Genomic DNA, 144,179 nt, shown 5'->3' on the forward strand with positions numbered 1-144,179 from the left:
CCCAGGAGCCTCTTCACTAAAGTGCCCAACCGAGATGAATGTCTCTGGGATGGTGGAGGGTGTTGGAGACAGCTATGACGGGAAATCCGTGTCGCCCCCGGACTGGTCCTCCCGGATGTCTCAAGGTGCGCAGGTCGTGGGTTCCCTTCGCTGTTTGTATCCTCCTCCTCCCTCTTGCTGCTCTCCTCCTGGGATTGTGGTTGGGATCGGGGGACACCAGAAAGGCCCGCCTCATCGCCAGGAGGTCCTGCAAGATAAGACGCATGATTGGACCGTGGGTTGGGGTGGTGGTGGAGGGAGGGGGGCTGTGGAGGTGGTGGGGGTGGTCTGGCGGAGGGAGGTGTGGGGGTGGTGATGGAGGAGGGGGTTTTGGGTGGGGGAGGCTGGAGAGGGTGGTGACACACATGCCATGGTGAACAGCAACACAGCGGGGTCTCACTTGCTCGCCCAATGCCGACCTCCGCCTCAGTGACTGGCCTCTCCCCAGGCCCACCAATCAGGCCCATTACCCGCTGCTGTGCTGCAGTGAGGGGCCGCAGGTCCAGCAGTCCTCCACCAGTCTTTACCCTCTCAGGGCGGGGGGACATGTGTCAGGGACACAATGCTGCTTTCTCGCCCTGATCACCCTGAGGAGGTGTGCAGTTTCTTATGGCGCTGCTGGCCAGTCCTGGCAGCTTTGCCTACGGTCTTCACGGTGCCTCCTACCTGCACCCAGGCTGCAGGTGGTAACTTCCTCCCCACCCCTTGGTACAGAGTACCCCACCTCTTCGCCACCTCACCCAGCAGTGTCTCCTGTTCTGCACCAGTGAATCAAGGCGCCATCTTCTGGCTGCCATCTTGTTGGCTGGGATGATGTATGTGGGGAGTCGAGTGCTTATATGCGGCTGCAGCTTGTCAGACTATTGAATGTCAATCCCGACTCCGGCGAGTCGGACACCGTTTTTCATTGGAATCGGCCATGTTCCACATGGCGTTGGTGCTAGCCCATTAACGGTTGATGAATTGCTCTGGGAATGGCCCCAACTTTCCTGTTGTAGAATGCCACCGGTCCACATTGAATTTGATATATCGTGCTGACCATGTGTATAGGGCGCCCATGACGGCACGGATGCAATTGTGCACCAAGGTCGGTTAGATCCCGTCAGTTCCCCACTCGGCGCCTAGAAGGACCCCCTGGTGTTAAGGTTCAGGGCGACCGTCACCTTGACGGCTACCAGGAGCGGGTGTCCTCCCCATCCCCTGCTGTTCCAGTGTGCCATGATCTGGCAGATATGTCGCACTATCCGCATGCTCAGCGGGCCTCTTCGATGGCATGCCCAGTCCGGCAGGTCCTCGAATGACAGGCGCTGCCGGTACACATGAGGCTTCATGTGGCACTTCCTTCCTACCTCCTCATCCTCCTCCTTGAACCTGTTGGGCAGCCGGCTCTCCACCTTCATCGGCTGTCTCATGTTTCTCTGGGATGGGCCCCGCTGCTGCAGGGTCCTCCTTGAGCAGCTCCAGCTCGCACAGCGTCAGTGCGTCCCCCAGGGCTACGATGACTAGAATGAAGGCCACCGTTTCTGTGGACGTTGGCCCTTGGGTGTGCCGCGTGCCGGTTCTGAGGAGGGGAGAGGTGCTGGGTTTGAGGGTGAGGGATGGGGTGGTGGGATGGGGCTGCATGGTGGTGGGAGGGGCGGGGGGGGGGGGGTTGGGAGGGGCACCCATACAGCTGGTATCACTCGGCACAACCACAGCTCACAGTGGGCGGTCGGTGGGGTGCGCAGCAGGATGGCTGCCTTGCAGGCCGTGGCAATGACTTTCCGTACCTGGGTGCCCTAGTCTCATGGGGGCCACCCTGACCTCACAGTCCATCCCCTGGTTACCCCCTGTTGCCCTACCCCCCGGGCCTGGCGGACCACCACACAGCCAGCCTGCCAATGGCAGGACTGGCAGCTCACAGTCACCTCTCTGCATGACCTACCTCCTCTCTCTCCCTCATCAGCCATGGCGCCTGTATCCCGAATTTTAAAACCACAAGTGAAACTCACAGACAATAAATCCCCCCGCGGAGGCAAAGCATTATGGAGGCCCCAAAGAATACCGGGTCAGCCCATTAATGACATGCGAACGGCCTTTACTGTACGTGTCGAGTAGAATGCATTGACGCCGCTGTCAAGGAACTGGCGCATGGCATTCTGGGCGCCTGCCACGTTTTTGGCGTTATGACTGATTCTCCATCTAATCGTGTTTCGCGATTTCACCGTCAGCCGACGGAAAATCCCTCCTCATTTGTGCCCAATCCTCCTTTTAATGAACTTACATGTTCTTCTCTGAGATTGAACCCTAAATTTGCAGCTGGAGTGGAGGCAGCTGCTAATCAGGCTACTCCGTGGCCTGGGATGACCTTGGTGCCCATCATGACCACCTGAGGCCTTGAGGACCCCATCATGCTGAGTGAATAGGGCCCAGTTCTGTTGTTGTGGATACTGGTCACTGCTCGAGGAGCTGAAAAGCTGCTATCCACATTGAGAATACTCTGAGAGGATCTCCCAGGAGCAGAAGGCAGCCACTTCATCCTCACTAGGCACGCTTGTACCTCCAAGCTGACCAGAGGAGGATGAGAACCCAATGGAGATTTCAGCTGCCACATCTACAGCACTCGCTGCCAGTGCTGGGATTGAGCTCACGGCTATGACAGTATGGTTGACAGTATGTAGGTCTACACGCATTTTCAGCATCCACTGACTATAGGATCTGGTTCTCCATGACAGTCACCAATATCCTGATGGAGGAAGCCAATGCATGCACACATGCAAGATGTGGCTGCCCACATAGCATGGGTGGAGTCTTCCATCATTCGCAGGTGGCTGTGCATAGCTCCTGACAGCTGTCAAATATTTCCTTACTCTGTTCTGCAGCTGCAGCTGATATAATTTTGCTGTTGACTCCTGTCTCTAGCTTGGGGTTCAGCATAGATCTGACCTTCTGCAGGCCTCTGACTGTCAATAGCCTCAGTTGTCACAGCCTCCGTCAGCTGTTGGATGTCGCCAAGGTGGGATCTGCTGCTGCCGCGTACCATATCAACTACCTGGGTAGTCATTCCCTTCCCATGTAGTGCGCTATCTTGCGTTGCCACATGCATGCCTTCGATTGGAGAGCTGTATGGAGCACACGCACCCTGTCAGAGCAAAGGAGGTCACTGACCCATTTACGCTCCTACCTCCGGGGCCTGGGACTGACCTCCTCTGCAATCTCTACCCTGGCTTCCTTGGTCAGCTGGGTGGGTCTCTTCTTGCCATCTCTTGCAACAAAATGCTCCCAATCTTCCCCTGAAGCCTTGAGGAGGACCTGAAGGACAGCATCACTAAACCATGGACTCACCCAGTGTCTTCCCTCTCTGGCATGTGCACACCACCCTCCCAGTCTGTTTCTTGGATCCTCAGTTGAGCCAAAGGCACCTTTCTGAATCTTGACAATAGCCACAGTGGGTGCAGGGGTGCAGGCCAGAAGTAAAGAGTTCCGCAGACCTGTTGATGAGGCAATCTGAAAGCACAGACCAGCACCGAGTTTGGGCTCGTAGCCTGAAAGTTGGCTCCAGCATCCACCTTTGCATTTGGTAATTCTGCGGTCAGCACCTCATTGCCCCTTACCGAGGTGGGCCCGCTGCACTCCAGAATGTTAAAGGCCTGCCATCATGCAATCAAGATCAGGTGGCCACATCCCACTCATGATTCAATGGCACTCACTTCCGGTGCTGCAATCGAGAACTTCTCTGGGGGCATAGAATACAACTTAGTGTGTGCCAAGTACCCTGAGCAGAAATAAAACACCTTGTAGAGTTTGGAAAAAATGAGAGGGGCAACTCAATCTGCAATAGAATTAGAATTAGAATTTACAGTGCAGAGGAGGCCATTCGGCCCATTGAGCCTGTGCCAATCCTTGGAAAGAACGCCCCACACCTCCACCCTATTCCCATAACCAATAACCCCACCTAACCGTTTTGAACACCAAAGAGGCAAATTAGCGGGGCCAATCCATCTAACCTGCACATCTTTGGACTGTGTGAGGAAACCGAAGCACCCGGAGGAAACCCACGCACACACTGGGAGAATGTGCAGACTCCGCACAGACAGTGACCCAAGCCAGGAATCGAACCTGGGACCCTGGAGCTGTGAACATAGAACATAGGACATATAGTGCAGAAGGAGACCATTCGGCCCATCGAGTCTGCACCAACCCACTTAAGCCCTCATTTCCACCCTATCCCTGTAACCCAATAACCCCTCCTAATCATTTTGGACACTAAGGACAATTTAGCATGGCCAATCCACCTAACCTGCACATCTTTGGATTGTGGGAGGAAACCAGAGCACCTGGAGGAAACCCACGCAGACAGGGGTAGAACATGCAGACTCTGCACAGACAATGCCCCAGCGGGAAATCGAACCCAGGACCCTGGCGGCATGAAGCAACTGTGCTAACCACTGTGCTACCGTGCTACAATCTTGTTTCCTGTTATTGATCCGTATGATAAAGTGATGGAAACAGGGACCTGCCCTGAATCAGCTGGGAGTCAGGTGGCAAAGTGAGACTTTACGAGGTGAGAAAATAGCACACAGAAAGATAACAAAAACCAGCTGGCAGATGTTCCGACAATAGTTTATTTGCTGCTAATAGTTACTATATTTTAACTCCACGAGTGAGTTTTTCTTTTCTGTTTCTTTGCGATGTGTTATAATTTCACATTTTAAATCTTGCTTTTCATCACCATGTGGTAAATTATTTGCTGCCATTGCCAAGTTTTCTCCTTTGAGTCCCAGCAGGATGCGTAACAGCTTGTCTCAAGTGACTAACAGAAATAAACAATAAATAACAAAATTATCCCAGGGAAATGCCCTAATTTAGACATGAAATAATATGACAATCGTTCTAATGTATTCAAAGAAGTCAGATTAGCCATTCTCTCGTTTCACAAAGAGCCTTATCACATTTTAATTTGTTATTGGCCAGCAACACAAATAAGTGGGCATGATTTAATGGAAAAAAAAACAGAGTCCTGTTTTGGGCGTGGTTAGCAGGTTGTTTCCCAGTGCTTGCAGTGCCGAGAATGACCCCACTATTGAACAAGACTGCTGCTATTTCAGTCTCGGCGAGGAATGCCCTGCCAAGGCTGCACTTAAACCCATTTCCTGCACTAATGCCCTTGCACTGCATCGTTGCGTCCTGAGTCAAGTGTGATGAGGCCGTGAAATCGCGCCCAGTATCTCGACTGTACTGTTTCTGTTTCCGCTGTCTGTGTTCTTGACCAGAATCCCTCTCATTTTGCTGAAAATGAAAAACTTGGGTGGGTTTTTCCCACCCCGCCCGCTGCTGGGCTCATCCAGTTATTGAATCTACTGGGATGGGTTCCGCCAGGTCACGGCTGGAAAATTCTACGCACTGCCTTCACCTGTAATCTACATGCTATTAAAACGCAAGCCGGCATCATCCAATCCCCATTTCTTGATTGACTTTTTTTTCCCACTTTATTCTTTCATAGAATGTGGGCATCGCTGGTGAGGCCAGCATTTATTGTCCATCCCTAATTGCCCTTGAACTGAGTCGCTCCCACGACCATTCAGAAAGCACTTCAGAGTGTACCACAGTGCTGCGGGTCTGGAGTCACATGCAAACTGCACCTGAATAGCAGAATTCCTTCCCTAAGGGCATTAGTGAACCAGATGTGTTTTTTTCACTATCAATGATGATATCGTGGGCAGCACGGTAGCATAGTGGGCAGCACGGTAGCATAGTGGTTAGCACAATTGCTTCGCAGCTCCAGGGTCCCAGGTTCGATTCCCGGCTTGGGTCACTGTCTGTGCGGAGTCTGCTCGTCCTCCCCGTGTGTGCGTGGGTTTCCTCCAGGTGCTCCGGTTTCCTCCCACAGTCCAGAGATGTGCAGGTTCGGTGGATTGGCCATGATAAATTGCCCTTAGTGTCCAAAATTGCCCTTAGTGTCCAAAATTGCCCTTAGTGTTGGGTGAGGTTACTGGGTTATGGGGATAGGGTGGAGGTGTGGGCTTGGGTAGGGTGCTCTTTCCAAGAGCCGGTGCAGACTCAATGGGCTGAATGGCCTCCTTCTGCACTGTAAATTCTATGATCATGAAACTGAGACTGGCGGCAGAACTTTCTGTTCCTGAGACTAAGTGTTGACGCCGGGGCAGAATTGTGGACTTCTACGAAAGCAAAACTGATGCTGCACCTGGACTGATTCAACGACCATTAAGGGGCTAGCACCGGTGCCATGTGGAATGTTTCCAATGAAAACAGTGGCGGATTCACCGGATTTGAGATTGGCGTCAGATGAGGAAGTCAGACCCCGCTGCATTGCGGTTCCCCATGACACGTGTGTCACCCCTCTCAACACTACCTCACCCCCACACCAGCGTCACAGCAGCCCCACACCCACACCACCCCCTCACCCCAGCTCCACAAGCCCACACCAACCCCACTCCCCCTTGGCCTGCAGTCGAATCATGCGTCTTACCTTGTGTCTTGCGGGAGCTGCTGGTGATGGGGCAGTCCTTCTGGTATCCCCTGCCCCGGCCCCCGGCCACAGCCAGAGCCCCGGCTGCCAACCAGCAATGGGGACACTGATACGGACGCAAGCCATAAAGCCGAGACTCAGGACACCCCGGAGCTTAACCCAAGGATGACACAGATTTCCCGTCACAGCTGTCTCCAACCCCCTTCACTATCCCAGAGACACTCAGCTCGGTTGGACATTTTAGTGAAGAGGCTCCTGGGACACTCTCTGGTGCGCACCATGCACATGCTCCGGCACTGCAGGTGGAGGTAGGAACTCCCGAGGGGGCGGACGGTCGGATGGTGGGCTGTCCCCAGGGACTAGCTGCCGCCTGGATGGGTTTTGGGTTTCTGGAACGGCCAGTCCCATTGATCGTGGAAATGCAGTCCCAGAGCCAGGGGCTACATTGGGGTTTTTCGGCGAACACCCAGCACCTGCAGGCACAGGTGGAGAAGTCCAACCGCATGTAGGAGCAGGAGGTGGCACAGACAAAGTGTGGCACCCAGACCAACACCGTACGGGTGGCATTGGGGTCAAGGGTTTCGGCTGTGGATCAGCATGTCCAAGGCCTGGGGCAATCTGTGCAGGCAGTGGTCATGGCCCAGGACAGGGCTGCAGCAGCTTGCTTGCTAGGTCAGTTCAGAGGGCTATTCAAAGTCAACAACAATGATCTGAACCTGGAGTCACATGTCGGCCAGACTGGGTAACAGTGGCATATTTATTTACCTGAAGGGCAGTGGTGAATGAGATGGCTTTTCACAACGATCCAATGATCATTGCTGAGTCTTCGCTTTTTATTTCAAGATTTAGTAATTGAATTTACATTTCTTTTTAGCTGCCCTGTGGGATTTAAACTCATGTCTCTGGCACATTAGAGGAAGCTTCTGGATTACTGACCCAGTAACATTCCAACTATGCTGTTGTATCTAAAGACACAGAACTGGGTACTATTTAGCAGGTTTATTTTGGCAAATCTTTTTATGTCAAGTAGCATTCTGAGCCAAGAAACCAAGTATAAACATCTGATATGGAAACAAGATTTACTGGATATACAAAGCATCCAAGGAGTAAATATTTCAAGTTGATAACCTTTGGTCAGGATTGTATTTCCAGCACATTCTGTTTTTATTTCAAACTTCCAACATCCACAGTATTTTGCTTTAGAATAAGGATGAGTACCTGCCATTTCCCAAACATGCTGCAAATGTTTCCATTACGTAATTCACACTGGGTCCACATAGAATAGAATAGAATCACCAGAGTACAGAGCGAGGCCATTTGGGCCATCAAGTCTGCACCAATACTCTGAAAGAGTACCCTACCTAGGCTCACTCCCCCACCCAATCCCTGTAACCCAGTAAACTCACCTACCCTTTTTTTTTTGGACACCAAGGGGCAATTTATAATTTCCAACCCACCTAACCTGCACATCTTTGGACTATGGGAGGAAACCGGAGCACCCGGAGGAAACCCACGCAGACACAGGGAGAACATACAAACTCCACTCAGACAGTTGCCCGAGGCCGTAATTGAACCCGGGTCCCTGGCGCTGTGAGGCAGCAGCGCTAACCACTGTGCCACCGTGCCGCCCATACCTGACAGCATGACCTTGGTCATTCAGTCCATTTAAAATGATTTGGTCACCTAATCCTATTTGTTTCTTTCACTTGTCAATATGTTTTCCCAAACATATCGGCCGGGATTCCCACTTCTGGGGACTAAGTCCCCACGCCGGCGGGAAAACCGGCGCCAACGACTCCAGCGTCAACGGGCCCCCAAGGTGAGGAACTCTCACCAGTCTCAGGGGCTAGGTAGATGGTGGAGGGGTTGGCGTCGCTCCAGCCGGCGCCGAAGAGTCGGCGTGAGTCATGATAAAATCAGAGGTGGTGGATGGGTCACAGAAGGTTGTAGTGATGAGGTAGCGCTGTGTCCTCTTAGTGTATATATGGAGCTGAGTGTTGTGATTTCACCATATAGATGAGAAATAGGAGACACAAAACTGTGCATGTGGTCACACAAGGTGACCCCACGTGGGGGAATATTTAAGATGTAGTCCAGTACAGAGCATATGGCACTCCCAAGACCATCTGTAGCAGTGCCTCCACTCTCCCCAACTTAGCAGAGGTCACACAGCTCAATACCAAGGACACATGTTCACAGAATTTCCCTCAACACTTCCCCTATTGCCTTGTTTTAAAATATGTTAATCATTTGTTTTGTATATAACCTTCATTTCTGAAAACTTTAAGTGGGCAGGAAATGGGACACAGTTGCATGATTAACCCCGGCTGGATTCTCCGCTGCCCGATGGCGTAATCCCGGACGGCGCCAGGACGGAGAATCCAGTTTGACGCCATAATCGGACCCAGCACCGGTCCGGCGATTCTCCAGGCATCGAAAATCGGTGTCACCGTGGGGTACGTCGCGCCTCCGGGAGCCTATTGCCAGAGGCCCGCTCAACAAACCTCCGCTCCCGACCAGCTGGGTTCCCGACGGCGTGGAACTAACCACCTATTGCCGGTCGGGATGCTCGCGTGGCGACTGCGGACTCAGTCTGCCGCCGCCCTGGTTGGGGGCGGGCAGATCGGAGACCAGGTGGGGCCTCATAGGCGGCCGGGGATTAAATGTGCGGGGGTTGAGGCTCGGGCGTGCGGCCGATCGGTGGGTCTCTTTCTTCGGTCTGGCTCCGCGGTCCGAGTCTGGAATGGAGCATGGCGCGGCCATTAGAGGTCGCCGCCGTGTGCATGCGCGGCCTCTGACCTGGAAATGCGAGGGCCCACATCTGCAGCAAAAGCTGCGAGATTCACCCCGGGTCCTGCTAGCCCTCTGCCGGGCTCAGAATTCGTTGAACCTATTTACAGGAATTAGGAATTTCAGGAGTAAAACTCCACGTTTTTATGCCGGCATGGGGACATAGTCTCATTTTCGGACAATCCAGTCCCTCATTTCAAACAATGGATGGGATTCTTCGACCCCCTGCCGGGTCGGAGGATCCCCGGGGATCGGCGCGAATCCCGTCCCGCCACCCCGACGCCGGTTGCCGTATTCTCCGCCGCCGTTTTTCGGGCGGGGGCGGGATAAACGCCTCCCTGGTCAGGGGCCATTGGCAGCGGCCCCCCCCCCCCCCCGGACGTTTTTGGCCAGTCCCGCCGGCTTGGGATACGTAGGGTCCCACACGGTGGGACCTGGTAGGTAAGTGGCGGGGGCGGTCCTCGGGGTGGCGGGGTGGGATCCGACCCCGGGGGGGGGGAGCACGGTGGCCTGGCCCACGATCGGGGCCCATCGATCTGCGGGCGGCCCTATTAAATGGGGGCACTTCTTCCTTCCGCGCCGGCAATGGCAGGGCCCGACAGGAGCGGCGCAAGAGAACCCCACGCGCATGCGCCAAAATAGGCCGGCTGGTCTGCGCTTGCACGGAACCACGCCGGCTGTTCCGCGCGTGTGCGAGATCACGACGGCCCTTCGGCGCATATTGCCCACCCCCATTTCCCCTTGAGAAGGCGGTGGTGAGCCATGTGTTGTAGGAACGCCCAAAATGCTGGTAGGAAGTGAGTTCCTGGATTTTGACCCAGCAAAACTGAAGGAAGGGCAACATAGTTACAATTCAGGATGGTATGTGGCTTGGAGGGGAACCTGAAGGTGGTGGCATTCCCATGTGTCTGCTGTCCTTGTCCTTGTAGGTAGCAGAGGTCACCAGCTTGCAAGGTTCTGTCAAAGGAGTCTTGGTGAGTTTGCGCTGTGCATTTTGTAGATGGTGCACCCTACTGCCACTGTGTCTAGTTTCCCCTTGTCTGACATCCATTATTGAACCCACAGGCATTTCCTTCACTATAAATATTGGGCAGCCGCCCTGTGAGACATGGCTGACTCAGCTCGCGGAGCTGCACCAGGAATATAGGTCCCCCCGACTTCGCGCGCACCCACGGATCGGTGCCGCCCAATCGCTTGCCCCCCCGTGAAGGATCCCCCCGCCCCCCCCCACCAGAGCGGCCACGGACTGAGTCCACAGCCAGCGCTGGCCGTTCCCGACAGGCAAAACGTGGTTAGAACCACGCCGTTGAGAACTCGGCCAGTGGTCCTCGCAGAATCTCCACGGGAGCCTCTATCAATCGCCCCCTATCCACGCGGTTCGCGGCGATTTTCAGAAAATCGCGAGAGCGGCGGCGCGCCGGATTTCGGTATCAACGCCCATTCTCTGCACCCACACTGATCGCGATTTCGGCACAGAGCCTCGGAGAATCCCGCTCATGGTTCTGGATATTAAAAGGGACAGGTTACATAGGTGGGCTGGGAGTTTCAGATGGATGATTCACCATCCAATTTCAGGTTTTAAGGCTGTGCCTTTTGGCCCTAACAGCCATCCTTTCCCTGACGTCTTCCTGATTGACATCCTTAGCGTCCAGTGGGTGGAGAGGACCCTGGAGCAGGTTGCCGGGCCAGATAGATCTAATCCATGACGCTGGTACACGATCACTTCCTTCACCCCACTAATGTCGGCCATGCCTTATGCCATCTGCATCTGGACACTACTCCTTGGAATTCCCTCTCTGGTTCTCTTTACCTGCACACTTGCTCCTCCCCCTTTAAAACCTACAATGTTGATTCATCTGTCTTACTGCCTCCTGCTTTAGCTCAGTGTCAATTATTGTCTAATTATGCTGTTGTGAAGTGACGAGGTAGGTTTTTCTCAGCTGAAGCTGCTATCTAAGTGCAACTATTGAAGTATATGCCTAAGAGTCTGTTTGAAACCATCATAAATAGGCGACGCCTGGTTTGGTTACTGTAAATTACTCGAGCTTAATTACTGTAAATCTATAGTTTGTTTTTGCCAGGTTCCTTTGGCTCTGCAATACTGTACAGTGTCAATGGTTCTTGTTTAAAACCATACCTAGATATTGGGCAGTTTAAGGTATAATCTTGGTACCAGGGAGCAAACGATGTCCCAAGGGAGTGACCTTAAATAAGGAAAGGATCTAATGTAAAATCTCAAACTGTAATATCATCCTTCAGAAAAAGGTTATGTCGAGCCAAATATTACCCAAGTGTAATACGAGCAAAGACATTGATCTTAAATAAATCAGTTGTCAAATTAAAAGAGATTAAGACAAAGGCTTGCAAACCAACCTATAAAGGGATAAGTGAGGGTGAGCTTGTTGGCTGAGTTTAAGGTTACACAAGTTAGAACAGAGCTACATACGTGTACTGAGAAGGAGTTGAAAAGAGGCAGGGCAAAACTGACAAAAAAAGCTGGAGAAAACTTCTAGCATTATAACACTGAGAGGGAAGTCATGAAGGAAAGCAAACCACTGAGGGATCCATATGGACTTCACTATGAAGAGGAACAGGGGCAAAAGATAATAAAAATGTTAAATGACTACTTCATAGAATAATTGGAATCATAGAATTTTAGAGTATGGGAGGAGGACATTCAGTTATAGAGTCGAGGGCCGGGATTCCCCGACCCCGTGCCGGCTCGGTGAATCGCCGAGGGGCGCGAGAATCGTGCCACGCCGCCCCGAGGCCGGCTTGCTGATTCTCCGGTGCTGATTTTCGGGTGCCCGTGGGTTTGCCGACGCGCCAGTCAGGGGCCATTGAAAGTGGCCCCCCCCCCCCAGCGATTCTCCGGGCCTCGACGGGCCAAGTGCCCGTCGAGTTCGGCCAAGTCCCGCCGGCGTGGGTTACGTATGGTCCCTCCCGGCGGGACCTCGAAGTTCTGTCTGCGGGGGCCATCCCGATGGGGGTGGGGGGGCGGGGGGGAATCCGACCCCGGGGAGGGGGCCTCCACGGTGGCCTAGCCCGCAATCGGGGCCTACCGATCGGCGGGTGGGCTGGTTCTGTGGGGGCCTATGTTCCTCACCACCTTATCGTGCTCTTGTAACGTTCTAAGATGAACTATTCCGACTGTTCCAGATTATCCATGTAACTGACATTCCTCATCCCTGGAACTATTCTTGCAAATCTCCTCTGTATCCTTACTAAATACATCACATCCTTCCTAAAGTGTGGTTCCCTAAGTTGGACACAAAACTCCAGCTGGGGATGAACTCGTGTGGATTGAGCACAACTTCCTGGCTTTTCTACTCTATATCCAAACATATGAATTAGGCCACTCGGTCCCTTGAGTCTGCTCCATCATTCAGTAATATAATGGCCGATCTGATTGTAACCTTCCCCTTACCCCCCCTCAATCTTTCACTCCCACGTTTATCCAGAATTTATCCATCTCTGCCTTAAAAGTAGTCAAAGACTCTGCTTCCACTGCCTTTTATGGAAGAGAGTTCCAGAGACTAAGGCTTCCATTTATAAAGTCCAAGATTCCATTTGCTTTATTGGCTGCAATTATTATCCTCTCTTGTCGCCTTCAAAGATTTTCACCTGATACTATCTTGTGATTATGTGAAGCCTCTAACTTCTACGTTCCGTTACTGTTCATGAGTGCGTGCAGTTCTCCAGTAACTCACCAAAACAATCATTTACGTGAATGTCAGCAGCTCGTCGTTTCTTGCAGGTGTCCCATTTAGGATCCGCTATTGTAAACTAAGTTGCCATTGTCTTCTTTCAAAGTTGTTTTTATACTGGAGCCTCCGCTCGTGGTGCTGGCATCTTATATGTAGGCCTCATACGATCAGCTGCAACTAAAAAGCAAACTTGCTGGAATTCGCTAAGATTAAGTTAGAAGTGAAGTCTACCTATCTGGTTAGCAATGGCATTGAATGTTATCGGGCCAGATAATCAAATTAAATTGCGTGAAGCACAACAAGTACTGTGTTGTGAAGAATATTACCAAATTTTCACCTCCTTCTCCTCAATCCTCCTATCCTCTCCTTTTACCACCACCGGCCACCCCTCCTCTCCCTCTTGCCACCCCCCCCCCCCCCTCCCCAACACACACCCACCTCCACATTACTTCTGAGTCCACTGTGCCACTTGATGTGCTTCCAAGTTCCTCTCCTGGCCGTTATATGCCCTTTTGTTGAATAACTCTCTGCCTTATTGAAAGATGGGGAAATCCGAACCTCCCCAGTGGTTTGAAAGTCCCAGTTACTTATTCAGAATAAATTAGTTTCATGCCATAAGGGAAGTAGGAACAATATTTTGAAGGCAAAAGAACCACTTGTCGAAGCACAGAAGAATGATTAATCTCACTTCTTCCCATGTACCATATAAGAGGCACAGCTTTAACTTCACCTGATCAATAAGTTCCTGAGAATAGTGATTTAACCACGTAAAGCTTCCAACACAAAGTTTGAACAAATTGAAGGGATAGTCAGAGACGGAGGAATGTACCATGTTTTTTTATCAAGATATTAAGTGGCTGAACTGTAGGCACATTCAATTTAAAAAAAAGTAAAATGGTGCAAATCAGGAAATGATGATTAAAAAGCACCAAACTTGAAGTTTAAATGCCGGAAAATAGTGGAATGAAGGAAAAACTTAAGTACGTATGTGAGGGAGTTCCATAGTATTGTAATTCTGAGAATGGTCGGGCTTGAATAGGATGAAAAAGAACAATGAGTCCAAGAAATAATAGTGAGTCAAATAACATAAGCTTCGAAAACAGCCTGGGGCAACTTGTCCTTCAGATTCATAAATTGGACAGGATTATTTTACATATATTTTTCATGCTTGGTAATGATATACCTTTGCCGTGTCATGGTTGCATTCTAATTGCTATCATTCGTGAAGCTGAAATTTTAAAGATCAACTGAGCGAGAAGTGGGCTGCAGTGCTTGTACCACCCTCTCACTCATACCAGGTGAGCACCAATCAGAAGGAGCAGCGTAATTGGAACGAGCTGCAGGTGAGAACTTCCTGTACTTCTGTTCAATTAGATTCACTTGCCTGATGACACCAAAGAGACAGGGGAACAATTACCTGAACAACTATTAACATTCCACCTCCTCGGCGCACAGCAGCATCAAGCCAAGGGTGTGTATAGGCTTTAACTCCATTTCAATGTTACACTGTGCTTTTCACTGAAACCCTACAACTACTGATTTATTGAAAGCGCACAGGGTAAGTTTGTGAAATTCCTCCTTTTGTGTGCATCACCGGGCTTTTAAATCAAATGTGAGTTTAGCGAGAGGGAGGCTTACATTGTTGGAATCGCAGATCTGTGAGCTGAATTTCATGTTGATGATTTGCAGCGTGTTGTGTTGCACCATTACAGAGGCTCTCACGTTTTGATGATAACTGCTGCAAGATTTGAAATTCAGAATTGGTGACTTGAGCATCAGGTGGAGGGATCTATAGAGTTGAACAAATCACGGCACCTCCGAAAGTGTGAATCAAATCTGTTTGACTATCGGTTGCTTCAGCGTTTGCACATTTGACTGCTGTAAATTCACTGCTCTCCATCTGAGTATGAATCAATTGTTCAATTGTTTCTGACTCTTTTGCTTTGATATTGAACTGAATATTGGAAAACTTTCATCTAACCAGTATTTCTTTGAACAAAGCATCAGAATAGACCTGTTTCATTGTGAAACATGTGATGAAATACTCATTGCGTATGCTTTAATTTTGAAGGCAACATCAATGTTCAAATGCTGTGTAATCTATCTGTCTGGTCCCTGAGATCTAATCAAAGATTCATATATGGATCAAATTCCCTTTTGAAAATTGCTATTGAATCTGCTTCCGTCACCCTTTCCTAAGAACGCGTAAGTTCTCTTCACCTCAGTATCAAAAGCATAATTTTCAGCCAGCTTTTAATGATGGTGGTTTGCTTGCTAGTTTTCTGGTTTGTTTTCCCTTTCATTGTGCATGTTAATTAGAATTGCAATATGGATCAGTGTCTCAGGAAATTTTTCATTGAGTCATTGGTCCTGTTTTTACATGGCAAACAGTTTGAGGTGGTGCAGGATGGAAATGAGGCACGGTTTCTTTATACAGCACCCCCTGACCTGGGAGACATGGAATTTCAGAAGTGAGATTTCCTTTCAGAGTAGATTGTTCACATTTGTAGATGGGTCATACTGGACACCTGCTATGCTTGGGATTACATGGGCTATGTGACACAAAAACGGGCCCTGTGGCCCATCCAGTCCATTTCAGTATCGATGCCCACTTGAGCCTCCTCCCATATTTTTTCTTCTAAACCTATTGTCGTATTCCACTATTCCCTTCTTTGATTGTCAAAGTTCCCTTAAATGCATCTATACTACTCTCTCTAACTACTCTCTCTGATAACAAGTTTCATATTTTTACCACTCTTTGGCAGAGTGGCACAGTGGTTAGCACTGCTGCCTCACAGATCCAGGGACCTGGGTTCGATTCTGGTCTTGGGTGACTGAATACGTGAAATTCGTATGTTCTTCCCGTGTCTGCGTGGCTTTCCTCTGAATGCTCCGGTTTCCTCCCACAGTCCAAAGATGTGCAGGTTCAGTGGATTGATCTCACTAAATTGTCCCTTGGTATCCAAAAAGGTTAGGTAGGGTTACTGGGATACGGGGATAGGGTGGGGTCGTGTGTCTAGGTCGGATGCTCTTTAAAAGGGTTCGTTGCAGACTCGATGGGTCAAATGGCCTCCTTCTGCGTTGTAAGCATACTATGATTCTATGATTTGTATAAACAAGTTTCTTTTTATGAACCTAGAAAATAGGGACAGAAGGCCATTCAGCCCCTCGAGCCTTCTTTGCCATTCAACAAGATCATGGCTGATCTGTTTGCATTACAAGTTCCACATTTCCCCTGATACCCTTGCCTAATGAGAACCTATCTACCCCGCCTTAAAATTATTAAATGACCCCACCTCCACCACAATCTGAGGCGGAGAGTTACAAAGTCACACATCCCTCTGAGAGTACAAAATTCTCTTCTCCTCTGTCCTAAAAGGGTGACCCCTAATTTTAAAACAGTGGCAATTAGGTCTGGACTCACCCACAAGAGGAAACATCCTTTCCATGTCCGCCTGGTCACGACCATTTAGGATGTTATTTTGAATTTGCAATTAGATTTCTTGGTGGCTATCTTATTTTGAAGGCCTCTAGTTAAATTCTCCTCAAAAGAAGAACCATTCTCTCTATTTCCACTCTATCAGAATCTTCCATTGTTTAAAGGGCTGGGATTCTCCAGTCTCCCAGCCATGTGTTTCCCGACGGCAGGAGGCGGCACGTTGTTCGTTGGGGGCAGGATTCTCTGTTTCCATTGCTGTCAATTGGAATTCCCATTGAAGCCATCCCAAGCAATCGGGAAACCAGTGAGAGGGGATGCACTGCCAATGGGAACAGAGAATCCCGCTGTCAGTGAACGGCCAGAGAATTCAGGCCAAAATCTTTATTCACACTCCCCAGCCTTCTTTTTCAAAGAGAAAAGAGACTCAGCCTGTTCAGCCTTTTGTGATATGTATCTCCATCATTTGGTATCATCCTTATAAATCTGCATGCTATCCCCTGCTTTATGTCCTTTGTTTATAATATGACAACCAAAATTTCATGCAGTCCCTTCAAGTGTGATCTCGCCGACATTTGATACAGGTCGAGCATAACCTCTGTATTTTTTAGTTCTATCCCTCTAGAAAATCTGTTTTTTTATTCTCCTGCCAACCTGTGGTGCAACTGTTAATAACTGGGATATTTGTACTCCGAGATCCCTTTATTCTACTACTTCACTAAGACTTGCACTTTGCAAGTATTAGGTGAGATCCCTATTATTCCTGTCAAAATGTACTATTTCACATTTATGCATTGAATTTACTGTGCCAATAACTTGCCCATCCTACAAGTTTATTAATCCCCTCCTGTAATTTGTTGCTATTCTCCTTCATATTGACCACCTACCTCCACAATTTGGTAGCGTCCGCAGATTTATAAATTGCAAATGTCAATTATGAGCAGCAGTGGCCCCAGTATTGGTCCTTGTGCAGCACCACTTCCCATCTTCTGTCACTCTGAATAAACTACCTTTCCATCCATTCTCTACTGTCTGTCTTGAAGCCAGTGAGCATTCCATTCTGCCACTTCTCCCCTGACTCTGCATTCTCTAAATGTATTCCTTCAGTAAATGATGCAGCACCTTATTGAAGGCCTTTTGAATATGCAGATAAATTATATCTACCACATTACCATTGTCTGCTCTCTATCATCTCCTCAAAAAATTCAATAACGTTGAACAAACAGCTTTTCTCTTTCGAAACCAACTCTGACTCTTCATTATTATATTTTGCTGTCTCGATATTTTCTATTCTCTCCTTTATTTCCCCCCAACCAACTGGTCTATAGTTCCTGGACATGTTCTACCCTCCTTCTTAAATATTTGATTTGCATTAACTATCTGCCAGTCCTCTGGCGCTATGCATTTTTGAATTAATTATTAAATATGTGATATTATGCCTCTACTATCTTTGCCCTATATTCCTTTAAAGTGTTTGGATGTAAACCACCTGAAGTGGGGCTTTTACCCTTTTTGAGTTTGATTAGTTTATTCAATTCATCTCCCTTTTAAAATTAAAATACATTTAATCACACTGCTTATCTCAATCATTCAATGTCATGTATATAAGTTCTATCTCCCTCATAAATACCAAAGCAAAATAATTATTTAGTACTCCTGCCATCACTTCATCGTTACCTGTGTTATTATCCGGCCTACCCTTTAATTGTCCTATTTCCACCCCAGTCTTTCTATTTTTAATAATGTCCCTGTAATGTATATCTCTTCTATTTTTTTTTTCTGTTTCGTGATTATTTAATTACATAGTTCTTTTTTAAAAAATTTAGAGTACCCAATTATTTTTTTCCAATTAAGGAGCAATTTAACATGGCCAATCCACCTACCCTGCACATCTTTGGATTGTGGGGGTGAAACCCACGCAGACACGGGGAGAATGTGCAAATTCCACACAGGCAGTGACCCGGGCCAGGATTAAACCCACTAACCACTGCGCCACCATGATGCCCTTAACTTCATAGTTCTACGACGATCCTATGAAGAACACTTGAACAAGCTGGGCTTATACCCAATGGAGTTTAGAAGAACAAGCGATGATCTTATTGAAACATACAGTGCTGGATTCTCTTGTCCCCCAGCTGCGTGTTTTTCAACAGCGCACTTTTTTCTGGTGGTAGGATTCTCTACTCCCGCCGCTTGTCAATAGGAATTCCCATTGAAGCCATCCCATACTTCTGGGAAACCCGCGGGTGGGATGCGCGGCCGGTAGGAACAGAGAATCCCAGCGGCCGGAGAATTATGGGACACAGTTTAAATCTCCCTTATAAGACTGAGATGGGGGGATTTTTCTTTCTTTCTCAGAGGCTTATTAGTCTGGAATTATCTTCTCCACAGAGCAGTGAAAGCTGGGTCATTGAATCTATTCAAGGCAGAGTTAGAGAGGTTTCTGATAGACAAGGGATTCAAAGGTCAAGGGAGACAGACAGGAAAGTGGAATTGAGACCACTACCAGACCAGCCATGTTTGTATCGATAGGCCGAGCAGACTTGATAGGAGCAGGAGTAGGCCATTCAGCCTAAGTTCTATATTCCTATTTTTCCTCGATGCCTTGCTAATTGTTCTTCTGACCTCTCCCCTAATCTTTTTGTATTCTTTCTGTCTTCACTTCTCTGTTGCCCATGCACTTAATGTATGCCTCTATTCCTAACCCTGAGCTCCTCCCTTATGTCTGCACTCATCTTTGGAGCAACATTAGTGTTTAGTTTGTTGTTTACTTTTTGCAGAAAATATTTTTCCTGCCCTCTTTAGAACATTGTTTTAAAATGTTTCCCCTTGCTTTTCTACTTTATTGTTTCACAGTATTGATACCTACTTTGTTTTACAGAGTTCAATTATTAGCCTCTCAAAATCTACCTTTCCCAAACTCGTAACCTGTTTTTCATAGGTATGTCCTTTATTATCATTATAAAGTGCTACAATGGACACTGTTACCTAGATGTCTCCCTACATGTACTTCTCTGACCTGCTCTGCCTTATTACCCATTCTAGATCCAAAAGTGAATCTGCACTCGTAGGGCTTATGACATATTGGGTTAGTAAGGGAAGGAAGGCAATGTTCCACGTCAATGACATACTTGCATACATGTGCAGCAGGTAGTGAAGAAGGCAAATGGTATGAAGAAGGCAAAATGGGGCGTCACAGCGGCACAATGGTTAGCACTGCTGCCTCACAGTGCCAGGGATCTCAGTTCAATTCTGGCCTTGGGAGACTGTGTGACGTTTGCATGTTCTCCCTGAGTCTGTGTGGGGTTCATCAGGGTGCTTTGGTTTCCTCCCACAGTTCAAAGATATGCAAGTTATGTGGATTGGTCATGCTAAATTTCCCCTTTGTGTCCAAAAGATTTGGTGGGGTTACTGGGTTATGGGGATAAGGTGGGGCGTGGGCTTAGGTAGGGTGCTCTTTTGGAGGGTTAGTGCAGACACGATGGGCCGAATGCCCTCCTTCTGCACTGTAGTGATTCTATGATTTCATGTTGGCCTTCAAAGTGAGAGGATTCAAGTACAGGAGCAGTGAAGTCTTGCTGCAATGATAAGGCCTTGGGGAGGCTACACCTGGAATATTGTGTTTTGGCCTTCTTATCAGAGGAAGGATGTCCTTGCTATAGAGGGACTGCAGTGAAGGTTTACAGATTGATTTATGGGATGGTGAGACTGACGTATGAGGAGGGATTGAGTTGGTGATGATTATATTCGCTGGAGTTCAGAAAATGAGGGGGGAATCTCGTAGAAACCTATAAAATTCTAACAGGGCTAAGCAGGGTTGATACAAGAGGGATATTCCTGATGGCGGGGAGTCCAGAACCAGCGGTCAAAGTCTGAGAATACGAGGTAAACCATTTACGACTGAGATGAGAAATTTCTTCACCAAGAGACTGGTGGACCTGTGAAATTGGTTACCACAGAAAGCAGTTGGGGCCATAACATGTTTTCAAGAAGGAGTTAGATAATGCTCTTGGGGCTAAAGGGAACAAAGGATATGGGGGGGCAAGCGGGAACAGGTTACTTAGTTGGATGATCAGCCAGATCATAATGAATGGTGGAGCAGGCTCGAAGGGCCAAATGGTCTACTTCCACTCCCATTTTCTTCTGTTTGTATGTTTCTGTGTGACTGCAGTTCACTCTGAGGTGGTTTGGAATGCAACTTTGGTAAAACAGGGCTGGACAATAAATGAAGGGCGTGATTTAGCAGACTTAGCGGGCGTCTTTGGTCGGGTGATTCTCTGGCGTTCAACGGCACTTTGCCATTTCTTTCGGCCTCAGGGAGCGCCTCCCCGCAGAGGTTGTACTTCGAGGGATTTCCTTCTCGCGAGCTGATCTGATGAGATCAGCTCGCCCTCCTCATCCTCCCTCCAATTGGCAAGGCCCCGCCAGGCCCAAACCCTGACAGTGCCAACCTGGCAGCTGGGCACCTGACCCTGGCACACTGGCAGCGACCCTGTCACCCTGGAATTTCTGCCCAAGCGACCTGGCAATGCTCAGATTGCACTGCCAAGGTGCTAGGGTGGCACTGCCAGGGTTCTAGGCTGACAGTGCCAGGGTGCCCAGGTGCCGGTGAGAGTGTGGAGTGCCCTATCCCAGCCCACTAAGGGTCTCTAATGCCTTGTGAGATGCCCAAGATGCTGTTACACATGGTCCACGTTTGTGTGGACCAGTACTAAATGGCACCCTGGCGAGGTCTCGCAGACCCGGCCATTGAGTCCCAGGGGCCAGGTGAATTTGGCATTCGGGTATTTAAATAATCCATTAGGCTCATTTAAATATGCAGAACTGGATCTTGCCCAGTGAGGATGAGATCCAGATTGCACTTGGAGGAGGGTGTCAGGTGACTCGCGATGGGCCGCAGGCGCCCAGCGCGGTGCCCGATTTGGGGTTCGCGATTCACCCGCTGCATTTGGCTCCACACCGGTCACAACGGGGTCACTGAATGTCTTACTCGAGCTGCTCACATTCTGAGAATAATTAATAACAATTGAATGAGATATCAGTTTGTCTTGAACATATTCAATGGACACCATCGATTCAGTAATGACCATTAGCAGAGAAGCCGCACCCTGATGTTAGCCTCTCAGCTATTCCTGGAATTCACACCAGGTGGAATTTTCATAGAATTTCATAGAATTTACAGTGCAGAAGGAGGCCATTCGGCCCATCGAGTCTGCACCGGCTCTTGGAAAGAGCACCCTACCCAAGCCCACACCACCCTATCCCCATAACCCAGTAACCCCACTCAACCAACACTAAGGGCAATTTTGGACACTAAGGGCAATATAGCATGGCCAATCCACCTAACCTGCACATCTTTGGACTGTGGGAGGAAACCGGAGCACCCGGAGGAAACCCACGCACACACGGGGAGAACGTGCAGACTCCGCACAGACAGTGACCCAGCCGGGAATCGAACCTGGGACCCTGGAGCTGTGAAGCAATTGCGCTAACCGCTATGCTACCGTGCTGAATCGGGTTGAATTTTACAATGGTGGGATATTAAGGTCCTGGGAGAGTCAATGGACATTTGAACGGCTGGCTGGCTGAGAGCTCCCGCCCAACATTCATCCACACATTGTAGGAATTCCATTTCCTTATCCCCTCTTCTTGCCCTTTCTGTCCATTTTAATTTCAGGGTAGATTAAATCCTTCATGATTATTATTTTATGTTTACTCAATTCCCTAAATTGTTTGGGCAGCACGGTAGCACAAGTTGATAGCACTGTGTCTTCACAGCGCCAGGGTCCCAGGTTCGATTCCCCGCTGGGTCATTGTCTGTGTGGAGTCTGGACGTTCTCCCCGGGTCTGCATGGGTTTCCTCCGGGTGCTCCGGTTTCCTCCCACAGTCCAAAGATGTGCCGGTTAGGTGGATTGGCCATGATAAATTGCCCTTAGTGACCAAAAAAGTTCGGAGGGGTTATTGGGTTACGGGGAGAGGGTGGAAGTGAGGGTTTAAGTGGGTCGGTGCAGACTCAATGGGCCGAATGGCCTTTTTCTGCACTGTATGTTCTATGTTCTATGTCTGCAAGTCATTTTTTTCCATATCCCTTCCACTATTTAGGTAGCTTGATGACTCCATCTATTAGTGTGATTGACCATTTACCTTTTAGTTCTATCTCTGCAATGGATTCTTGTTTTGTCTTGCCTCTTTTTTACTGCTATTATGTTATCTGGAATAAGTGTGCCTACTCCACCTCCAAGATTCAAATCATCAAGACATCATCTTCTGAAGATGACCAACATGTGGTAAAGACGTTGGAAATATAAAATAAAAACAGGAAGCTCTGGAACACTATGGTCTGACCGTATTTTTGCAGAAAGGATCAGAATTAATGTTTTGAGTCCAATATGACAGTACATCAGAACTGAAGAGAGGCAGAAATGTGCTGGGTTTTGTGCTGTTGAAAATGGGAGGATGTGTCAACAAGAGCAGATAGAGGAGGTCAGGGATAGATTACAGAGCTGGGAAGATTAAATTGTGAAGATGCCGTGGAACAAAAGTCAAAGAGAGTGGGAATGGTCGTAGTGAAGGTACAAAGATTTGATGCCGAGTTGGTATCAATAGCAGAATAAAGGTCAGTTCTGTCTGAAAACAAATAGCAGACTGTGTTAATTGCAGAGTAAAAGTCAGTGCTGTCTGAAAGCAAAACATGAGAACAAGATGCAGACTGGTATAGGAGAAAAATACAAAATGGAGAACAGAGTTCGTAGTGTGAAATTGTTGAACTCAATATTGAGTCGAAAAGGATGTTAAGAGCCCAATCCAAAGATGAGCTTTTTCAATCTTTTACTAAGAAATAGAAATGGGGCATGATTGACACATCACAGGCCTTCCTTTTCCTATTCCTCGCATAGCATTGTTTTACGTGGTTATATATTGTTCAAAAGCCCAACCCAAAATTTAATATGTCTCTCTCACTGAGTGGAAATTGAGAAATAGCCTTGGGTGATCTCTGAGAATAACTGAGAGGCTAACATCAAGCTGGGGCTTCTGTGCTAATGGTCAATCCTGGATCAATGGTGTTCATTCAGTACATTTAAGACAAACTGATATCTCATAGATGTGTATTTATGTATTCTTAGAATGTGAGCAGCACGAGAAAGACTTTGTTTACTGCCCATCCTGGCTGCTTTCCATGACACTTTAGAGCAAACTGCTGTCACACTATGCCAATGAAGTGAAGTGATTCCTTTCCAAAAGAACTATTGCATTTAAACCAGCAGCATCCATAGTCGCTTGCCACCCGAACCACAAATGTACCAGATATCATGAATTATTTCACTACTTGTGATACTGGGATGTGAACTCACTATCTCTTGGTTACTAGTCTACTATCATAACTGTTTCGCTACAGTACTAGAGATGGACAAATAAACAGGTCAAAGCACCTGCTCGCTTCCAAGTTTTTGGTGCAGTTGCATCATTAATTTTATTAGAATGCTTCTCTATTATAATACAGTGACATATCTCCATGGTGTTGGGCATGTTGAATTTGCTGTTTTATAAGGAGACATATTATAAAAAAGGTGGTGACAAGAAAATTGAGCACGAATTGTTTGGGCTATTGTAAAACCCCAACTCATGTAGAAAGGTCTGTTAAGGAAGGAAACCTGCCATTGTTACTCAGTCTATCTCCCCTGTGACTCCAGTCCCATCCCAATGTGGTTGGCTCTTAACTCGGCTCTGAATTAGCCTGGAAAGCCAGTGAACCTACTAATAGTTCAAGAAGAAGACCCATCACACTTTCAGTAGGGCAACTAGATATGAGCTACAAATGCAGGAATTGCCAAACAAGTCCCACACTCTGAGGTTGAATTAACAAAAAGAAGCGTTATACCTTGTAATACATTGTGATGCTGAACTTTGCTGCCATAATGCAGGTGTCTGGTATGTCATTCCAAGATCTAATTTCTTTGGAATTCATAAGGTCAGTTGTAAGGTCTTGCAGATATGTCGAAATTGAGGTAATACAAGGTAAGAGTAAAACAACAGAACCAACAAACTCTCTTATCTTTAAACATCTGGCACAGAAACTTGCCTGACATTATGTGGACACAATTAAGTTGACTCTAATGTATTTTTGGACATCTGACCATCTGCTGATAAATATGCTTTCTGTTTTCATGCTTTAAACAGAGATCAAGTTCGATGAGCACATATCTTGTTTGTCTGGCGAGAAAAACATAGCGGAGGTGGGGCAAACCAGGCAATATCTAATCAGCTGCTCGATAGAATTAAATATCAGGCACTGCGTATAACCAGTGACCTTTTCAAAACCGCCCCCAGTTTGTGTCCGAGATTAATTTCAGTCCCTGTATGTGTGACTAAAGAGATTTGGATTTAAATCCTGGTACAATGGTAATCATTCTCTGAATCCTCCCTGAATAACAAATCATTAATTTCATTTGAATGGTTTAGCAGTCTTACACTGGGAGGAAGGACGACATGACCTGTAGTACCAATTAGTGATTGACGTAGATTTAAACAAAAAAATTGGAGTACCCAATTATTTTTTTCCAATTAAGGGGCAATTTACCGTGGCTAATCCACCTACCCTGTACACCTTTGTTTTGGGTTGTGGGGGTGAGACCCACGCAGACATTGGGAGAATGTGCAAACTCCACATGGACAATGACCCGGGGCTGCCCTAAGTAGAATAAAATTAACAGGTTGGTTAAACTGTCCAGCCATGATCTATTCATTAAGTTCTGCCTCTAACCTCTATTGACCTCTTGCCTGTCTCAGTACTGTCAACTGGCTATCTGACATCACAAGCCTTTGGTCAGTCCTCCAGCACAGCATTGGAAAGACCAGAGCTAACACTTGCCACTCTTCTCTTACAAACTTTGATCCTTTCGCACTGATTTTATTTCTCCTCTCCTGCCAGTGTTAGGCTGGACCAGACCATCCATCACCTTGATGATGTCTTGGTCGTCCTTCCACAGAATTTTAAACACATGGGATGGGGCTAAATTCAATTGCCATGGAAGGGTGGCATGGTGGCGCAGTGGTTAGCACTGCTGCCTGAAAGCGCCAGGGATCCGGGTATGTTTCTGACCTTGGGTAACTGTGTGGAGTTTGCACATTCTCTTTGTTTTTGCATGGGTTTCCTCCGGGTGCCCAGTTTCCTCCTTTTGTCCAAAGATGTGTAGGTTAGATGGAATGACCATGCTAAATTGCTCCTAAGTGTCCAAAGGTTATGGGGATAGGGTGGGGGAGTGGTCCTAGGTAGGGTGCTTTTCAGAGGGTCAATACTGACTCGCCGGGGCAAATGGACTCCGTCTGCACTGTAGGGATTCTGTGATTCTATGGAAACAGGCAGGGGATTGAGTTATCAAATTAACCCACAACCATTAAATATATTGCAGGTAACGCACCAACTTTGGCTGCCTGTTAATCTGAATGATTGCTGCATGCAGCTAGCACTAACCACACATTTGACAGGCTGTACCCTTCAGTAGCAGCCCATTGCTGTGATTCATTAGCACCAATTAAAACTGAGTTGCATCGTTTAAAGGGTCGGTATATTCTGGCTGGTTTGTCAGTTGTGGAAAAAGTGCAAATAATATGACAATATAGGTGATGAAAATGAAAATGAAATTGAAATCGCTTATTGTCACAAGTAGGCTTCAAATGAAGTTACTGTGAAAAGCCCCTAGTCGCCACATTCCGGCGCCTGTTCGGGGAGGCTGGTACGGGAAGAAGTAGAAAGGAGAAGAGAGATCTGTAGGGGGACAGGAGCCAATCTAGGCACACATTCAGAAGGCAGTGGGAACAGATAACCATGGAGATCTTTGAGTCAAGCCTTTAGGACCTGGATGCAGTGCCATAAGAACTTCAATAACTTGACATGAGTGGTCATGGTCAGTGAATGTTTTATTAGATGCTATATCATATCAATTGCACCACTAAATTGCACCAACCTACACCACTCACCTACTAACAATCCCTGTCAACTCATACATAGCATTCATATGCTCCACCGCACTCTTACACACATAACATTGCTACAACATAACATTTCACACCCACATCACACAATGTTCACACACTTCCACCTACTCAACCCTGTCAGCCACATCAGCTACACAAATTGTACAATACTCACTGGCACATTTTCCTCTCTCTTGCAGGACAACACACAGCCAGAAGCTGCAGAGGCTACTAATAGGGGAGCAGACATGCCTGAGTGTCCTAACTCCCAGGGAGGAGATGGCGCTGAACATTATTGGAATGGCAATTCCTGAGGCTATGGCTATTTGCAGGGTAGAAATCTTTGAAGTGACATTATTCTCACGCTGAACCTACTTTCTCACAAACCACTTTCTTCTTATCCCACAATCTCTTCTGATTTACAAGCTGCACATGATATAAACATGCACCTCTTACTTTCTCAGCAGCCTTCCCGCAGCCCTGCTGCAGCCACTGGAATTGTACTGTGTAGGAGCACTAGGACAGCCAAAGGCATACAGAATATCAGACACTAAATGAATGCACAAGGCTGATTAGTTGTCTTTTATCTGTAATGTGATGTGATTGTATTAATAACTTTGGTTCAACATGTTTTGTTTGTGGTGGCTTTTATTTTTGGATTGAGATCAAGCAGACACTGTGATGGTCAGTGTCAAAAGGAAGATAAGGAGTAGGACTGCTGGCGAATGGGGAACAGGCTGTGGTTTCTGGTACTGCACTACCTAAGTTCTTCATGGACATACCATGCAGAAAGACGAGGTGTAGGTTGTCTCCTCCTCTTCCTTACATTCCTGCTCCTGAGCTGCTCTCCAGCTGGTGGCACTTGCTGTTCCTTCATGATGGTTGTGCAGCATAACCCTTGACACCCACTGTCAAATACTGCAGAGGTTCTCTAGTGCAGTTCAGGCACTAGAAGCAATGTTTCAGCAAACCTATAGCCTGCTCCATAACATTCCTTGTGACACCTGGCTTTCGTTGTGTGCAGACTATGCAAGTCCACACGGGTTGCGCACTTGAGCCATCAATCATTTCACTGGAGGAATACTCTTGCCATCCAGTAGCCACACCCTTGGCTTATAATGGTGACTCAAATGCAGCTGGCACAGTGGACTGCCACAGAATGAAGTCATCATCACTGCTGCCAGGATATCAAGCATAGACCAGTATGAATCACTGCCAGTGGTGAATCACCAGCTGGACATTAACCTCAGGGTGACCAATCATTCCATATTTTCCAGGGTCATGCCATATTTTGCACATTTAATCCAGGTTGTATGCATCCGGGATGCTATTTATCCCATGTCTGCGATCTTGGAAATTTGTGCATGCGCAAAACCCACTGGCTGTCTCCTGCTTGTAGCCTGCTCCAACAGGTTTGCAGTTCCCTCCTTCCGATCCTTCAGTGTCACCAAGACACCTCCCCACACGCTCTCCACATGTTTGCCAACACCTCCCCAGCCAGATGCCAAAGTGAGCCTGAATTTATTCCCGAAGAGTCAGTCACCCTGGTTGACCTTTCAGTTGTAGTATAGGGTATGGTTGACATGTAGTGCCCACCAAGGGTTGTGTGTACACTCAATGGCAGCCTGTACAATGATGAAGTCTACAATCCAAGCAAAGTTTATTGCTCTTTCCATTTGCCGGCTTTTGTGAGAGAGAATGAAATGTAGTTTGATCTCTTTTGAATAGAGCCTTGGTGACCTCCTTGCATCACATTAGATATCAAACTACGAGGTGTTGCAATTGTCTCCAGTCTGATAGGAGCCAAATACATAAGATCAACATCATGCCCACCTTCACAACCACTAACAATGCAGCCCTGCCTTGACGTTGCCGTGTGTCTGCAGCAGATGACCGATTTCAGTCCGGCCGTCGTTACAGAGACACAAATGCCTCACAAACCATTCCTCTTTGAGGTCCAGGGAGGCGATTTGCTCCCTGTACTTCCGAGGCTGATGGTCTCCTGCAGAAAATCCTCCTTATTCCTTCTCCACCCTCTCCCAGCAACTTATCCTGCTCTGTGTGACCTCTGCTATTTCTCCCAATGATGCTCTATTCCAAGGAGCATGTTTATTTATACATCCATGCCTGGGAGCAATTGGTCTCTGTAGAAGCCTTGAAGTCAGCCAAAACTGCTTCAGTCCTTTTCATATCACTCTCCTCTTTTAACAACTATAGAGAGAGCGAAACACTTGGAGAATCATTGCAACAGCCAGAAAAAAAATCAACCATCAGCTGAACCATGATGATCCCTTTAAATTGTTCTTATGTAAGTTCTTCCTGCTGTTGTTAACACCATGAACACATGAGGCTATAAGAGGGCAGTAGCTGGAGCATTAAGCTCCAAAGTGGCAGCATTGACATTAAATAAACATTACTGCTGGATGTCGTATCTGCCCACTCTGCACACTTCAAGCAGTCATTCACTGTGTGTATGCTCACACCCACATCCATCTGGTGCCCAACATGCTCCGTAAGTGCATGCATTCACCATGGACATCACTTTGGAGCTCCAATGGCACTAATAGGACCCAAAAGAAGAGGCACTTAAGGGCGGGATTCTCCCCTACCCGGTGGGGTGGGGGGTCCCGGCAGGACGGAGTGGCGTGAACAACTCCGGCGTTGGGCCGCCCCAATGGTGCGGAATCCTCTGCACCTTCAGGGGCTAGGCTCGCCCCGGAGTGGTTGGCGCCCCGCCGGCCGGCGGGATAGGGGCCTGGCGCCACGGCAACCGGCGCCGAAGGGCCTCCGCCAGCCGGCGCGAGTCGGCGCATGTGCGGGAGCGCCAGCATGTGCTGGCGTCATCCCCGCGCATGCGCACATGGAGTCACTTCCACACCGGGAATGGCGGATGACCACGGCCTCCGGTGCGGAAGGAATAGAGTGCCCACACGGCACAGGCACGCCCGCGGATCAGTGGGCCCCGACCGTGGGCCAAGCCGCCGTGGGGGCACCCCCCAGGGCCAGATCCCCCCGTGACCCCCAAGAACCCCGAAGCCCGCCCGCACCGCCAGGTTCCGCCGGTAAGGCAACTCCAATTTACACCGGCGGGACCGGCATAGAACGGGCAGGACTTTGGCCCATCGCGGGCCGGAGAATCCGGACAGCCCCGGGGCCCATTGAGTCGCGCCCGACCCCGCCATTCACCAAGGCGGGCGGCGTGACAACACGCCACGCCAGTTTTTGGGTGGCGGGAGAATTGGGATTCACGCCAACCCCCGGCGATTCTCCCACCCGGCGGGAGGTCAGAGAATCCCGCCCAATGTTCCCAAATTTCTCATTCTGACGTCCGATTCATCAATAGAAATATTTAGTTTTATCTTTGTAACATTGTGCACTTTTACTTCTATTTCAACACCTCTAACGTGGAAGCATCTTCAGATTTGTGCCACCTCCACACTCAAGTATGACTTAATTACTCTCCCAGCTGGTCTCTGATTCTGCATAAATTCAAACTTGTCCGAAACTGTGTCCCATGAATCCTGTTCCACATAATGTTCCTGAGCTGTCAAAACTCCTCCCTGCAAACTCCCACAGCCCTATATTTAATACTGGATGTTTAATTCTTCCATACCCCTGCATTGACCCACCATTAATGTAGAGCCTTCATCTGCCTTGATCCAAGCTGATTTTTAGTTAAGTTGCACAATGGATGGACAGCAGGTGGCACTTGGCTACACCCGTCCATTGTAACGGCCATGAAGCCTAAGTCATTTTGAGGCCTGGGTCATGTATGCAGTCAGCAAGCTGGAAGCAGCAGCACTCTTAGCCACCTCCTCAGTTGAGGAAAATTTAAGTCAAACAGCATATGGAGCCATCTAACAATCTTAGCTTTGGGGGGCTGGGGCTAAGTGTACTTAACAGCAGTCTGGTATATTTTTATGGTCCCTCAGAGGAGCATTATTGCTCTTCCCTTTGAAGACCACTAGCTGCTCACACTGGACAATTGGATACAACTGGCACAGTGTATGTCTGCTCCCTTCCTAAGCTCCAAATTGCAGCCAGGATCCTATGTACATCATAGATTCCTACAATAATGTCCCAAACCAGACATCCCATTATCCATAGATCATAGAATTTACAGTGCAGAAGGAGGCCATTTGGCCCATTGAGTCTGCACCAGCCCATGGAAAGATCACCCTAGCTAAACCCACAACTCCATCCTAACCCCGTACCCCAGCAACCCCATCAAACCTTTTGGACACTAAGGGGAATTTAGCATGGCCAATCCATCTAACCTGCACTTCTTTGGACTGTGGGAGGAAATCAGAGCACCCGGAGGAAACCCATGCAGTCACAGGGATAACGTGCAGACGCCACACAGACAGTGACCCAAGCCGCAAATCGAACCTGGGATCCTGGAGCTGTGAAGCAACTGTGCTAACCACTGTGCTACCGTGCTGCCCATCCTATCTCCACACCCTATCTTGGATGGCAATTACTAAAGGAGCAGCAGAAATAAGGAAGTAATTGAGTGACCCAACAACATTTTCAGCCTGATACCCATGCATTTTTGCTGGGCAAGACAGTTAAAAATGGCTCCGATCATTTAAAATACTTTACGAGAGGTAGTAACCTGGAACTCGCTTCCTGTGATAGTGGCGGAAGCAGGGTTGCTCAATGAATTCAAAAGGATGTTGGATAGGCACTTCAGGGAAATAAATCTGTGGGCTGAAGGATACAACAGAGAATGAGACTAACTGGATTGTTCTACGAAGCGTCAGCGTGGATTCAATGGGTCAAATGGGCTCCTTCTGTGTTGTAATGAATCTGTGCTAATGTGCTTAAAACATTTTGCCACTTCCACTGAAGTAGCAAAGCAACAAACTTCAACTGCGGGATTCTCCGTCGGCAGGATCCTCCGCTTCGCCGGCAGCAACCCCACGCCCGCGGGTTTCCCGACGGCGTGGGATTGCCACAATGGGAAACCCCATTGGCAGGCTGCTGGAACGGAGGATCCCGCTGCCGACGGGGCACGCCGCACCGGAAAACGGGGCAGGTGGGACGGAGAATACCGCCCCAGATATTTGAAAGCTAATATTTAAAGATTCCACTTTCAGGGCATTAACAGGAATGGAAATGGGAACACTGCGCTACTAATCCAGAGACCGAGTAAAATGATCTTGGGGACCCAAGTTTGATTCTCACCACAGCAGATGGTGAAATTTTAAAAATTCAATAAAACACCTGGAATTAAAAGCCCAAAGGTAACCATGAAACTATTGTCCTAAAATTGCATCTGGTTCACCAATGTTCTTTAGGGAAGGAAATCTGCTGTCCTTACCTAATGAGGCCTACATGTGACTCCAGTCCCACGGCAATGTGGTTGACTCTTGCGTGCTCTCTCAGCCACTCAGTTGTATCCAACTCTTACAAAGAAAGCAAATCTAATTTTAGCCAGCACACTTGCTTTGGATGGTCATTCACTGAACGCTGTTACGGACTGTTGTCAGAAATGCACAAATGGCATCAGTTATGCCCAATATTTAATGGGCTCATTGGACATTCCAGAATTGTGCGTCAATCAGCATTACTTTAATGCGGTTACTGTTGGTGTTAAAGTAATTGGAAGAAATGGGCTGCACACTCTACGGCCGGGATTCTCCGCCGGCGGGAGTCTCCGTTATGCCGGCGCCCGGGGGTTATCCGACGGCGTGGGGCTGCCCCACAATGGGGAAACCCCATTGACCGGCCGGCGTAATGGAGAATCCCGCTGACCGGTCGGGGCAGAAATGTGGCGGGGCGGGGCGGAGAATCCCGCCCTACATTTATGCATTGATAATGTCATTAGGGCTGAAAATTGGAGAATGTACAAAAGAAATGGAAGACATCTACTTTTCTCAACTTTACAGAAACCCGTCTCCATGAGAAAGTCTTCCAGTGTAATGCAGCCTGTCTTACAATCCATCCGCCCAATGAAAACATTTTTCTCCTTAACGTAGTGATTGTGAAACATGAATCCACTTTTTTCGTCATTGTGTGGATAGGTTGTAAGAGACTAGATAATTTTGGAACTTTGGGATTTGGAAGTCCTAGCTTTGATCCCTTTGCTTTGTTTGCCGAGCAAGTCGGGTAAGGATATTCATATGGGTCTAAACATCCATTGATGAGGGAGAGCAACAAACATCAGTGTTCCTACTTCTGAAGGCTACTCGGTGATCTCTGCTGGAAAACATACATGTATGTCGGGATAACTAGGTTAAGCTCAGTTGTAACAGTTGGGTAATGGGCCCAAGTGTCCTGTTTAGACTCCGAAAGGAAAAATAGTTTAGAGGTAGCCAAGAGTTGCTCATTTCTGTGAATCAAACCCCAGGATAAAGTTTCAGGAAAAAAAGAAGAGAAATGTGTTGTGCAAAGAGATTTTTAAAAACTAAAACAAAAGGTTTTTGCCTGCATCCCCAAAGAAAGTGAAATCAGAGCTCTCCCACCAATAATTTGATTCACAAAATCTTACTGTGGAGGCCTACATGAAAGGACTGAAGAGGATGAGCTGGCATTGTGCCGTGAAGCATGCTTATTGTGGTAGTCACCACTGATGTATTATACTGTATACATATGGGTTTTACGGTAAGGCCCCTGTACTACAGGTACGGGGTAGATCCCTGCCTGCTGGCTCCGCCCAGTAGGCGGAGTATAAATGTGTGTGCTCTCCGAACAGCAGCCATTTCGTAAGCTGCTGTAGGAGGTCACACATCTCTGCGTAATAAAGCCTCGATAACTCTCTACTCTCGTCTCGTCGTAATTGATAGTGCATCAGTTTATTACACAGAGATTTTTCAGAGATGGACCTCCGCATCAAGCCGGATCGCCTGCAGCTGCATCCTCAAGCAGACAACGCCAAAAAGGACTTCGAACATTGGCTAGCCTGTTTTGAAGCTTACATCGGGTCTGCGCCAGGCCCAATCCCAGAAACACAGAAGCTCCAGATTCTGTACACGCGGCTGAGCTCCGAAGTCTTTCCCCTCATCCAGGACGCGCCTACTTACGCAGAGGCCATGGCGCTACTGAAGGGGAATTACGCTCAGCGGACCAACAAAATCAACGCCAGGCACCTCCTATCCACGTGGCACCAACTTCCTGGCGAGTCTGTGGAAGATTTCTGGCGTGCCCTGCTCGCCCTAGTGAGAGACTGTGACTGCCAGGCCGATTCGGCCACTGAACACTCGAACCTGCTGATGAGAGACGCATTCGTTACGGGCATAGGGTCGGACTACATTCGCCAGCGCCTCTTAGAAGGGGGCCACGCTTGACCTCGCGGCGACCAAAAATCTAGCGCTCTCGCTTATGGTCGCATCACGCAATGTTCAGGCCTATGCCCCCAACCGCGCGGCCCACCCCCACTGTGCATCTTGGACCCCGCCGACGGCCACCCGAACGCAGACACCATCAGCGACAGCCCCCAGCCAACCCCATGCCTGCGCCGCGCGGCAGCCAACCAACCCCGGGGGACCCAGATGCTACTTCCATGGACAGTCAAAACACCCCCGGCAGCGCTGCCCGGCACGGAGTGCCCTCTGCAAGGACTGTGGCAAGAAGCAACATTTCGCTGCAGTGTGCCAGGCCCACTCAATCGCCGCTATTGTCCCGGCACCCCCAACATGCGGCCAGTGGGTGCTGCCATCTTCCCCTCCTTGGAACACGTGCAGCCCGTGGGCGCCGCCACCTTGCCTCCCCCAGGACACGTGCGGCCCGTGGGCGCCGCCATCTTACCCGACTCAGAACCCCTACCCTTCGGGCTCCTCATCAGACCGCTCATCGCCTGCAACCGCCGACGACAGCCGCGTCTCGCCTCGGTCACAATTGACCAGTTTCAATCGCACAACCTCGCGACCGCTTCGACAAAGGTGAAGGTCGACAGGCACAAGATCTCCTGCCTTCTGGACTCCGGGTGCACGGAGAGCTTCATCCACCCCGATACTGTAAGGCGCTGCTCCCTCGTGGTACACCCCGCTAACCAGAGAATCTCCCTGGCCTCCGGATCCCACTCCGTGGCGATCCGGGGGTACTGCATCACCACCCTCACCGTCCAGGGCATGAAGTTCAGCGGTTTCCACCTCTACGTCCTCCCCAACCTCTGCGCTGCCTTGCTACTCGGCCTGGACTTCCATTGTAACCTCCAGAGCCTAACCCTGAAATATGGCGGGCCCTTGCCACCCCTTACTGTATGCGGCCTCACGGCCCTTAAGGCCGACCCGCCTTCCCTTTTTGCAAACCTAACCCCGGATTGCAAACCCGTCGCCACCAGGAGCAGATGGTACAGCGCCCAGGCCAGGAACTTCATCAGGTCTGAGGTCCAGCGGCTGCTGCGGGAAAGTATCATCGAGGCCAGCAACAGCCCCTGGAGAGCCCAAGTGGTAGTGGTGAAAACCGGGGAGAAAAACAGGATGGTCGTTGACTACAGTCAGACCATCAATCGGTACACGCAGCTCGACGCGTACCCCCTCCCACGCACATCTGATATGGTCAATCAGATTGCTCAGTACCGGGTTTTCTCGACAGTGGACCTGAAATCTGCCTACCTCCAGCTCCCCCCCCCGTAAGGCGGACCGCCCATACATTGCGTTCGAAGCAGACGGCCACCTTTACCACTTTCTTAGGGTTCCCTTCGGCGTCACCAACGGGGTCTCGGTCTTCCAACGGGAGATGGACCAAATGTTTGACCAGTACGGACTGCGGGCCACTTTCCCGTACCTGGACAGCGTCACCATCTGCAGCCACGACCAGCAGGGCCACGACGCTAACCTTTCCAAATTTCTCCACACGGCCACTCTCCTCAACCTCACGTATAACAAGGAGAAGTGCGTGTTCAGCACAAACCGCTTAGCCATCCTCGGCTATGTGATCCAGAACGGAGTTCTGGGGCCTGACCTCGATCGCATGTGCCCCCTCATGGAACTCCCCCTCCCCCACTGCCGCAAGGCCCTCAAACGATGCCTGGGGTTCTTTTCGTATTACACCCAGTGCGTCCCAAACTATGTGGACAAGGTCCGCCCACTCATTCAATCCACCATTTTCCCACTGACGGCCGAGGCTCACCAGGCCTTTGACCATATCAAGGCCGACATTGCCAGGGCCGCGATGCACGCGGTCGACGAGATGCTCCCCTTCCAAGTCGAGAGCGATGCATCAGACGTCGCTCTGGCCGCCACCCTCAACCAGGCAGGCAGGCCCGTGGCATTCTTTTTCCGCACCCTCCATGCCTCTGAAATTCGGCACTCCTCCGTCGAAAAGGAGGCCCACGCGATCGTTGAAGCTGTGCGGCATTGGAGGCATTACCTGGCCGGCAGGAGATTCACTCTCCTCACTGACCAACAGTCGGTTGTCTTCATGTTTAATAACACACAACGAGGCAAGATCAAAAACGATAAAATCTTGAGGTGGAGGATCGCGCTCTCCACCTATAACTACGAGATTTTGTATCACCCCGGTAAGCTCAACGAGCCCCCAGATGCCCTATCCTGAGGTACATGTGCCAGCACACAAGTGGACCGACTCCGGACCCCGCACGACAATCTCTGTCACCCAGGAATCACCCGTTTTTACCACTTCATTAAGGCCCGCAATCTGCCTTACTCCACTGAGGAATTCAGGGCTTTCTCCCAGAGACTGCCAGGTCTGCGCGGAGTGTAGACCGCACTTCTACCGGCCAGACCGTGCGCATCTGGTGAAGGCCTCCCGCCCCTTTGAACGCCTCAGCGTGGACTTCAAAGGGACCCTCCCCTCCACTGACCGCAACACGTACTTCCTCCGTGTGGTCGACGAATAATTCCGATTCCCCTTTGCCGTCCCATGCCCTGATATGACGTCTGCCGCCGTCGTCAAAGCCCTCAACACCATCTTCGTTCTGTTTGGTTTCCCCGCCTATGTCCACAGCGACCGGGGATCCTCATTTATGAGCGATGAGCTGCACCAGTTCCTGCTCAACAGGGGCATTGCCTCGAGCAGGACAACCAGCTACAACCTGATTTGTTATGCTGTAGGTGTAACATAAGCGGCTTCCTTGTGGTGCACTTGACAAAGGAAGGTTCAGACGTGGAGATAACTTCAACACGTTTATTAAACTATTTACACTTCTATTACTCGGGTTCAACACTACTGCTAATCCTACTATAGCTACCCAGACTGACTAACCAGCTGCTGCAATCCACGTGGTGGGTGTAATATTGAATCAACCCTGTGTCTCTACTCACTGACTGTCTCCACTGGAAAGAGGCAGATCATGTGTGTGGTGTCCTTTATATATGGGTTGGTGTAATGCCCCCCTGTGGTCGTATCACCTCTGTGTGTATCGTGAATGTCCATTGGTCGCGTCCTATCTAACTGATCTATTGGTTGAGTGTGTGTGTGTGTGATGTCACTGGTGCACCCTCTAGTGTCTAGCTAGCCTACATGCATTTACATTGATGCACATCAGCACACAACCCCCGGGGAAACGGGCAGGTGGAGCGGGAGAATGGGACGGTCTGGAAGTCCGTCCAGCTGGTCCTACGGTCCAGAATTCTCCCAGCCTCCCGCTGGCAGCAGGTCCTCCCGACGCACTTCATTTCATTCGGTCGCTCCTGTGCACCGCGACCAAAGAAACCCCCCATGAATGTCTCTTTGCCTTCCCCAGGAAGTCCAACTCCGGGGTTTCGCTCCCAACGTGGCTGGCAGCTCCAGAACCCGTTATCCTCAGTAGACACGTGCAACTCCACAAGGCGGACCCGTTGGTTGAGAGGGTACAGCTACTCCACGCCAACCCGCAGTATGCTTACGTAGCGTACCCCGACGGCTGCCAAAACACAGTCTCCCTCAGGGACCTGGCACCAGCTGGTTCCACCCCCCCACTCCCCCGGCGCCACCCTCCCTTCCCCCGGTGCACCCCACCGCAGCCCCCGCTCCAGGACAATCCGTCCTCCCCTTGCTCCTACCCGGGGATGAAGAGGATTACGACATGCTCCCAGAGTCACCGAAGACCAAGCCGACGCCTGAGTCGCCACCAGCACTGCGGCGCTCGCGATGACAGTGTTACCTCTGGAAAAAACTCCAGCACGTTTGTTAACTTGCATAAGGGCAGCACGGTAGCATAGTGGTTCGCACTGTGGCTTCACAGCACCAGGGTCCCAGGTTCGATCCCCCGCTGGGTCACGGTCTGTGCGGAGTCTGCACTTTCTCCCCGTGTCTACGTGGGTTTCCTCCGGGTGCTCCGGTTTCCTCCCACAGTCCAAAGACGTGCAGGTTAGGTGGATTGGCCATGATATATTGCCCTTAGTGACCAAAAAGGTTAGGAGGGGTTATTGAGTTACGGGGATAGGGTGGAAGTGAGGGCTTAAGTGGGTCGGTGCAGACTCGATGGGCCGAATGGCCTCCTTCTGCACTGTATGTTCTATGTTATATGTTCTATAATGCACATATAATTATTGTGCTGTCAGATTGCACTTATCGAGATTCAGGTGAAAAATATTAATTTGTGCTGTAGAGTAAGGTGAATGACAATGAATTTGCTGCACAATTTATATGTCTCCCAATTAATAAAAGTGGGGAAAGATGTAAAGCAAGTTGCCAATATGCTACCACCTGTTTTACAATATCACAAAAAGGTTAACGTATATCTCAGTGTACTTAAAGGTCGAAATCTGTTGGTACGAAACACAACCTCTACTGTTTTGTTCCAACCTGGATGGCTGAATGAATCATTTAATAAACTGCAATAAAAGGATTTGCAACACATTTGTTTTTAGCTCCAGTCTCTAGATCATAATAATGTGAACTGGTTGAGGAAACCTGTTGAAAAACCAGATTTGATTATCCCAAGCATATCAAATATTTATTTCCAGCGATGGGAACAGCAGCTACTTTGAGCAGATTCTTTGCACAATGTGTGCAACCTTTGGAATAGTTCACGCCCAAAAGCTTATATTTCCTACCAGCTACAAGTGGAACATTTTTCTTCTGCCGAGTGTATTAAAAACAACAGGTGTTACTAGGGAAATGCAACCTGACAAAATGGACTCTTGTCCTCTCCTCCACAGGTGAACCAATCCATCAAATGACCCTGACAAAAGGAAGGAAATGTCACCCTAATTCTTAAACACTAGCCTTAAATGAGTGTTCGGGACATTGATAGGACTACATCAGTTGATCTCACTGGTGACTCCCTCAACAGCCAGAGTAGTTAGTGAATCTAAAAACTGTCACTGTAAAGTACATAAAAATATACAAAAATAGGTAATATTTTGGAAGTTGTGGTTTATGGAAAACAAACCACTTCTGTTGGGGCCACATTACACATGAGTGCCAGTTAGTGATTTATTTTCCATAAACTGTTAGTCCCTAGTGAGTTTCCTCTATTAAACCTTTGAACAGACATGCTAATAATTGTGGTTTAAAGTAGAGGGGAAAAGAACTGAATGAGGGCGGAAATGAGAAGCGATCTAAGACTCAAGTGTTAATTGTAACGTCCTTTTATACTCACTGTTCATTGGTTTAAAATTTGTGGAAGTAAATTTAGAATTGAAAGAGAGAATTCTCATCAACCAGCTGTCAGAGGCTGTACCAATTGACGGAGTGGAACTGACACTGACCAGGATTGGGCCTTGGATCAGTTTACAAGGACACCTGCACAAGGGGAAGAAAAGGCTATCAGGCCTGCAGAAGTGATTGCCATAGAGACTGAGCTTTTCCTCCTGCCTCCTGTGACCTGTTATTGCTGCCGCGGGTGATGATATCATATTTTTCAGTTCATTGTACTCACGGCAGCTTAATAGCAACTGAAATTCTCAGAGGATTCAGAAGGGAAAAAAAAAAAGTTTTGAGTTCCATCTGGGCTTGAGCAATCCTTATGCACAGCAAGTAAACAACCTTTGGTATTTTTATTTGACAAACACCCCATGTATCTATTCCGGAATTAGATAATGCGCATTTAACTGCAATTCAAAGGCCCAAGACTAAAGTGCATCGAACTGGTCAAATGAGACACAAGAGGTAATGTTCATTGTTCTGCCAATCAATTAGTCCCCACCTTTCCAATTTTCTACCCTGACTGTTTCACTTTTGAAAGCCCCGTGTGATGCGGGTCTACAATTCTAGGGAAAAGCAGTCCAATCCCTTGGTCCAAGTGGTCTATTTTACATATGTCATCCCAAATACTCAAGTACTGACAAAATCCTCCGATTGGGGAGCATCACTCCCAGTTCTCACTCAATGGGTTGGATATTATGTTCCCAAATCGAGTGCGCTGAACTCTACCACCCCTTCCCAACCCTGCCACCCCCAACCTCCCCCCCCCCCCCCACCACCATGTTGATTTGATTTAATAATGTCATGTTGGCAATGCAACACCCTCACACCAGTCTCCCAATTACAAGAGGAGGGCAGGCGCTGAAATCAGCCATTTTGAAATCACTAATTGACAGGCTATTAAGCTTGTTAATAATCCAACCGTCTACAACTGTCAATGCCCACCGCACGTTTCAGGCACTGGATGAGGTTTGCACCAGATGTGACGAGGGTGATAGAAAAGGCCTGCCACGGGGACCATGGATTAATGTACCAGCCGAATCTGTTTGTTAATGACACATAAAAAAATATTTGTTGTGCCTTCAATTTGATCCTGAGAGCAGAGTTCCTGTGCAATCCTAGCCATGGCCAACTTCCTGTTTACGGCAGCAGCCCTCTGTTGCATGGCGTCCCAGACTACAGTGCCGAATGGGACTACCCCGCCCCCTCCCTTTGCACATGTAATTGATCTCCTCTCGCTGGGATGGCCACTAATGGTTCATCTGACATTTGACTGGACAAGCGATGGACTGAATGGCCCCCTGCTGCACTGTAGGGATTCAGTGATTCTAGAAGCAGAGAGGGTGGGGACAGGAGCGAGCGGAGTTCTCAGTTTTTGTTTGCCTCTGGTCCTCACCCCATCGAGAAATGTAAAATCTAGCCTAATATCTCTCTGATGACCACTGGTCTGTGATCAGGAGCAGGTGATTTCCCCTGATGTACCTGGGCTGATTTAAGCGCGCCAACTGCTACACTGACTAAGAGCAATCAGCTTAGCGCAGTTCAAGGACTGAACCTGGACCTTTCGGAAAAGGTGTAGTGCGTTTTACCTGAGGTGTAAGCAGGGCAATATTTCATGATCTAATTGGCATTGCATTGTCTGTGTAAAATAATGAAATGAAAGACAATTTTTTTTAACATTGGCTGTATGACAGGGACATTTTACTTCATTAAAGGTACAATTTTGTTGTTGGTGGTGCCTGGAACAACCTTTTTGTTGTGTAAAACAATGAGCTTCTGGTAACTTGAGGTGTCCTTATGCCTTGTGTAATAGACCAACTAAGGTTCACATCCATAGATGTAAAGTGGGCAACTGTGTTATATTCAAGTGAAAGCATGATTTAGCCTCCAGATGCTAGTGTGCTCCAGTGTTCTAATTCCCTCCCCTTTTTAATTTGTTCATGGGATGCGGGTGTTGCTAGCTGGGCCAGCATTTATTGCCCATCCCTGAGGGCATATAAGAGATGTGGCCTGGAGTCATATGTCAGCCAGGCCTGGCAAGGATGGCAGATTTCCTTCCCTAAAGGACATTAGTGAACCAGATGGGTTTTTACGACAATGATTCGACTTTCGAATCATTCGACTTTTAATTTCAGACTTTTCATCAAATTCAAATTTCACCATCTGCCGTGGTGGGCCCAGGCCCTCAGAGCATTACCCTAATCTTGTGACTACTAGTCCTGCGACAATACCACAACACCACTGCTTCCCCAAGTGATGCACTAAAGCTGACTTTCATCTGTTTCCATAGCTAGTTATTTCTGGAACAGGTCGCTAATCAGGCTCGAGGGGCCAGATGGCCTACTCCTGCTCCTAGTTCTTATGTTCTTTCACCAGGGGCTTATGGCTTGAGGGGCGCAACTCCACATCAAACATGGCTGACTACAGGTCTCTCCTGTTCTTACTGCCAGCCATTGGCACATTGGGAGGATTTACAGGTTGACACATGCAATCTGTTTGGTCACATTATGAATGCACCTTCCTTCCTCAATAAGTCCTGGTTGAGACTTGAATCCAGAGCTTCTGGCTCAGAGACAGGGACACTACCCTTTGTGCCATAAGACCTTCCCTGATGCATTAGCATTGCTCAAACAGATTAGCCAGCCCATCACCTGAGGAGGTGAGGAGCTGTACCAGATATTCTCACTTTTGTGAATTGGGACATTTTTTTCTAAATTGAGATTTAACTGGTCTTCCCAGTTGTCATACCATGGTTCAGGGATTTGTAAATATCAATTCACTATGTATTATGGCAACACTGTAATATCTGAGTCTTGCATCTCATGGCTTCTTAACCTGCACTGCAGAGAAATATCTCATTTTAAATCGTGTGTCAACCATGCTTTGGTCCAATTATCTCCTGCCCTCTCGTGCTGCTTCATCTGTACTTGGCCCATCCTTAGGGTAGCTCTGGATGTTATGCAATGGTGTCAAATGGGTGATAATAAATTGGTAGCTTGCTTAACATCTCAGGATGTTCCAAAGCAAACTACGCCCAATTAAATTATTTTGAAGTGCAGAACTTGTTACAATGCAGGAAACATGTCAACTAATTTGAACACTTCAAGATCCCACAAGCAGAAATTAAATAAATTACCAGATAATAGCAAGGGATAGACATTGGCCAGAGCACCAGGAACGTACGTTAATATACCCCCCTTCAGACAATATTACATTATTTTTACACTCAGCTGAGAGGGTTTGTTTAATGTCTCATTCGAAAGATGGGACCTCTGACTGTGAAGCACTCAGAAATGATACTGATTTAATCAGGCTCGTGACTCTCTGGAGTGGGATTATATATATCAATGATTTCGACTTAAATGTGGGGACAGTATTAGGAAGTTTGCAGATGAAACTAAAATATGTTGATGAAAATGAGGAGGAAAGCTGAGAACAGCAGGAGGATGTAATGGATTGGTCAGGTGGCACAAAAGTGACAATTAAAATTCAATCCGAAGAAATGTGTGTTAGTGCATTTGGAAGGGCAAACAAGGCAAGAGATTAGATACGAAGAGTTGTAAAAGAACTGAGGAACACTGGAGTTCATGTGCACAGATCCCTGAAAGTAGCAGAACAGATAGATAAGGGGATTAAGAAGACATACAGAATACTTTATTTTCTTGGGCGAGGCACAGAATGCAAGTGCTCAGTTGTGATGTTAGAACTCTATCAAATGCTAGTTAGAACTCAGCTAGAATACTATGCTGTTCTAGACTTCCGGTCACTGTATTACAGGAAGGATGCAATTTCAACTGAGAGCGTTCCATGGATATTTACAAAGGTGTTGCCATGAATGGAGAGTCTTAACTAAGATTGGTGATTGGAGAAGCTGGGGTTGTTTTCTTTGGAGCAGAGGAGACTGAGGGGAGATTTAACTGGGGTGTATAAATTTATGAGAGGGAAGATTGAGTGAATAGGAAGGACTTTAAAAGGAGGACTTTTATACCTTAGCAATGAGGCCAATAGCCAGGGTGCATAGATTTAAAGTAATTGGCAGAAAGTTTAGAGAGGATTTGAGGAGAAATAGTAGTGAGGGTAGGAACTTAATTCTTGAAAGGTTGGTAGAGGCAGATCCCTTCACTGTTTTTTTTTAATGAACATGTACTTGAAATGTCACAAATTGCAAGGCTATGAACCAAGGGCTGGAAAGTGGGATTTGGTTGCTTAATTTCTTTTTGATGAGCAAATGGGTCAAGTGGTTTCCTTCTGTGGCATTAATTTCTATGTTTCTGTGTTAACCCTATACCTTACGATCCAAAGGCATGAGTGCTACCCTGAAAACAGTAGAAAATTGGATAAAATTCAGAGGTGGAATTGCATGAAAGAGAAGCAGCAATGAGTGATAGGTTGGTGTGTGATGGCAGACTGGAAAGACGTATTCAGATACAAAGAAGAGTAAGGTGCTATTGAATAAAACAATAAAATGATAAATACTTGAAGACACTGCGTGGATCTGGCTAGGAGACAGATTTGAAGAAAACTAATGATGAATGGCATGGTGACACAGTGGTTAGCACTGATGTCTTACAGTGCCAGCGACCTGGGTTCGATTCTGACCTTTGGTGACTGCCTGTGTAGAGTTTGCATGTTCTCCTCCTCACAGCATGGGTTTCCTCTGACTGTTCCAGTTTCCTTCCACAGTCCAAAGATCTGCAGGTTAGGTGGATTGGCCAAGCTAAATTGCCCCTTAGTGTCCAAAGATGTACAGGTTAGGTGGGTTGGCCATGATAGGGCAGGGGTATCGGTCTAGGTTGAGTGCTCTTTTGGAGGGTTGGTGCAGACTCAATGGGCTGAATGGATTCCTTCTGCACTGTAGGGATTCTATGGATTCCATGAACCAAGCTGATTTATACTGACCAACCAGTCTAAAGTTGCCATTGGTAAAGTTAAAGCATGTTGGGCAAACCTTGAGCATAGCTATCAGACCCAATCACCCAGCACAGGAATACAACCAAGCCCTGAATCCCAAAGAAAAATGCTGGAAACATTCAATAGGTGAGTAAATGCTGTGACAGGTTTCTGGAGAGGAATGGGTCGAATTGTTTCTCTCCCCCATAAGTTATGTGAGCGAAGGTCCGAGGCCAATAAATAGTTCAACACTTCTTGAAGGCTTCACAAAATGGCGATGAGCTATTTTTGCAGTTTGTATAATAAACAAACACACATTTAACGGATGGTTTATAACCACGACTTTGATACAAGTGATCTATGATGATGAAAAGAATTTCCTTCCAGGTGGCTGCCCCAAATCAGGAGATCATAGAATCGCTTCAGGGCAAAAGGAGGTCATTGGTCTATCGATTCTGCACCAACCCTCCGAAACAGTACTCTACCTAGGCCCTCACCCTCACCCTCACCAGGGTTATCCCTTCAAACCCTAAAACCCCACATTATCCACACATCCCTGGACACAAAGGGGCATATTAGCATGACTAATGCACCGAACTGCACATCTTTGGACTGTGGAAGGAAACCAGAGCACCCGGAGGAAACCGATGCACTGAAGAGGGGAACATTATAGAATCATAGAATCCCAACAGTGCAGAAAGGGGCTATTCGGCCCATCAAGTCTGCAACAACCCTTGCTCCGATTGAACAGCCTACCTAGGCCCAATCCCCCGCCCTAATCCCCATAGCCCCACCTAATCTTTGGGCAATCTTGCATGGTCAATCCACCTAACCTGCACATCCTTGGATTGTAGGAGAAAACCGGAGCACCCGAAAGAAATCCACGCGGACACTGTCATGATATGCAAACATGCAGCTAATGAACAGATAGAATAGGATACAACCAATGAGCAGTCAGGACACTCAGGGGTGGTATCTCACTATAAAAGGGATGAGGCACTCACACCCCGCATCTTTCCACAGACCAACATCTACAGAGTGAGACAGGGTGTATCCTCAGCATCACACCCCAGCACGTGGCTTAGAGCAAGGCTGGTTCAGTTGGACTGAGTTACTACATTTAGATTAGCAGAGAGTCGAACTCATTGAGAACTGTGTTAATAGTTCAATAAAACACATTGAACTCACTTCAAAGTCTGGAGCATCTTTTACTCAAAACTGCATCAAGTGGCAGCTTGTGTTACTCCAAATTACGTAACACAACATGATACCAGGAGTCTGTTCAATCTAGTTAGTTCAACTCAGCAAGATCCGTGACAACCAGCGAATGTATACCGGCACAATGGAAAAGATTCAGGCTCCTCACCAGCTCAGGACCTCCGGCAATCTCAGTGCCAACTGGCGGACATTCAAGCAGAAATGTCAGCTTTACGTCGAAGCATCAGACCTCAATGGTGCGTCTGATGCACGGAAGATAGCTCTTTTCCTCACCACAGCGGGTGATCACACCTCGGAAATATTCAACTCCTTTCACTTCGCCGAAGACCAGGACAAGACAAAGTTTCAGACCATCCTGGACAAGTTTGACAGCCACTGTGAGGTGGACACCAATGAAATCTTCGAGCGCTACATATTCAAGCAGCAATTGCAAGGTAAAGACGAATCCTTCAACTCATATTTAACTAACCTTAGACTGCTAGCGCAATCCTGAAACTTCGGTGATATCGCTGACTCTATGATCAGAGACCAAATCGTTTTTGGAGTCACTCTGATCTTCTGAGAGAGCAGTTACTGAAGATCAAGCATATGGCCCTGCCAGTCGAGACTGAAACAGGCACAGTGCTTGAGCACGCTGAAAATCGCTATTCCCAGTACAAAACGGCTAAAAATGATAAACTAGCTTCCCACGAGGTGGCGAGTATGCAGGCCATCTCCCGGATGCAGCACCTCAACATTGACGAAAGCGGACATTTTGCGCGCTCTTCCCGGGGCCCGACGCATGCGCGATGCGAACGGGATAACGAAGCGGCCGAAACCCGCACTGCGCAGGTGCGGATCTTCAGCAAAAAGGCATTATATACAAGGTCACCGAACCGGCTGACTGGGTCAGCTCAATGGTGTGCGTAAAGAAGCCTTCGGGGGACCTGCACATCTGCATCGATCCCAAGGATCTCAATAAGAATATCATGCGGGAACACTACCCCATCCCAAAGTGGGAGGAACTCACGAGTGAGATGGCACACACGTGCTTCTTCACCAAAGTGGATGCATCACAGAGATTTTGGCAAATCCAGCTGGAGTCCAGCAGAAGGCTCTGCACCTTCAACACGCCTTTTGGCAGATACTGCTACAATCGCATGCCATTTGGCATCATCTCGGCATCGGTGATATTCCATCGCATCATGGAGCAGATTGGAAGGCATTGAAGGGGTTCGTGTGTACGTGGACGACATCATCAAATGGTCCACGACCACTGAAGACCATGTGTCCCGTCTCCAGAAGGTATTCCGCAGTGTACATGCCAACGGCCTAAAGTTAAACAGATCCAAATGTTGTTTTGACACATCGACGCTCAAGTTCCTAGGCGACCAGATCTCACAGGATGGGGTGCGCCCGGACACAGACAAAATCAAGGCCATTGAGGCGATGAAGGCCTCTGAGGACAAAAAGGCGGTGCTGCGCTTTTTGGGTATGGTCAATTTTCTGGGCAAGTTCATTCCAAACATGGCCACACGCACCACGGCCCTACGCAACCTGGTGTAAAAATCAACTGCCTTTGAGTGGAAGGCGGCACACCAGACAGAGTGGCTGGAGCTGAAAGCCAAGCTCACCACTGCACCAGTCCTGGCATTCTTCGACCCAGACCGGGAGACAAAGATATCCACAGATGCGAGTCAGGATGGCATCGGTGTGTGTGTTGCTTCAATGAGATGACACATCATCCTGGGCACCAGTAGCGATGATGCCCACTGAAACCAGATATGCACAGATTGAGAAGGAGTGCTTGGGTCTTCTCACTGGCATCCCCAAATTTCATGATTATGTCTACGGCCTGCCGACATTCACTCCCGAGAAGGATCATAGGCCTCTGGTCCACATCATCCACAAGGACCTGAACGACATGACGCCTCGGTTGCAGAGAATCCGGCTTAAACTTAGGAGGTATGACTTCAACTTGGTGTACGCACCTGGCAAGGAGCTCATCATCGCTGATCCATTGTCCTGCTCTGTCACCTCGCCCAGTGAGCCGTTGGAGATCATCCAGCACATCGAATTGCAGGTTCCGCTGTGTGCTAGCACTCTCCCGGCGACAGATGAAAAGGTAGTTCTCATCCGTGATGAGACAGCCAAAGACCCCATCTTGAAGCGCGTCATCCACAACGTCACCAATGGCTGGCAGAAAGGGCAGTGCCCACAATTTTACAATGTGAAGGATGACCTGATGGTGATTGATGGTATCCTCCTCAAGCTGGACAGGATTGTCATTCCGCTCAGTCTCCAGAGCTTGGTGCTGCGCCAGATTCATGAGGGACACCTGGGCATCGAGAAGTGCAGACGCAGAGCCCGGCAAGCTGTCTATTGGCCCGGCATCAGCCAGGACATCACGAACATGGTCCTGAACTGTGCTACCTGTCAGCGGTTCCAGCCAGTGCAGAGCAAGGAGATGCTCCAGCAGCATGACATAGTGACCTCTCCATGGTCCAAGGTTGGCATCGACCTCTTTCATGCGAATGGTCACGACTACGTATTGATCATCGACAATTTCTCAAATTACCCTGAGATGCTGAAGCTCCCGGACCTCACCTCTCGGACCATCATCGAAGCCTGTAAGGAGACGTTCTCAACGCATGGCATCCCAATCACCGTCATGAGCGACAATGGTCCGTGCTTTAACAGTCGAGAATGGTCCACATTTGCCAATTCATACAATCTCCAGCATGTCACCTCCAGTCCGCACTATCTGCAGTCCAATGGAAAAGTCGAGAAAGGGGTGCACATTGTGAAACAGCTCATCTGCAAGGCCGCGGACTCTGCTTCTGACATACACCTTGTACTGCTCGTGTACAGGGCGACTCCATTGTCCACTGGCATGTCGCCGGCTCAACTCCTGATGAACAGGGACCTGCGGATAACGCTTCCAGCCATAAGCCTGCCCAACCTGGATCACCTCCCGGTGCTGCAGAAGATGCAGCAGCTCAGAGACCATCAAAAGCAGGGCTATGATGCCCATGCCACCAATCTGGCCGTGCTATCCCCGGCAGACACTGTCAGGATCAAGATACCGGATGGTGGGTGGGTGGTCTGCCCCAGCTTGTCGCTCTTATGTTGTACGTATGGCTGATGGCTCCATCGTGCGAAGGAATCGACGGGCACTGCGCAAAGTTGCCTGCCCGCAACCACTTTCTCCTCCATTTCCAAATGTTGAATTGCCACCTCCTGATACCTTGCACCATGAGGCCATCAGTCAGGCTTCCGTCCCGCCTGTCAAGGCGCCGTCGTCCCCTCCACCACCTCTCTGGCGGTCGACCAGGATCAGACGCAAGCCTCAGAGACTGGACTTGTGAACGTTTGTTTTGTTTGCTCTGTTCTGTTGTCCTCCGTCAGTCACGTTAGACAGACTCATTCACATGTAAATACATTCACATAGGCCAACAAAACATTTTTTAAAAAGTAATATGTCATGATATGCAAACATGCAGCTGATGAACCCATACAATAGGACACGACCAATGAGCAGTCAGGGCACTCAGGGGTGGTATCTCACTATAAAAGAGATGAGGCACTCACACCCCGCCTCTTTCCACAGACCAACATCTACAGAGTGAGACAGGGTGTATCCTCAGCATCACACCCCAGCACGTGGCTTAGAGCAAGGCTGGTTCAGTCAGACTGAGTTACTACATTTAGATTAGCAGAGAGTTGAACTCATTGAGAACTGTGCTAATAGTTCAATAAAACACATTGAACTCACTTCAAAGCCTGGAGCATCTTTTACTCAAAACTGCATCAAGTGGCGACTTGTGTTATTCCAAATTACATAACACAACAGACACAAGGAGAATTTGCAAACTCTGCACACTCGTCGAAGGCCAGAATTGAAGTCCAGTCTCCGGTGTTATGAGGCAGCAGTTCTAAACACTGTGCCACCGTGCCACCCTTGAAACTTGCCAGCATCCAATTAAGGGATTCACAGTGCAGCTGGAAATGTGCATTTGTATTGCACCTTTAATGTAGAAAATGCTCCAAAACAGTATGGGAAATGGGACTCCAAGCCAAAAATGAAGTAAAGATTAGGAAGGATAATCTAAGTTTTTAGTTCAAAGAGATAAGGAAGAAACTTAAAAAAGAAATGGAGGTGGAAAGGTGGAGGAGTTTAGGATGGGAATTCAGAATGGGAGTCAAAGCAGCCAAATTCACAGTTTCCAATAGTGAGGTGAAGGAAGGGGACTTAGTCGAGGCTGGAATCAGAAAAAAGAATGTTCATTGGTGATTATGGCATTGGAAAAAGTTATAAAGACATATTACACATAGTACACATATTAGACAGAGCAGCAATGGATTGATTTGAATGGATGGGCATTTTAAATAAGACTGAGGGATCCGAGAGCCAATGTACGTTAGGAGGTTAGCCAGGAGTGCATTGAAATAATTCAATGCAGGAATGAAAAAACAAAAATGAAGGTTTCAGATGAACTGAGGTATGGCTGGAGGCAGATTATGTTATATAGGTGGAGTTAGGTAGGCTTTGTAATGGAGAGGATATCGGCTCATAGTCAAAGTTAAGGGTAGGATCGCAAGGTTGTGAACAGTCTGGTTCAGCTTGGAACAGGCATCATTTTGGGGGAACCAACAATGATGGCTTCAGCCTTGCTAATGTTCAGCTGGCAAAAACTATAGCTCATCCAAGACTCCGGCCGGGTTTTTCCAGCCCTGGTGTTTATAAAACTACGAGTGAGAGAATTGAAAGAAATTAATGAGCTTTGTTATCCAGTCAGACCAGGATGGTGCACACATTGACCGTGAGGACATGACACAGTGGCAGTGATACCAGTACATATAACTTTGTTACTCCACAGAGTTAGTGCTTGCTGGGTTTTGATTGTGCCATTAGAGCTTTGATCAGAATACTGTTTGTGTGGAATGGAGTACGCTCCTGCAAATGAAGGTGAATATAGGAAACTAACAAAGTTGCCAAAACAGGATGCAACCAGAAACTCAAAAAATCCGACAGATGAGCTGATGACCAGTGTTAAATTCCATTTTTATTGTATTGGAATTCAAAATTGTGATTTGGTCTATTTTTCTGTGAAACCAAATGGCTTCATAGAATCCCTACAGTGCAGAAGGAGGCCATTCAGCCCATCACACCTGCACACATCCTTTCTAAAGCCACCCCACCTAGGCCCAATCCTCTGCCATATTCCTATAATCACACCCTAACGGGCAATTTATCATGGCCAATCCACCTAATCTGCTCATCTTTGGACTGTGGGAGGAAACCGGAGCACCCGGAGGAAATCCACGCAGACACAGGAAGAAAGTGCAAACTCCACACAGTCACCCGAGGCCGGAATTGAACCCGGGTCCCTGGCACTGGTAGGCAGCAGTGCTAGCCACTGTGCCTCCATGCTGTCCTTACCGTGGCTTTGCCTGAGGTGTGGTAACTAATGATTACACAGAGAGTGCAGTGGTACATTAACTTATAATAATGCAAGCTATAGCTATGTTTAGTGGAAACTCAGGTAATGAAGCTGGAAATGTTTTTCTCTGAGGAAAGGTTTAGAAATTTACAAAGCAGATGCAACTTAGTTATTTTCAGGGCTTAATTTTATGTGTGTGAGGTGGTGTGGGGTGTTTCAAACCTCAGGAAGCTTGGATTTTTCAAATACAGTTTTGATATAAATTCCATTGTTATTGAAAGGGATGTAGCCTGTGATTGATTTATTGATATTTAATGTCACATGTACCAAAGTATGTGAAAAGTATTTATCTGCGGCCAAGGGAACGTACATAGTACGTCCATAGTAGCCAAAAGAATAATCAACAGATTATTGTGCTACCATGGGGCAGCACGGTAGCACAAGTGACTAGCACTGTGGCTTCACAGCACCAGGGTCCCAGGTTCAATTCTCCGCTGGGTCACTGTCTGTGCGGAGTCCGCACGCTCTCCCCGTGTGTGCGTGGGTTTCCTCCGGGTTCTCCGGTTTCCTCCCACAGTTCAAAGATGTGCAGGTTAGGTGGATTGGACATGCTAAAGATGCCCTTTGTTCCCAAAATTTTTTAGGAGGAGTTATAGGGTTATGGGGTTAGGGTGGAAGAGGGCTTAAGTGGGTTGGTGCAGACTCGATGGACCGAATGGCCTCCTTCTGCACTGTGTGTTCTATGTTCTAGTACATTGACATTGACTTATAGTTTCATTGAACTCTTTAATGTCTCTGTCAATACTGAACATGGGATTTGTCCAAGGGCGCAACAGATTTCTACATCAACACCTGCACCTGAGATGATGGGCAAAGGTCTTTGCACACTGAATTCTCGTTTTTGTTGACAAAATGCAGAATGCAAATACTCGTCTTGTTGATGCAAAATGTATCACAGCATAAGTAACCTGGGTCTCATTTTTGCTCCACATAATGGCAGCCATCTATCGACATCCAGGTTCATTCTTGCGCATTAAAAAGCAGTCAAAGCCTAGAGAAACGCTGGTCCATTCCTCTGGACCATTTGGTTATTCTGTTAACCAGGAAAGTGGAAGTGGAGAAAGGAAAGAGGGGGAACTAGGCCAAGCATTTAAAACATAACCTTTAACACAAAGGTTTAATGTAAGCATTCTTGTGTTGCATTAGTTTGAGAAATTCTGAACGCTTCGCCGTGCACAATAGTAATTTTGAGATCTGGAAGACTTTCGACAGGGCCGACTATGACTTTTTGATGCGCGATCAATTACACTCAAGACGAAGTGATTCATTCCCGTAACAGCCTCCCCGAACAGGCGCCGGAATGTGTCGACTAAGGGCTTTTCACAGTAACTTCATTTGAAGCCTACTTGTGACAATAAGCGATTTTCATTTTTTTCATTTTCATAACTGAAGGCTTTAATCGACTAGAACTTGTTCCCCAGCAGCTTCGGTACAGAAAGTGAAGGCTGCTGGGACGGCACCGTTTCGTATACTCCTCCGCCTGTCAGGGCGGAGCTACATAACAACAGCCAATGGTAGACACCTGGGTCTAACCAATGGTCATCAGCCTCTTAGGTACCGCAATGCCTGATACTACCACATTCACCCCCTGTTAAAAAAGAGTCCCGTGGGGGTGGTGGCCAGTGGTAACAGTCGCCTTTAACATGGTATGATCAGGTATGGAGGTACCGTGCTGTCGAGGATATTTACAAAGTGTTCGTTCACAGTTAAAGTCACAGCAAAGCAATCAGTCGATCGGGTGGCCTGGTTGTCCTTCTGGAGTGTCTGGGCTTCGGTGGTGATTATGGTGGGGGTCCCGGTGGTTGCGACTCCGGGAGCGTTGTTTTGGCCACCCTGGCAACTTCGTCACCCCTAGGCGGCGCTGTTGGGGCAAACGGTTGACACGGGAGGGGGGGGGGCGCCTGTAGGGGGCGTCGGTGGGTGGGCGGGCCTAGGCAGGAGCGGCAGGAGTACTGACCCCTCCCACTGCTGTGGGAGGTGAGGGGGGGATACTGGTTCGGGTGCGCGTGGGGTTCCGGCGGGCGCCAGGTCCCGAAGGGAGACCGTATCTTGCCGGCCGTCAGGGAACGCCACGTAGGCGTACTGGGGGTTAGCGTGCAGCAGGTGGACCCTCTCTACCAACGGGTCCGACTTGTGCGCCCGCACGTGCTTCCGAAGCAGGATGGGTCCGGGTGTCGCTAGTCAGGTTGGGAGCGAGGTCCCGGAGGAGGACTTCCTGGGGAAAACATGGAGACGTTCGTGAGGTGTCTGATTTGTGGTTGTACAGAGCAGTGACCGGATGGCGTGGAGGGCCATCGGGAGGACTTCTTGCCAGCGGGAGACTGGGAGATTCCTGGACCGTAGGGCCAGTAGAACAGTCTTCCAGACCGTTCCGTTCTCCCTCTCTACCTGCCCGTTTCCCCGGGGGTTGTAACTGCTCCTCCTGCTTGAGGCGATGCCCTTGCTGAGCAGGAATTGACGCAGTTCGTCGCTCATAACGGAGGACCCCCAATCACTGTGTATGTACGCGGGGAAACTGAACAGTGTAAAGATACCCTGGAGGGCCTTGATGACGGTGGTTGTGGTCATGTCTGGGCAGGGGATGGCGAATGGGAACCGGGAGTACTCGTCAATCATGTTCAGGAAATACGTGTTGCGGTCGGTGGAGGGGATGGGGCCTTTGAAATCCATGCTGAGACGTTCAAAGGGACGGGAAGCCTTTATCAGGTGCACCCTCTATGGCCGGTAGAAGTGCGGTTTGCACTCCGCGCAGGTTTGGCAGTCCCTGGTGACTGTCCTGACCTTCTCGATGGAGTAGGGCAGGTTGCGGGTCTTGATGAAGTGGAAGAAATGAGTGACCTCCTGGTGGCAGAGGTCCTCACGGGACAGGGCACCAGGAGGCTCGTTTACCTTCCCCGGAAGGTACAAGATCTCGCAGTTGAAGGTGGAGAGTTCTATCCTCCACCGCAAGATCTTGCATTATCGAAGGCAACCGACCGTTGGTCCGTGAGGAGAGTGAATCTCCTGCCAGGCAGGTAATGCCTCCAATGTCTCACAGCTTCTACTATGGCTTGTGCCTCTTTTTCGACTGAGGAATGGCGAATTTCGGAAGCATGGAGGGTGCGGGAGAAGAAAGCCATGAGCCTGCCCTTTTGGTTGAGGGTGGCCGCCAGAGCTACGTCGGACGCATCGCTCTCGACCTGGAATGGGAGGGACTCATCGATGGCGTGCATCGTGGCCTTTGCAATGTCTGCTTTGATGTGGCTGAAGGCCTGGCAGGCCTCCGTCGACAGGGGGAAGGTTGTGGACTGGATTAGGGGTCGGGCTTTGTCTGCGTAGTTGGGGACCCACTGTGCGTAATAGCTGAAGAACCCGAGGCAGCGCTTCAGGGCCTTGGGGCAGTGAGGGAGGGCGAATTCCATAAGGAGGCGCATGCGCTCAGGGTCAGGGCCTATAACTCAATTTCACACTACCTAGCCGAGAATGGCTAGACCGTCGGTGCTAAACACGCATTTATCCTTATTGTATGTCAGGTTAAGGATTTTCGCGGTCTGGAGAAATTTGCAGAGGTTGGTGTCGTGGTCCTGCTGGTCATGGCCGCAGATGGTGACGTTATCCAGATACATGAATGTTGTGCGTAAGCCGTACCGGTCAACCATTCGGTCCATCTCTCGCTGGAAGACCGAGACCACATTAGTGACACCAAAGGGAACTCTTAAAAATTGATAGAGCCGCCCATCTGCTTCGAAGGCAGTGTACTTGCAGTCACTATTACGGAGGGGTAGCTGGTGGTAGGCGGACTTGAGATCCACCGTGGAGAAGACCTTGTATTGTGCGATCCTGTTAACCAGGTCGGCTATACGGGGGAGAGGGTACGCGCCCAGCTGCGTAAACCTGTTGATGGTCTGGCTGTAGTCAATGACCATCCTATGCTTCTCCCCGGTCTTTACCACCTCTACCTGAGCTCTCCAGGTACTGTTACTCGCTTCGATGACCCCTTCCCCCAGCAGCCTTTGGACCTATGACCTGATGAAGGTCCGGTCCTGGGCACTGTATCGCCTGCTCCTGGTGGCGACGGGTTTGCAATCCGGGGTGAGGTTCGCAAACAGGGAAGGCGGGTCGACCTTAAGGGTCGCGAGGCCGCAGACAGTAAGGGGAGGTATAGGGCCGCCGAATTTAAAGGTCAGGCTTTGCAAATTGCATTGGAAGTCCAGCCGCAGGAGGGTAGCCGCGCAGAGGTGCGGCAGGACATACAGGTGGAAATTGTCAAATTCCCTGCCTTGGACAGTGAGGTTCGCTAGGCAGAACCCCTTTATCTCCACCGAGTGTGACCCGGAGTCCAGGGAGATCCTTTGGTTTACAAGTGAACAGCGCCTTACCGTGTCGGGGTGAACAAAGCTCTCCGTGCTCCCAGAGTCAATCAGGCGAGACATCCCGTGGCCGTTGATGAAGACCGTCTTATAGCTGTTGCGAGTGTCCGAGGTCAACTTTGGTCCAGTGTCACCGAGGCCAGATGAAGCAGTTGCGAATTCTGATCGGGCAGATTGTAGTCCGCCGTGCTGGGGGCCTGGGGCCCCATCCAAGATGGCGTCACCCATGAGTCGCACATGGTGCCCGGGGATGAACAACATGGCGGCGGCGATGGACAAAATGCCCTTCCGTCCAGCGTGGTGTCCGGGGGGCAAGATGGCCGCGCCCGTGGGTCGCACGTAGCCCAGGAATAGGGGGTGGCGGTGAGCGCTGGCCGGTCGGGGCCTGAAGGAGGGGTTACCGCGGCGGTCCAGAGTCACTGGAGAGGTGGAGCGGCGGTCTGGAGTCGCTGGAAACCGCGGGGTGGCGGTGAGCGCTGGCTGGTCGGGGCCTGAAGGAGGGGTTGCCGCTGCGGTCTGGAGTCGCTGGAGACCGCGGCCACAGCGCGGGCCTGGCAGGCCCCCACAAAGTGGCCCTTCTTGCTGCACCCTTTGCAGGCGGCGGTGCAGGTCAGGCAGCACGGGCAGGGATGATTCACCTGCCCGCAGAAGAAAGAGCGGGGCCCGGTGGCAATAGAGGGCGGCGTTAGCGGGCCGTCTCGTAGTGCAGGCCTGCGGGGTCAGGGGGAAGGTCTGTGGGGCTGCCGCTGCGGGGTGCCACGCAGCCCAGGGGGCCGCCGCGCGGTCGGGCGCATAGGACTGTGCGTTTTTGTAGGCAACGTCCATGGACCCTGCCAGGGCCCGTGCCTCTCTAAGTCGCAGGGCGTCCTTTTCTAGGAGACTTAGGTGGATATATGGGGAGCTCATAACTGCTACGAAAGTATCCCTGATTAAAAGTTCCCTGTGCTCGCTCCCTGAAACTTGCGGGCAGCCACAGTTTCGGCCCAGCACCAGTAGCGCCCGGTAGAAATCTTCCAATGATTCCCCGGGGCTTTGCCATCTAGTTGCAAGCAGGTGACGTGCGTAGACCTGATTTACAGGGCGGATGTAATGCCCTTCTAACAGTTTGATCGTGGCATCATAGTCATCTGCCTCCTCGATAAGGGTGTAGATCCCAGGGCTGACCCTTGAGCGCAGGAGATGCATTTTCTGTCCTTCTGTGGGGGTGCCTATGGCTGTCTCGAGGTAGCCTTTAAAGCACGCCAGCCAGTGTTTAAATATTGCAGCCGAGTTCTCCGCGTGGGGGCTGAGTTGAAGGCACTCCGGTTTGATTCGGAGATCCATCCTTCCAGCTTAAGTCTAGTAGATTAAATTGATGCGCAATCAATTACACTCAAGACAAAGTGATTTCATAACTGAAGGCTTTAATCTACTAGAACCTTTTCCCCAGCAGCTTCGGTACAGAAAGTGAAGTCTGCTGGGACGGCACCGTTTCTAATAGAGCTACGTTACAACAGCCAATGGTAAACTCCTGGGTTTAACCAGTGGTCATCAGCCTCTTAGGTACCGCAATACCTGGTACTACCACACCTTTCAACATGGAATAGGGACTATCTGGTTTGCACAAGGGGATTTAAATGTTCACAGCAATAAATTTGGACTTATTGTGCATTGCGCTGGATGTGCTCTTGTGTCTTTGGTGCCTCGATTACATATTGACCTTTTCAAGGTTTCAATTACTAACACACCAGTGGGTGACATTGCCACTGGAACGAAGGAGGTTGAGGGGCGACCTGATAGAGGTATACAAAATTATGAGGGGCATAGACAGAGTGGATAGTCAGAGGCTTTTCCCCAGGGTAGAGGGGTCAATTACTAGGGGGCATAGGTTTAAGGTGAGAGGGGCAAGGTTTAGAGTAGATGTACGAGGCAAGTTTTTTACGCAGAGGGTAGTGGGTGCCTGGAACTCACTACCGGAGGAGGTAGTGGAAGCAGGGACGATAGGGACATTTAAGGGGCATCTTGACAAATATATGAATAGGATGGGAATAGAAGGATACGGACCCAGGAAGTGTAGAAGATTGTAGTTTAGTCGGGCAGTATGGTCGGCACGGGCTTGGAGGGCCGAAGGGCCTGTTCCTGTGCTGTACATTTCTTTGTTCTTTGTTCTTTTGAGTCATCTGATCAGGTGACCGCACATTTGCACAACAGCTCTGATTATACAGTAAAGCATTCTGGATTTTTTTGGGTCACTGCTGGGAATTTTAAATGCTACTTGAACTTTCATCAAAAATTGTTGCCAAGTTGCTCATCAGGGTGAAATATTGATTATTAGCATGTATTTGGAGGCTGCTGTTGATATCATAGAATTTACAGTGCAGAAGGAGACCATTCAGCCCATCAAGTCTGCACCGGCTCTTGGAAAGAGCACCCCACCCAAGGACCACACCTCCACCCTATCCCCATAACCCAGTAACCCCACCCAACAATTTTGGACACTATGGGCAATTTATCATGGCCAATCCACCTAACCCGCACATCTTTGGACTGTGGGAGGAAACCGGAGCACCCGGAGGAAACCCACGCACACACGGGGAGGATGTGCAGACTCCTCACAGACAGTGACCCAAGCCGGGAATCGAACCTGGGACCCTGGAGCTGTGAAGCAATTGTGCTATCCACAATGCTACCGTGCTGCCCCTATGCAGCAAGCTCTGTTGTAGCTCTACTGGCGATCTCTCCAGCTTCAGCTTCAGGGACTACGTGATTATTTATCTTCCATAGTGCTGCAATGGACAATGAGCGAGTGGAGGCAGAGGCCCCTGTCACAGTCACATAATTTAGTGATTGGCTACAGTTGTGATGATCTGAAGCGCTTACCCATAATGCTACTGTGTAAGGAGCAGTGTGGGAAGGACAGAAGGCAATGGAACACTTGAAAAATGCCAGGAATGGCAGCTGATCATTCCTGGTTTCGGGATTTCAGATGGGATAGAGATCAGGAGATTAAAAGAGCTTCGGTGTGGGTGGGTGAAATACTGGTGAAAGAAACGGCCAGCGCCATGTTGTACGGCACGACCGCTGCAGGTCATCGCCGTGCGCTTGCGCGGTCACGGACCCGGCAATTTTCCCACGTAAAATGCCACGGATCCTCCGGACATAGCCCCAGAATCAGAGAATCCAGCCCCACAACTCTGCAGCCTCAATTCTTGTCTACATTGCTTCACTGACTGTCAGACACTCACTTCTGTATTTCAAAATTGGTGCGATTTAGCACTCCAGGCCTCTCAGCTTTGGGAAATAGAACAGCCAAAATGTAGGCAAGTTGCTGAGAAATTGCAGAAACAAAACTGATATTAATAGCAGGGATTTCAACTATCCAGATATTACCTAGGATAAATTCAGAATCACACTTCTTAAAAGGTCGATTTCACTAAGCTGTGGTGTGATTTTGGCAAAAATAGACTGGAAACAGCTACATGAAGGTAAGTCAGTATCAGAGCAGTGGGAGGCATTTAGGGAGGAGTTAAAGAGGTTTTGAAACAAATAATAACAATCTTTATTAATGTCACAAGTAGGCTTACATTAACACTACAATGAAGTTACTGTGAAAAGGCCCTAGTTGCCACATTCCAGCGCCTGTTCAGGTACACAGAGGGAGAATTCAGAATGTCGAATTCACCTAACAGCACGTCTTTGGGGACTTGTGGGAGGAAACTGGAAGACCCAGAGGAAACCCACGCAGACACAGGGAGACCGTGCAGACTCCACACAGACAGTGACCCAAGCCGGGAATCAAACATGGGACGTTGGCGCTCTGAAGCATCAGTGTTAACCACTGTGCTACTTTGCCGCCCACACCTATGTTCCACAAGGTAAACGGTGGGACCCCCAAATCTAGACCACCCCTCCCCGCCCCCTATGCTCGATATAAAGAGCTCACTGGGTAAGACAAAAAAAAAGAAAGCTTATGTCAGAGCTCAATACTGCAGGAAGCCAGAGAAGTTTAAAAAGTGCATGGGATAAAATTCAAAAGGAAATTGTGAAAGGAAAGGAGACATCAAAAAATATTGGCAAATACAATCCAATGGTGATTTATACTTACATAAAGAGCATGAGGATAACTAAGGATAGATTTGGGCCTACTAGAGTCCAATAAAGTAACGTGAGTGAAGGTGAATTATAGAGGTATGGTTCTAAATGAATACTTGGGCATGATTTGATGGGACAATAACAGAGCCCCATTTGGACATGATTAGCAGGGTGTTTCTTGGTACCTGCAGTGCAGAGAATGACAGCGTTATTTAATAGGACTTTGTCATTTTTTTTGCCTCGGTGAGGAACGCCCTGCCGAGGCCGCACTTGTATCGTGCAGTGCAGAAAAAGCATTTGCGGATGGGGTGCCATTTTTAAATGCCGCCCTGATTTTCAACCTCCCTCAGCATTCCCCTACGGCATTTGGACCCTCCAATTGCACCCAACTTACCTCTTACGGGGTCCGTGAGCCTCCCTCATCCCACCTCTTAAGGGCAAGGCACCCTGGGCTCGGGCAACTTGCCACCTGGGCACCGGATCTCTGGCAGTGCTCTTGCCAGGTTGGCAGTGCCACCCCAGCACCCTTGCAGTGCCAGGGTGGCATTGCCTGGTACCCAAGTGGCACTGCTAAGGTGCTAGTCTGGCCAAGGTGCCCAGAGCTCGACAGCCCAAGGGTCTATAATGGCCTGGAAGGCCCCCAGGTGCCATTACGCCTGATCCACGTTTGTAGGAACCAGTACTAAACGACACATGGCGAGGTCTCCCAGACGAGGCCATTAGTTCCTGGGCCCTGGGAGAATCTGGCATAGGCATATTTAAATGAGCCTAATGTGCCACTTGAATATGTTCATCGGTATCTCACCTAGTGAGGACGGGATCCAGATTGCGACATCTTGCAAGATTTTGTTAAGTTCCACGTGGCATTTCGAGTGTCGCGAATCCGAGGCCATTAAAATCGCGCCCATTGTGTCTGTTTTTATAAAAGCTTTGGACAAAGCATAAATTAAGAGGAATGTGAAACATTGGATAACATTAATGACTGGAGGAAGAAAATATTAAAACGTTTAGCATCCTTGAGAGTGGATAAATCGCCAAGCCTGGGTGAAACAGCCCCTTGCTGCAAAGAAAGAAACAACAGAAGCTCTGGGTACTGGCATTGAACCAGCGGACTGGAAGACTGCTAACATTGTACTGTTGTTTCCGAGAGAAGGAAATAATAAAGAGAGAAGTTCCAGGTTACTCAGTCTAACCTTGGCAGTGGGCACCTTATTGGAAAATATTCCAGGAAACTGTATTAATTGTCATTTGGAGTGGCACAAATCAATCAAGCCAGCAGGGATTTGTTAGGGGAAGGTCATGTCTGACTAACTTGATTGAATTTCTTGAGAAGGTAACAGGGAGGGTCGATGGGAGCAGAGTGTTTGATGGATTTTAACAAAGATTTTGGCAAGGTTCCTTGAGGCAGGCAGGTCAAAAGGTCATCCAAGGGAAATTCATCCAAGGGATCCAAGAGAAAGTGGCAAGTTGGATCCAAAATTGGCTCAGTGGAAAGAAGCAAAGGGTTATTGTCGACAAATGTTTTTGTGACTGTTTTCAGTGCTGTTCCTCAGGTCTCAGTTCCATGTCCATTGTGGTTTGTGGCAAAAATTAATGATCGAGACGTGCATGTCGGCAACATGATTAAGCAGTGTGCAGACAATAGGAGAATTGGCCATGAGGCTGATAGTGAGGAGGAAAGCTGTAGACTGTGGGAACATATGTACTGGTCAGGTGGAAAGAAAAGTAGAAAATGGAATTCAGTCTGGAGAAATGAGGCAATGCTTTTGGAGAAGATGACCAAGGCAGCGGAGCACAAATAAAGTATAGGATTCTAAAAAGTGTAGAGGAACAGTTTGCATGTCCACAGATTCCTGGAGTATAGCAGGAGAGGTAGAAAGGATGGTCATATGAGATACTTGACTTTATTACCCAAGGTCTAGAATATAACAGCAGGGAAGTTATGCTACAACTGTCTAAAACACGAGTTAGATTGCAACTGGAGCAATCCATTGATAGGAACATGGGAGCATAGGAACAGGAGTAGGCCATTCAGCCTTCGAGCCTGTCCTGCCATTTAATGAGATCATGGCTGATCTGTGGCCTAACTTCATATACCTATCTTTGGCCCATATCTCTTAATATCTTTGCTAAACAAAAATCTATCTATCTCAGATTTTAAATGAACAACTGTTCTAGCTTCAACTGCTGTTTGCAGCAGAGAGTTCCAAGCACATTGGTTAGCACTGTTGCTTCACAGCGCAGCGACTCAGGCTCGATTCCCAGGTTGTCGCTGTCAGTGCGCAGTCTGCATGTTCTCCCCGTGTCTGCGTGGGTTTCCTCCGGGTGCTTCGGTTTCCTCCTACCAGTACTGAAAAACATGCTGTTAGGTGAATTGGACATTCTGAATTCTCCCTCAGTGTACCCGAACAGGCGCCAAACTGTGGCGACTAGGGGATTTTCACAGTAACTTCATTGCAATGTTAATGTGAGCCGACTTGTGACACTAATAAAGATTATTATTAGTACTTCAATCAGATCACCCTTAACCTTCTAAATTCAAGCAAAAGCTGTCCTAATATGTGTAATATCTCCTTGTGACTTAATCCCTGTAATCCAGGTATAATTTTTGGAAACCTACGTTGCACTCCCTCCAAGGCCAATATATCCTTCCTAAGGTGTGGCGTCTAACCAGTGTATTGTATAGCTGCAGCATAACTTATTTTATTTAGTTCTGGTCACTGCATTACAGGATGGGTGTGTTATGTATTAGAGAAAGTACAGAGGAGCTTTACAAGGATGTTGGCAGGAAGGAAACATTTTAGAGATGAGGAAAGATTAGATATCATAGAATTTACAGCGCAGAAGGAGGCCATTCGGCCCATCAGGTCTGCACCGGCCCTTGGAAAGAGCACCCCACCCAAGCCCACACCTCCACCCTATCCCCGTAACCCAGGAACCCCACCCAACCCTTTTGGAAACTAAGGGCTATTTTAGCATGGCCAATCCACCTAACCCGCACATCTTTGGACTATGGGAGGAAACCGGAGCACCCGGCGGAAACCCACGCAGACACAGGGAGAACATGCAAACTCCGCACAGACAGTGACACAAGCTGGGAATCGAACCTGGGACCTTGGAACTGTGAAGCAACTGTGCTAACCACTATGCAACCATGCTGCCCAGATAGGGTGGAATTGTTTTCTTTGGGACAGAGAACACTGAGGTTAGGTCTACTTGAGGTGCATAGACTTATCAGGGGCATAGAGTTGATAAAAAGGACCTATTCGCTTGATAGACAGGCCAATAATTAGGAGGCAATTATTGAATGTAATTAGTAGAAGAATTAACGGGGAGCTGAGGCCTAGTTTTGTTCACCCAGAGAGTGGTGGGGGTCTGGAATTCACTACCCAAAAGCATGGTAAAGGGAGAAACCCTTCAAAAAGTCCTTGTCATGCCACAATCTACAGGTATATGGACCAAAAGCTGGAAAGTGGGATTGGGCTGGATCATTCTTTTTTCTGGCTGGCAGGGTCACTGTGGACAAAATGGCTTCATTCTGTGCCCTAAATCTTTACCATGTTTCAATGTTTCAGCATCTTCTCCAGAAGAGCTGGACTTCTGGGCGTGCTGGAAAATTGTGAGGGAGTGTACCCTCCTCACCACAGCATTTTCCCCATTCTGCCACAGGTCCAGGATACCTCCTGAACAGGAGGACCATGGTGTGGTGTCATGAGATTCATTTTGACCTGGCCCTCTTCCAGTTTCTTACAGCTGTGAATCTGAGGAAAGAAATCCTAACAGTTGACGAGCAATATTCATTCCAATTCTCTGCACAGACCCTTCTTGCTGCGTCAGTATTTTCCTGGCGCTTGGAGTTTTCATCTTGGAAATAAATGTTTCTGTGCATTTTTGGCTGGGAATAAATGACCTCGGGATGTATGTGACTGTGTGACTGTGGCCCAGTTGGCATGGTGATGTAGAAAGTATTTTGTTTGCGAGTAGCGCAACATATTTCTCTGATGAAACCTAAAGAATGTTGAAAGATTTGATGGCTGTACCATCAATGAGTTTCAGTATCTTTTTAATGTCCTTATTGAAGTAGAATTTGGACCATTTCCCTGTCCTCCCCAAAGACCACCAAGACAACACATTCTGGGAAATGATGTGGGCATCATCTGTCCCCGAGAGATGAAAAGTAAACTGTTTAATTGCTCCTCATAGCTTTTTGATTGGCAGTAGCTTCTTCAAAATGCGCAGGAATTCCCTCAAGTAATTCAATTATTTTCAATCTTGACGGAGGAAAATGTAACTCCAAACATCTGCGCTCTTTAAATGAACAAAGCTTTTATTAGTTTTGATTCCACTGCATAAATGTTGCTGTCTTTGAGCTCCCTCTGCTAGACTGTGGAAAAACCTCTAACAGTTGGACATTCCGCATCGCCTATATTTGGATCTGTCCTGTATCACCCAAATTAGTTTTTTTAATCTCCTTAATTAGAATTGACTTCTAATGATTCTCTTCAGCTACTTCCTAGGAATTCAAATTGTTAGTAATCCAAAGATTAATTTATGGTCAAACAATGAGGTGTTATGCTAGGCCCTGTCTGCTCCCTCTGATGGAGCTTGAAGGTCTCATTGCACTATTTTGAAGAAGAGCAGGGAGAGCAGTTCTCCCAGTGTTCCTCAACCAACATGACTGAAAGAGATTATGGGCAGACTTTCTCCTTCGCGCCAGGAACTGCAGGCCAACTGTTTCCTGATATTGTGTCCCAGACATCTGAAATTTAGCTGGAGTTTTCATCTTCCAGCATTGGGGATGGACTAGAGTAATGGCTACTGCTTCCCAATAAAGGTACGAGATGGGAATGGAGGTGGGTAGATCCTGACATGGCAGGTTGGAAGGTCTGCCTCCATTCACTGGACCATCAGCCCAATTATCTACATGGCTTTAAGGTTTACTAGCCTTACCACCGCACCCCCCCCCCCCCCGCCACCTCCACCACTACCACCACCACCACCCACTCCTCATGCATTTTCCATATCCCGTCATATTCTCTATCCCTCCTGCATACTCTTCCCCCCCCATGCATTTCCATGCCTCATGCACCTTTCATGCCCCCCTCCCCCGATGCCGTCGAAAATCAGTTCGGCAAAAGGTAGGGTGGAAGGTGAGTTAATAGAGTGCTTTCGGGACAATTTCTTAAAGCAGAATGTTCTAGAGCCAACCAGAGGATTCTATTCTAGGCCTGGACTAGTGAGGCAAATTTAACTAATAACCTTGTCTGAAAGGAGCCTCGAGGTAACAGTGATCATAACATGATTGAATTTTGCATCCAGTTTCTGGGAGAGGTAGGTGAGAAGTGTGTGTCTAAGACTTAAATAAAGGCAGTTACAAGAGTATGAGAATGGAATTGAACTGGGAAAATGGTGGCAGGGCACTAGAGAAACATTGGCAGATATTTAAGGATTAATTCCATGACTCTCAGTGAAGATATATTACAACGAGAAAGAAAGACTCTAGGAGAAGGATGCACCATCCATAGCTAACTAAACAAGTGAAAGATTTGAAATAAAAAAGCATACAATCCTACAAAGATTTAGGATAGGCCAGAAGATTGGAACAGATTTTAGAAATCAGCAAAGAATGACGAAAATAACAACAAGGAGGGAGAAATTGGAGTATGAGAGTAAGCTTGCTTGAAACATAAAACAGACAATAAGGGTTTCTATAAGTATTTAAAAGGAGCTCAGTCCCTTAGAGGGTGAGACAAGAGAATGAATTATGGGAAGCAATGAAATGGCAGAAGTGTTCAACAGATATTTTGTATCTGTCTTCACAGTAGAAGAGTTTTAAAAAACTCTCAAGAATACTTGAAAATCAAAAGGTAAAGGAAGGGAGGAACTTAAAATATTCACAATTACTGGGGAAAAAGTACTAAGGAAACTAGAACTAAAGTCTGACAAGTCCCCTGGACCAAATGGCGTTCATCCTCGGGTCTTTAAAAAAGTGGCTGCAGAGTCAGTAGATGAATTCCTGGTAATCTTTCAAGTTTCCCTACATTCTGGAAAGGTCCCAGCAGATTGGGAAATCGCCAATGTAACATCTCTATTCAAGAAAGGGGGGGGGGGGGGGGAGGCAGAAAGCATGAAAACTATAGGCCAGTTAACCTAACACCTGTCATAGGGAAAATGCTAGAATCTATTATGAAGGTGGTAACAGGAGGACATTTAGAAAATCATAATACAATCAGTTAGAACCAACATATATTTTTCAACAGAAAATTATGTTTAACAAATTGTAGCGCATACTACCACACAAATGTATTAGAGTTCTTTGATAAAGTAAGGTGGATAAAAGGGAACCTGTAGATGAGGTCTATATAAATTTCCAAAAGGCATCTGATAAGGTGCCACATCAAAGGTTTCTATACAAAATAAGAGCTCATGGCGTAGGGGGTAACACATTAGCATGGACAGAAGATTGTCCAGCTAACAAGTGTAGGGAAAAATGGGTCATTTTCGGGTTGGCAAGCTTTTATCATTGGAGTGCCGTAGGGGTCAGTGTTGGGGCCATAACTATTTACAACCTATATTAATGACATGGATGAAGCGGCTGAAGGTATGGTAGCTACATTTGCTGATGACACAAAGGTAGGTAGGAAAGTAAACTGTCAAGAGTTCATAAAGAATCTACAGAGGGATTTAGATAGGTGAAGTGAGTGTGGGCAAAATTTAACAGTTGAATATAATGTGGGAAAATGTGAACTTGGAAGAATAAAAATGAAGTACATTATTTGAATGGAAAGAGATTACAGATTACAGAGGAAACCGGCTGTCCTGGTATATGTATAAAAAAAATTGGTAAGCGAGTGCAGCAACTGATTAAGAAGGTAAATGGAATGTTGGTGTTTATTGCAAGAGGAATCTAGCATAAAAGTAAGGAAGTGTTGTTACAGTTCTATAGGGCATTGGTGAGACCACATCTGGAATACTGTGTAAAGTTTTAGGATACACTTGTAGTAGATGCAATTCAGAGAAGGTTCACTCGACTGATACCTGGGACAAAGGGGTTATCTTATGAGGAAAGGTTGAGGAGGTTGGGCCTGTACCCATTAGAATTTAGAAGAATTATCCTGGAGGGACTTGACAGGGTGCATGTTGAGAGGGTATTTCACCTTGAGGGAGAGACTAGAACGAGAGGACACGGTTTAAAAATTAATCTCCCGGTGACTTCCGGTTGCGGTGATGCCTTGCTAGCCGCACGTTTCGGCGGCTCCAACTCCGACGGACCTTCGGGCTCTTTTAAGAGCCCAACGGGGAATTTTTTGATGACGCAACCCGGTGTGGGGTGTGTGAGAAGGGAGTCCCCCCACCAACGAAGGAGGAAAAAAACGGCGGCTGCAGCGCGAGGAATCGTCGACCTAAGGGTCAGAAAGAGAGAAGCACAAGATGGCGGCGGAGAAAGCGCAGGCGACATGGGGGCCTGAGCAGGATGAAATTTTGAGACGGTGCGTGGAGCTGCTGAAGAGGGAGGTGCTGACCCCGATGCTACAGGCAATTGAGGGGCTCAAGGAGACACTAAAGACCCAGGAGGCAGAGCTCCGCGTGGTGGAGCAGAAGGTGACAGATAATGAGGACGAGATCCTGGGCCTGGCGGTTAAGACACAGACGCACGAGGCACTTCATAAAAAGTGTACTGAAAGGATCGAGGCCCTAGAAAACGGAGCGCGAAGGAAGAACCTTCGGATACTGGGTCTCCCTGAGGGTGTGGAAGGAGTGGACTGTGGAGCTTATGCAAGTACGATGCTGAGCTCACTGATGGGTGCTGAGGCCCCTACGGGCCCCTTGGAGGTGGAGTGGGCACATCGGATCCCGGCGAGAAGACCAAAAGCGGGAGAACCACCCAGGGCGATAATCATGCGATTTCACCGCCTTAAGGATAGAGACGAGGTCCTGAGATGGGCTAAAAAGGTGCGGAGTAGAAGATGGGAGAATGCAGTGGTACGGGTGTACCAGGATTGGAGTGCGGAGGTGGCGAGAAGGAGGGCGAGCTTTAACCGAGCCAAAGAGGTGTTGCATAAAAGGAAGGTGAAGTTCGGGATGCTGCAGCCGGCAATACTATGGGTCACGTATCAGGAGAGACACCATTATTTCGAGACGGCGAAATGGCGAAATTCGAGACTCCCTCATGGTAGACTAGTACAAAAGGTGAAGTCACACGGGATCAGGGGTGAACTGGCAAGGTGGATACAGAACTGGCTAGGCCATAGAAGGCAGAGGGTAGCAATGGAGGGATGCTTTTCTAATTGGAGGGCTGTGACCAGTGGTGTTCCACAGGGATCAGTGCTGGGACCTTTGCTCTTTGTAGTATATATAAATGATTTGGAGGAAAATGTAACTGGTCTGATTAGTAAGTTTGCAGACGACACAAAGGTTGGTGGAATTGCGGATAGCGATGAGGACTGTCTGAGGATACAGCAGGATTTAGATTGTCTGGAGACTTGGGCGGAGAGATGGCAGATGGAGTTTAACCTGGACAAATGTGAGGTAATGCATTTTGGAAGGGCTAATGCAGGTAGGGAATATACAGTGAATGGTAGAACCCTCAAGAGTATTGAAAGTCAAAGAGATCTAGGAGTACAGGTCCACAGATCACTGAAAGGGGCTACACAGGTGGAGAAGGTAGTCAAGAAGGCATACGGCATGCTTGCCTTCATTGGCCGGGGCATTGAGTATAAGAATTGGCAAGTCATGTTGCAGCTGTATAGAACCTTAGTTAGGCCACACTTGGAGTATAGTGTTCAATTCTGGTCGCCACACTACCAGAAGGATGTGGAGGCTTTAGAGAGGGTGCAGAAGAGATTTACCAGAATGTTGCCTGGTATGGAGGGCATAAGCTATGAGGAGCGATTGAATAAACTCGGTTTGTTCTCACTGGAACGAAGGAGGTTGAGGGGCGACCTGATAGAGGTATACAAAATTATGAGGGGCATAGACAGAGTGGATAGTCAGAGGCTTTTCCCCAGGGTAGAGGGGTCAATTACTAGGGGGCATAGGTTTAAGGTGAGAGGGGCAAAGTTTAGAGTAGATGTACGAGGCAAGTTTTTTACGCAGAGGGTAGTGGGTGCCTGGAACTCACTACCGGAGGAGGTAGTGGAGGCAGGGACGATAGGGACATTTAAGGGGCATCTTGACAAATATATGAATAGGATGGGAATAGAAGGATACGGACCCAGGAAGTGTAGAAGATTGTAGTTTAGTCGGGCAGTATGGTCGGCACGGGCTTGGAGGGCCGAAGGGCCTGTTCCTGTGCTGTACATTTCTTTGTTCTTTGTTCTTTTGTTTGAAGTCCTGACCTTTATCAAAGAGGAGAAATTGGATCGGAACTGAGGGACTGATGCTGCAGGAAATGTTATTGTTAATGTTATGGTTGAAGTTAATTGAGAAGTAAATTGGGAAGGGGGGGGGAGACATGGGGAAATGTGGGCGCTGGTGAATAGAAAACTGCTATAACTCATGCCATTCATATCTACATCTAGGGCACTAATGAGGGCTGGAGGGACAGAGTGAGAATTCCAAATGAAGCAGTGAACACAGTGTGGTAGTATGCATTAGGGGTCATGTGGGACTGTGAAGCCGTGATGTCATTGGCTGACAGATCCCGGGTCCTGGTTGGCTGTTGACCTCTAGCTCCGCCCTGAAGGCGGAGTATAAGAACCAGGAGTTCTCCCCCGCAGGCCAGTCTGTTACTGAACTGCGGGGAACAAGTCACGCTTAATAAAGCCTCATCGACTTCATCTCTATTCGTCTCTCGTGAGTCTTTGTGTGCTACACACAGCAATGCCAATAGATTGGGGAGAAACCAAGGTGGCTAACTGGCACTTCTCACTGGAGGCCTATCAGTCCCCTACCTGATGGTTTGGTTTTAGTAGTCATATTGGGTGAGTTTAGCAAGGGATTATTCAAGTGTTTGTGGCTAACTTGTCCAAAACAAAAGTTTGGCTTAAGCTTGAATAGGGATCCATAAGCTGGTTCTGTATAAGAAAGCCAATAATACTACCACAAGAGTGAGGCTGTTTCATGAGGGATGCCCACATTGGTAACATTGCACCGTAAGAATTATTGGCCGTAATTTGACAGGAAAAAGACAGCGTCCCGGTTTGGGCACGTTTAGCGGGTTGTTTCTCGATGCCTGCAGTGCCAAGACTCTGTTTTTTTTGCCTTTTTAAAATGCTGCCCCAATCTCTGGACCCTCCTGAGGCTCCCCACTGCGGCCTCTGGACACCGTCCAACGCCCCAACTTACATGTTAGGGAGCCCTCGGGTTCCTCCTCACTCCACCTCATAAGGGCAGGCACCTCTGAGCCCGATTGCTGGCAGTGCCAACCTGGCACCCTGGCACCTTTGCACTGCTGGTATGGCACCCTGGCAGTGCCACCTGGGCACCCTAGAAATGAAAGGGTGGCACTGCTGGGGTATCCAGGTGACAGTGCAAGGTGCCCGGGTCCCTGTGCAGGGCCTGAACACCAGGGGGCCTCCGATGGCATGGGAGACACTCCCCACTCCACCGACATTGTTACACTTGGTTCACATTTGTGTGGACCAGTGCTGAAAGGCGCCACAGCGATGTCTCCCAGGCGCAGGTGTTCGATCCCAGGCCTTGGGAGAATCCGGCGCAGACATATTTATGTAATCCTGACTGCTCATTTAAATATGCACACCTGGATCCTGCCCAATGAGGGGGAGATCCAGATTGTGACACATTGCAAGATCTCATTAGATCGCGCGAGGCATCCCAAGTATCGCAAATCTTGTGAGAGGCCTCTCGCAAGATTTAACAGCTGCATTGTCAAGACTGGTGCGATGACGGCATTCGATCGGGCCCATTGTCTGATTGCCACCGCTATATCTTTTTGTTCTCTGGGTGACTGGAATTGTTTCCGGATTTGCAGTTGCTTCGACAGTTTTGGTGCCGTGTCTGGCTGCAGGTTCCCACCCTAATTGGTATACGAGGCCAGAGTTGATTTCTGCTTTGCCTCCTTCCCTATTTAATTTGCCTGGAAATATTACCCAATATGCTCTATGTATTGAATCCAGTCCTCCGTGGAGGAGTCAAATGGTACTCGCCTGAAGAAAAACATTCTGGCAAGTGTAGTGATATGCATATGCACAGTAACCTATCTCGTTATTTATTAATGTACATAGTTATCTATACAACCTCCAACCAGCAGGTGGTGATAGAGAGCCACCATATGATTCCAGAGGTCTGGCAGTTGGTAGTAAGACATACTCGAGGAGAGTCGCATTATATGTAGCTCCAAAAGAATTCACTTATTCGTTCCCATTTGTATTATAGTTCATTAGTTATCTTTCCACATGTTCATTTTGTTCATAAACTATCATCACTAGTCAAAGAACTAGATGTTCTGTGTGCATCTTTACCACGGCCACAACACAGAACATAACAACAACTATATATGTTTCCTTCAATATTCCTTTAAAGCACAATACTCACAGGGCTAGAGTCAGTGCCAGGATCATTTATCTTCATTGTCTGCTGTGAAGATGTACTCCCAGAGGCTTCTTAAGTTGAACAAACAAACTTTATTTACAAAGTTAATTCATTAGCTGCATGCTTCAAGCTAGTCCATGGTACACTCTTTCTAACCCGGAAAGTTTCTGCCTTTGGAGAGATTCCCTGTGATAGGTGTTGATTGGTTGTTCAGGCCACATGACTCTTAAGGCTGGTCTTAATGTGACAATCACCACAATAGTCTTTGATATGCTTCATTGGGACAATTTCTTTCTGTCATGGTCTAACCTAGTAATTATCATTAATTGACTATGTGGAAAGAAATGTATTCTAAGATTCAGTGAGATCATGGCTAATCTGCAACCTAACTCCATATACCCACTTTATCCCCATATCCACTATACCTTTGGTTAACAAAATTCTATCAGTTTCAGATTTATCAGTGTAAGATTTAAAGTAACAGTTGATCCAGCATTAATCCTCTTTGCACAGCCATTTTTAGAATTGGCAGCCGTATCTTCAGTTGCTAAGTCACTACATTTTGGAATTTGCACCCTGCACCACGCTACCTCTGTGTTCTCCTTTAGGGGGCAATTTAAAACCTATGGGCACGATTTAACCGAATTGAAACAGAGTCCTGTTACGAGTGTGTTTAGCTGGGTGAGCGCCGAGAAACACCATGCTATCTACCGGACTCTAGTTCAATTCGGGGCCTCAGCCGGGAATGCCCCGGCGAGGCCGCACTTAGTCCCGTTTCCTGCACTGTGGAGTCCACTCATTGGAACTCCTCAGTACAGGAGGAGATCGGGACACCATTTTTAAATGGAGTCTTAATCTCTCAACACCCCCAACCCCCCAAAACCACAACTCGCCCCCCCCCCCATACCCGATCCCTAGAAAGGGGAAGATGCCAGCCTTACAATGCAAGCCTGGCACCGTGCCACTGCTGGCAGTACCGTCTGGGCATCTTGGTAGTGCCAAATTGGCACCGAGGTGATACTGCCAGGGTGCCAGACTGGCAGTGCCAAGGTGCCCAGATGGCACCAGCAGTGCCGGGGTGTCACCCTGCCCAGAGAGCAAGCACCTAGGGGCCTCCAATCCCCTGGGAAAATCCCCACAAGTGCCATTCTGTCTGGCCTCTGTTCTTGTGTCCAGCACTTAATGGTGCTCGCCCAAGGTCTCCGAGGAAAATAGGTTAGATCACAACACCTCAGGTCGATCACGGGAGAGCATATTAGAGTGAGACTAGCTGTCTCACTCTAATATGCAGATTTGTCAGATAGTGAGTCTGCTTACAATGGGTGGGATTCAGATTGCGAAGTCTCGCGAGATCATGTTAGATATCGTGAGGCGTGGCAAGTTGGGTAGATCCCAGTAGAGGGATCTCCCGGCATCTACCGGTCGCTACACGTAGCATTTCAGGTACAACGTGGCCTGTAGATCACATCCTATATCTTTAACCAAACATTCTGGTTATTTGCCTTAATATCCCCTTATGTAAGTTGATGTCCAATTTTGCTTAATACTGCACCTGTGAAGAGTTTTGGAACAATTTATAATATCAAAGGTGCTGTATAAATGCAAGTCATTGTCGTTATCATTTATTATTTATAGAAGAGAGTTCCAAACTCATGTTTCCTACTTTCACTCCTGAAAGTTCTGGGGCGGGATTCTCCACTCCCACGCCGAAGTGGCCGCGCCGTCGTGAACGCTGTCGAGATTCACGACGGCACAGAACGGCCCCGGTCCCGACCGATTGAGGCCCTGACAACGGGCCAGGATCGGGGCCGCGTCATCTACACGCGCCAGGCCTTGTCGCCCGCGTAAAAGCGGCGCCGCATAGATGACGTGGCCGGCGCCGCATAACGGGTGTCATTTGCGCATGCGTGGTTGTCGTCCTCTCTAAATCCGCCCCGCAAGAAGATGGGGGACGGATCTTGCGGGGCCGCGGAAGGAAGGAGGTCTTCCTTCAGAGAGGACGGTCCGACGATCGGTGGGCACCGATCGCGGGCCACCCCACATTCCAGGTGAAGCCCGGTGCAGGATCCCCCCTCGCCCCCCCACAGGCCACCCCCCCAGCGTTCACGCACCGCCCACGACTGCAGCGACCAGGTGTGGACGGCGCCGGGGGGAACCCGCCATTTTGGCCTGGCCGCTCGGCCCATCCGGGCCTCAGAATAGCGGGGGTGCCGGAGAATCGCCATTTTGGGTGTCACCAGCGATTCTCCGGCCTGCGGCCCGCGAAATCTTGGCGGCCCAGGCGATTCTCCCAACCAGCGTGGGAGTGGAGAATCGTGTCCCCGATACTTAAACAAAGCTCGCCCGTACTTCCCAAGCCGCAAAAATAGATTCTCTCTTTTTCCTCCATCTGCTCCTCTTACTATTTTGAAAACTCCAAGAAAATCACCACTTAACTGTTTAAGAGAGATTGTGGTAAAGTGGTAACGTCACTGGGTTAGTAATCTGGAGGCTGAGGATATTCCCCAGTGGGGAAATGGGCTCAATTCAGTTAATAAAATCTGGCATGGGAAGTGTAATAGCCCACACAAGGACTATGAGGAGGAGTTATTATCTTCCCTTTGGTCCTTGTGGAGTACGAGTTCTCTTTTAACATTTGTATAAAAGGTTGGCCAGTCAGGCACTGCCTAGAGGAGCAACCCAGTAGGAATCTACCAGGCAGTGTATATATCGTGTTGTAAATAAAACTGCATTTCTTTATTTTACTCAGTCTGGATTCTCCGTGTCCTTATTAAAGAAAGCTACCATCAATTGTTGTTAAAAGCCCATCTTGTTCATTGATGCCCCTTTGGGGGAGGAAATCTGCCATCCTTACCTGGTCTGGCCTACATATAACTCTGGACCCACAGTAGTGTGGTTGACTCTTAACTGGAGTCTCTCCGGAAATGGCTTAGCTCGCCCCTGGTTCAAGGGCATTCCAGTGAATATCATACCAGTTTGTGTAAGCTCTCCTTGCAATTTAACTCTTGGAGTCCAGGTATCAACCTGGTACATCTATCCGCACTCTCTCCAAAGCTGTTTGCTTCTTAAGGTGTGGTGCCTAGAACAGTTCATAATACGTGATATTCTAACCAGGGCTTTTGCACGGCTGTAGTTAAACCTTTGCACTTGATGTATTCTAATCCCCCACATACAAAGGCCAGAGCACCATTAGCTTTTTTTGATTAATTTCTGCAACTGTTCATCTAATTTAACTATTGCACTTTAAAACATTTATTTGCGTAGGCCTGGTCTCTTTGTGTCGCTTTAATGCTCGATCAAATTATGCAGTGCATTGTGTATCAGATCTTCCTTGTTTATATAGATGGTCGGTTGTGAATTGAAGTACAAACGAGGAGCATTTAGAAAGACTGGAGAAAGCTTTGGCCAATATCAGTGACACAGTTGTCATGATAAAGACAGAGAATTGTCATTTTCTGCAGCTGCAGTGTCTGGGATGTTCCATTTCAGCAGACGGGTTTGGCATGAATCCTGACACAATAGAGTCAAAGAAAATAAGGTTCCGAATATCACAACCTTATCTTTTTTTTTCTCTAACTATGTGGGATAGTTTTGGCTGATTAGACATTATGGGTTACATAGGTTGCAGGCACTTTCTGATCTCTTGGGGCGCTGGGGCAAGGAGGTAGATAGGCTTTCAAGAGACTGGGAGATGAGCATCAGCAACATACACTTGAGAAGCTAAAGTCCTAGTTTAGCTCAGTATAACCTCCCAATTATGATAGACACAGATGCCAGTTCCCAGGGACTTGATGCCATTGTGGCTCAGGTCAATGATGGATTAGTTGTTCACATCTGTCAGCATGTATCACCACAAAGACGAATGACAGAAATCATAAGCACTTCAAATTGGAGCTGTTGGCCTGAAGTGGGCAATATCTGAGATGTTTAGAAGTTATACTTTAGGTTCTCAATTGTATTGGCTGATAGTTACTGTGCTACCTTCCAGAGATGAGTTTGAAGTGATTTAATCAGAGAATCATTTATTAGCTAAACTGGACAAAATGAAGTGTATATATGCTGACAACAACCTAGTTGCAGGATTGAAGACCAACTGTTCCCTAACTATGCTCAACTGTAGATATGATTGTCAGCACATATACACTTCATTGTGCCCAGTTTAGCTAATAAATGTCACGTGAAATGAACTACATTGGTGAGACACCTGCCCCAGGAGAAGTTGAGAAGCATTGTTTTCTTGGCCTTTTGACTTTCGGCTTGCCTGTTGACCCGGTTTTCCATGATGGCCATAAATCCCTACCCCATTCCAAAGGAACAACAAACCGCAATAGTCATCGCCATATCAAAACCCAGAAAAGACCCCATACAGCTAGCTGCTGTCCAAACTCTCTCCTGTCAGTCCAATTTAAATACTTAAATGCCTCATCCTTCAACGCATATCCCCAATCATAGACGTCCGTAGCATCGACCAAGCTGCTTTGCGCAAGAACCGCAGCACAGGGGAACAAGTACTGGCTTCCACCATCTACATTGAAAATGGCTTTCAGAAAAACCTGAAGACAGGTGCTGTGTTCCTTGACCTCACAACTGCCTACAACATCGTTTGAGACACTGGCCTCCTGCTGAAGCTGTCACAGGTCCTCTTTTCCCACCCTCCACCCGAGCGACTAAAAGCTTGTACACAAATGATTTTCCAAAACATACTTCCCGAAAATTCATATATGCCGATGACATCTGCTTTGCAATGCAAGCCCCTGACTTCGACACCTTGGACCGGACCTTAAACGAGGACTTGTCAAAACTTGAACAACACTGCAACACACGGTGACTCAAGCCAAGCCCTGCAGAAATAGAATCCAGCTTATTCCATCTTTGCAATGCAAAAACCAATAAAGAGCTTAATGTCTCAATGAATGGCTACAAGTTAAAGCACCACCCAACTGCAACATATCTTGTAGTGACCTCAGATAGGACAATGACCTTCCGGGAACATCTAAAAACAACTGGAGCCGAGGTCAAGTCCAGAAAGAACTTGATTGTCAAACTAGCCAGCTCAACGTGGGAGGCTGCTACCATCACCCTCCAAACCTCAGCACTCGCACAATCAGACTCAATGGCAGAATACTTGTTTGGTCAAGATCATCACACACACACAGAGTTAACACCCAGCTGAATGCTACCATGCGCATTATTACTGGAACACTACATCAACACCACTCCCTTGGCTTGCTGTTCCGGCACACATCACTCCGCCACATATCCTCTGACTTGCAACAACCCACAAAATGATAGAAAATGTTCACAATTCCCCACATTCCACTTCATGCTGATCTTTTCAACCCATGCAAGATTCAATCCCATCAAGAAGATCAATCTGGAAAAATTACCCCAACCACAAGACTTTGACGTAAATTCCACCTGGGCAAATGAATGGGAATCATTGGACATGACAAACAAATACCTGGTCTTAACCCAACCCAACAGCTGCCTGGTTTCAACCTTCCATGTTCCATGTTCAGAACAAGCCATGGCCCCTGCTTGGCCAACCTCCACAGGTGGGCCATTAGTGCCAGCCCCCTATGTGGGAGAGAGAAAACTATGCATCACATCATAGAGGAATGTCCATAGAGAAATCAGCCCTTAAGTGACTGTGGGGAGGGGAAGACATTCTTCACATGGGTGTTTGCCCATCCCCACCCATGTCTTGTAAAATCTAGCCCTTAGTATAGCACAGCTCAGAAGGAGTTCATTTGGACCTTTGAGTCTGTGCTGGTTCCATAGACTCTCATTCCTTTTATCCCATTGGCTTCAATTTTGACAACAAACTTACTGTGTGATACCTTACCAAATGTTTTTTGAAAGGCCAGATACACAACATCAACTGCACTGCCCATCATCCACCCTTCCTGTTACTGCATCAAAAGCTTCAATCAACCTAGTCAAACATGATTTTCCCAAAGAAAATCATGAAAGCTCTCCTTCATTTGTCCACTTTGTTCAAGTGGCTGTTCATTTTTAGCAATGTCTCTAAAAAACTACCCCACCAGCAACATTAAACTAATGCGCCTGTAATTGTACAATTTATCCTTCTCTCTTTTTTAGAAAAAAGGATGTAATGTTTGCAAACCCCTAGACCTTTACGTCACTCCTGAACCTAAGGAGGATTGGAAGATTGTGGCTAGCATCGCCATAATGTCTACTCTCACTTCCCTCAGCGATCTGGAATGTGTCACCTCTGGACTCGGTGACAAATCACATTCAAGAGTTTGTGATACTTTTTGCTCATCTATTTTAACCTCATCCAATATCTCAGCAATCTTCTTATTTACTCGAGCATCAGAAATACAATGAGCTGGATTCTCCATCTCGCCAGCTGGCCAATGGGGTTTCCCACTGTGGGCAGCCCCACGCAATCGCGAAATCCCCAGGCATGTGTGCACTGCCAGCGCAACGGAGAATCCCAACAGCGGAGAATCTAGCCCAATGTATTCATTAACAATCTCAGCCTACCTTCTGCCTTTTGGTCTCTGATTGGCCCCATTGTTCTTCTGACAACCCCAATTGTTGTTAATATGCCTGTATATGCCTTTGGATTTGCATTCATGTTCTCCTAACATAGACACTGCTCCTAACACAGAGACTGATAATTCTACCCATATGTAGTCACTACAGTAATGCAGGCCTGAATTCTGCCAGAACAAGGATGCAGATGTCCATGAGCTTCCTCACATTTGTTCGGAGCCTGACTGCCCTTTGCCATTCTTGGCCGATTGTGGTAAGACAACATTTGCTGTCCATAGCCTCAGTAAGCAATGTGAGCCAAGGTTCAGGTGGTCGTGCTCTTGGTCAAAAGATTGTAGGCTCAAGTCTAACCCCAGGATTTAAGCACAAAAATCAAAGCTGACGTGCCAGTGTGGTGCTGAGGAAGTGCTGCACTATCAGTGGTGTCATGTTTTGGATGGCACATTAAACCATGATCCTGTCTACCCTCACATGTGGGCATAAAATATCCCATGATATTGAAGGAAAACAGAGGAAGTACCCCTGGTGTCCTAGACAATATTTATTCCTCAATCAACATCTCAAAAGTGATTACTTGGTCATTATTGCATTGATGTTTGTGAGGGCTTGTTGTGCGGGAATTGGCTGCTGCTTTCCCGACATTACGACAGCGTCTATACAGCATAAGTATTTAATTGTCTGCTTTTATGCGCTTACCGTTTAGATTAGGGTGTAGGTCTAAACACTCAGAAGGAAAGTTTGGCAATGACTTAAGGAAGCATTGATCAGTTCCAGGAAGAGTCCAATTTGTCTGCTGATTGAAGCTAAGAGATTGTATTTTACTTGAAGCATTATGGGTTTATTCATCCTGAAACCGATGTCTCAACTCTAAGTGAGGACCAGTGTCTGTGCAAATGAGTACCAGGCTCTGTGTAAGTGAGTACCAGTCTCTGTGCGTGCCAGCCTTTTATAATTATTGGTCTCTATGTAAGCACTAGTCTCTCTGTGTAAGCACCAGCCTCTCTGTATAAGCACTAGTCTTTCTGTGATAGGACCAGTCTCTGTGTAAGTGAGTACCTGCTTTATATAAGTCTCTGTGGTAAGACCAGTCATTGGATAAGCATCAGTCTCAATGTGGACGGAGCAGTCTTTGTTAGGAGCAGTCTCTGCGAAAGTGAGTGCCACTTTATATGAATGAGTGAGTAAATGTGCCTGTATGTAAGCGAATACCACTGTCTGTGTTAGTGAGTACCAAGCTCTGTATGTAAGTGAGTGCCACTCTCTATATTAAGTGAGTAACAGGCTCAGTATATAAGTAACAGCGTGTATAAATGAGTACCACTCGGCTGTGTATAAATGAGTATCACTTTCTGTGTAAGTGAATCCAAGTCTCTGTCAACTTAATATCTGGAATAGGAACTGAGATAGATTCTCTCAGCTTTCTCCTGTTGTAGACAACTGTTTATTGCTTGACTCCAGTTGGTTTGAGCAAACCTTACACTGTTATGTTTAGAATGTTTTCCAAATATATTTTGTGCTGAAAGGTTTACAAACATGTATGAGGCTTTGTTAGCATGCAGCAATTCCCGATGTCAAGGGACATCTCACATGGCTTTTTTTGTTATCATTTCAATGACTGTCCTGCAAATCTCATCAAGCGCACAATTCACCTGCTCTCGAGTCCATTTTTGAAATGTAGCAGTGCTCCCAAAACAGGGGGACTTGTGGACTGCCGGCACTTCAGCAGTGGACTCAGTTCATGCAGGTTTATTAAAGCACTGCAATGCCTTCCCAGCGCACACTATTTATCTCCTGGGATAGCAGCAGTACAGTGAGAAGACTTGTATTTGCGCTCAGTCCTTGGTTCAGATGTAGGGTAGTTTGGGAGTCAGGGGAGGCGGGGTATTGGTGGTGGGCACGTTCTTCATTCTCCTGTCATTCAGCAACAATTTGAATCCAGCCAGTATGCTGAGATTGGCAGAAGAAGGGGGTGGGGGGGTTGCTATTGATTATTAAATAATGCTTCGAAAGTTTGTTTCTAAAATCCAAGGTTGTCCATTTGATTAAGCATAGCTGTCCATAGGGCATTTCTTCAAGGGTTCATCATAATCAGTGTGTACACAATTGCAGAAAATTCCATATACATTTACTAGCAGTCATTAATCTTGTGTGATTTATGTTTTCATGATTGGATGGCTTCAGGATCATCTACTGGTTCTGTAGGCCACCTGTTGACATCAGAATTTATTTGGAAAGGTAAAGGTATTGATGTTATAATTGACAATGGTTAACTCTATTTCAGATTCTCTTGGTGACCGGCCCACTGACCTTTTCTCAGGGGTGAAGGATGATGACCAGAAGCACCAAAATCCAACATTTTATAGGTATCTTCTCTTTCTGTATTCTTTGAGGATAAATTATTTCTTAAGGTTATTTATTTCTGATGATTGAGTGTCAGAAAACATCGCAATTTTTAGCATTCCAGGACCAAAACACTTTGGGAAGTGAGCACACCTAAATTTATACACTGTAGTGTTGTGCAATATGCTTCCTCTTATTACTTCATCGTTACTAACCTTCCACGATTCAACCACATACCACTACTGCATTATCATGTTTTACAATTTAAAATGTTCTCCAGATCTATCTAAATTGAAAAGGGAAAGATCTATAATCCACATACAAGATTTGAAATCCTGCAAACTATTACTCAGTTCAATTGGACAAGATGTGAACATCTAAATGCAGACACTGTGTGTCACTGAGATTTAAGTGACTGATACTTGGAAAAGATGCAAGGTGTCCCCTTGTAAATGATCTGTACGGATTTCTGCTGATTTTTAAACATGGCTCAACCCTTCGTGGTTCATTCCTGCCCTCATTGTCTTGTCAGACCTCATATCATCTCCTTTGTTAAAGCTGCCTGCAAGGAGTTGCATTGTTTCAAGATAGGTAGGAATGTGTGTCAAAGAGGGAAATGACTTTCCAGCACTGCTTGTACACCAGAAGAAGCAACAGTACTTCCTTGCAGCAAGCCAAGCTAACCTGCTTCCCAACACCTATCAATGTGGACCTCCCCCATGATGTGTTGGGTGTTCTGAATCACATACAGGTCACCAACACTTGAAATAGTGCAACACTATTTTATTAAATCATTAACTGTTTAAACTTACTTAGACTGTGGGTTAATACGACACTAGCTTTAACTAAAGACCTTTGCCTTGTCCTAACCAGTCGATGCACTCAGCACATGGTGAATGTCGGTGTTGCAGGCAGTGAGCTCTGTTCTTCTAGCTAGCTGCAACTCGAATGAGCAGGAACTCTGATGCCCCCTGTCTTTATAGTGTGTGTGCTCTCACTGGTGATTGGCTGCGGTGTTGTGTGTGTTGATTGGTCCCACTGTGTGTCCATCAGTGTGTGTCTGCACCATGATATACTGGTGTATATTATTACATCCCCCCTTTTATAAAAAATGTACCTGCGTGGCAATAAATAGTGTATGGTGAATGTTCCTGACTATGTGTGTGCAAAATATTTACAGGACTATGTACATAAAAACTAAGCTATTTAAGGGAAGGTCCTTGGTGCAGAAAAACAGTGTGTCACAAGAATAACGAGATGAACACTATATACAAATCACTTGAACGATTAAACGGAAGAATAGAACAAATCAGAAAGTCCATAAGTCCACAAAGTTCACAAATTAAGTCTCTGAGGTGGGCGACGAATTCTGGTTGACCGCCTGAAAGGTGGGTCGGGAGCCGCCGGCTGAGGAGCGGGCTGGACTGAGTCAGAATGAGGACGATGCAGAGTGACCGGAATCTTTGCATAGTCCAGGTCAGGGTCAACAGGAGGGCGTGGCAATGGTGGAGGATCACGTAGCGAGCGTGGAATGAGACAAAGGGCACGTCGATTGCGGCGCAGAATGGAGCCATCCGGTAGACGAACCAGGAACGAGCGGGGAGCCACCTGCTGAAGAACCACAGCGGTTGCAGACCAGCCACCATCCGGAAGATGGATGCGGACGTTGTCATGTGGAGCCAGAGCAGGGAGATCAGCTGCATGGGAATCATGAGCCGCCTTGTGCTGAGCACGAGACAGTTGCATTCGTTGAAGGACCGGAACGTGAACGAGGTCTGGGACATGAATGGACGGCACCGTCGTCCTCAGGGTGCAACCCATGAGCAGCTGGGCTGGCGACAGGCCAGTGGGGGACGAGTGATGGGCCAGCAGGGTGAGGTAGAAATCAGACCCAGCATCGGCAGCCTTGCAGAGGAGCCGCTTGACTATGTGGACGCCCTTCTCCGCTTTGCCATTGGATTGGGGGTACAGGGGACTGGATGTCACATGCACAAAGTTGTACCACCTGGCAAAGTTGGACCATTCCTGGCTTGCGAAGCAGGGGCCATTGTCCGACATCACAGTGAATGGGATGCCGGGTCGAGCAAAGGTGTCCTTCCAAGCACGGATGATTGCAGACGATGTGATGTCGTGTAAACGTACCACCTCTGGGTAGTTTGAAAAAAATAGTCTACAATCAGGACATAGTCCCTGCCCAGCGCGTGGAACAGGTCGATGCCGACCTTGGACCAAGGGAACGTGACCAACTCATGGGGCTGTAGGGTCTCACGTGGTTGGGCCGGCTGTAAGTGCTGACAAGTGGGGCAGTTGAGCACTGTGTTGGCGATGTCGTCATTGATGCCGGGCCAGTACACTGCCTCTCAGGCCCATCGGCGGCACTTCTCCACGCCAAGATGGCCCTCGTGTACCTGTTCCAAGACGAGCTGGTGCATGCTGTGCGGGATGACAATGCGGTCCAGTTTCAGGAGAACACCATCGACTACTGCCAGATCATCCCTGATGTTGTAGAACTGCGGGCATTGGCCCTTGTGCCACCCGTCTGTTGGGTGGCGCATGACACGCTGTAGCAAAGGGTCAGCCGCTGTCTCACGGCGAATTTGGACGAGGCGTTCATCCGTGGCAGGTAGATTGGAGGCCACGAAGGTCACATGGGCGTCAACCTGGCAGACGAATCCCGCTGGGTCACACGGAGTGTTGACTGCCCTGGAGAGAGCGTCGGCGATGATTAGGTCTTTGCCCGGGGTGTATACCAGCTGGAAGTCATATCGCCGGAGCTTGAGCAGAATACGCTGGAGGCGAGGCGTCATGTCTTTCTGTATTATATTGACCAGCGGGCGATCGTCGGTCTCGACGGTGAATTGGGGAAGGCCGTACACATAATCATGAAACTTGACGACACCGGTCAAAAGGCCCAGGCACTCCTTTTCTATCTGTGCGTAGCGCTGTTCCGTGGGGGTCATGGCACGTGACGCATATGCAACGGGGGCCCATGTTGAGGCCTCATCGCGTTGCAGTAGCACTGCCCCAATGCCAGATTGGCTGGCATCGGTCGAAATTTTTGTCTCTTTCGCTGGATCAAAAAAAGCTAAGACCGGGGCCGTGGTGAGTTTGATTTTGAGTTCTCTCTCTTCGCGCTCATGGGCAGGAAGCCATTGGAAGTCTGTCGTCTTCCTGACCAGGTTCCTGAGAGCCGTGGTATGAGAGGCGAGGTTAGGGATTAACTTCCCTAGGAAGTTGACCATGCCCAGAAATCGGAGGGCCGCCTTCTTGTCCTCTAGCGTTTTCATGGCTGTGATAGCAGCCACCTTGTCCGCATCCGGCCGCACACCCAACTGGGAGATGTGGTCCCCTAGGAACTTGAGTTCCGTCTGACCAAAGGAGCATTTGGCTCTCTCATATGCGTTTGAACACGTGCTGGAGGTGACTGACATGCTCCTGCGGGGTGGTGGGCCAAATGATTATGTCGTCAACATAAACGCGAACACCTTCAATGCCTTCCATCATTTCTTCCATGATCCTGTGGAACACTTCTGAAGCCGATATGATCCCAAACGGCATCCTGTTATAACAATATCTGCCAAAGGGGGTGGGAAAGGTACACAGTTTCCTGCTGGATTTGTCGATCTGTATTTGTCAGAATCCTTTCGAGGCGTCAAGTTTGGTGAAGAGCTTGGCGCGAGCCATCTCGCATGTGATCTCTTCGCGCTTGGGAATTGGATAATGCTCCCTCATGATATTGCGATTCAGATCCTTGGGATCAATGCAAATTCTCAGCTCACCGGAAGACTTTTTTACGCACACCATGGAACTGACCCAGTCGGTTGGTTCCGTAACTCTGGAGATCACTCCTTGGTCTTAGAGATCCTGCAGCTGCTGCTTGAGGCGGTCCTTGAGGGGTGCTGGGACCCTGCGAGGTGCATGCACCACAGGCGTGGCGTTCTGTTTGAGTAGGATCTTGTAAGTGTATGGGAGCGTGCCCATGCCTTCGAAGACGTCGAGGTGCTGGTCGATGATGGCGTCAAGTTGCACCCTGAAGTCAGCGTCCTGGAAGGCGGGCGTGTTATCAGGAGAGAGAGAGTGAACTCTCTGAACGAGTTTCAACAGCTTGCACGCCTGTGCGCCAAGCAGGGAGTCCAACTAGGAGCCCATGATCACGAAAGGAAGGATGGCTTTCCGAGACTTGTGCGTCACTTCAAGTTGGCACGAGCCGGTAGCAGGAATGATATTGCCATTATAATCCAATAGCTGGCAGGCCGATGGAAGGATGGCTGGTTTGACATGAAGGCTTTGGAAAGCAGACCATGCCATGAGATTGGCGGAGGCACCAGTGTCCAGGCGGTATCGTATTTGGGACCGGTTGACTGTCAGGGTGGCACACCACTCATCGTCTGGATCGATGCTGTATACCGACAGCGGCTGGTGTCTTTGCTTCGGCGACAGCCTGTTTTTCCTTACAACACCGACTCGAAAAAGGCGCCTTCAGGTCCTCGGTGTCACTACTGTGTGGGATGTCCGCATCGGACTCGGTGACCATGGGTTGAATTGCCCGAACATTCCTGCGAGGCTGGCTGAAGCGATATGAATTGGCAGGCTGAGCTGCTCGACAGCAGGCAGCATAGTGGCCAAGTCTTCCACATCGTAGGCATTGTCGAGATTTTGCGAGGCATTGCTGCTTTAAATGGGCGGAGCCACAGTTGCCGCACGTCGTGACGTCAGCATGTTCGCTGTGCCACCGCACATGCGCGGTGCAGTCGTGCGTGGTGCACGCCTGCGCATTACGTTCCTCAACGTCGCCGTCCCCTCATTTGGTGCGTACAAGCACGGGAGTCCGCGAAAAGCACGCTGATGCCCTGGAGGTGCTCAATCACTTGGACCCGTTCCGCCTCGTGGGGACCTTGCCGCGCTGTTTCAGCCACTTGTATATGGGAATACCGACTCGTGGCGTTTTCATGTAAGACACAGGTCTCGATGGCGGTCGCTAGGGTGAGTTGCTTTACTTTGAGGAGCTGCTGACGTAGGGGGTCCGACTGAACACCAAAAACGATCTGGTCGCGTATCATGGAGTCGGAGGTGGGCCCGTAGCTGCAAGATTGGGCAAGGATGCGGAGGTGCGTAAGAAAGGATTGGAAAGTTTCATCTTTACCCTGCAAACGCTGCTGGAACACATATCGTTCAAAACTTTCATTCATCTCTACGCTGCAGTGAGTGTCAAACCTGAGGAGGACCGTCTTGAACTTCGTCTTGGCTTCATCATCTGCAAAGGTGAGAGAGTTGAAAATGTTGATGGAATGGTCCCCGGCCGTGGAGAGGAGAAGAGCAATCTTTCTGGTGTCCGAGGCACCCTCCCTGTCCATGGCTTCGAGGAAGAGCTGGAAGGACTGTTTGAAAATCTTCCAGTTGGCCCCGAGGTTGCCGGCGATGCGGAGCGGTGGCAGCGGGGTGATGGTGTCCATGTCGCAGGATGACAGAATGCTGGCGGAAGGCAGATCACTTGCAGGTAGGTCTAAAAAGTGCTAGTTTCCCACCACTCCTGGTATCATGATGTGTTGGGTGTTCTGGATCCCATACAGGTCACCAACACTTGAAATAGTGCAACACTATTTTATTGAATCATTAACTGTTTAAACTTACTTAAACTGTGGGTTAATACGATACTAGCTTCAACTAAAGACCTTTGCCTTGTCCTAACCAGTCGATGCACTCAGCACATGGTGAATGTCTGTGTTGCAGGCTGTGAGCTCTGTCCTCCTAGCTAGCTGCAACTCGAATAAGCGGGAACTCTGATGCCCCCTGTCTTTATAGTGCATGTGCTCCCACTGGTAATTGGCTGCGGTGTTGTGTGTGTTGATTGGTCCCACTGTGTGTCCATCAGTGTGTGTCTGCTCCATGATATACTGGTGTATATTATCACACCCCAGTGTTGTCGGCCTTCTCCCCATAGAATTGTCATTCTCAGCATTGTCAGACTTTCTCACTAGTCCATGTTATTACCATCCCTGCTGTAGGCTCCCTACTTACTCCCTGGCCATCAGCAAGCTGAGGCTTTAAATTAGATTCATCTCTGGGTGGGGAAATGTCCTGGAAGAAAGAGATACACTCTCTGGAGTCAAACGTCCAAAATACCATCCCAGTCAAGGTTGGGGCCATGGTGTCTGTCGTACTTGTCATGATATGCAAGCATGCAACCAATGAACACTCAGAATAGAACACAATCAATGGGCAGTCAGGACACTCCGAGGTGGCATCACCACAAGGGGGCATGAAATAAACGCTATAAAAGGGATGAGGCACTCACACCCTGCCTCTTTCCACAGACAGACATCGAGAGAGTTAGACAGGGTTGATCGGCAGCATCACACCCCAGCACGTGGCTTAGAGCAAGCTGGTACAGTTAGACTGAGTTACTGCAGTTAGATTAGCAGAGAGTCGAACTCATTTGAGAACTGTGTTAATAGTTCAATAAACACGTTGAACTCATTTCAGAGTCTGGAGTATCCTTTAGTTACGACTGCATCAAGTAGCAGCCTGTGTTATCCGAAGCAGCATAACACAACATGATACCAGGCGTGACTGTTCAATCTATTTAGTTCAACTCAGCAAGATCCGTGACAACCAGCTACTGAATACAGGCACAATGGACAAGATTCAGGCTCCTCATCAGCTCAGGACCACTGGCAATCTTAGTGCCAACTGGCGATCAATGAAGCAGAAATTTCAACTATACGTGGAAGCATCCGACCTCAATGGTGCGACCGATGCTCGGAAGATAGATCTTCTACTCACCACTGCGGGTGACCATGCAATAGAGATCTTCAACTCCTTTCACTTTTCCGAAGGGCAGGACAAAACAAAGTACCAAACCATCCTGGACAAATTCAACAGCCACTGTGAGGTGGACATCAACTAAATCTTCGAGCGCTACATCTTCAAGCAGAGGAGGCAAGGTAAAGACGAATCCTTCAACTCCTATCTAACTAACCTTAGACTGCAAGCGCAATCCTGCAACTTCGGTGATATCACTGACTGCATGATCAGAGACTAAATCGTTTTTGGAGCCCACTCTGATCCTCTGCGAGAGCAATTGTTGAAAATCAAGCACATGACCTTGCCAGTCGCGATTGAAACGTGTACTGTGCATGAGCACTCTAAAAATCACTATTCACAGTACAAAATGGCAGAAAGTGAAAAACAAGCCTCCCGCGAGGTGGAGTGTGTTCAGGCCATCTCCCGGATGCAGCGCCTCCACATTGACGAAAGCGGCCATTTTGCGCGCTCCTCCCGGGGCTCAACGCATGCGCAATGTGATCGGGAACATGAAGCGGCCGAAAACCGCACTGCGCAGGTGCAGACGTCCGTGAACCACACCGCACATGAGCAACGCCGCACTGAGCATCATGACGCCGACGTCATGACGTGTGCGAACTGTGGCACCGCCCATTTAAAAAAAACTTCCCTGCAAGAGGCAAACGCTGTTTAAACTGTGGGAAACCAAACCACGATGCAGCCCTGTGCAGATCTGCACCACCAGTCAGGAGCCAGCGGTCCCAATTCCGATAGCGGCGCATCAGAAGTGTGCAACACCGAATGCATGACTCTGATCCAGGCTGTGTGATGGATCCAGATGATGAATACCCGGACAACACTTACCGAGTGGGCATTATTACGAAGTGTGAATACGCCACACCGGACACATCGCGAGTCCAATCAATCCTGGCCGTGGATTCCGAGGATAAATGGCATGCAGTGATGAAGGTCAACCACTGCCCCATCCAGTTCAAACTGGGCACAGGTGCCTCCGCCAACCTGATTTCGCAGGTGGACGTCAAGAGAATCAAGAAGACCCCCACAATCCTTCCATCTGCCATCTGCAGGTGTCCAGCTGACACACACAAGCAAGCTTACGCTTCGAGATTGTTCAACCAGACAGGGCGTCCCTGCTAGGTGCCTGCAAGCAACTGAACCTCATTCAAAGGGTCTACACCATGACGCCGACCCATTTGGATCTTCAGGCCAGCATCGACGGCATCCTAACCCAGTACACAGATGTATTTAGCGGGATGGGCATGCTGCCGGACAAGTACAAGATTCTACTGCGGCCTGATACCAAGCCAGTGGCCCACGCACCACAACGTGTCCCTGCTCCACTGAGAGAGCGCCTGAAGGCAGAGCTCACGAGTCTACAACAAAAAGGCATCATCTCCAAGGTCACTGAACCAACCAACTGGGTCAGCTCGATGGTGTGCGTAAAGAAGCCTTCTGGGGACCTACGCATCTGCATTGACCCCAAGGATCTAAAAAAACATTATGCGGGAACATTACCCCATCCCGAAGAGGGAAGAAATCACGAGTGAGATGGCACACGCGTGCTTCACTAAATTGGACGCATCCCAAGGATTTTGGCAAATCCAACTTGACGAATCCAGCAGAAGGCTCTGCACCTTCAACACGCCTTTTGGCAGGTTCTGCTGCAACCGAATGCCATTTGGCGTCATCTCGGCATCAGAGATTTTCCATCGCATCATGGAACAGATGATGGAGGGAACAGAAGGGGTTCGTGTCTACGTTGACGATATCATAATCTGGTCCACAACCCCTTAGGAACATGTGTCGCGACTCAAGAAAGTATTCCGCGCACACATGAACATGGCCTCAAGCTAAACAGGTCCAAGTGCTGTTTTGGGACATCCACGCTGAAGTTCCTGGGTGATCAGATTTCGCAACACGGTGTGCGCCCGGACACAGACAAAATTAAAGCCATCGAGGCAATGAAAGTCCCCGAGGACAAGAAGGCAGTACTGCGCTTCCTGGGAATGGTCAATTTCCTTGGCAAGTTGATCCCTAATTTGGCCACACACACCACGGCCCTACGCAACCTGGTGAAAACATTAACCACCTTTGAGTGGAAGGCGGAGCACCAAACAGAGTGGCTGGAGCTGAAAGCCAAGCTCACCACTGCACCCGTCCTTGCATTCTTTGACCCAGACCGAGAGACCAAGATATCTACAGCTGCGAATCAGGATGGCATTGGGGCGTGTTGCTTCATAGAGACGACATGTCATCCTGGGTACCAGTAGCATACACGTCACGGACAATGACACCCACTGAGACTAGATATGCGCAGAGCAGGGCTATGACGCACATGCCACCGATCTGGACGTGCTATCCCCGGCAGACGCGGTCAGGATCAAGATACCGGATGGTGGGTGGTCTGCTCCGGCTGTCGTTGTTCGACAGGCCGCGCCCAGGTCCTATGTCATACGTATGGCTGATGGCTCCATTGTGCGAAGGAATCGAAGGGCACTGCGAAAAGTTGCTTGCCCACAACCACTTTCCCCTCCATTTCCACATGTCGAATTGCCACCTCCAGACACCTCGAACCACGAGGCCACCTGTCGTGCTTCCCACTCACCTGTCTAGACACCATCATCCCCTCCACCACCTCTCCGGCGGTCGGCGAGGATCAGACGCAAGCCTCAAAGACTGGACTTATGAGCATTTGTTTTGTTTGTTCTGTTCTGTATTCCTCAGTCAGTCACATTGTCAGACACATTCACATGTATATACATCTAAAAAAAAAGGGGGAGATGCCGTGATATGCAAACATGCAACCAATCAACACTCAGAATAGGACACAATCAATGGGAGGTCAGGACACTCAGGTGGCATCACCACAAGGGGGCATGACATAAACACTATAAAAGGGATGAAGCACTCACACCCTGCCTCTTTCCACTGACAGACATCTAGAGAGTTAGACGGGTCGATCAGCAGCATCACACCTCAGCACGTGGCTTAGAGCAAGCTGATACAGTTAGACTGAGTTACTACAGTTAGATTAGCAGAGAATCAAACTCATTTTAGAACTGTGTTAATAGTTCAATAATAGTTGAACTCATTTCAGAGTCTGGAGCATCCTTTAGTTAAGACTGCATCAAGTAGCAACCTGTGTTATCCGAAGCAGCATAACACAACAGTACTAACTACTTGTTTGCTCCAAAGCCAATAATTAAGCGAGTTAACGGTTCTGCTAACGTTGTGACCAAATAAAAATCATATTGCAGAACAAACGAACATTGCCATTAACCTATAAAAACTGCTGCTTTTTTGCACGACATTACATTGCATGGGAACTTTGAGAAAAGGAGCAAGAAATGAAAAATATAAAAAGAAGCAGAGGTTCATAGAATCATAGAATTTACAGTGCAGGAGGAGGCCATTCGGCCCATCGAGTCTGCACCGGCTCTTTTGAAAGTGTACCCTACCCGATCTCACACCTCCACTCTATTCCCATAACCCAGTAACCCGACCCAACACTAAGGTTGCAACTGGTCTTTAACTGTAATGTGAAATGGACAATACTGAACTGGCAGTCTGTTTTACACAGAGCATGGTTTGAATTTCTGTTGGAATATGTTTATCCAATTTAAAAGATATTGATCCGATATGGACCCATTCCTGCATGCATGCCACGGTAGCACAGTGGTTAGCACTGTTGTTTCCATGTTTCTATGTTGCTCCAGAGCGCCAGGGATCCGGCTTGAGTCACTGTCTGTGCGGAGTCTGCACGTTCTCCCTGTGTCTGCATGGGTTTTCTCAAAGTGCTCCGGTTTCCTCCCACAAGCCCCCAAAAAGTGCTTGCCAGGTGAATTGGACATTCTGAATTCTCCCTCAGTGTACCCGAACAGGCATCAGACTGTGGTGACTCAGCGATTTTCACAGTAGGGGGTGAATGTAAGTCTTCTTGCAGGGTTGAATGTAAGTCTTCTTGTGACACTAATAAAGATTATTATTGTGACATTTAGTTCCACCTCAATTCTTTTATTCACCTTGCACAATTCCTGACTCTCTCTCACACTTACCCCATGAAAACTCTACTCAGGAATGAAGTACGTTTTCATTTATCAGCTGCAATAGCTGTGTCCATTATTTCAAGGTGTTTAAATCTCCCATTTTCTCCCGAGAGCTTTAGTTACCCTGGAAGATAGTCAAAATGTGCAGCCACATTATAATGTTTAAATGATCAACCCATTTCCTGAGGGGCAGTTGGTTTCGCACCCCTCATCCCACCTCCACTAAAACAGGGAATGGGCAGGATCGAGATGGGTTAGGCTCAGATTTTGAAGTTAAAGCCCAAATTGACACCTCACCTGAAACTAGACTTGTTGTTAATCAGCTTCTGCCCTGGGCTGGTTGGCTAAAAATCTGGGTCTTAGATTCCAACCTGAAATGGGATAATTCAATTTAAGCAATACTTTTAACTACTGGAGCCCTGCACCCCATTGGAAAAGAAAACAAGAAAGGTCTGCTTTTATATAGCGCCTTCCAAACTCAAGGGACGGGATTCTCCGCCCCGCCGCGCCAGATTTCTGCCCCGACCGGCCAGCGGGATTCTCCGTTACGCCAGCCGGTCAATGGGGTTTCCCATTGTGGGGCAGCCCCACGGCGTCAGGAAACCCCCGGGCGTCGGTATAACGGAGACTCCCGCCGGCGGAGAATCTCGGCCAAGGTGTCTCAAAGTCCTTAACAAGCAATGAAGAAATTTTCAAGTGCAGCCCCTGTTGTAATGTTGGAAACATGACATCTAATCTTCACACCACAATGTCCCACAAACAGTAATTAAATAAATGTCCAATCATCTGTTTTAGGTGTTGGTTGAGGGATAAATATTGGGTGGACAGAGAGGAATGCTTCTGCTGTTCTTTGAAAAGTGCCATTGGGTGTTTATCCTATCTGCCTGAGGGGGCAGCAGAGCCGCCAGAGAAATTCAGCCCAATTGCGTTTGAAATCTGACTAAAGCCACCAATTAACTGACAGTGAACATTGTGTCAACTATTAGACGACAGTTTTCTGAGATGGTTAGGTGCTATACAGCAGCTATTAAAATTGGGTGAAGTACTCCAGTGAAATCTGCAGCTTGATACAATAAACTGCTTTTTAAAGAGATTAACAAACTGAATTTCCCAAACAAAACAGTTTTCATACGGTATTTTTAAAATGTTTATTGTGACAGGCTCAAAAATATTATTGCTTTAAAACATTTTGCAGCCCAAAACACAGTTGTCGCTGAATGTGCTTGAGCTTGTCGCATGATCTAGAGATACCACGCCACACATCTCCAATTACTCTCTCGGAAATCACATGATTACTGCTTACAGACAGTTATTTCTCATACAATATCAATCTTTAGACAAAAGAGTTTGCTGAATGTAATCACCAACGTCCTTGTGCCCAAATCATCACCTGATCAAAACATTACATTGGCAATCTCCCACAACGTTTTGTCTGTCATTTTGCTAATAACTTTCATATGTGAGCTCTGTAATAAATCTTTTGAATGCTTTACTACAATTGCAAATTTGTACTGCCATTTAAAGACTATGGCCGTGATTTTCAGGGCGTGTTCACTACAGGCGCAAATCCTGTTATCCTGATATCACGCAAGCTCTCGTGAGAGGGCCATGGCTGGATTTACTGTGGCGAGATCTCAGTTTGAGATGTTCCCCGCCCGTAATCAGGTTCACTCCCAAATTTAAATGACTTTTGTATCATTAAACGGCTTAATGCCGTTGGATCCAGGATCAGTAGATATCCACCCCCATCCGCGTTCCCGCCCCCATCCGTGCCAGCAGGAAACACAGATGGTTTCAAACGGAAACCAGTCGTAATGACCTCAACACAAACACAAAGGTGAGTTTAGCCTCTAAGTGGTGAGGGACATGGCTGGTAGTGCCTTCTAGTGCCAACCTGGCTGTACCAAGCTGGCATTTCCAGGTTGGCATAGCCAGATGGAGACTGCTGGCCTCTGAGGACCCCAATGGGGGTTTCTGATTATGTAGAGGGGCGGGGGCAATGGCGGAGATAGGTAATGGAGGGGGGGGGGGGTGGTGGTTGGACACTGAGAATGGTGGGTGGTGCCACGATGCCAGAGAGGATAGGGTGGGGGTTAGGATCACCAATGCCCGTTTGTTGTGTGAGGGGGTGACCCGACCATTGAGTGGTGTGGCGGGGGGGGAGTTGGTCCTCTGTGTTTGAGGGATGAGGAATGTTCCCCTTGTCTGCCGAGAGTCCCAATGTCTGGGGGTCGTGGGAGTCAAAGTGAGTGGGTCCTCACTGTGCTTTGTGATTGAGGTGCCCTTTAGAAATGGCGCCCAGTCTCTGTGGAGCTGGCCTTGCCGGCCCTTTCCAGCCCTGTTCTGCCAGAATGATGCCGCAAAACACATGAAGTGAAAACTGGCTGTTTCGCACACTGGTTTTCAGTCAGAACCTAACACATTGCCATTTTTTGGAAAGGTTCCACCCTATTAATTATTTATATTATATTACACTATGTTATATAATATTACATTTGTTATATTACAATGATTTTTGGTATTTGATTTTGTGGTTTTCTCCCACAGGGTTTCTTGTGATTAGCGTTACATTATTCAGCTATGGGATGGACATGGTCATGGCAAACGAAAATGAAGGTAAAATAATCGGAAGATGAATTGTATGAATTTTACTTCTTGAAATATTTTTGGACGGGGTTTCATTTAACCTCCATTGAAAGTGTAGCATAGTAATGGAGTAATATGCCCATGGTGCTTGACTCGCTGCATTATGGTGATGTCTCATGAGTCTTTGCACATGATTGATTTAAATACCTCATGAGTGAGTAGCAAGTTCCATGTTGAGTGCCCTACATTCAAAAAGTCTTTTAATGCTTAATGATGGTTTGGAGCAAACACCACATGTATTCTGGATTTTAAACTCGAGGCCACAGGAAGTCACTCTCCGGCTCAAATTGTTTTCAATGGGAAAAAAAACAAAGATTAAAGAGGGATGATTCAAACCATTAAAGTCTAGGGAGGTCATTTTAACCCCAAGATATGGGTCTATTTGGGTCAAGGTGAAATGTGAAAAATTAAAATATCTCACTGGTCCATGGTTGCTAATTGGACAGCTGTTTTGTGATGCGGAGCGACGTCAACAGCGCGCGTTCAATTACCATACCGACTGGCATTATTCATGAAGGCCTCGCCGTCTCAACCTTACCCCTCGCCTGAGGTGTGGCGACCCTCTAGTTAAATCACCACCAGTCAGCTTTCTCTCAAAAAGAAGAGAGGAGAGAGCAGCCTACGGTCCCCGAGGACTAGTGACATTTACATTTACATTAAATGTTTGAATTCAAAGAAAGGAAACTGGGGCGTCATTCTCCAACCCCCCGCCGGGTCGGAGAATGGCCGTTGGCCGCCGTGAATCCCGCCCCCGCCCCCGCCGAAGTCTCCGCTCCCGGAGATTGGGCGGGGGCGGGAATCCAGCCGCGCCGGTTGGCGGGACCCCCCGCTGGATTCTCCGGCCCGGATGGGCCGAAGTCCCGCCCAGGAATTGCCTGTCCCGCCGACGTAAATCAAACCTGGTATTTACCGGCGGGACCAGGCAGCGTGGGCGGGCTCCGGGGTCCTGGGGGGGGGCGCGGGGCGATCTGACCCCGGGGGGTGCCCCCACGGTGGCCTGGCCCGCGATCGGGGCCCACCGATCCGCGGGCGGGCCTGTGCCGTGGGGGCACTCTTTCCCTTCCGCCTCCGCTACGGCCTCCACCATGGCGGAGGCGGAAGAGACTCTCCCCACTGCGCATGCGCGGGAAACTTTCAGCGGCCGCTGACGCTCCCGCGCATGCGCGGGGAAACTGACAGCGGCCGCTGACGCTCCCGCGCATGCGCCACATTTCCGCGCCAGCTGGCGGGGCAACAAACGCCATTTCCGCCAGCTGGCGGGGCGGAAATCCCTCCGGCGTCGGCCTAGCCCCTCAATGTTGGGGCTAGGCCGCCAAAGATGCGGAGACTTCCGCACCTTTTTGCCGGCGCGATGCCCGTCTGATTTGCGCCGGCTTTGGCGCCAGTCGGCGGGCATCCCGCCGTTGGGGGAGAATTTCGCCCCTGGTCAGGATAAATCCTAGCTGGCATCATTAATTGGCTCCTTACGAACTCTTTGTGGCAAATACCATTCCAACCTGACAACTGAAGTAGAAAATACATTACCCGTGATCAACCAGTAATGTGGCATCAATAAATAAACTGTGTGCTCCAAAGTGTGTGTGCCAGTAAACATCACCTCATAGAAAGCAATGCCGAAGAGGGAAATGTGGCAAAGTGTTTGTGTAAATGTAAGGAAGTATAATTGTTTTATTTTATTGTAGGCAGTACATCATCTCCTTGGAATGCAACTGATTATTACATGACGACAAATTCTTATGGAAATATGACAACGAATACAACTGATTTTCCAGCTAACGTAAGTTATTTTCAGTTAAACACTTAATACTCCAAATTGCAGGTTATAATTAAGGGATTTATATAATGAAGAGATATCTCGGCCGGAATTCTTCCCCCATCAGAATTCATTTTTCCCACTGGCAGCACACGCCCGCCAGTGGGGTTTGTAGCGGCATGGGGTGGTTTCAATGGGAAATCCCATTGACAAGCAGGGTAGGATAGAGTCCTGCTGCCAGTGAATGGCACGTTGGCCGAGAAATACGCGGCTGGGGGACTGGAGAATCCTGCCCATTATCTACTTTGCAAAGTTGGCCACCGGGTCCCTGATTTCAACTCTTTCTTCCTTAGAGGAAGCTAAACCAGAGTTGGAGAAAGGGGTGAGGGTTGAGGTGTTGGGAGCAGTTAAATGTAATGGGGAACTCCTGAACCCCTTTCCCATCCAAAATGAACCACCTACAATTTTAAATTGCAAGCGACAAGCAGCCCTGTCCCAAACCGATTGCATCCTTTTTTATGATTGGTTTCTTGATGGTGGGGCATGATTTACTATTTTAACTGGGCACCTGAGTGGGAGGCAGCAGTGGCTCCCCCAATGGGCCAAGCCTGCTAGAGAGAGCTCGTGAACGAGTGGAAGCCCCATAAGGCTAGCAATATTTCTGTTTCCTTGTGGACCAGCAGGAGCAAGACCGACTGTAGCGGTTAAAGAAGGCAGCTCACCACCACCTTCTCCAGAGCAATTTGAGATGGGCAATAAATGCTGGCCTGGCCAATCACACCCACACCCTGTGAAAGAATTTTAAAAATCTATTGCTACAGTAAAATAACAGTGGAAGATAGTGCTAAATGAGACTGAAACTAATGACTGAATTTAATGAATAGTTTTTCTTGTAATTGTTTACAGTTCTCTTGCCAAACATTTAACTGTTCAGGATACAACTGCTATGAAGATTATAACAACTGGGAGGAATGCCCTGAGACTCAAATGTACTGTGAGGTAGGTTTGTTTGATTTGGTCAAATGATCTTTTCAATTGTGGAGCTGAAGAAAACAGGTAGACAATGTTCGAAACAGGCACAATTGGTGCAGTGTTACTGAAAATCATCTCTTTCAATGCATCTTTCACACATCATTTTTAATGATTGCCCATTTTATTTCACAGCTGTACCGTTCCTCCAACGTTTCCCACTGGGCAGGTTGCAGCGATAGCTGTGCAAGCACAACCAACATCTGTCAGAATTCCTCACATGATATGTGTACGATGGAGTGTTGCAATACAACTCTCTGCCTGCTGCTGAATGGCGAAATTCAGGAATATATCGAAGGTGGTACAGATAACTTTTGCATTGATTTACAGAGACCCCTTATTTGAAAGCACGTCATGCAAATCACAGACATAACAGTAACTGCCCTGAATTGAGTTTGAGGCTGCATTCATTGATCACAAGGTAGCAATGTACAACTAGATAACCTTTATTCTCTATTGGCAACATGGCATTTACCTCTCACGTTGATTATCTCAACAAAACCCAGCATTAGTAAGATTGAATTGGAATTATTAATGCACCCCAGTGCTTTCTGGAATCTTACAACCTTTAGTACGACCATTTTGTATTCTCTTGAAGTGCACAACTGGAATTTGACCTTTATCTCTACATGATTAGGAGGCACATTCCTGAGATGTGTAGGAACTGAAGAATAGTTAAATTTGTGAAGTTTCTGAATGTGATGATTTTTCAATATCTGCAATAATTCGGTCGAGGCAGTAGTGACCACAAAATACATGAAACCTCAAGGATCTATTTGGAAGACCCTTGTCTCCAGACACGATTGCTTTAAAAAAAATTTTTAAGTACCCAATTCTTTTTTTTTCCAATTAAGGAGCAATTTAGAGCGGCCAAGCCACTTACCCTCCACATCTTTGGGTTGTGGGGACATGGGGAGAATGAGCAAATTCCATACGGACAGTGACCTGGGGCCAGGATCGAACCCGGGTCCTATGGTGCTGTGAGGCAGCAGTGCTAACCACTGCGCCATCGTGCTGCGCCTTCTCGGTTGCTTTTTTGGATTGCTGCATTATTACATTGTTGACCCTGACAATCATTCAGAGTGATGTTCGGTGTTGTAGTGAATATTCCTTTTTATCCTATACAGTTAAAGAAACATCATCATTTCATCAATCTGGTTATTAATGTGAGGTTTAGCATCATAGCCATTTGTTCCTGATGACTTTGATCTGGTACAATTTACTGTGACTACTGTAAGATTTAAAGCTGGATCCTTGCCTTCACAATATTTTTAGGTAAAATTTGAATCAACATATTCTGGGGCATGTCCCATAAATCAATACAAAAATCTTTTTTTTTACCTCAGCTGTTTTAAATGTTAATTTGTAACGGAATCAAACTTGTGTCACGTATGCCAAGGAGTTGTCATTGTCCTCTTGATGCATTTTGTCAACATTTTACATTGAAAGGTAAGTGTAATTCTGGGAGGCATTAAAGTGCCAGAGGAGAGGCTGGTGTAGTGGTAATGTTGCTGGACCAGTAATCCATCATCATCATAGATTCCCCACAATGTAGAAAGAGAACATTTAGTCCATCAAATCTGCAATGACCCTCTGAAAGAGCACTCTACCTAGGCTCATACCCTAGCTCCATCCCCATCTAACCTGCACATCTTTGGACTATGGGAGGAAACCAGTGCACCCGGATGAAATCTGCACAGACATGGGGAGAATTTGCAAACTCCACAAAGTTAACTAAGGCCGGAATTGAACCAAGGTCCCTGCCACTGTGAGGCAGCGGGGCTAACCACTGTGTCACCTTGCCGCCCTATAGGGATATGTATTCAAATCCCACTATGAGAGCTGGTGGAACTTAATTCAATTAAAAATATCTGTTATCATAAAACTCATCTGGTTCACTTAATGTCCTTTAGGAAAGGGAGTCCGCCATCCTTACCTGGCCTGACCTACATGTGACTCCAGCAAAGTGGTTGACTCAGTTCAAGGGTAATCAGGGGCGAACAGCAAATTCCGACCTTGCCAGTGACGCTCACATACCACAAAATAATTCAGAACAAAAAGCCAGTGGTATTCCTCACCAACATTGCCAGTATTCCTTTACTTATTGCAGACATTCCACCCACTGTGTCATAAACAATGCACCTAAAGCACCAGAATAAAATTCAAATGGGACAATTTTGTGTTACCAGCCAAGGTCGGGTCTTCACAGTATAGACACTGGCATCGACAGTGCCACATGATGGCATTGTTGGCCCAAAGTGAAGACTGTCTTTCAGGAACTGTGTACTTTTGTTACTGACAATGGTGTGGTTCTTTTTCTTTAATAAATCATCGTTCCTGACTCGGATTTGGAATTGAGCCTGAAAGACTTATCGTCTGAGAAAGATCCTAATCAGTTAATCATTATGTTCTGTTGATTCATGGAATTAAATTGAACCTCTTTTTTCTTTTTGCACTTCAGAAATGCCAATGACAATCGATCAACCTATAGAAACCACCGTTGAAATGACAACACCAACAACAACACCAACAACACCGACGACACCAACGACAACACCAACAACGACACCAACGACGACACCAACGACAACACCAACGACAACACCAACAACGACACCGACAACCACCCCTACAACAATCGGCAGTGTGAGTAGACAGCTGGATGTGTGGCTGTTATGCCAGTCACCTGGAGATTGTTGCAAATACAATTCTAAATTTCCACTCATTTTTTTACAACTTTCTGTGATTTAAAAAAAAAAAGTTTTGTTTCAAAATAAATCCATCTCAAAAATAACAACTCTACAAAAAACACTGAGAGAATTTATTTACTGGCTGCATGATTCCCCCTTTTTTTACATTACATGTGTGTGCAAATATTTCCATACTGTTATGTTTCTGGTGTGGCCGCCTGCAACGGGCACCGGTGTTTAAATTTGAATGTATGGGTGGTGGATTGAATTATGACACTTCTGTTAAATTATCAACTATCAACATCCTGGGGGTTACCATTTACCAGAAACTGAACTGGACTAGATATTGTGGCTACAAGAGCAGGTCAGAGGCTCGTAAACCTGTGGCGAGTAACTCACCCCCTGACCCCCCCCAAAGCCTGCCCACCACCTACAAAGCACAAGTCAGGATTGTAATGGAATACTCTCCACTTGTCTGGATGAGTGCAGCTCCAACAGCATTCAAGAAGCTCAACACCATCCAGGACAAAGCAGCCCACTTGGCTTTTAACCCTGCCACATACATGCACTACCGACGAACAGTGGCAGCTGTACGTACCATCTACAAGATGCACTGCAGGAACTCGCCAAGGTTCCTTAGGCAGAACCTTCCAAACCCATGACCATACCAGAAATCTGAGAACACCACCACCTGGAGGTTCTCCTACAAGTTGTTCACCACCCTGACTTGGAAATATATTGCCGTTCGCTCACTGTCACTGGGTCAATATCTTGAAATTCCCTCCCAAGCAGCACTGGGGATGTGGCTGCACCTCAGGAACTGCAACAGTTCAAGAAGGCAGCTCACTACCACCTTCTGAAGAGCAACTGGGTTGGGCAATGAATTCTCGCCTAACCAGCGACACCCACATCCCGTAAAACAAATAAAAAGAAAATTGGCATCCATGTGTGTCTGAGACATCACTTTCCTAACGACCTACAAATCTTGGAAGCGAGAATTTGTAAGTTGCTTTCACACCATAAGAGACCATAAGACATAGGAGCAGAATTAGGTCATTCGGCCCATCGAGTCAGCTCTGCCATTCAATCATGGCTGATATTTTTCTCATTCCCATTCTCCTGCCTTCTCTCCCTAATACCTAATCCCCAGTAATTACTGGAGGTATCCTCACCTCCAGTGACCGATACACAGTGGCAGCGGTGTGTACCATCTGCAAGATTCACTGCAGCAACTCACCAAGAGTCCTTTAACAACACCTCCCAAACCTCCAACCACTGCCACCTAGAAGGACAAAGTGAGAAGATGCATGGGAACATCACCACTTGCAAGTTCCCCTCCAAATGAAGCAGTAACCTGACTTGGAACCTCGTCCCTTCATTGTCACGGGGTCAAAATCCTGGAATTCCCTCCCCAACAGCACTGTGGATGTTCCTCCAACACATGGACTGCAGCAGTTCAAGAAGGTGGCTCACCATCACCTTCTCAAGGGCAATTCGGGATGAGAAATAAAGCCAGCAATGCCCCTCCCCACAAAGGTATAAAAATATTCTTCTGTATGGTGTTTTAGGTTGTTGGTGTTCATTAGGGCTAAGATTTTGGATGTTTTGGCAGGAGTTTCTTTGGTTAATACTTTTGTAGGGTGTGTTTGCTGAGGACCAGAACTCTTTCACAGGATTTGCTTGCTCTGAATAATTAAACATAAGGGCTCTGCTAAATTTGCCATTGAGGTTCCAAAGCCATGAGGCAGAGGAGGTGAAATGAATTCAATAAAGAGCAGCAGAGGCTGCAGGAAGAGGGCAGCAGAGGCATTGTCATCAGCAGCTGATTACCAAACCTGCAGCTCACAGGGGAGCCGTGCTTAAGGTGCTTGTGTTTTGATGGGGATGCTGCCACATGAATGTCCCACTTTGTTACAACAAAATTTAAAACCTAATATCCAGTAATGTAGAGTCGGTGACGCAGTGGCATTGCCAGTGAGCTAGTAATCCAAAGCCCGGTCCGGGCATCCAGTTTGAATGCCACCATGGCCGATGGTGAAATTTGAATTCAATTTGAAAAAATCTGGAATCATAGGTGGGATTCTCCTGAATCAGCGCGATGGCCCGACTCCAGCGTAAAAAACAGTGCGAACCACTCCAGCGTCAGTCCGACCGGAAGTAGCGGAATTTTCCGCACTTCCGGGGGCTAGACCAGCGCCGGAAGGATTGGCACCGCACCAACCGGTGCCAAAGGGACTGTGCAAGTTAGCGCATGCGCACAACCGCCGCCGTGGTTCCGCGCATGCGCAGATCAGCTGGCGTATTCTGGCGCATGCGCAGGGGGGTGTCTCCTCTGTGCCGGCCATGGCGGAGCCCTATAGGGGCCGGCGTGGAAGGAAGAAGTGCCCCCACGGCACAGGCCCACCCGCAGATCGGTGGGCTCTGATCGCGGGCCAGGCCACCGTGGGGGTTTCGCCCCGGGGTCGGATCCCCCCGTGCCCCCCCCGAGGACCGCCCCAGCCAACTTACTTGCGGCCCGCTGTGTTGTACCAAGTCCAATCCACGCTGACGGGACTGGCCAGAAACAGTCGGCCGCTCGGCCCATCGGGGCCCGGAGAATTGTTGGGCGGGGGGGGGGCTGCCAACAGCCCTCGGCTGGCGTGGCGTGATCCCCGCCCCCACCCGAAAACCGGCGCCAGAGAATATATCAGCCGGTGTCGGAGCGGCGGCGCGGGATTCTCGCCGCCCCCTGGGGATTCTCTGACCTGGCGGGGAGTCGGAGAATCCCGCCCCATAAGTATAATGATGACCATTCAAACTATTGCCATAAAAATCCATCTGGTTCACTAATGTTCTTTAGGGAAGGAAATTTGCCATTCTTGACTGGCCTACATGTAACTGAGGGTCCACAATAAGGTGAAATGGTCTCGCAAGTCAAGGAGCTGTGCCCGTATCCAATGAATATAAAAATCTATACTGCCCAAGGCAGCGAAGGTCACCATGGTTCCTAATTTTCATGCTTCTGGCACCTTCTAAATTGCTGCTGGTGTGGCTTTTGCGCACTGCCACGACTTGCTAAATGTTAACAGGTCATGGCCATAATTCTCCAACTATCCACTGGCACAGCTCAAGGTTGAAAAAAGGGGACCGGGGATCAGCAGAGATTTGTAATCAGCAAGTTATTGAGGATATACTCTTCTGAACAATCCCTTTCCTGACCAGAGCACCAACCTCCTTCCATTTGTTTCAGTCTAGAAACCCATCATCAATAATGCTTTAATTTGAATACCCTCAAAAAGTGTACCTTCATCAAGGTTCCTGTTACAGTACAAGACAAACAGCGACATCAAAATAAAATTATTTCTGACAGAATCTATTCTGGACTTGCGGGCGGAATTCTCCCCCAACGGCGCGATGTCCGCCGACTGGCGCCCAAATCGGCGCCAATCAGACGGGCATCGCGCCGGCCCAAAGGTGTCGAATGCTCCGCATCTTTGGCGGCCTAGCCCCTCAATGTCGGGGCTAGGCCGGCGCCGAAGGGATTCCTGCCCCGCCAGCTGGCGTAAATGGCGTTTGTTGCCCCGCCAGCTGGCGCGGAAATGCGGCGCATGCGCGGGAGCGTCAGCGGCCGCTGACAGTTTCCCGGCGCATGCGCGGGAGCGTCAGCGGCTGCTGACAGTTTCCCGGCGCATGCGCAGTGGGGAGAGTTACTTCCGCCTCCGCCATGGTGGAGGCCGTGGCGGAGGCGGAAGGGAAAGAGTGCCCCCACGGCACAGGCCCGCCCACGGATCGGTGGGCCCCGATCGCGGGCCAGGCCACCGTGGGGGCACCCCCCGGGGTCAGATCGCCCCGCGCCCCCCCCAGGACCCCGGAGCCCGCCCACGCCGCCTGGTCCCGCCGGTAAATACCAGGTTTAATTTACGCCAGCGGGACAGGCAATTTCTGGGCGGGACTTCGGCCCATCCGGGCCGGAAAATTGAGCGGGGGCCCCGCCAACCGGCGAGGCCCGATTCCCGCCCCCGCCCAATCTCCGGTACCGGAGACTTCGGCGGGGGCGGGATTCACGGCGGCCAACGGCCATTCTCCGACCCGGTGGGGGGTCGGAGAATGACGCCCGACAACTTTATGGCTATATATTTCCAAATTTCCCTATTGCAAAACCTGACAGCCTGTCTTTATGTTCTTTTACACATACTATCCTCATGCTCTACCATGGTCATTTCTCCCCAGCTACAGCTGTGAGATGGAAGGCTGCTGAATGTTTCCTGAGCACACTTGAGTTGGCCATAGTGGGCAAATTTGAGGAGCTCTGGCTATTGATAATGCAAGCTGCAGACTGCTGTGGCTCAGGTTTGGCCAAGCTAGCACCAAGAAGGACATTGATTGAAAGGATGGTGGGTAAGCAGGATGTACTGTCATCTTGAGATGCCAATCTCATGCAGCCAATAGCACCCTCAGGGGGCTGCTTCCCTGGGCTCCCACTGCTTTGCATAAGTGCGGAGTACAGGTCTATTGGAAGGCTTTGAAAACTGACTGCACCCTCTTTCAGGTGTTTTAAACCAGAGGAGATGCTGTACCCCAAAGCCACAATGGCAGCAGACAAATCTTCCATCGAAGCTGTCACCAGAGGCTCCAGTGCTGTGGCTCTCCTTGCTGTGCTTCTAAAGCAGGACACTTGCTCCATCTTTGATTGCTTGGTCTTAATGCTCACAAGTTGCATCTGGACTTCACAAAACTCTTCAATGTTGTACAGATTAACATGCAGGCAGCCCAATGCTATTGCAATCTTGATGTCATAATCTTCATTCAACAAGCTACTTCCTTGGCTGTCCAATCTTCCTGTCCTTGCTCCTCTTCACCCAAACTGCGCAGAACCCTCTCTGATCTCCTAATCCATGAGTCTCTGATCTGGTGCCTGCAGGTGTAGGATGAGCATCAGCTTCTATTGTGCAACACTTCCCTCTTCAGTTTCAATGTCTTCATGTTCTGCTGCTTCCTGATGGTGTGGTGGAGCTGCTGGAGCTGAAATGAGTAAAAAGCAACATGATACATCATTTAATGATGTGAATAAGCAGAGACAAATCAGTTGGCTTCTGAAAATGGCAGCAATTGTTCATGCATCGTGTGAATGAATTGCATTTAATTAAACAGGCAATGAGGGAAACATGGAACCTCACCAGACACCATCATGATGACATACTCCCTGCCCATAATTGGCTATCATTCATTCTTCAAATGGGACAGGACACAGGTGAATAATGGTCCTCCTCCTGTAGCTGTCTACTCCCTGTAACTGTGCAAAGTTGGCTTGTAACAGAGCATGAAAGTGTGTAAACATTAAAGTAGCAAGGCGTTTTGATGATGTGTTTGCCACAGTTTGTGAAAGATGGCGGAAGTGTGAAGAGCTGAAGGAAATAATATTAAGGAGAATAAACTGTGCTGAATACTATGATAGGAACAAAAGAGGTGGAATGAAGTGGACAGTGTATCGAAAGAGCAGCCAAAGTACCCCTTTATCTTTAAGATTTACATGCTATTTCGAAATGGCGCCAGCAACAAGTAAAATTATCACTCTACTTTAACCAGCTGCCAATGATGACTGTCTGCAACATAGGTAACCTAGATAGTAATGAGGGGTTTGAGACTGGACCACCTTTGTGGGGATGGGATCTGATGCTCCATGAGAGTGCTGCCCCTTTTACGCACAAAAATGCACTAACACTAAATTCACACAAAACCTTGATGAAGTGTAGTGTCGCTGTGTGGTACAAGTGGACTCCCAATGTTTGTGGAGCCATTTGCTCTGAAACGCCTTTGGATTGTAAATGTCACCACAGTGCCAGAGGACTATAGGCTGCTCTCCCCTGTGAGAGCTGACTGGTGATGCTTTAACCTGAAGGTCACCACACCTCAGGCGAAGGGCAAGGCTGAGAAGGAGGGGCCTTCATGAATAACCTCACCCGGTACGGAATTGAACCTGGCTGTTGGCATTGCCCTGCATCATGAACCAACAGTTCAACCAACTGAGCTAACCAAAAAAAACGTAGTTAGATTAATAAACCCAGACTCATACAAAATTTATAGATAACACAAGCCTGACAAGTGACATTATAAGAAGTTCTGCTATATATTTGTTCATGTATTTATAAAACAATGAAACAAAACCACACAAGACTTTTGTGAATCTGATGGTCAGGAGGTTTTTACTTTAGTATGGGTAGAAAATATTCAGAATTGCTGATGAAAATGTCTGTGTCATGCTGCAAATGCTTGTACCAAGCTGATGCTTTCTTTGTCACTGCAGGGAAACAAGTGCGCTGTGATCAGCTGTGTTGGAAGTGACTGCTACAAAAACCAGGATCAGGGAGACATGTACTGCCCTGTCGGCATGAACTACTGCAAGGTTAGCTCAATCTAACAGGTTTTCTGCTGTTGGAGTTTACAGTATCGGGTATGGCTGCTGGGCGCGATCCAGGCATACGTATATAAATGAGCTGCAAGGCCAGGGAACCCAGCGAAGACTGGAATGGGTGCTGTTTGGTACTGGTTCACACAAACATGGAGCAGGCCTAACAATACCTGGGGGTGGAGGGGAGGTTCCTAGGTCATTGCAGACCCCTGGGTGGTCGGGTACAGGGCAGGGTGACCCCCTGGCTCTCCACCTGGCATCCAGGTACCTTGGCAATGCCACTCAGACACTTTGGCACTATCACCCTGGCAGTGCCAAGGTGCCCAGGTGGCACTGTCATGCTTGCAATGACACTACCAGGGTTCCCAGGTGCCAATATGGCACTGCCAAGGGCCTGGGCCTGAGGGGTGAGGTGAAGAACGGGTATGAAAGGGGAGAGGTGAAGAGGTTGGGAGGGGATTCAGGGTGGGGATCCTGAAAGGGGTGGGGGGGCGAATGGCGGGGTGGGCCCTCAGCAACCTCATTGCCGGGTGTCCTCACTTAGGGGTGTGTGGGGAATCAGTGCGGGTGGTGACATTGCCTGTGGGTGGGTGGGGGGGGGGGGTTTGTGGTAGACCCTCAAGCTCACTTAGAGATCAGGGCCCCTTTGTAAAATGGTGGCCCATTCGCTGAGGAGCCGGTCTCAGCTCCCCAGTGTTGAGAGAATTTCCTTGACCAGGGAGAAACTCTACAAGCCTAAAAATATGACTAAGGGCACGATTTAATGGAAATTAAACTGAATCCCATTTCGGGCATGTTTAGCCGTGTGTTTCTTGGCACTGGCAACACCGAGAACGACCCCGCTTTTAAACAGGACTCTAACTCTGCTTCATTTCTGGGCCTCGATGACGAACGCCTGGCCGAGGCTGCACTTCGGCCCAATTCCTGCAATAACGAGCGCCTTCCACCAATGCAGGAAGAGAGTGAGGCACCATTTTTAAATGGTGCCCCGATCTCCGGACCCCTCCATTGTGCCAATGAGGGAGTCCTCGAGCCCCCGCATCCCACCTCATAATGGCAGGGCACCCAAAGGGCAAAATGTTTTCACTCAGAGTCTTTGGATCTCTCTTCCTGAAAAGGTTTGGGGAAGCGGAGTCTTTGAATAGTTTTAAGGCAGAGTTGGCTGTAGTTTTGGTAAGCGAGAAGGTGATAGGTTATCGGGAGTAGGTGGGCTGTAGATTTGAGGTTACTATCAGAGCAACGTGATCCTATTGAATGGCAGAGCAGGCTTGAGGGGCTGAATGGCCTACTCCTGCCCTTTGTTCAGATGTTTTTGAGTCTATATCTCCCTAAAACCTTTACTTTTATAAATGTAGAGTACCCAATTCTTTTTTTTTTCAATTAAGGGGCTATTTAGTGTGGCCAATTCACCTACCCTGCATATCTTTGGATTGTGAGAGTGAGACACACGCAGACACAGGGGGAATGTGCAAACTCCACACGGACAGTGACCCGGGGCCAGGATCGAACCTGGGACCGGGATCAAACCCATGTCCTCGGCACCATGAGGCAGCAGTGCTAACCACTGTGCCACAGTGCCGCCCTGGATACATCCCTAATACCTGAATAAGTTATGGTGTGTTTCTCTTGGCAAGGTTATTGGTGCAACAGTAATACCTTATGCAGTACAGCACTTTAATGCATGAAATAACACATCACTTTGACTAGGTTTTTGACCGCCTGTCCTCACAGCTTCCTCTTTCGTTTTGTGTTAAGTTTGATTGAGGGGCTGTTTAGCACAGGGCTAAATCGCTGGCTTTGAAAGCAGACCAAGGCAGGCCAGCCGCACGGTTCGATTCCCGTAACAGCCTCCCCGAACAGGCACCGGAATGTGGCGACTAGGGGCTTTTCACAGTAACTTCATTTGAAGCCTACTTGTGACAATAAGTGATTTTCATTTCATTTTACAACTCTCCTGTGAAATGTCTTGAGGATTATTTTTATTGAATTAAAGGTGCTATGTAAATACAAGTCGTTGTTGGTGTGGAGATGGCTAGTCCATCATCCAATTCTACTTTGCAAGTTGCAGCATTAGGAAGTTTTCAGAAACTAACTTCCAGATGATAACTGACAGAGAGTGCGTAAATATTTCAACTTTGTATTCAAAGCATTAAATGAATATTCTGCCAGTTCGGGTAAAGTGATTTCATCCTGATTTTTAACGGGTGCACTCTATGGTGACATAACCTTTTGTTGCTTCTCTTTCTGTTACTCAGCTGGAACAGACTACAGCAACCAGCACATGGACAAGTAGCTGCGACAACTCTTGCAACACTGTGTCGACTGGGTGCTCATCTGACAGCAGTTCGTCAACATGCGTCCAGGAGTGCTGCGCGGCCGTCACGAGTTCCTGCCTGAAATTAGATGGAAACGATAATTTACTTGGATCTGCAAGTATGACAGAATCTATGAAGCTGATGGTTTATACAATTGCTGTGTTTATTTTGACTAATCACTTTGCACTCTTTAGTTTCTAAATGCAGGAGCCAAGAATTCACACCAGACTTTGAATGTTCAATTATGTCACTTTACATTCAGACATCAGCATACAACTGCATAAGCCTTTTTATGTCAGTATTCAAACTGAGGAGATGTTTCAAAAAGGAAAATAAACACCCCTTAATGTAGCTAAAGCAATTGTTTTCTTCATCCCCAAATTGGGTTTCAGAATAGGAGATGGCTAAGGGTTCTGTAATGATTGCGAAATGTAGAAATAGCTCCTCTCTCTCTCCTTCAACCCCTCCCCCCCCACCCCCCCGCCCCAATCTCGCTCCCTCGCCATCATCGCTAATAAAATCAAGAATCTCAAGTACACAGATGACTGAGAACAGGCAGAAAAACATTTCCCTGTAGCTGAAGAGTCGAACGATTAAAAGTTCCATACATACCTCACTGCTGTAGGCACCACAGATCTCCAATGGAATTTAAGCAGTAAAGTCACAAATTATTTTGGATGGATTTTGACCTTCAAGATTTGCATTGTCTTCTACAAAGTGCATTGAAATAAAAACAACAGGCACATTCTAACACCATGGAAAAACTAAGCCTTTTTCTCCAGCATTTAAATCCGTCCTCGCAAAAATTAATCTTTTGGGCTTCTCAATTTGTAATATAAAACGAATGAAAAAATGGCACTGTCTTCTGCCAATCTGAAATGCACATAATCAAACATTGGCCAAATCTAAGAGAGAAAGCAGTGTTTTTAACATTAAAATGCATATCAATAGTTTGAAACCTCAAATGTAAACTGCAGATGGTGTGACATGAAACATATTCCCTTTTTTCTCAAATTTTCATCTCCACAGCTCTGCATTACAGAATGCTTGAAGAACTATACAGAAAAGGCTTATGTAGTGTATATAACAGGGTTCTAAATAGACTTATATCATAATGTAAAATGATACACCTAGTTAAAAGGTCTGTTCAGTTCAGTGAGTTTGCAGTGTTGGAATCTTTGTAGGTTGTAAATAACAACAATCTTTTTGATTAAAAATGTTGCTCATATGGCAGGGGGAAAAGTCTGATTGGTTTTGCACTTCATCATTAAAATATGGGAGATGGGGAAGGAACTATGAAAGTGCAGTGCATTGTTGTCTGGGGGTTCCAGCATTGCTACCTAGGGGGACCAGCATCCAGACTGTAGGCAGGGTTTTCTGGCCCTACACAAAACCCACAGCAGGTCTGCTGGAAAATCCCAGCCTATATGTTTTCTAATCTAGCATCGCTTTTATAATGCAAATAGTTCTTCAGAGGTAGATGTAATTCCGTTCGGTTGATACCGACCATAACCAAGGTACTGGTGTCAGCACAAAAACCTAGACTGACACTCCAGTGCAGTGTTGGAGAGGGTGGTGTGCTGTCACAGGTATTGTGCTTTGGATGTGATGTTAAATCAAGGTCCTGCCTGCACTGTCAGGTGGACATAGAAGATCCCATGACAATATTTTGAAGAAGAGCAATGGCATCCTCCCTGGTGTCTCAGTAAATATTTATCCCTCAATGAATATTACTAAAAGCAGATTGTCTGGTAATTATCGATTTGGCTGTTTGTGGGAGATTGCTGTGTGCAAATTAGCTGCCGCAATTCCTACAATAGTCCCTGCACTTCAAAAGTTCTTAATTAGTTATACAACACTTTGGGACTTCCTGAAGTCACAAAGGGCGCTATATAAATGCAAGTTTTAAATTTTTTTTAGAACTTTTTCAGTCATTAACATACAAGTAAAATCTCTTCAATTGGCTTACAAGTTGTTTAAAAAAGGAGGTGCAATTTGTCTTGTAAAACTCAAGATTATTAGTTTGTGAGGCCTGGTTAGTTCTTTATGTTATTTGTAAAGGCCACTCTAAATCAAGCTGTCAGAGAGAGGAGAATGTGATAAACCATTCCTAGTTTTTTTTTCTCAACTGCTTACAGAGGAGGTAAGGCTAGAAGTGTCCAGGAATAATATTCAATGTTTGAACATATTAGTTGTGAATTCACTTCATACATGCCAGTGTAGTTTATCCAAATAGCTACTGCACAAAAGGAATAAGTAGTAGGAAGGCAAATTTTCCCTTTATGTGAAGAGGTAGAAATGGGAAGCTCAGGTTTTGCTGTGAAAATGTACAGGAGGTTATAAGATGGAACTAAGCCATTCGGTCCAATTATTGTCCGTCAACATTTGCCCTCCATTTGAGCAAGTGGTCCTAAACAGATTTACCCATCCTGTTCCCCTTTGACACTTTGTCCAGCATCTATCTATCCAGTCTCATCCTCAACGTTCATGTAGTCTCCGCTTCATTGACTAATTATGGAATTGAGATGTTATCATATGGTTATCTCGGCACTGGGAGCCCTCAGGTTTTTATTTATCCCTGTTTTCCACAAATACTTAAGGGGAAATATCTCTTCATAAATGCAATAAAGATTATGGCCAGAATTCTGTGTCCGTCCCCGGCAGTGGGATTATCCAGTCCCCTGCAGTGAGCGGAGTTTTAGCTGAGTGCCAAGTGTTCTCTGTTCTCGCCGGCAGTTGTGACGTGGCGAACTCGATCGGATTCCCCTCCGACACTATCCTCATTTCTGGGATGCTTGTCTCTGTTCTAACATTTCCCTAGATCCTAGCTAGAATAATTGGCCAGCGTTTTTGTTTGCTGCCCTTACTTAAATGCTTTTGCAAGTCTCTGTCATTGCTTTCAACATTCAATTTGTGCAGACTCACTCCTGAACAGGCCCTTTTAAAAAAACATCTGAGCAAAGTTGAATGTATATCTGATCAGTTGTAGCTGCTGTCATATCTACTGCCAGCCCTGTCATTACAGAGCTCAGCGCGAATTCAAATTCTGGCAAGGTCTGGTCACCCTGCTTATATGTGAATATGCAGTTTAAACCCATGTCTTGTGATGTTTGCTTCAAGCATAAAATATTTGTTTGACTGGACTGTAATAAAATTAAAACAGAATTATATTTGTATAATGTTAGAATAATGTATGGAATACAAATAAAGAGTATAAGAAGGGCTATATTTCTCCTTTAATGAAAGTAAGAGAGAGTCTGCTTTTCTCCAGAAGCACTGATGTTGCATTCCCAATGTTTCCATGATTTTGTGTGTGGTTGTTGATTGAGAAGAAATGCAGACATTCTCCTGTTATTGTTAAAGGCGGGAATATCACCACCCAAAGAGAATTAACTGAAAGCAGCAGGAGGTATTGCTATGAGCATTACAAGCATTCAACCATTTTACTGTATCCATTGCGAGAGGCTCATCACCAAATAAACATATTTGAAAATAGGAGTGTGTTCTGCTTGAAAAGTGCCTGGCCCATCCTTCTCCTCCATGATGGTCTTTCTCACCAGGAGCTGGCCTACTTTAGAACTCTGATCTTCCCAAGACTGTGGAGAACTCAATCCTGTGAGGTACCAGTAGTAGGCCAGTGTATTCCATTTTAATGAGAACCGATGGATTACAATATCTAATTAAAATTTAATTTGACTTACCATTGATAGATTCAATAAATTGCCAGTGATTCTTGTGAGAACAACATTTGTGTTTGAGAATGAAACCCATTTGCATCCTAGCTTTGAATTTGAAAATTATTGACCCAATGAAAAACCCGCTAGTTTATTCCCGATTCAATTACTAATTGCAATATAAAGGGGCTGGTTTAGCACAGGGCTAAATCACTGGCTTTGACAGCAGACCAAGGCAGGCCAGCAGCACGGTTCAATTCCCGTACCAGCCTTCCCGAACAGGCGCCGGAATGTGGCGACTAGGGGCTTTTCACAGTAACTTCATTTGAAGCCTACGTGTGACAACAAGTGATTTTCATTTTCATTTTCACATATGGATTCAACCTAACCAAGTGTGGTTACAAGTATTTTTTTCATTTTTGATTAGTGAATCATTAGTTAATATTTTGAGATATATGGCCAGAAACTAAATTAGACAGTTTCATGTCTCCAGTAAATGCATTGGGTTTGTTTTCTGATGTCACTAACAGTGATCCCTAGCCTAAAGTTGATCAGTAGTACAAAGTTTCACAGTATGTTGCTACACATGTCACTATAACAGCACAACATAACTGGGAGATCATCAGGGAGAGAAGCTGATGACATTTTGAATGCAGATAAATGTGATCACAGCACTTAACTATCCTTAATACTTCTTGGGGATGTCTTTATAAGTAACAACAGGTAAAAGGCCTCCTGCCATTTTTGAGTTTTGATGATAATACAGGAAGAGAGATTCACAATATCCATATGACATTAAAGTGGCTAATTCGCCTTTTCCATAGTCTGTTAAAGGATATTTTTAAATTAGTTTCTAATGAAATCACAGTTGAACATTGCTTTACATACTGTGACTGCAATTGTTTAACTGTGCTATTGTTAGAATTCCGTCGTTCTTTTTGTTTCAGGTAATGACTATCAGATGTACGACTCTGTGTGGCATCTATGTATTATCAAATAAGCTTTAATAAAGTTATATGCAAAAACAAATGTTTAGTTTAAATGCATTGGATTTACAAAATGTATTTTTCAAAGATGCACAAATACATTTATTTTGGGAAGGCATATATAATCATATTTGTTTCTGGCTTTGTTGTGAATTTAGAGCAATTTTATTGCATTTTATTTTAAATGTAGTCACACATTTTAAGTGCTTGAAAAATTCTGCTCTCCTGTCTGTATTTTTGCCAACTTTGGAAATACTGTGCACTGTTACTGACAATAATAGGCCAGCTGGCTTAGGTAGGGTACTCTTTCCAAGGGCTAGTGCAGACTTGATGGGCCGAATGGCCTCCTTCGGCACTGTAAATTATATGATTCTATTTATTGTACAGAAAACTGTTCAAAAATGACACACTGAATTTGATGGATTTTTTCCCATTTAAAAAACATCCTGCTTCACTGAAACAAATGGAGTTGAGAATTGGATTCATTCTGATATGAAGTGACGCTGCTAGTATGCTGATTATTTTTTAAAAATCACACTTATTATATTGCTGGAAACACTGCCCAGAGCAAACACCATGAAAACATTCATCAGATCATTGCACATGTTAATCAGAACAGTTTGTCCTCCATTGTTGCTTATTTGTCTTCCTCTTCCCATTCATTACTACTAGAATGTTAATAAATTAGAATTATCTCCATAGGCCGATTATTGGATTGGATTGGATTTGTTTATTGTCACGTGTACCGAGGTACAGTGAAAAGTATTTTTCTGCGAGCAGCTCAACAGATCATTAAGTACATGAGAAGAAAAGGGAATAAAAGAAAATACATAATAGGGCAACACAACATATACAATGTAACTACATAAGCACTGGCATCGGATGAAGCATACAGGGTGTAGTGTTAATGAAATCAGTCCATAAGAGGGTCATTTAGGAGTCTGGTGACAGTGGGGAAGAAGCTGTTTTTGAGTCTGTTCGTGCGTGTTCTCAGACTTCTGTATCTCCTGCCCGATGGAAGAAGTTGGAAGAGTGAGTAAGCCGGGTGGGAGGGGTCTTTGATTATACTGCCCGCTTTCCCCAGGCAGCGGGAGGTGTAGATGGAGTCAATGGATTCGTGTGGCAGGTTCGTGTGATGGACTGGGCGGTTTTCACGACTCGCTGAAGTTTCTTGCGGTCCTGGGCCGAGCAGTTGCCATACCAGGCTGTGATGCAGCCTGATAGGATGCTTTCTATGGTGCATCTGTAAAAGTTTGTAAGAGTCAATGTGGACATGCCCAATTTCCTTAGTTTCCTGAGGAAGTATAGGCGCTGGTGTGCTTTCTTGGTGGTAGCGTCGACGTGGGTGGACCAGGACAGATATTTGGAGATGTGAATTTGAAACTGCTAACCATCTCCACCTCGGCCCCGTTGATGTTGACAGGGATGTGTACAGTATTTTGCTTCCTGAAGTCAATTACCAGCTCTTTAGTTTTGCTGGCATTGAGGGAGAGATTGTTGTCGCTACACCACTCCACTAGGTTCTCTATCTCCCTCCTGTATTCAGACTCATCGTTATTCGAGAGCCAGCCCACTATGGTCGTATCATCAGCAAACTTGTAGATGGAGTTGGAACCAAGTTTTGCCACGCAGTCGTGTGTGTACAGGGAGTAGAGTAGGGGGCTAAGTACGCAGCCTTGCGGGGCGCTGGTGTTGAGGACTATTGTGGAGGAGGTGTTGTTCATTCTTACTGATTGTGGTCTGTTGGTCAGAAAATCGAGGATCCAGTTGCAGAGTGGGGAGCCAAGTCCTAGGTTTTGGAGCTTTGATATGAGCTTGGCTGGGATTATGGTGTTGAAGGCGGAGCTGCAGTCAATAAATAGGAGTCTAATGTAGAAGTCCTTGTTTTCGAGATGCTCTAGGGATGAGGGTAGGGCCAGGGAAATGGTGTCTGATGTGGACCGGTTGCAGCGGTATGCGAATTGCATATCACATTTCCATAAGCTTTATTGGCAGCTAACATCCAACTAGATGTGTTGGCTCACTGCCAGACATAAATTGAGATGTCGAGCATTGGAATATTTGCAACCCCGGAATAGCAGATCGCAACGTGATTTTGCGATCGCTGACACAAAACCATGAAATTGTGTCTGACATGTCGAACAATTACGGCATAATTTTCAATATTCCAGGGTTAAGATCTTCCTCGGAACTAATTTTTGCACTTTTATCAAAAAAAAACAACGGAAAGAATATCTCTTACATGAGTTTAACAGAGCTGAAAAACGAGTAGTGAATCTCCGTCAAGAGAAAAATCAACTATCTTGATCTTGTAAAATGAAATTAGATAAATCCGCTGTTCGCCCTTATGGAGTTACATTGATGTTGGTTGTTATTGCTCCTTTTAGAAGCTCTTTACTGTCAGCACTTATTGTTGTGTGTAGTGTAATTAGTGATCAGTACATGAAAGAATATTCTAGAATAAGCTCCTTTTTACAATATTGGGATTTGGAAATGCAATTAGCCTTCAACATGCTCTGGGATATGTGTACTTTATAGCTTTGTGCTGATGGCTGAATTGGCAGAGACTGAGAGCAGACCAGTGAGAAAATGATACTCTGTTCATGATGCTGGAGGTTTGACCATTTAGGAAAAACAGCGTTCAGTGTTGACATCATTGTTCAGACATTTAGTAAGGGCCAGTCTCCTCCTTAACACAGGTTTATTCACAAACCCACAGGTACCAACTCCCCCTTTTCCTCCCCATACACTGATGGAAATAATTTCTTAAATGCTAAAGAGTAATTCTCAAATTGTTCTCCCACTTGCAACAGTTGCCCATTTACAAACTAAACTGTGCACTTCATTGTAACAGGCATCCAATATTTTTTTTAAAATTTAGAGTTCCCAATTATATATTTTTCCAATTAAGGGGCAATTTAGCATGGCCAATCCACCTAACCTGCACATCTTTGGGTTGTGGGAGTGAAACCCATGCAGACATGGGAGAAAGTACAAACTCCACACTGACAGTGACCCAGGGCCGGGATTTGAACCCACGTCCTCGGCGCTGCAGTCCCAGTGCTATCCACTGCGTCACATGCCGCCCTACAGGCATCCAACATTAACATTCAGAATTATCCCTTTGAATGACTATGCTTAAAGTATGGTTATAATTGAATCCTATCATTTGTAAAGTCACACATACATCAAAAATACAAGTTGGTCATGGAATAATTTAGAAAACAGAATAAAAGGACAATTTCCATTTTAAAAGCAAGCCAAGAGAATGAAAGAGTAAAAAACTCATAATTCATTAGGTCTTGCAGGCAAACAGGTGGAAACGACTGAGGAAAGCTGTAGCCGTTCAACAGCAATAGGATGGTCAAAATGGCAATGTACATAACAGGTAATATTGCAAATTTCTCAGACACATTTGTCTCAGTCATGCCAGCCAGGTTGCATAAGTCAACACACTGGAATGTTCCTCGAAGTATAGAATGATTCAGCCAGAAAAAGACTATCCGGTCCATCGGGCTGTGTCAACACTTTGAAAGAAAAATCCAACTAATTACACTCTCCAGCTCTTTCTCCATGCCTGCAATTTATTTCCCATTCAGGTCTATTTCCAATTCCCTTTTGAAAGTTTCTATTGAATCCGCTTCCACCACCCTTTCAGGAACTTCGGATCAAAACAACTTAACAACTTCGGATCAAAACAACTTTAAAAATGCCAATTTTTCTAGTAACCTGTCTGGTTCATTTGCTGATAAACTTAAAGCTATGTCCTCTGGTTATGCAGATTCTTCTGACACTGGAAACATGTCTCCTTGTTTAGTCGATCAAAAAGCTTTAATAATTTTGAGCACCACTATTAAACCTCCCTTCAACCTTCCCTGCTGTAAGAAGCCCCAGCTTCTCCTCTCTATCCACATAACTGAAATCCTACATCCCTGGGTGCCAAAGTGTGATGTCCATCTTGTTTAGTATTTATTGACCTTAAGAGGCACACTTTTGTTGATTCAAATGTACTGACTAGCAGCTGTGTTTAAGTGTTTCATGACTGCATGATGTGCACTAGCTTATGGATTATTAAACCTGGTCTTGTGTTTACGGGGAATTGTGCCAAACCTCTCCACTGAGATTGTGTTCTCTCCACTGCCAAACTAACATTCATGGATTTTATTGCAAGCAAATTGGTCAGTTGTGATTAGTCAGCTCCGTATGAAAGTTCTTTATGAAGATTCTAAAGCAGCAGGTCAATTAGAGTTTGCCAGAAACAATATAATACTCTATAATCTCCTCCCTAACAGCACTGTAGGTGCACCTGCACCACATGGACTACAGTGGTTCAAGAAGGCAGCTCACCACTATCTTCTCAAGGGAAAGTTGGGATACTGACCTAGCCAGCAACACTCATGTCCCATGAATGAATTTTTAACTAGGAGCATAATTTTAAAATCCTCAACCTTTGTTTTAAAATTCCTTCATGGCCTTATGGTCTCCCTATCTTTGTGACCTATTCCGATCTGAAAACCTTTGTGATCTCTGTGTTCCTCCAATTCCAGCAACTTGTGCATTCCTGCTGTTAGACATGTTCTCCACCATTGACGGTTGTGCTTTCAGCTGCCTTAGGCCTAATCTCTGAAATTCCTTCCCCAAATCGCTCTGCCTTTCTAATCCTCTCTCCTCTTTTCAGATTCCCCTTGATACCCGCTTCTGTGACCAAACTTTTCTTCATTTGCCCCAGTACCTGTTAAGCACTATGGAACATTGTGCTACCTTTAAGGAGTCAAATAAATGCATGTTGTTACTGTGTACGCTTTCTGTTAGTGCATTGGTAAAGCTTTACATTTTATTCCCAGTGTCCTGAATATTTCACCTTCCTGCTGTCATGTTTTGATGTTAAAGTGTTTGGATCAGATTTTAAAAACGTAATATAATCTTAACCTTGTGATGATCTAAAGGTGGTTTCTTCTTTATTCTGCAATCAGAACATTGTCCCATTATGTTTCACAGTCAGTTGGGTTAGCAACATGAGGACACAATCTCAGTGGTGTGCACAGAAGCTGTTTATCTTATTTTATTTTTAATAGCCTCACAACGTTCCACTGAAAACATCATTCCCAGAGGAGTTGGTTGCTGCTGGGCACTGAATCATCAGCAACCAGTGTTCAGCCTAAATGACTCTAGCGTTCAGGTAACTAATTTCTCCAACTGAAATCTGATTTATTGCACAACAAAACATTCACAAAAGAAAAGGTAGTTGTGTTAACATGTCCGGTACCACAAATGACCACTGAGGCCACAACACTGGACTAACTTAAGAAGCAGCTAGGTGCTAGAATGGGAAGACGGTCAAGTCACCATTCATAGAATTATAGAATCCATACACTGCAGAAAGAGGTAATTTGGCCCATCGAGTTTGCACCAGCCCTTGGAAAGAGCACCCTACTTAAGCCCACACCTCCACCCTATCCCCGTAGCCCAGTAACCCCTACCTAACCTTTTGGACATGAAGGGGAAATTTAGCATGGACAATCCACCTACCCTGCACATCTTTGGACTGTGGGAGGAAACCGGAGCACCGGAGGAAACCCATGCAGACACGGGGAGAAAGTGCAAACGCCACACAGTCACCCGAGGCTGGAATTGAAGCCTGTCCCTGGAGCTTGAGGCAGCAGTGTTAATCACTGGGCTACCGTGCTGCCTATTCTAAAATAACATAACCAAATGGGCAAAATTTCCAGCTTCATCCAAAACTATTTTATTACTTAAAATGCCCTTTGTGGGATTTAAATTAAAGCCCTATTTAAACTGCATCCATTCTCCCTTCATCTGCTCATTTTGGTCTTCAATCCTTAGCTTATTATCTTTAGAAGATGTTGATCCCACCCAGAGAATCATAAAATCATGGAACCTTAGAGGCCATTTTGCTGATACTGGCTCTTTGAAAGAGCTATCCAGGTAGTACCTCCGCTACCCCCACCCCTCCTCGCCATCCCATTTTTCCTGCTTCCCCCCCCCCTTCCTCCCCACCCAAGTGTAAATCCGATTCACTTTTGAGAGTTACAATTGAACCTGGTTCAACAACCCTTTAAGGGGCTGGTTTAGCACACTGTGCTAAATAGCTGGCATTTAAAGCAGACCAAGGCAGGCCAGCAGCACGGTTCAATTCCCGTCCCAACCTATCTGAACAGGTGCCAGAATGTGGTGACTAGGGGCTTTTCACAGTAACTTCATTTGAAGCCTTCTTGTGACAATAAGCGGCTTTCATTTTTCATTCATTAAGACAGTGCTTAACTATTCACAACACAGCAAATACCTCCTCATCTCCCCTCTGGTTCTTTGGCCAATTACCTGAATCTATAGCACTTCAGTCTGTTTTGAAACATGTGAGAAAACTACTAGTTATTGGCCTGTCATAAAACACAATGCAAACTTGACATTTTAATAGAGATGGGTGCACGCTCTATTCTTTGAAGTGTTATAACTGATAATCATTCACAATTTATTTTTCAAAGATATGCTTTACAGGTACAAATTTGAACTTTAAAGTTGAGCAACTATGAATCTCTGATATTCTCACAATATACTTAAAGGGACATTATTGACTTAACCAACAGGGCAGGTAATGGTGGGTAATATATTGGGAAATCAAAGAGTTCGGAACAGCTTTTCAATAATGTTTTCTATATAAAGACCTAGAAGCTACAGAAGTATTCCCCAAACAGGTATGTAGAGTGGCAGGGGAATTATCCACATTCGCAGCGAACATTGTGATCAACAATAATAAGAATCTGATATACATTCGGGCTTACAAAAGCGCCTGAGAGTATGAAAATAAATGTGTGACGCAGTTCGGCAGTCATGGAGGAAATTGTGCAATTGGGTGCGGAGCTATTGCCAAAAGGGACCTTTTAGAGCTTGCAACCTTTCCGAAATGTGGAATTAAAGGAATCTTGTTTTCCTCTGCATAGTGAACCCATTATCAAGAAAGCAAGTCTGATCCATTTAACCAAAGTAATGTTTCCTCCTTTGTTGGACTAAATGCAATCTTGATCTGGAAATCTGCGCAATTTGTTTTTCTTGCTCATATTTTAGAAGTGAAAGGAAATTTATATCTGAAAATTCAAATGTGCCTCATATTGCTGTCATCACAAAACATTCAACTTTTAAAGATTATTTTGGTCATAAAACTATCAGTTTGCTAATCTCATTAAAATATTTGAATAGCCCATCTTTTACATAAAGAATTGTCACACAAATTGCAATTCTGCTCAATCTGTGTTGATTTATTTCAATGTACATTATTCGTTAAAAGCTGTAGCTATTTAAGGATAAAACACAGAAAAAATAATCTGAACTGATAATGAATAATGAATTCAATGCAAAAAGAAGCAAAATAAAGAAGCACAGTTATCTGTCCAACCACAATCCTGTGAATAAGAGAGTCCTCTCAAGGCACTAAAATGCAACCTACAGGCTTGAGCTATCCCTCCCATTTGTCTCCATGGAGAAAACAACCATTTCTCATGTTCCCGAAAAGGTCAACAACTAAAAAGGGTTGTTTACAAAATGTGTTTGAATCATCTGAGCAGCTGCATAGATTAATATTTAACTTATTGTTAAATTAGGAGCAAAACTAACAAACCATGTTCTGTAACACAAAGTATGTTTATTTATCTATCTATTTTGAGTTGGCCTTTTTTTTGCTGCTTTAGTTTAAAAAGCTTTGATCTATGATTCCTTAAAAAGAATGATTGAAGTTTTTGATGCCCCGTGTAATACTTAGACTAATGGTGCTTGGAGTGACTTGACCTTCAAAATTCTCCTTTCTATTGGCAAGCATGCAGACCTTTGTTTTGAATCTTTTGATGGTGCAATTTATTTTGTTTATTTTTTCATGGGATGTGGGCTTCGCTGGCAAGGCCAGCATTTGTTGTCCATTCCTAATTTCCCTTGAACTGAGTTAAGAATCAACCACATTGCTCTGGGTCTGGAGTCACATTTAGGCCAGACCAGGTATGGATAGCAGATTTCCCCAAAGGGCGTCAGTGAACCAGATAGGCTTTTACAACGATCAACAATGGTCATCATTGCACATGTAATTCCAGATTTTAATTGACTTCGAATTTCACCATCTGCCATGGTGGGATTCAAACGGAGCAGTACCTTGGGTCTCATCATTCCTAGTCCAGTGACAATACCACTATGCCACTGCGACCGCCTCCCCTCCCAATCAAGGCTAATCAACCATTTGTGAAAACATTCATCCTGCAACCATATGCTGTGAGCTAGATTTTCCACGGCCCCTTGATACATTTTCATACATTGCAACAATTTTCTTTCAGGTTTTGAGGAGCAGGAGTTTCCAGTTTGTGCATTAGGCCGTTAGTGGCATGCACTCTGATCTTTGCTCCTGGTTTCTTTCAGTTTAAGTTGCTAACATCTGGTCAATAACTTTGATCTATTGTGCCAGGTTCCTTAGCAATATTATTTAGAGCCGCATCTCGGCAATATTGAAACACTTTAAATGGCCCCTGATTATAGTTCACAAGTGACTATCGGGATTGCTGCTTTTGGTCTTTCCTTGGATGCCTCACTGTGCAGATGTTCACAGCATTGGGTAGGGGAGATATTTCCATGTCAACCCTGTGCCATTCACATTCTGTTTAAATACTTCTACTTGTTTTGTGTCCCACCCCAGCTTGGAGGAATGCAATTCAAGCACAAAGGGGTGGGGACGTGACTTGACAGCTCCGCACGCCAATAATTTCCACTTCTCACTGCTCTCAGAACCAGCGACCAATGGGGGATTAGGCAGAGCAAAGTCAGCCCCAATGTGCAATGCGTTTTTGGGAAGCTGTAGAATAATATCCAACACTCAAACAGTTAATACAATCAGCGTCGGTGGCAAACCAATCAATGTCCCAATTTATATGAACCAGGTGAACATGGCCAGCATTTTTCAAAATGCGATCGGAACACCTGTTGGCTCAGCAAGAACCCTCAGGAGTAATCCCGTGCAGGAGGGAATCATGTTTTGAGGGCAATATCCCATAGCCTCGTGTTCTATTAAAAGAAAGAGATGACAAACACTTGTACGGCAGCTGGCACCAGGTTACAAAATACACGGTGTGGCACAATTAGCTGATGAAAGGATTTTCCACCATTCCTTTTCACTGAACATATGGTTATTCTTAACAATAGGCAGTTAGATTTTTATTTGATGGAGCACAACAAATTGCTATCCCAGTAACTCATGAGTTATGAACCCTTTCAAAGCAGTAAGCTCAAGACCATCATATGTTGACACCATATGCAATACTGAGTGCCCATCCCACTAAGTATCATGTCCTGATGCGGTTAAAGATGATAGTTTTTGACAGCACATCATGGAATCAGAGAATCACAGATTTGGTACTGTGTCTGCCTCCATTTGCTCCTCTGCACTCTCAGACAGTGCTTTCCAGATGTTAACCACTCGCTGCGTGAACATTTTCTTTCTCATATCTCTTTTGCTTCTTTTGTAAATTACTTTTAATCAGTGCCCTCTCATCTTGATTCATTCATGAACGGAAACACTTTCTCCCTATCTACACTGTCCAGACTCCCCATGATTTTTGAATACATCTATCAGATCTCTTCTCAGCCTTCTCTTCTCCAAGGAACATATTCCTAACTTCTCCAATCTCTCTTCAGAACCAAAGTTCTTCATCTCTGGAACCTTTCTCATGAATCTTTCCTGAATTGCAGTGCTCAGAACGAGATGCAATGCTTCATGCTGACACCTAACGGGGGGCAAAATTCTCCCCCAACGGCGCAATGTCCGCCGACTGGCGCCAAAAATGGTGCCAATCAGATGGGCATCGCGCCAGCCCAAAGGTGCGGAATGCTCCGCATCTTTGGGGGCCGAGCCCCAACATTGAGGGGCTAGGCCGGCGCCGGAGGGATTTCCGCCCCGCCAGCTGGTGGAAATGGCATTTGTTGCCCCGCCAGCTGGCAGAAATGGCGTTTGGAGCCCCGCCAGCTGGCACGGAAATGCAGCGCATGCGCGGGAGTGTCAGCGGCCGCCGACAGTTTCCCGCGCATGCGCAGTGGGGAGAGTCTCTTCCGCCTCCGCCATGGTGGAGGCCGTGGCGGAGGCGGAAGGGAAAGAGTGCCCCCACGGCACAGGCCCGCCCGCGGATCGGTGGGCCCCGATCGCGGGCCAGGCCACCGTGGGGGCACCCCCCGGGGTCAGATCGCCCCACGCCCCCCCCAGGACCCCAGAGCCCGCCCACGCCACCTGGTCCCGCCGGTAAATACCAGCTTTGATTTACGCCGGCGGGACAGGCAATTTCTGGGCAGGACTTCGGCCCATCCGGGCTGGAGAATTGAGCGGGGGGTCCCGCCAACCGGCGCGGCCCGATTCCCGCCCCCGCCCAATCTCCGGTACCGGAGACTTCGGCGGGGGAGGGGGCGGGATTCACGGCGGCCAACGGCCATTCTCCGACCCGGCGGGGGGTCGGAGAATGACGCCCCAGTTCCTTGTGCAAGTTCAACATAACCGACTTTCCCTTCAACTCAATGCCCCTATTGATAAAGCCTGCACATGTAAGAACATAGCAACATAGAAACAGGAGGTGGCCATTCAGCCCCTCGTGTTTGTCCCGCCATTCAATGGGATCATGGCTGATCTGTGGCCTAACTCCAGATCCCCCGGCTCCTGCACCTCTTATGAAATGAAATGGAATGAAAAATGAAATGAAAATGAAATGAGAGCTGTATCCTTTATTTTATATTTTCCATTCATGCTCTTCCTACCAAAATGAATCACCTCACACTTCTCCACATTGAGCTTCATCTGCCACTTTCTGCCCATTCTGCCAACTTGCCTATGTCCCTTTGAAGTCTTACACACATCTTCCTAACAGTTCACAATTCTTCCAAATTCCATATCAGCCAAAAAGTTTGAAATTGCCCCCTGCACACCAAGGTCCAGGTCATTAATATATGATGTGGAGATGCCGGTGTTGGACTGGGGTGAGCACAGTAAGAAGTTTTACAACACCAAGTTAAAGTCCAACAGGTTTGTTTCAGACACTAGCTTTCGGAGCACCTGAGGAAGGAGCAGCGCTCCGAAAGCTAGTGTTTGAAACAAACCTGTTGGACTTTAACCTGGTGTTGTAAGACCTCTTACTGTCATTAATATAAATCAGGGAAAGCAAGGGTCCCATGGAAAAAGTGAAGTCGCATGGGGTTCAGGGTGTACTAGCTAGGTGGTAAAGAACTGGCTGGGCAACAGGAGACAGAGAGTAGTGGTGGAAGGGAGTGTCTCAAAATGGAGAAAGGTGACTAGTGGTGTTCCACAGGGATCTGTGCTCGGACCACGGTTGTTTGTGACATACATAAATGATCTGGACGAAGGTATAGGTGGTCTGATTAGCAAGTTTGCAGATGATACTAAGGTTGGTAGAGTTGCAGATAGCGAGGGGGACAGTCAGAGAATACAGCAAAATATACATAGATTGGAGAGTTGGGCAGAGAAACGGCAGATGGAGTTCAATCCAGGCAAATGCGAGGTGATGAATTTTGGAAGATCCAATTCAAGAGCGGACTATACGGTCAATGGAAGAGTCCTGGGGAAAATTGATGTACAGAGAGATCTGGGAGTTCAGGTCCATTGTATCCTGATGGTGGCAACGCAGGTCGATAGAGTGGTCAAGAAGGCATACAGCATGCTTGACTTCATCGGACCGAGTATTGAGTACAAGAGTCGGCAGGTCATGTTACAGTTATATAGGACTTTGGTTAGGCCACATTTGGAATACTGCGTGCAGTTCTGGTCGCCACATTACCAGAAGGATGTGGATGCTTTAGAGAGGGTGCAGAGGAGGTTCTCCAGGATGTTGCCTGGTATGGAGGGTGCTAGCTATGAAGAAAGGTTGAGCAGATTAGGATTGTTTTTGTTGGAAAGGGGCTGGTTTAGCTCACTGGGCTAAATCGCTGGCTTTTAAAGCAGCCCAAAGCAGGCCAGCAGCACGGTTCAATTCCCGTACCAGCCTCCCCGAACAGGCGCCGGAATGTGGTGACTAGGGGCTTTTCACAGTAACTTCATTGAAGCCTACTCGTGACAATAAGTGATTTTCATTTCATTTCATTTCGGATTTCAAGATGGAGGTTGAGGGGGGACCTGATTGAGGTCTACAAAATTATGAGAGGTATGGACAGGGTGGATAGCAACAAGCTTTTTCCAAGAGTGGGGGTGTCAATTACAAGGGGTCACGATTTCAAGGTGAGAGGGGGAAAGTTTAAGGGAGATGTGTGTGGAAAGTTTTTTACGCAGAGGGTGGTGGGTGCCTGGAATGCTTTGCCAGCGGAGGTGGTAGAGGCGGGCACGATAGCATAATTTAAGAAGCATCTAGACAGATATATGAATGGGCAGGGAACAGAGGGAAGTAGATCCTTGGAAAATAGGCGACAGGTTTAGGTAAAGGATCTGGGTCGGCGCAGGCTGGGAGGGCCGAAAGGCCTGTTCCTGTGCTGTAATTTTCTTTGTTCTTTGTTCTTTGATTTCACTGACCTCTGGGAACTCCACTAAAAACCTTCCTCCAGCCTGAAAAACATTAATCAACCATTACTCTTGTTTCTTGTCACTTAGCCAATTTTGTAAGTGAGATACCCTCAATTATGACTCAGGAGAGGAGTCTGATAATTCAAAGGCTTTAATAACGTAACCTTATATATAGCTTCCTGGGGGCGGTGCCGGAGGCGGAGTCCCCCAGGGTTCCAAACCCAATCTTAAAGGGGCCTACGCATTAAAGGTACATTTGTATACAGATATCATTCATCACATTCACCCCCTGTTTAAAAAAAAATACATAGTCCGTTGGGGGTGAAGTGGAATTACAAGTTCAGTCTTTTGGGTGGTCTGATTGCCCGTGTCGACCTTCTCAGCTCCGGCGGTGGTGTGGCGGATACGGTCGTCCTCGGTGGTGGTATATCCGGGAGCACGGTTGTCGGAGCCTTTGTCAGCGTTGGAGCAGGGGGGGTTATCTGGGGTGACTGGGGTGATTGGTGCCGGCGCCGGCTGGGGGGAGGGGGGCGCTATGGGGGGGGGGGGGGGCACTGTCAGGGTCGACAGCCGGTGCAGGGAGGGGAGCGTCGGTGGAAGGGGGGGCATCGGTGGGCGAGCCAGCGGGTGCCAGGTCACGCAGGGAAACAGTGTCCTGCCTGCCGTTGGGGTGCTCGACGTAGGCGTATTGAGGGTTTGCGTGTAATAGTTGGACCCTCTCGACCAGTGGATCTGTCTTATGGCTCCTCACGTGCCTCCGGAGTAGAACTGGTCCCGGAGTCGTCAGCCAATGTGGAAGCGAGACCCCAGAGGTGGACTTCCTGGGGAAGACAAACAAACGGTTGTGAGGGGTCTCGTTCATGGCTGTACAGAGGAGCGACCTAATGGAGTGTAGGGCATTGGGTAGGACCTCCTGCCAGCGGGAGATTGGGAGATTAGAAGAACAGCCTTCCAAACTGTTGCGTTCTCCCTCTCCACCTGCCCGTTTCCCCGCGGGTTATAGCTGGTCGTTCTGCTCGAGGCGATGCCCTTGTTGAGCAGATACTGACGCAGCTCATCGCACATGAACGATGTACCCCGGTCACTGTGGATATAAGCGGGGAAACCAAACAGGGTGAAGATGCTGTGCAGTGCCTTGATTACGGAGGCTGAGGTCATATTGGGGCAGGGGACAGCGAATGGGAAGCGGGAAAATTCGTCGATGACAGTGAGGAAGTAGGTGATGCGGTTGGTGGACGGGAGGGGCCCTTTGAAGTCCACGCTTAGTCGCTCAAAGTCTGCGCGTTGGCGCACGTGCCGCGGGACAGGGCATCTGGGGACTCGTTGAGCTTCCCCAGACGATATGTAATATCGTACTTGTAGGTGGAGAGTTCGATCCTCCACCTCAGAATGTTATTATTCTTTATTTTGCCCCGTTGTGCTTTATCGAACATAAAGGTGACCGACCGCTGGTCGGTGACGAGGGCGAACCTCCTACCGGCTAGGTAGTGCCTCCAGTGCCGCACAGCCTCCATATGGCTTGTGCCTCCTTCTCGACTGCAGAGTGTTGAATTTCCGAGGCGGTGAGGGTTCGGGAGAAGAACGCTACCGGCCTGCCCGCTGGTTGAGGGTAGCAGCCAGGGCAACGTCTGATGCGTCGCTTTCTCCCTGGAAGGGAATTGTTTCGTCCACCGCGTGCATGGCGGCCTTGATGATATTGACCTTGATACGACTGAAGGCCAACTGAGCCTCAGCTGTCAGGGGAAAGACTGTGGTCTTAATGAGTGGACGGGCTTTGTCCACATATCTGGGGACCCACTGGGCATAATAGGAAAAGAGCCCCAGGCACCGTTTGAGTGCTGTGAGGCTACGGGGGAGGGGAAGTTCCTTAAGGGGGCGCATGCGGTCGGGGTCTGGCCCTAGGACCCCGTTTTCCACGACGTAGCCGAGGATGGCTAGCCGGGTTGTGTGGAACACGCATTTCTCTTTATTGTATGTCAGATTGATGCCCGTGCGTTCTGGAGGAACTTCCTCAGGTTTTCGTCATGGTCCTGCTGGTCATGGCCGCAGATGGTGACGTTGTCCAAGTACGGGTACGTAGCCCGTAAGCCGTACTGGTCTACCATTTGATCCATTGCCCTTTGGAAAAGGAGACTCCGTTTGTGACACCGAAAGGGACCCTGAGGAAGTGGAAGAACCGACCGGCTGCTTCGAAGGCCGTATAGGGGCGGTCCTCTGGGCGGATAGGGAGTTGATGATAGGCCGATTTCAGGTCGACCGTGGAGAATACTCGATACTGAGCGATTTGGTTCACCATTTCTGCTATGCGGGGGAGTGGGTACGCATCGAGTTGCGTGAAGCGGTTTATGGTCTGGCAATAGTCCACCACCATACGTTGTTTTTCCCCGGAGCGGACTACCAGTACTTGTGCCCTCCAAGGGCTGTTGCTAGCCTCTGTGACCCCTTCTTTTAGTAGCCGCTCAACCTCTGACTTGATGAAAGTCATGCCTTGGGCACTGTAGCGCCGACTCCTGGTGGTGATGGGCTTACAGTCGGGAGTGAGGTTCGCGAAGAGGGGGGGTGGTGCAACTTTGAGTGTTGCCAGGCTACATACCTTGAGCGGGGGCAGGGGTCCGCCGAACTTCAGGGTCAGGCTTCGGTGGCTGCACTGAAAGTCCAGACCGAGCAGCAGGGGGGGCGCAGAGGTGAGGGAGGACATATAGTTTAAAACGGGCGTATTTGGCGCCTTGGATAGCGAGGTTCGCGACATAATACCCCGTGATTTGGACCGAATGAGACCCAGATGCGAGGGCGATAGTTTGGGAGGCGGGATAGGTGCGCAGGGAGCAGCGTCTTACCGTGTCTGGATGGATAAAACTCTCTGTGCTCCCGGAGTCAAAAAGGCAGGGGGTGTCGCGGCTGTTGATTTGAACCTGCATCATTGAGTTTCGCAGGTGCTTCGGCCGAGATTGATCGAGCGTGAACGCTCCTAGTTGCGGGCTCGGTTGAATCGAACTCGCAAAATGGCCGCCGCCGTCGGTCGTACGTTTTGAGTTTTGGCCATCCCCATGATTTGCACGAGGCCGATGACGGGTCAGAAGTAGGCGTGTCCGTCCGCCGCGCGGCCGCATTGCGGGGCCTGTGGTCCCGGGAGTTCGATTTCTGGGCCCGATAGGACTTTTGTCTCTGGCCTTTGGGCCCAGCCAGGCAGACCTTCGCAAAGTGCACCTTCTTTCCGCGATCGCCACAGATAGCGGAACGGGCCGGCCAACGCTGGCGTGAGTGCTGGCCTTGCCCACAGAAATAGCATGGGGGGCCCCCGGTGTGAGCGGGTCGCTGCGCGGCGCAGGCCTGAAGTGTGGCCGAGTCTGGAGGGGATCGAGAGGGGTTCACGATGTCCGCGGAGTAGGTGCGGAGATTATGGTGGGCCGCTTCCAGGGAAGAGGCGAACGTTACCGTGCCTTGGAGGTCCTTCGTTCCGTCTTCTAGGAGCCGCCGCCGGATGTACGTGGATCGGATACCGGACACGAAAGCATCACGAATATGTAAGTTCATGTGGCCTTCCGCCGTCCCCTCTTTTTGGTCGCAGTTCCTGGCGAGCTCGGTGAGTCTCTCCAAGTATTCATCTAGCGTTCCCCGGAGCGCTGGCGGCAGGTCGAGAGCAAATGTCAGGTGTGTACCTCGTTTATCGGCTTTACGAAGTGCTTCTGTAAGATTTTGACTGCCATTTCATATGTCGTAGCTTTCTCGATCACGGAGGATAGTCGGTGGCCCACCCGGGCAGGTAGTAAGCTCAGCTTGCGAGGTCCGTCTACTTCAGTCTCTGAGGAATTCAGATAGGCCTCAAAGCACCGGAGCCAGTATTGAAAAATGTCAGTGGCTTCCAGCGACCGAGCGTCCAAATTGAGCTTCTCCGGCTTCAGACCGCTGTCCATCATGATGTAGTCTGGTTATTAAATTGAGATCCTCTCAATTACGACTCAGGAGAGGAGATTGATAATACAAAGGCTTTAATAACCAGAAAACCAGACAGCTGCCGAGAAGTGTGCTCACTGCACCCTGCCTACTGAATGTAACCTTATATACAGCTTCCTGGGGGCTGTGCCGGAGGCGGAGTCCCCCAGGGTTCCAAACCCGGTCTTAAAGGGGCCTACGCATTAAAGGTACATATGTATACCGATATCGTTCATCACAGTAAGCATGTTGCTACTGTCCCGGTCACTGTCTGTGTGGAATTTGCACATTATCCCTGTGTCTGTGTGGGTCTCAGCCCCACACCCAAAAGGTGTGCAGGGTAGGTGAATTGGCCATGCTAAATTGCCCCTTAATTGGAAAAAAATTGGGTACTCTAAATTTTAAATAAAATTTTGCTACTGTCCCTTTTATTCCTCGAGCCACAACTTTGCTCACAGCCTGTTATGTGGCACAGTATCAAATGCATTTGGAAGTCCATGTTCACCACATCAATATCATTGCCCTCATCAATCCTCTCTGTTACCTCTGCAAAAAACTCCAGCAAGTTTGTTAACTTGCATAAGTTAACATAGCACGGGAGCATAGTGGTTATCACTGTGGCTTCACAGGGTCCCAGGTTCGATTCCCCGCTGGGTCACTGTCTGTGCGGAGTCTGCACGTTCTCCGCGTGTCTGCGTGAGTTTCCTCCGGGTGCTCCGGTTTCCTCCCACAGTCCAAAAACGTGCAGGTTAGGTGGATTGGCCATGCTAAATTGCCCTTAGTGACCAAAAAAGGTTAGGGGGGTTATTGGGTTAGGGAGATAGGGTGGAAGTGAGGGCATAAGTGGGTCGGTGCAGACTCGATGGGCCGAATGGCTTCCTTCTGCACTGTATGTTCTATGTTAAACATGATTTTCCCTTAATGAAATCCATGCTGGCTTTTCTTAATTATCCCTCATTTGGCCGTATGACTACTAATTTTGTCTAGAATAATTGTTTCTAAACTTTCCTCTTAGATTACAGTTTGTCTTTCAGTTGATGATATTAATTGAACTGAATCCATTTGGCATCAGTCATTTTGCTATCAAACAAACCATATAATACATTACAATCTTATTAGCCAGGTTACTAAGCATGTTAAAAATAATTTCTCTGGTTCAAAAGTTTACGTCCAGATTCTTAGGCTCAATCTATTGGTGAAAGGGAGTCTTAGTTGATCAGCTAAATGGTGCTCACTTGAAACCAATGCTGTAGTTTAAGCAACAACTTGGCTTCCGGTCAGAATCTGTTGAGGAACAAGGCTTTCAGTCATCATCTGTAGCTGACATGTTCCTTCACTGTAGCCTTCAAGCCACCATTAAATATTGTAAGACGAATAACAGGGGCAACTACAGCTGTAGCCTGTCTGTCCTACCAAACTCTCCCAGGCCAGAGCCCTGCTGCAGCTTCTCTCCTGAAAATCAATTTCACCTCCTTTGACTGTGAGCAGCCTCTAGCTTCACAGCTGAAGACTATTTCAAATGAGGAATTAGCCTTGTTAGTTGTGAAGGCAATTCACGTTCCTGAACTCTAAAGCGCCTCCTCAAAGGAACAGGTGCCCTGTCTGAGAGGATGATCAGTGGACTTGAAGTCCTGCAACCTTTAATTCCTGAACACTGTGCCTGTACTCTCGGAGCATCAGCAACAAACAGGCAGCTGCCAACAATCAAACTCTAAAGAGCAGAGATTCACCACTGGGGATCCTCTCGCGGTCAAAGGACAAGTGTCTGGATGAGCGGAGGACAGCTGAGCACGGACTCACTAATGATCTGGGATGTAGGGGCTTCTAAACTGACTGGGGGTGAGTGTGCACAACTGGCTCACTGGATGGCACCCTGAGAGAAGGTGGGACAATCATGGTAAGGGTGAAGGAGGTCTGGGGGATTTGAGGGTCCAAGATAGAAGCCCTAACTGATTGTTGATCTCTCTCCTTCTCCAATTCTTGCCAGATCAAAACATGTTTGCTGGTGTGGATCTCATGACGGCTGCCCTTGCTGTGGGTGTAGCAGCCGAGGCGGGCAGACGCCGAATACGGCAGCAAGGCCGCCCCACCACATGTTCAGTGGGCTACCACATATCCTGAATACCCAGCCAGAAAGGGGGGATCAGTGTCAAGGTGTACATAAGTCGTTGCTCCTTCCATGAGCTGATGGACAGCAGAACTTGTGCCACGTCCTCGCGAACATGGCACATCGTGGAGGATGAGGACACCCACTCCTAATGGCTGTAAAGGTTACTGCAGCACAAAACATTTACGCCACATTACGCCACCAGGGCTTGAGTGGGGACCTGTGTGGTATAACGCAACCTTCAGCCCAGAGGTGCATCCATGAGGAGGTAACGAATGCTCTGCATGGCCGGACATCCGACTATATCACCTTCGACCTGGACCAGGCCTGTTAGACGTTTTAGTAACCGTTGTATGAAGAGTCAAAAGTCCTGTTCCTTTTCACCAAACACCATTTATTTCACTTCCACAGCCTCTGCACAAAACTCTAACAACACATCACCTGACACAAGGGCCACCTGAAGCCCCTTTACATATCAGTGTCAATCATTGGATACTTAACATAAACGAGACAACTAATTGCAATGTCTCTTAACGCATTACATAACTCTTAACCCATTACTTAACAGTTCTCCCCTTCCTTGGAGAAAGAAAATAATTAGGTGAAAACAATATTTCAAGAAACTCAAAAACACACACGTGGGGCGAAATTCTCCGGTATCGGCGCGATGTCCGCCAACTGGCGCAAAAACGGCGCAAATCAGTCAGGCATCGCGCCGCCCCAAAAGTGCGGAATGCTCCGCATCTTTGGGGGCCGAGCCACAACCTTAAGGGGCTAGGCATGCGCCAGACTAATTTCCGCCCTGCCAGCTGGCGGAAAAGGCCTTTCGTGCTTCGCCAGCTGGCGCGGAAATGACATCTCTGGGCAGCACATGCACGGGAGCGTTAGCAGCCGCTGACGGCATCCCCGCGCATGCGCAGTGGAGGGAGTCTCTTCCGCCCTCCGCCATGGTAGAGACCGTGGCGAAGGCAGAAGGAAAAGAGTGCCCCCACGGCACAGGCCCACCCGCGGATCGGTGGGCCCCGATCGTGGGCCAGGCCACCGTGGGGGCACCACCCCGGTGCCAGATCGCCCCGTCCCCTTCAGGACCCCGGAGCCCGCCCGCGCCGCCTTGTCCCACCGGTAAGGTAGGTGGTTTAATCTACGCCGGCGGGACAGGCATTTTAGCTGCGGTACTTTGATCCATCCGGGCCGGAGAATCGCGGGGGGCGGGGCCCGCCAACCGGCGCGGCGCAATTCCCGCCCCCGCCGAATATCTGGTGCCGGAGAATTCGGCAACCGGCGGGGGCGAGATTCATGCCAGCCCCCGGCGATTCTCCGACCTGGCGGGGGGTCGGAGAATCTCGCCCGTGATTTCCCCCCTTCTTTTTTTTTTCATTTTTGGAAGAAAAAAACCAGTCACAGCAACAGGCGCCCTTCATTAACAATATTCAAAAGTTAAATTTCTGTCAATGTCTGACATATATAAAAGGCCATATCCACCGCCTCTACAAAGCTTAACGTCTTAGCAGCCAAAGTGCTTTTTACCACTTTCCTTATTTTCTTTGTTTGCCACACAAGAGGGCAACATTTACCATTGTTCCCCAAGAGGAAAATTAAATTTGCATAGGACACATCACTATAAACTGTGAGTTTCAAGTGCCTAAGGTTACCTAGAACCGGGAACCTCAAAACACACTCCTGCATTTTTAGTTTGGCCAAACGCTTTATTTGCTCTTATTGTGTCTTCCACTTTGGGATCATTCATTTTTGTACTCAACTCTAAGAAATCAAAACTCAAGTCCGGTCTAGTCTTTCCACCTAACCAATTCAGTTGCCCAATTAAACTTTGCAGTTGCTCTTTTTCCATCTTTGAAACCATTGCATCTTTTTATGAAACACAGCCGCGACTCATTGCTATTGGGCCGATGCTTTCCAAATAAGATTGCTGACATAAAGTTGCCCCTAACTTAGTCTGTCCGATTTCCAGTCCAATATATCTAAAAGCACCGGAAGCCTGACTTCCGACCCTAAATTCTTTCCTCAAACCAGAGATTACAAAAGCTTCAAAATCACAAGCCCCACCCCACAAAAATTATTTGACATGCATTATAAAGATGCCAGAAAAGTTTCCTTTATAGTGCCAGTAAAACATTACCGGACCCGCTTTCAACTGGCAACAGCCTAACTTTAACAAAACTGACCTTACCGAAAAATACCAGACTCTAGATACAACATTTAAACCGTTTACACATTTGTTCAACTTCCAAAGGACCCCTTCTGTATTAGCTGCTTCTTTAGGAGGACGGAGAAAAATGTTTCTCTGGAGCTGATGCCCCTGCAAGAAGGCAGCTTTTATATCTATACATTTGCATTCCCAAGCCTTTGTGGCTAATAGAGCCAAGAAGATCTTTGAAATTAACCTTACCTGCTGTAGGTGAATCTACCCTTAAATCCTGATCTTCTAAGCTTTCTTCAAATCCCCTTGCCACAAGCCTGGCCTTTGCCTTATAAGTTCCATCCGGAAGAACCTTTTCCGTGCAAATCCACCTGTGGGATAGAGCTTTGTCCCCTATCCGGTACTTCCGTGTATACCCCAAATTCACTCCAACTATGTAGTTCTTGCTGTTTAGCATCTTTGATAACTTTTCATCTAATTTATTGGAAGCCACCAAAATCTCACGTGCATGTGGGCTTCACTCCTATTAGTATTTATAGCCTTACTCATGTTCCGAGACCTTGATAAACTACGTCCCCTCTCCCGCCTGGTATCTCATTCTATACTGCTACTGCTTGATCTTGCCTTTCTGCTGTGGGATGTCCTTTCAATAGTTCTCGATCTTTTCCTGCGGCCCTGTTCACTAACCGATGTACTATCTGAACTGGCACTGCGTTTCTGTGCCCTCCATGTTTGAACTTCGTGATCCCAATCCATTGTTTTAACTCCCTCCCCTGAATGCTGTACATTCAACCAATGTTTACACTTTCCAGTGGCCTTCCCTGCTCTACTAATAACAGTTGCATCCTTCCATTGACTAGATCCTTCAGGCAAGTATGTCACTTTTGTACCAACTTTTGTAGTTGTCCTTTCGGAAAAATGGCCTTATCCCAGATCTTAAGGTCCATGGTCACAATGTCGTTAAAATCCCTGGCCAAAGGTAGGGTTACTATCGGTCGTGCTGGTGTCCTTCTGTACTTCCTACAAACTTCACAGCAATCACTAACCTGTTCTATCAGTTTAGTATAGTCTTCATCCCTTACCCCAGCATCCTTTAAGAAATTTTTCAGCCTCCGAGGAGACAGATGTGCAAATTGCCTATGCAGTTTTAATACAACAAAATCAGCGAAAAGTCCCATTTTCAACTGCCATTAACACATCCTTAACCACTCTACTTGAAATATTATTTGTCAGTAATGGAATACAATAGTGTGCCGACTGGGTAAATTGTAAGTTCACCGTCTTTCCAAAAACTGTTGCTTTATCCTGTTCCATATCCAGTTTCATGTGTGCTTTCTTCATCGACGGTCTGCTCAGAAGCAAAGGTATCTCACTTGATACAACATCCGTGCTAATGAAATGATTCACTCCGGCAATATTGCAAGGGATCACCACTCCTTTCAGTGACTTCAGAGTATTATCATCCCCAAACCTGAAACTTGTGGATCTTTCAAATTCCTTAACCTTGTTACGACTTTCAGCATTCAAGGAGTCCAGGTAACATTTTAACCAGTCAGTTCCAGTAGATGTGCAGCCACCGTCCAATACAGCACAATTGAAGGATTCTGCAACCAACACCCTCATTACCGGCATAAAACTGCTTGTTAATAGGACAATGTCTTGTCTCTGAACACTATCTTTTTCCTCTTCTGACTCTTCCATGTCATGTGTCGCTTCAAACACTCTATCATAACGTTTTGGACAGTTGAAGACATAATGGTATTGAGAGTCACATTGAAAACATTGATTTATCATGCCCCATGCATTTCTGGGGTTCATCTTCCTATTGTAAACTCTAACTTGGTTTCTGTCTTCATAATTTCCTTGTCTCGATCTCCTTCTATAGTCTTGGGCCCTGTTTGTAGCCGTAAAATTTTGCCAAAGTGTTAGTAGTGCTTCTTCCATATTCTGCTTTATAGCAGGCTGACCTATTTGAGTCATCAGAGCCATTGGAATCAAATGTTTCCCCAGAAACTTCTTTGAAACTTTTGTCATCTGATCGAATAAGGTATCCTCATCTGTCAAAACCAGGAGCCTATCCACAGTCAAGTAATTTAAAGGGCAACACAGACTGTGGAAATTCCAGATTGTGTTTCTGCAGCCTTTTATATAGTCTGCCAAATTCCATTATATAGTCTTCCATGGATAATTCCTCTATTTTCTGGAACTTATCAAAATCCGACCACGCTTCATACGCACTTAACAAGTCATCTTTCTTGTAAATCTTATCCATATATTGTAATAGAGCCTCGAGACCTTCTTCTGAGTCTAACTCTTCCAATTCCAGCTCAGAAAGCACTTTGTTTCGGATTTTACTGCCATATGGTAAAGAAAGAGCCAATGCCATACCTTGTTTTCTCTTTTCCAAGGCAGTTACCTCAGTCCACATAACTACTGCACTTCTCCAGAAAATAAGGGGGGATAGTCATATCCAGCCATCTTTATCCTGGGTTCAGCCATATATCTTTTTTTTTTCCCCTTCTCACTCACTCCTTGGTTTGATCAGGAAAAGTTGTATCTTTCAAACTTTCACATTTGCACAGCAACCATCCTCTGCTACCATTGTTAGACATTTTAGTTACCGTTGTATGAAGAGTCAAAAGTCCTGTCCCTTTTCACCAAACACCATTAATTTCACTTCCACAGCCTCTGCAAAAAGCTCTAGCACATCACCTGATCCAAGGGCCACCTGAAGCCCCTTTACATATCAGTGTCAATCATTGGATACTTAACATAAATGAGACAACTAATTGCAATGTCTCTTAATGCATTACTTAACTCTTAACCCATTACTTATAAGGCCCACCAAGATGCCCGGGCTGCAGGTTTCACCACCATCATCGGGGTGTCCCAGGTCCAGGGGGCCATCGATGGCATGCATCTCACCATGCAAGCACCGGGGCATCAGCTAGTGCTCTATATTAACAGGAAGGGGTTCCATTCCATGAATACTCAGATCATGTGCGACCACTCCCTCAGGAAAATGCATGGTGTGCCTGCTACCCAGGCAACGTGCATGACAGTTACATCCTGGGGCACACAGAGATCCCCGATGCCTTCGAGGACCACATCAGGATGGCGGGTTGACTAGTGAGGGACAAGTGATACCCGATGTGGTCATGGATGATGATGCCAGTGTGAAAACCTGAGACCAAGACAGAGACCTGACACAATAAGGCCTACTGCTGCCACCTGTGCTGCCATTGAGGAGTGCATCAGCTGCTGAAAATGCTGTTCCGATGCCTGAACTGCCCTGGCAGGGTCCTACAGTACATCCTCCCAGAGGGTCTCCCGCCTTGTGGTAGTCTGCTGTGCCGTCCACAATCTGACACAGCGGCGGGGCGACATGCTGGAAGCGGAGGAAGAGATGGAGAGACATGCAGCCTCATCTGAGGAGGAGGTGGAGGTGGACCAGGAGAGGCTGAAGGAAGAGCCCGAAGAGGAGCCAGAGGATGGAGGACAGGCAGCGTAGAGGGTCCAGCATGCCAGCAGGGCAAAGGAGGCCCCCATTTTCTCCAGATTCTCCTAGAACAAGGCTGTGTCCATCAGCTCAACACCTCCCTCATCCCCCCACGCCCCGCCCCCCCAATCACATGTATCAGGTGTGACATGTTTTAATGGTTAATATTTTAATGTGACAGATTTCCATTTCACTTAGCTATTATTACGATACCCTGGGTTAGTGTACAGTCGATTTCAGCACACAGAACCTGGAGACCTAGCATAAGTGAATTAACCAATAATTTGTGTAACGTTTCTGAGATCTTTGGCCCTTGACTGCTCCAATAACTTACAGGCATCAGATTTGTAAATGTAGCACAACAACTGTTTATTTATAACAAAAATAGAGATAAGACATGCATATAATAGAATAATGGCCAGCTAAGTTACTACTCCCCCTTGTACCATTCCACCCTCTACTCAAACACACACAAGACAGACACATATACAGAGGGAGGGGGAGAGGTAAAAATAATAGGAATTAAAATATGAAATGGAAGATGTGTGTTCTTGCTTCAGATGTTGAAGTCGTTGTAGCAGTACGCTGTACTTCCAGGATATGGAGTGATTGAAACCAACGGTTGGATTGCTAACAAGGATATTCTGGTAATAACATTCAGTCAGAACTCCCATGCTGTAGGATTCCTTCTGGGCAGTCACTTTAACTTTAATTAACCTGGGCCTTCACTCCAAAAGAACAGCCTCAGGCCTGTGTAACCCCTATTTGTGTCCAACTCCACCAGAATGTCTAACACCCCTTCTGAGGTAGAAGCAGAGTTCTCCACATGAAATTTCAAAAAGGGTTTTAAACAATTGACCCTGCCTGCAGCCGGTGCTGGACTGGATTTACTTTGTAGCTCAAGTTGGCTGTGCAGAGAGAAAGGCCTTTACTCTGGCTCTTCAGAAAGAATCCATCAGGTGAGAGAAAGAAATCAGAGCTGCGACCCTCCAGCTTCTGTTCAAATGAAACTAAAGGCAAAACACAGTCCCACAGAGGATGGAACATTCCAGAATGGTCAGTACCAATCAGCATTGAATATCAGCTGAGGCCTGGCAAAAAACAGCTTACTGGCTGTCAGCCAATTCCATTAAGAGATGTCATCACTGATGTCCGCCCAAACAGCGCATCCTGCTGGAGTGCTTCTTTTTTCTAAATTAAATGTGAAGTCCATGTTAACGGCATCAGTCATATTAATTATCCAGGTACAAAAATTGAAATTGGAGAATAACAGAAATTAAAAGTAAAAAAACAAGGGACAGGCAGAGATGAACAGGAGGATCCTTAAATTGCGGGCAGTGACCTCACCAATGCCCATTCAGTCCACTTCACTCTTCTTGATCTTACGTAGTCTAGTGCTACATCTAAGCGTGTTCCCTGGATGCACATCAGAGGTGGAGGCAGCCTGCTGCTTTCCCAGTCCTGTGGCTTTGATGCCATTGGCAGACGTTCCTGGAGGGCTTGGAGCCATAGGGCCCTGGCTGACTTACCCATGTCGCAGACACCTCTATGCCACCCTGTTCTGCCTGCTGCCCATGAGATGCGCTGGTGTCAGAAGGGAGGACAATCAGAAGAACTGGAGACTGCTGTAGTCCCCTTGGTGGGAGGCCTCGAGTTGAGCTCCAGAGCTTTCTCCTCCTTGAGGATGTCCGTATGGTCCTGGGTGGCACTACGGGATGGAGGGACTGCTGGAGTGACCTAGGCTTTTGAGTCAGCTGGCACTGCCAGTCCTGGAGGAATACCATTGTCTGCACTATGTGGTTGATGCCCACAGCGATAGTCCTCAGTGACTCGGCCACATTCTGCCTCAGCAATGTCTACCTGTGTCTGAGGCAAGTCCCTCAGTGACTGGGACATGATGCCATGGCCCTCAGCCCTTGTTTTTACAGATTGAGTCATGCCTTGGACACCTACACTCAAGGCGCGAACGTTGTGCTCCAGGTTTTACACTGCGGTCACACCCTAGCGGAATGCCATGGCTGCGTCCTATCATCTGTATCAGCTCTGGGAGAAGCCTTGTTCAAAGGCTCAACATCTGGTTGGGAGCCAGCTGTGGCCTGGAATCCAGTAGACCTCTGACTGTTGTCTCCTTTGGATGTGCCTGCCTCCACCTTATATGCACCAGCAACTGTGTGGTGCTCATCAAATAGCGCCCCAAAGCCTGGCCAATAATGTCGTCCAACAAGGTGTGTGTCTGCGATGGTGGAAGGTGCAAGTGATCATCGAGTTCCCGACAGATGAGACCACAGGCGAGTGACACCGGCGGGAACTCGGCCGGTCGTGGGCGGAGCATCGTAGGACGGGCCTCAGGCAATGTCCTGAGGCCGTCAGGAACTCGGTGTGGTGGCTGCAGACTCAGTCCAGCATCGCCACAGTCGGCGGAGGGCCGATTCGTGGGCAGGAGGTACTTTGCCAGAGACTGGGGGCACTGTTGGGGGGTGGCACGGGGCGCGCGAGCTGGCCAAAGGAGGGGCACTATTTCGCAGGCCAGATCCATGAGCGGCCAGTGCCATGTTGCATGACGCGGCCACTGCAGGCCATTCCCACGCCGGAGTGGGGACATAGCCTCAAAATCGGAGAATCCAGCCCCAGATTTCTGGTGAGACGTGCCCCCAGGATTCTCCGTCTCACCAGCCAGCCAAAGGGGTTTCCCATTGTGGGCAGCCTCACGCTGTCGGGAAATACCCAGTTGGGCTTCATAGACCACAGGAAATTCAGCAGATAAAGGGAGGTGACAGCTATTGTGTGCAAAATGTAAGTGGTTTTCCAGCACTGCTCGCCGGTCGGGAAGTTGAGCTGGAAGATTTCCCACTGGAGCCCCAAGTAAGGCTGCTTCTCTCCCCATGATCAGAACCGTGCTCTGTTGCTAATTGTGTTTCTCTTAATTTGGCTCTGAAGATGGCGGCCAATATGGTCGCCTTCCTTAATTCTAATTACGTTTTGCTCTAGAGTCGCCAGGTATCTTTCGATACTGCCATAAGGTTCAAAACCGAATACTGATCAAAGACTCGATACACCAGTTAGTAAGTTCAAACTCAATGCTTATTTATTTACACACAGACAAATCTACTCATGCATAAAACTCTACAGACTAAAGGATCACTACTGCTAAAGATTATACTTAGCTTCAGGTGCCCACTCAGTCAGAGGAACAATCGCCGTTGTTCGGTTCTGAGGCTGCTGCAGACGAGTTGGCACAGAATAACAGCTAGGAGCATCAGTCTCGTAGCGTGCGTTGACCTTGGACTTACTTGTTCTGATGCAGCTGTTGGGCAGGTCTCTCCTTGGTGAGAGCCGGAGCCACAAGAGAGCGATTCTCTCTTGGGGGATTCTTCTTATACCCAAAAGGGGCTTTGCGCGCTTTTGGGCGGGCCTTGAACTTGGCCCAAATTAATTGGGCCATTTCCCTATCGTTCCTACGATTTCCTCCAATAGAGGGGTGGGTGCCCTGATTGCTGGGCCTGTCCTAGGTGGCTGTTGGCCTGCTTTGTTCTGGTCTCCTCTGACGCTGGGGTGTCTGTTTTGGTATTGTTTACTTAAATATTACCTTTTTGTCCCCGGGGATAGCTCATTAGTATGGTAATGGTTTTATCGGTCTTGTCTGGGAGCTACGGCTCCAATCAACAGACAAACCTTGCACCTGCTTGCTTTCTCAGTATTGCCCATTTTCCCTGCAATCTTTGCAAAGTGTCCATTTTGTAATCGGGAAGTGGCCATCCCAGATGGCTACAGCTCCCATCCCTCCCCAACAATCATTGCCTCCTCTCTGGGATCCTAGAATCACCAGCACCATCCAGATCAATTCTGACGCAAATTGTCTCCCACACCACAAAATAGCCTCCAACCCCCCAATCACCTCTGCTCTCATCCCGAGCGAACTCCGAACAGTTAGACACCTCTTGAGAATTTCCCACCTGACGGTTGCCAATCAGGCTGGCTTCTGGGTGGGGAGCCTACTGCAAAGAAACATGCACACTATGGAGTTAATACTATGGAGTTAATACCTCTCCTCACACTTCAAATTTCTGCTCCAGGAAAAACGGGGCCATAGTACCCACTGTCTGGGTTGTAGAATGCCTTGACTATTGGAATATGTAGCAACAGAAAATTGCAGGAAAATGCCAGGTGTTATGGTGGGAATGCCGGTAAAGCATTCGCTCCACTGTCACTGACAGCAACATCCAAAATTTGTTAATGCACTGAATAATGCGGAAATCCGAACATTTCTATCGGTATTGTTGACAGAAGCTGCATACTCCTCCAGGAGAGCTGTTGAGGTCCCCACAGAGTACAATCCATAAGCAATCAGTGAATTGACAAAAACTTCCATTTTAACACAGCGAGTTACAGTCTAAAGCCCTTGAAAATGTTAAACGACCCTCTTATGGACTGATGGACTTATGGACTGATCTGATCTCTTCACACATCTTCGCTCAATGCCTGTGTCTATGATTTATATTGTGTATTTTGTGTTTGCCCTATTATGTATTTTCTTTTCATGGACGGAATGATCTGTTTGAGCTGCACGCAGAACAATACTTTTCACTGTACCTTGGTGCACGTGACAATAAACCAATCAAATCCAATCCTATCCAAATTTGCGCAGTTGGGTTTTTTAAGGCACTAAATTGATAATTACTGCTAAATCCAATCACTGGCCCTGAAAAGTCAATTTATCATTGTGGAATGTCAAATTTCTCCATCATGATAAAAATGATTCCACATATGTTTTAATTAAGACATTTTTAAAAAGTTTGTACTTATTTTAGCCAGAGATTGAAATTAAGAGTGGATTCAATGTTTTTAATTCCAGGTTTGCTGTCTGTGACAATACTTAAATGTGATTGGCTGCTTCCCATGTTTTCTGGCATCGCTGCTGTTGGATGGCTGGAGAACCCCTTGGCTTGTCGCCAGCTTCAAATTTGCATCACAAAGGGAAAATACGCACCAAAGAGATTGCTGGATCATTGTGGGTTGCTTTCTTCAAAGTCAATGGTGTGCACTGCTGCTTGGCACTGACTGCAAAACCTCGGCTAAAGAGTGCGGAGTACAGTTTTTTTCAAGGGAATCTGGTAGCAATATGCCTGACCCTATAAGGATTGAAATTTGATTCTTTCATGGTCACCCTTGAGTTTTCCTTTGGACTCCATTGGATCCACAGGTCCCTGTTTGTAAATATATAACTTAAATAATAAGCAACTGTCCAGAGCAGGGGAACCTTCAATTCTTATAAAGCATCTAGTAGCAAGATTGTGCAATTTATTCCTGAACCAATTGCTCATTAATGGTTGATTCAGCTGTATGTTTTAAACAACTCAGACCAGAGTAAGGCAACTCCACCAATGAAGGTAAACCAGATCCTACTGTTGCAGCATACATCTGAGACATATTTAGCATTTAAAAACAAAATTAGGTTAGGATCCAAAAAAGCAAAATACTGCGGATGCTGGAATCTGAAACAAGAACAGAGGATTCTGGGAAAACTCAGCAGGTCTGGCAGCATCTGGAGGGAGAGAAAACAGAGTTAACGTTTTGAGTCTGTTTGACTCTTCATCCAAACTAAAAGAGGCATGATTCTCCGATATGCACGGCGTGGGGCTGCCCCACAACGGGAAACCCCATTGACCGGCCAGCGTAACTAAATGAGAGTGTGAAATGTGTTGAATATTAAACTGCAGCTGGGAGAGATTGCAACAAGATGTAGCAAACTTGAGAACAAAAGACAGATCGCCTGGTGTGGGATAGAAAGGAGGGCCATTGCATTGAGACAATAAAGGTATGGGATATTAAAATAATGGTTGAAGATTGAGGAGAAAGGTTACAGTCTAAAGTTGTTGAACTCAGTGTTGCGCTCTGAGGGCTGTAACGCGCCTAATCGGAAGATTTGCGGAACACCCTCACTCAGTCCGCAAGCATGACCCCAACTTTCTTGTTGCATGCCATTTTAACCCTACACCTTGCTCTCATGCCCACATGTCCGTCCTTGGCCTGCTGCAATTCTCCAGTGAAGCCCAACGCAAACTGGAGGAGCAGCATCTCATCTTCCGGTTGGATACAACAGTGCTCAGGATTCCGCATGCTGTTCAACATCTTTGGACTGTGACCTTTTTCCTCCATTTTCAACCTTTCTTTCAGGAATGTTGACCTTTGTAAGGGTCCTTCCTGCTGATTCGCTTATTTCCCTATTCTTTATTTTTTGGCTGTCCTTATTTTGATAAAGGCAACCATCTGAAACAAAGACTCTTTTTTTTTTCTTTTACCTATTATTATTCACTCCTTTCTTTCCCTCTGTTTGTTTGTTTTGTGTGTGTGTGTAGAGGTTGGGGGTGCAAGTTAAAGCGGGGGATTAGGAATCAGATAATAGTTAACCAGTAACATTCGCCGCATATTTCATTGTAGTTCCTTTTCTAAATAGAAGTAATTGTATTTAGATTTACGAACCTGGTGACTGTAATTATTGGGCAGCCAAGAGTCAAAGACTTTGGGTATTTATCAAAGAATTATTGGTTAATTCAATTGTGTTGTGACTCCGGGTCAAGGGGGGCTGAAATTTACCGCGCCCTAGCCCAGGGTGTCGAAACATAATTTGGGGGCTCATCCAGGATCTTTGTAATGCTTGACAGCATAGTTTGGGTTTCAGTATGAATTAAAAGGAAGTACCAATACAACAGGATGGTTCAAGAAGCTGCTAAGATTTTTCGTCAGGTGGACAGTGTCTTTGGTTTATTTGAAAGTGCTTTGAAAAGACAAGCTAGTCAAATTGGAAGGTGAATTAAAAATAGAGGTGCCAGCTAAAGCTAGGGAGGTAGAGATAACTGAAGTGATTGCTCAACATTTCAATTTGAAAGAGCCTGGGTCAACTACCTATGAGGCTCTGAGAGAGGTTATTCTCTGAGAGGAATTTAAGAATTCCCTTCCTTCTGCGATAAGAATCAATTTTGGAGACCAAAGGGTGGTGACTGCGTGGCAAGAGGCAATTATGGCTGGCGATTATAACCTTTATACCATCACCCCATAATTTTGAAAAGAATAGTAAAGTCTTACAACACCAGGTTAAAGTCCAACAGGTTTGTTTCAAATCACTAGCTTTCGGAGCACTGCTCCTTCCTCGGGTGAATGAAGAGGTGGGTTCCTGAAATACATATATAGACAAAGTCAAAATGCAAGACGATACTTTGAATGCGACTCTTTGCAGGTAATTGAGTCTTTACAGACCCAGACAGAGCAACTGGAGAGAGGGGTAATCGTAGGTTAAAGAGGCGTAAATTGTCTCAAGCCAGGACAGTTGGTAGGATTTCGCAAGCCCAGGCCAGATGGTGGGGGTGAATGTAATGCGACATGAATCCAAGGTCCCGGTTGAGGCCGTACTCATGTGTGCGGAACTTGGCTATAAGTTTCTGCTCGGCGATTCTGTCGCCTGTCCTGAACTGCCTTGGAGAACACTTACCCAAAGATCAGAGGCTGAATGCCCTTGACTGCTGAAATGTTCCCCAAGGGAGCATTCCTGCCTGGCAATTGTCACGCGATGTCCGTTCATCCGTTGCCACAGCGTCTGCATGGTGTTGCCAATGTACCACGCTTCAAGACATCCTTTCCTGCAGCGTATGAGGTAGACAACGTTGGCCGAGTCGCACGAGTATGTACCATGTACCTGGTGGGTGGTGTTCTCGCGTGCAATGGTGTTAACCATGTCAATGATCTGGCACGTCTTGCAGAGATTGCCATGGCAGGGTTGTGTGGTGTCGTGGTCACTGTTCTGAAGACTGGGTAGTTTGCTGCAAACAATGGTTTGTTTGAGGTTGCGCGGTTGTTTGAAGGCAAGTAATGGGGTGTGGGGATGACCTTGGCAGGATGTTCATCTTCATCGATGACGTGTTTGCCATGATGTGCAAACAGGCAGCTAACTAACACATTGAATATGACACGACCAATGAGCAGTCTCACAATAAAATGGATGAGGCACCCACACCCCGCCTCTTTCCACAGACCAACATCTACAGAGTGAGACAGGGTGTATCCTCAGCATCACACCCCAGCACGTGACTTAGAGCAAGGCTGGTTCAGTTAGGCTGAGTTACTACATTTAGATTAGCAGAGAGTCGAACTCATTGAGAACTGTGCGAATAGTTCAATAAAACACATTGAACTCACTTCAAAGTTGTCTGGAGCATCTTTTACTCAAAACTGCATCAAGTGGCAGCTTGTGTTATTCCAAATTACATAACACAACAGTGTTGAAGGCTCTGAAGAAGAT

General features: G+C 47.5%; 1 protein-coding gene across 3 annotated transcripts; it reads left to right on the plus strand.

Annotated features, from left to right (window-relative positions):
- The first annotated feature begins 14,384 nt into the window (after positions 1-14,384).
- LOC140417927 (uncharacterized) lies at positions 14,385-111,694 on the plus strand. Of its 3 annotated transcripts, none has more exons than XM_072501369.1 (9): positions 14,385-14,476; positions 79,262-79,343; positions 92,718-92,786; positions 94,499-94,593; positions 95,476-95,568; positions 95,734-95,896; positions 98,060-98,244; positions 104,572-104,670; positions 106,932-111,694. In XM_072501369.1, the coding sequence occupies exons 2-9, from the start codon at positions 79,307-79,309 to the stop codon at positions 107,190-107,192; spliced, it is 1,002 nt and encodes a 333-aa protein (XP_072357470.1). In that variant the 5' UTR covers positions 14,385-14,476; positions 79,262-79,306; the 3' UTR covers positions 107,193-111,694. The 3 variants fall into 3 exon arrangements, with proteins under 3 accessions (XP_072357470.1, XP_072357463.1, XP_072357477.1); XM_072501362.1 differs by having other exon boundaries at positions 14,438-14,563; XM_072501376.1 differs by lacking the exon at positions 14,385-14,476 and adding an exon at positions 78,023-78,133.
- The last annotated feature ends 32,485 nt before the right edge of the window (positions 111,695-144,179 follow it).

This window comes from Scyliorhinus torazame, chromosome 1 (assembly GCF_047496885.1).
Source record: "Scyliorhinus torazame isolate Kashiwa2021f chromosome 1, sScyTor2.1, whole genome shotgun sequence".
NCBI classification, from domain to species: domain Eukaryota; kingdom Metazoa; phylum Chordata; class Chondrichthyes; order Carcharhiniformes; family Scyliorhinidae; genus Scyliorhinus; species Scyliorhinus torazame.

Bases quoted from the DNA above. Each gene is read 5' to 3' on its own strand.
- LOC140417927 (XM_072501369.1), top strand. From the start codon at position 79,307: ATGATGACCAGAAGCACCAAAATCCAACATTTTATAG. The intron at 95,897-98,059 runs GTGGTACAGATA...TTTGCACTTCAG, and splicing joins AATTCAGGAATATATCGAAG to AAATGCCAATGACAATCGAT. The intron at 98,245-104,571 runs GTGAGTAGACAG...TTGTCACTGCAG, and splicing joins CCCCTACAACAATCGGCAGT to GGAAACAAGTGCGCTGTGAT.